At 40.0% G+C, this 132,625-nt stretch overlaps 1 protein-coding gene and 2 pseudogenes across 1 annotated transcript; 1 reads left to right on the top strand and 2 right to left on the bottom strand.

Moving 5' to 3' along the window:
- Positions 1 to 19,925: 19,925 nt before the first annotated feature.
- On the bottom strand, positions 19,926 to 20,532 carry LOC138386245 (josephin-1 pseudogene; annotated as a pseudogene).
- Positions 20,533 to 28,943: 8,411 nt separating this feature from the next.
- TMEM45A (transmembrane protein 45A) lies at positions 28,944 to 113,146 on the bottom strand. Its single transcript, XM_069472542.1, has 6 exons — positions 112,827 to 113,146; positions 59,424 to 59,616; positions 57,961 to 58,167; positions 56,457 to 56,641; positions 39,996 to 40,141; positions 28,944 to 29,458 (listed from the first exon to the last, which is right to left on the bottom strand). Exons 2-6 carry the CDS (start codon positions 59,611 to 59,613, stop codon positions 29,365 to 29,367), a joined length of 822 nt encoding a protein of 273 aa, XP_069328643.1. The 5' UTR covers positions 59,614 to 59,616; positions 112,827 to 113,146; the 3' UTR covers positions 28,944 to 29,364.
- On the top strand, positions 67,650 to 69,298 carry LOC138385710 (Y-box-binding protein 1 pseudogene; annotated as a pseudogene).
- Positions 113,147 to 132,625: the final 19,479 nt, after the last annotated feature.

Genomic DNA, 132,625 nt, shown 5'->3' with positions numbered 1-132,625 from the left:
GCGTGGATGCAAAGAGACAAGTACACTCATACACTGCTGGTGGTACTGTAAACTAGTGCAACCCCTGTGGAAAGCAATGTGGAGATACCTTAAACAGATTCAAGTAGACCTACCATTTGATCCAGCAATCCCATTATTGGGCATCTACCCAGAAGAACAAAAGTCATTCTATAAAAGAGACACCTGCACCCGAATGTTTATAGCAGCACAATTCACAATTGCAAAGATGTGGAAACAACCCAAATGCCCATCAATTCATGAATGGATTAGTAAATTGTGGTATATGTATACCATGGAGTATTACTCAGCTATAAGAAATAACGGTGATACAGAATCCCTTTTGTTCTGGAGAGAGTTGGAACCCATTATATTAAGTGAAGTATACCAAGAATGGAAAAATAAGCACCACATGTACTCACCAGCAAACTGGTTTCCCTGAGTGCACATTTGGGAATAACACCAACTGGGTATCGGACAGAGGTGGGGGCTGGGGGGAAGGGATGGGTGTATACCTACTTGATTAGTGCGATGCTCACTGCCTGGAGAATGGACACGCTTGAAGTTCTGACTGGGGGGGATAGGGTGGGGGGAGGGGATGGGTGCATACCTACATGATGAGTGCGATGTGCACTGTCTAGGGAATGGACACACTTGAAGCTCAGACTCGGGGGGATGGGGAGGCATAGGCAATATATATAACCTGAACTTTTGTACCCCCATAATGAGCTGAAAAAAAAATTTAAAAAAGGGGTGTTTGGAAAAAATACACAGCACATTGTATATCCTTGCCACACATTTGCAAGGAAGGTCCATATCTGCCTGCTGGAATTCTGGCAAAAGTCAAACCCATAGGCCGGGCGCGGTGGCTCACGCCTGTAATCCTAGCACTCTGGGAGGCCGAGGTGGGCGGATCGTTTGAGCTCAGGAGTTCGAGACCAGCCTGAGCAAGAGCGAGACCCCACCTCTACTAAAAATAGAAAGAAATTATATGGACAGCTAAAAATATATATAGAAAAAATTAGCCGGGCATGGTGGTGCATGCCTGTAGTCCCAGCTACTCGGGAGGCTGAGACAGGAGGATCGCTTGAGCTCAGGAGTTTGAGGTTGCTGTGAGCTAGGCTGACGCCACGGCACTCACTCTAGCCTGGGCAACAGAGTGAGACTCTGTCTCAAAAAAAAAAAAAAAAAAAAACCCACATAGGTACTATTTTCACAGAAATTAGCTGTAATGAAAAGAAAAATATATTTTTTCATTTAAATTATACTTTTCTTTTTCAAATTGAAACCAGATAAAAGTCAAAGTTCAGAACCTCTGCAGTGTAACTGGAAGGGTAATAGAAGGCTAATAGAACACACTGGCCTGTGAGGAACTTCAGTACTTTCCTCTCTGCTTAAGTTACTGCCATTAGAATAACTAGTATGTTGGACAACAGATTCCAGTTAAAATGTGCACAATATATATCTTGGTAGAGGTGGAATGTGAGCACTATCACATCAGCAAGGAGAGTGTATCCAGACTAACTGGACTGTTGGGAATTAAAAATATAGAGCCTATGGTGGTATCACGAGAATATGGGTCAAAGCAAAAGGGCCAACGTCATGGGGTGTGTGGGGTGTACTGGCTGGTAGGAGTCTAGGAAATGACAGGAGTGGGCTTCCAAGGCTCTGGATCCTAAGGGGATGGCATGAAGTAGGCAGAGTGTTGTGAAGCCACTTCAGATCAAGAAATGTCCTTCAACTTTGGTTCTGAGACAGCACTGATTGATATCAAATGACTAATTTAGTAACAATTTCTCAAGGAAAAGGAAGAAAAGACAAAAACTTAATATAAGTATATACTTGGATAGGAAAATGCATCTTAATTTCAGAAAATTTAAATAGTGATAGAATAGTGATATTTGAAAGGTAATATGGCATATCACCAATTGAAAGAACCTGAGAGAATATCACCCAGTGCCCTGCATTAGACATTGCAGCCAGAAGGAAACACAACTGTGAGTTTGCAGAGAAACTTGATAGTCAGAAAACAGACAAGGAACACTGATAGGTAAGTAGCCCAAGAAGAAAACTCAGCTTTTACTATTGAACTGATAAACACATCTTGAAGCCATCATTACTATGCCTACTGTTTCTGTAATCATTAACTGAAGCTTCCAGAAGCCTTGCTGCTCTTCTTATTAACACAAGAGTCACCTAAACCTCACACCTGTAACTTACCAATTGTACATCTCCGTCCTTTCCACTCTTCTGTACAGACACATTTGCCATTTTCCAAGGTTCCACCGTTCCTGCAGAACTCTGTAGGGGTGCTTGATGGGGGAGCAAATGTTCCCAAGGAAACAATAAATAACAGAATAGTATGTGAACTGGATGATTAGTTCCTCCTTTCATGCCTGTGGCCCCCTCGGGACACCCTATTCTTTGAGACACAACAATATTGAAATAGGTCCATTAATAGCACTAAAATGGCCTCTAACTGTTCAAGTGAAAGGAAGAGTTGAGTGTCTATCACTTTAAATCGAAGGCTAGAATGAATAAGCTTAGCGAAGAAGGAATGTCAAAAGCCAAGACAGGCCAAAAGCTGGGCCTCTTATACCAAAGTTAGCCAAGTTGTAAATGAAAAGGAAAAGTTACTGAAGGAAATTAAAACTGTTACTCTAGTGAGCACACAAATGACAAGAAAGCAAAACAGCCTTACTGTTGATATGGAGAAAGTTTTACTGGTCTGAATAGAAGATCAAATCAGCTACAATATTCTCTTAAGCCAAAACCTAATTCAGAGCAAGGCACTAACTCTCTTCAATTCCGTAAAGGCTAAGAGAGGTTAGGAAGCTGCAGAAGAAAAATTGGAAGCTAGCAGAGGTTGGTTCCTGGTTATAAAGAAGCTATCTTTATAACACGAAAGTGCAAGATGAAGCAGCAAGTGCTGATGTTGAAGCTACAGCAAGTTATCCAGAAGATCTGGCTAAAAGAATTGCTGAAGGTGTCTATACTAAACAACAGATTTTCAGTGTAGATGAAATAGCCCTCCACTGGAAGAAAATGGCATCTGGAACTTTCATAGCTAGATAGGAGAAGTCAATGCCTGGCTTCAAAGCTTTGAAGGACAGGGTCTCTTGTTAGGAGCTAATGCAGCTGGTGAGTTTAAGTTGAAGTCAATGCTCATTTACTGATCTGAAAATCCTATGGCTCTTAAGAATTAGGTTACATCTGCTCTGTCTGTGCCTTATAAATGGAATAACAAAACCTGGATGACAGCACATCTGTTTACAGTGTGGTTACTGAATAATTTAAGCCCACTGTTGGGACCTACTACTCAGAAAAGAAGATTCCTTTCCAAATATTATTTCTCATTGACAATGCACCTGGTTGCCCAAGACATCTGATGGAGACATACAAGAATCTTAATGTTTTCATGCCTGCTAACACAACATCCATTCTGTACCCCATGGATCAAGGAGTAATTTTGACTTTCAAGTCTTATTATTTAAGGAATACATTTTGGAATCCATAGTTGCCATACAGAGTGATTTCTCTGATGAATCTGGGAAAAGTGAATCAAAAACATTCTGGAATGCATTAATCATTCTAGATGCCATTAAGAATATTCATGATTTATAGAGGAGGTCAAAATATCAACATGAACAGGAGTTTGAAATAAGTTGATTCCAAACCTCATGGATGACTTGGAGGGGTTCTATACTTTAATGAAGGAAGTAACTGCAGATGTGGCAGAAATAGTGAGAGAATTAGAATTAGAGGGAGAGCCTAAAGATGTGACTGAATTGCTATAATCCCTTAGTAAAACTTGAATGAATGAAGAGTTGCTTCTTGTGGATGAGCAAAGAAAGTAGTTGCTTGAGACAGAACTACTCCTAGTGAAGATGCTGTGAACATTATTGAAATGACAACAAAGGCTTAAGAAGATTACATAAACTTAGTTGACAAAGCAGCAGCATGATTTTGTAGGATTGATTCCAATTTTGAAAGAAGATCTACTCTGACTAAAATGCTATCTAGAGCTGGCATGGTGGTGCATGTCTGTAGTCCCAGCTACTTGGGAGGCTGAGGACGGCAGGTTGCTTGAGCTCAGGAGTTCAAAACCAGCCTGAGCAGCATATCAAGACTTTATCTACAGAAAAAAAGATTTTAATTGCTATCAAACAGCATCACATGCCACAGAGAAATCTTTTGTGAAATGAAGAGTCAATCAATGGAGCAAGTTTCATCATTGTCTTATGTTCAGAAATTACCACAGCCACCCCAACCTTCAGAAATCACCATCCTGATCAGGATCAGGACTTGCCCCAATCAACACTGGGGCAAGACCCTCTGCCAGAAAAAAATATTACAAGTTGCTAAAGGTTTAGATGATTATTAGCATTTTTCAGCAATAAAATATTTTTAATTAAGGTATGTACTTTTTTTAGACATAATGCTATCACACAATTAGAAATTAGACTACAGTATTGTGTAAATATAATTTTTCTATGCACTGGGAAACCAAAAAACTTGTGTGACTTACTTAATTGCAATATTTATTTTATTGCTGTGGTCTGGAATTGAACCCCCAATATCTCTGGGGTATGCCCCATAAGATATGATGACAAGCAAAGAAACTAATGGGCTGTTTGGTAAGTTTAAATAGACATAGACTGTTTTGTACGTTTTAAAAGGTTAGCATTGCAGAAGATTTAAAAATAAGATGGTACTAAAATGCTGAAAAACAATAAAAAAAGAAAATAATACTACAGAAGGAAGTAAAGTAGGGGCAGACACCAAATAACATAGTAGAAATAATAAACACAATAAATTTGAGTAGTGTAAACTCATCTGTTTAAAGAAAGATATTGCCATGTTGTATATCTTTGAAGCAAAACAAAATGTAACTCATGATGTTTATAAGAAATATTGAACATTTAATGACACATAAAAGGTGAAAAAAATGATGACAAAGCCAATTCCAGGCAAATACTAACAAAACCAAAAGTAATCTGAGTTAACACTATTAGTGTTAAAAATAGAATTGAGTGCTAAGAGCAAGACGGCAGACCAGAGACACCACCAGCCAGAGCTTCTTTGTAAGAAAAAGTTTTAAATTAAAGTGAAAAAACAGACAGAGAAGCATAGATCAGAAGAGGGTCTTAAGGAAGAGTGCCTGAATCTACAGGAGACTCCACAGGAAGAGGTTGTGGAGGAGATCTGGAAGGAGAAAGGCATCAGTGTGGGATTAAGTCCCGAGAGGCTTGGAGACCAGTGAGACAGGTAGGTGGAACGGTTAAATTTTCCCTCCCTCACATCTTGGACTGCTGGTGGTCTCCCAAGCTGCTGGAGAGACCTTCTGCCAACAACAGCCCAGGGACTACTGCTGCCAGTGAGCATAGAGCTTCTTGCACACAGGGCGCCAGGCTCCTAACCTCCATGGTGTGCCTCCAGCCCCACAGACCCAAGCTGGACGGCAGGCACCATATTGTTTCTCTACCCACTGGGCACCTCTGTCCTCCCCAGGGGGCCTCAACCCCTCAGGATCTGTCTTGTTCATCCTTGCATGGACATTTCCCAAATCCAGCCCAGGCTGCAGGAGCCACAGGGGTCCACTGGGTCCCAAGTGACCTGCATGACTCCAGAGCTGCATCATTCTGGGCAGACTGCCTCCCGAGGAGAAAGTTGGAGATGACCAAAGGGTCACCTTCCTCCATTCAGATTCTTTTTCTCTCCCTCTCCTCCCCCACCTGCAGCTGCCAAGAGACAATTGAGACGCCACACAGAGGCTTCCACAGGGATCAGGGCTCAGACTTTTCCTTTTGGAGTTCTACAGCAGACTGATGTGTGCTTACATTGTGAGCTCCCTGCCTGCTGGCCCTCCCTTGTGCTGCTTGCCTGGCAACTCCAGCAGAGTGGGACACACCCTGAAGCAAAGGGACACTGAACCAGCTTGAGCGCTCTGTGGGCGACTTGGAACCAGGATCCTTCTCCCTAGCATGGTCAGGGATTGATCTTCAGGGCTTGGTGGATGGGCCTGCAGGCCAGATTCCATACACCAGGTCTGTATTGCATCGCCCAGAGGCACAAAGGAGATATTTGTGAATTAGTCTCAAGAGGTGTCAGTGCCTGCAGGGGCAGATCAGGGGAGAGAGTGCAGTGTGGCTCTTAGCTGTGGCATCCTTTTTGGGCACCCCTCCTCCCACAGGAGGTCCATACTCCCAGCTCAGTCCAGGCTCCTGGGCAGGGAACCTCCCAGCCCGCAGCACAATCGGGAGCTCGGCAGGCTTGAGGTCCTCCCTGCAAGCAGAGGCCCAGGAGAAACCGCAGAATAGGGGAGGGTGGAAAGGAGCAAGGCTTGCCCCAGACTGTCAGATTAAGGGTCTTAATTGGCCCAACCACCACACATAGACTTTCTGGTTGAGTGAGGCCACTTCAACCCCTCCATGGGAGTTTTGCCCAGAAACAGAGAACAGATCTTTGGCCCTGCTAAAAGCATTTGTGGATCTTGAGGACAGCTCACCCAACCCAGCCCTGCCCAGGCTCACTCCCCAACCAGCCCCTGCGGAGGTGGAGAATAAGGACACACCTGGAAATTCCAAGGCCCCACCCACCACCTGGGGTACTAGAGTGCTTCTCCGGAGAAACTAGAGCTAGTCACAGACCCAAAAACAACATTGCAGCTTGTTTCTCCTAGCAAGTGCCACCTGCTGACAGGGAGGCCAATTTGCAGCCTTTTTACTGCATCGACTGACTCATCAAACAGGGTGTACTTGATTCTCACCTAGAAACATCACCTACTAGGGCTCAGAGATTAAACTTTTCTTTCTAAATAAAGAAAATACAAAGGTAAGAAGCAACAGCTGCTCCAGATGAGAAGGAATCAGTGAAAGAACTCCAGAAGTATGAAGAGTAAAGCAAAAGGACACCCCCAAAAGGGAAAACCAACTCTCTAGCAATGGATACCAACCAAAATCTGAATACTGAAATGACAGATGAAGAATTTCAAACATGGATTGTAAGGAAGCTCAATGACATGCAAGATAAAATGGAAACCCAACACAAAGAAACCACAAGAATGCAGAAAGTGAAAGAAAAATTCACTAAAGAAATTTAAATATTAAATAAAAATCAACAGACCTTCTAGAAATGAAAAATTCATTCAAGAAATTACAAAACAGAGTGGAAAGCATTAAGAATCAGTTAGATAAAGCAGAAGAAAGAATCTCAGCACTTGAAGAAAACATCTTTCCATTAAACAAGTCAGTCCCAGAGACAGAGCAAAGAAATAAGAAGAATGAGCAAAGCCTACAACAAATATGGTATTATGTGAAGAGGCCTAACATAAGAATCATAGGCATCCCTGAGGGTGAAGAAAATACACAAGGGTTGAATAATTTATTTGAGGGAATACTTGAGGAAAATTTCCCTGGCCTTGCTAGAAATCTAGATATCCAGGTACAAGAAACTCAAGGGACTCCTGGGAGATTCATCCCAAAGAGGCAACCATCACAACACATAGTCATCAGACTGGCCAAAGTAAACAAGAAAGAGACACTTCTATTAGCCATAAGGTGAAAGCAGCCTGTAACTTACAAAGGAAAACCCATCAGACTAACTCCAGACTTCTCAACTGAGACCTCACAAGCCAGAAGGGATTAGAGCCCCATTCTCAGTCTTCTCAAACAGAATAATGCCCAGCCTAGAATTTTATATCCTGCAAAACTAAGTTTCCTATATGAGGGGGAAATAAAGTCTCTCTCAGATAAGCAAACACTGAGGGAATCTGTCAAACAAGATCTGTCCTCCAGAAAGTACTCAGAACTGGGTTATACATGGATCAGCCCAATAGACACTCACCAGTGTAAAATCACCCAAAAGCTAATGATCAAAGGCCATATATCAAATGGCTCAAGAGAGAAAACAAAGCAACAAAGTTCTACTCAACAGGATGAAGAGAAATCCACCCTACTTATCAATTCTTTCAATAACTGTGAATGGCTTGAACTGCCCACTGAAGAGACATAAGCTGGTCAAATGATAAATACACACAATCCAAGTATCTGCTGTCTTCAGGAAACACATCTAACCCACAAGGACTCAACAGACTCAAGGTGAAGGGATGGAAAACAATATTCCATGCAAATGGAAACCAAAAGAAAGATGGTATAGCGGCTATCATATCAGATAACTTAGTCTTCACATTAACAAAAGTAATGAATGACAAAGATGGTCATTAAATAATGGTAAAGGGAAAAATTCAACAAGAAGACATAACAATTCTAAATATTTAAACACCCACCATGGGTGCACTCATATTCATAAAACAACTCTCCTGATCTAAACAAAATAATAAACAGCAGCCATGTAATGGCCAGGGACTTCAACACCCCTTTGACAGAAGAGGCCAGATCCTCCAAACATAACATAAACAAAAGAATAATGGACTGAAACAGAACTCTAGAACAAACGGGCCTGACAGACACTTATAGATCATTATACCCCAAACCCACTGGATATACATTCTTCTCATCAGCTCATGGAACATTTTGTAATATTGACCACATCCTAGGCCACAAAACATGTCTCAAAAAATTTAAAAAACAGAAATTATACCATGCATCTTCTTATACCACAGTGGAATACAATTAGAAATCAACCTCAACAGAAATACTCATCTCCATACAAAGTCATGGAAACTCAACATCCAAAGGACAGAAATATCACAAATCAATAATCTAATGAATTGACTAAAAAACTAGAAAAAGATGAGCAAACCAAGCTCAAACCCAGCTGAAGAAAGAAACAATGAAGATCTTAGCAGAACTAAATGAAATCAATAACAAAAAATTATATGGAGGATTAATATAACAAAAAGTTGGTTCTTTGAAAAGATAAACAAAAGTGACACACCACTTACTAATCAGAGCAGAAAAGAGAAGACTCTAATAATCTCAAACAGGAACGAAAAAGAAGAAATTACAATTGATATCACAGAAATACAAAATACCGTCTATGAATACTACAAAAATCTCTACATACATAAACTTGAAAATGTGGAGAAAATGCACAAATTCTTAGAAAAATACAGCTCCCTAGGCTCCATCAGGGAGAAACAGAATTCCTGAATAGACCAATATCAAGTACCAAAATTAAAGCAGCAAAAAAAAAAAAAACCTTCCTAAAAAGAAAAGTCCTGGACCAGATGGTTTCACACCTGAATTTTACCAGTCCTGAAAAGAAGAACTGTTGCCTGTCCAGCAGAAATTATTCCACAACATCAAAAAGGAAGGAATCCTCCCCAACACATTTTACAAAGTCAACATCACCCTGATACCAAAGCTAGGAAAAGACTCAACAAAAAAAGAAAAATTCAGACCAATATCCCTTATGAATATAGATACAAAAATTCTAAATAAAATTCTAGCAACTCGAATTTAGATGCTTATCAAAAAAATAACCCATCACAACCAAGGGGCTATAACCCAGAGATGCAGGGATGGTTCAACATATGCAAATCTATAAATGTAAATCACCATATAAAAAGAAGTAAAAACAAAGACCTTACAATCCTCTCAATAGATGCAGAAAAAGCATTTGACAAAATTCAGCACCCTCTTATAAGAACACTTAACAAAATAGGCATAGACGGAACTTACCTCAAAATGATACAAGCCATATACAACAAACCCACAACCAACATCATATTAAATGGGGAAAAATTGAAAGCATTCCTGCTCAGAACTGCAACCAGACAAGGTTCCCCCTCTATCACCATTTCTAATCAACAGTGCTGGAAGTCCTAGCCAGAGCATTAGACAAGAGAAAGAAATCAAAGGGACACACATGTGGGCAGAGGAGGTCAAACTATCACTCCTTGCTGATGATATGATCTTATATCTAGAAAAGCCCGAAGATTCTGCCATGAGACTACTGGAATTGATAAACAAATTCAGCAAAGTCTCAGGTTACAAAATCAGTGTACACAAATCTCTAGAATTCCTATACACCAACAACAGTCTAACTGAGAACCAAATCAAAGACTCAATACTTTTTACAATAGCAACAAAGAAATCAAAGTACCTAGGAATATACTTAACCAAGTATGTGAAAGACCTCTACAGGAAAAACTATGAAATATTGAGGAAAGAAATAGCAGAGGATGTAAACAGGTGGAAAACCATATCATGCTCGTGGATTGACAGAATCAACATTGTTAAAATGTCTATACTACCCACAGTGATCTACAGATTCAATGCAATCCCTACTAAAATACCAATATCATTTTTAATAGATCTAGAAAAAATAATTCTATGCTTCGTATGGAATTAGAGAAGATCCCATACAGCTAAAGCAACCTTAAGCAAAAAGAATAAATTGGGAGGCATCAATTTACCAGACTTTAAGCTATACTACAAGGCTATAGTAACCAAAACAGCATGGTACTGGCACAGGAACAGAGACATAGACCAATGGAACAGAACTGAAAACCCAGACATAATACCATCCTCATATAGCCATCTGATATTTGAAAAAGCAGACAGAAACATACACTGGGAAAAAGAATCCCTATTCAATAAATGGTGCTTGGAAAATTGGATAGCCACATGTAGAAGACTGAAATAAGGTATGCACCTCTCACCTCTCACAAAAATCAACTCACGATGGATAACAGACTTAAACCTAACACATGAAATCATAAGAACTCTAGAAGAAAATGTTGTAAAAACTCTTATAGACATCAGCCTATGCAAAGAATTTATGAGGAAGACCCCAAAGGCGATCATGGTAACAACAAAAATAAATAAATGAGACCTGATCAAACTAAAAAGCTTGTGCACAGCCAAGGAATCTAGAGCAAATAGACAACCTACAGAATGGGAGACAATATTCACATGCTACACATCCGTTAAAGGGCTGATAAACAGAATCGATTTAGAACTCAGGAAAATCAACAAGAAAAAAAATCAAACAACCCCATTATAAAGTGGGCAAAGGACATGAACAGGAACTTTTCAAAGAAGGCAGACTAATGGCCAAGAAACATATGAAAAAATGTTCAACATCTCTAATCATCAGGGAAATGCAAATCAAAACCACGATGATATATCCCTTAACTCCAGTGAGAATGGCTTTTATCGGGAGGACATCTACACAGGTGGGCAACTCTGCATGGGAGGTCAGTGCTAGAGTTGAATGAGGAGGGTGTCCACATGGAGTGGCAGCCTGGAGTAGGAAGTCAGAGCCCAAGTGGAGAGAAAAGGGTGTCCACGCATGGGTGGGGAGTGGTGTTGAAGGTCAGAGATGGTAACATACAGGATGATGGATCAAACAGGTGAGCACATAAACATAATCGGAGCCAAGTTTCTCACTCTAGGAGAAAGAAGTTACAAACATGGAAAGGAGAGAACTTGAATTCCATAAGAATTTCAAGACAAGTAATCATAAATAAGGAGAAAGAAAATCTATGTGCTGTTAATTCTGAAGGAAGCAATACCCCCAGGGAAAATGGCTGTCAGACAAATGGGTGAATGAAGTCAGCAACTTTTCATCCAAAAGAGGAAACCTGTTAGGACTACTACAACAAAGACAAGTATTTCAAATGAAGGGATAAGATATTACCTCTTATTTCCAATACTGGAACTAAATAATTCCAGAAAGAAAGCCCATAGTGTTGGATTGGAATTGGAATATCTCACATGAACTTATGATTTTTATATATTAAATATATTTATATCATATATATAATGTGTATATATAATATGTACATAATATAGTTTATATAATGCATACTATATTATATATTTTAATATATATCCAGCATATATTTAAATATAAAAATAAACATAGATGCAAAAGTGTATGCATATAAACACACAAATGTGTATTTGTGCATGTTTATGATATATGACACACATTTACATATATATATTCTCTAACTCTGGCCCATTACCAGGTCTGGATGTAGTGACAGCCCATTAACAATGAGCACACTATACTCTGGTTTCTCTTCAGGTCACATAAATCTTTTGCCTTCAGCAATGAGCACAAATAAATCCCAGACCTTGATTTATAAATACAAATTTCCACTAAAAGGGTACAGATCCTTGAAAAAATGGCTAATTCCAGGACAGCACCAGAGAAAGTCCAGGGTGAGCCAGGAATATCTTGTGCAGAAGGCAAGATATGATGGGTACATATCAAATAGATATAGAATCCAGCTGGAATGGATTCCCTATTACCAGATGAGGAACAATTTGAGCATCAGAATGATGTTTATAAATAAACATTATTATAAATAATAAATAATGTTATAACTAATAACATTAATTTATTAAATAATTAATTTAGTACATAAAATTATAAATAATAATACATATAATAGATTATAATCCATTAAATAAATTAGGAAAGCCACTGAATCTGAAATCCTCGAGGTAGTACCTAGCAATCTGCATTTTAACAAGTCTTCCAGGTGACTTGATGCCCACTGAAGTTTGGTAACCACTAATCTGGGGTAATTCTCCCAAAAGAGGTAAATCAAGTTTATAGTAAAGTAGCAAATGCAAGAGACTAAATGGCATTTTGTTTACTAGGACATTTCTTTGTTAATTTATGGGAAATGTCATGGCTTTAAAGATTGCCAGATTATCACATAAGCCTGCTAAAATTCATTACAGCCTGTATTTCTGTCATCTGTGAAATCATTCTTCTGTGTTTCATTTCATTTTATTTAATTTTGTTTTTGAGACAGGGTGTTGCTCTGTTGCCTGGCTACAGTGTAGTGGTGTCATCATAGCTCATTGCAACCATACACTCCTGGGCTCCAGGGATCCTCCTGCCTCAGCCGCCTAAGCAGCTGGGACCATAGGTGCATGCCACCAGGTCCAGCTAATTTTCCCATTTTTTGTAGAGATAGGGTCTCACTCTTGCTTACTCTGGTCTCAAACTCCTGACCTCAGGCTATCCTTCTGCCTTGGGCTCCCAAAGTGCTAGGATTAGGCATGAGCCACCACACCCCCTATTCATTATCTTTTGGTAGGTTTTTAATGAGCTTATCCCCAGAAGTGTCAAGAAATTCTGAGGTCGGGTGTGGTGGCTCATGCCTGTAATCCTAGACCTCTGAGAGGCCTAAGCGGTGGATCCTTTGTGCTCAGGAGTTTGAGACCAGCCTGAGCAAGAGTGAGACACCATCTCTACTAGAAAATAGAAAGAAATTATATGGACAACTAAAAATATATACAGAAAAAATTAGCCGGGCATGGCGGCGCATGCCTGTAGTCCCAGCTACTCAGGAGGCTGAGGCAGGAGGATCACTTGAGCCCAGGAGTTTGAGGTTGCTGTGAGCTAGGCTGATGCCACGGCACTCTAGCCTGGGCAACAGAGTGAGACTCTGTCTCAAAAAACAAAAAAGAAAAAGAAAGAAAAGAAAAAAGAAAAGAAAAGAAAAGAAAAGAAATCCCCTTTATTTCCTGACCATCTGCACTGTGACCCCAGGGGAGAATTAAGAACATAGAAAACTACTTGCTGTACATCCCACAGCATTAATGAAGAAGCATAATCTCAACTTACCCACTGGTGACACCTGGGAGCTGAGCCTCTGTGTTTCTCCTTTGGGAAACCGTCAGTGGCATTTGCTGCCCCTTCCCTGATGAAGACTCTAAGCTACTGCTAACAGAGAAATCCTTAAATTCACCTGCTTGTACAGCCATACAACCCAGCACATCTGTTTCTACTTGGTAAAGAAGAGCAGCGAGAAAGGGATGAAAAAGGCTTTTCCAGACCAAAAGAACTCACCATGCTTTGTCTCCTCACTTTGTTCAGTAGCCCCTGGTTCTGCAGGTGCCTCCTGCTCTCCCAGAGCCAGGTGTTGCAGATAGGATCTCGAGGGCTGAGTGCTTCATGGAAGGAAAACCAGCATCATTTTAGGGAAAGTAATTTATATGCCACGAGTAAAAGTTGGCTATGAAACTAAAATATGTGTCCATGGAAGACACTGGATTCTGATTCATGTAACCCTGAATCAACCTCTCTGTGCTCCAGAAAATGAAAAAAGGAGCCCTCAAATTGTTTCGTTTTAAATTTCCTTCTGCATTTTTCTCCAGACAACCTCAATCACCTCTCTCTCTTCTGACTTGATTCTTTCATCTTTCTTTTTCCCTGTATTCTCCTCTTTTATTTCTTCCCTTTTACATCCCCAAAGTCTGAGCTGGCTGGCACAGGTGTATAGTCAAGAGTGAAAGAGCAGAGAAATGGTCAGCCATGGTTAGGATGAGGGGCATGGTGTTAAATGGTTTGAGTTCCTTCTTTTCCTTCTAGAAAGCTCAATACAGGTGAAGGTAAACCCAAAATTTATAGTAACTAATCGAGAGTGTCAGCTGAGAAATACTCTCCTGCAAACACTAATCCTAAATTGATCCCAGGCAAGATGAGTTGACGTTTTCAACATCCTGTGTACTTAGCACTATCATTTATACCTTGAAAAAATAATATTCTAAATCCTAAATCTTTCCATTTAGTACAGCATAATTATTTTAATGAAATCCTTGGTGTTATCTATTGCTGCATAACAGGTTACCGCAAAACTTAATGACTTAAAAGACAACCACCACTTATTTGCTCATGACCTTGCAATTTGGATAGGACTCAGCAGAGATCCTTTGCTCCACATGTTTATTAGTTGAATCATCTGGAAGCTCATCCAGGGCTGAAGGATCCAAAATGGCCTTTCTCACATGTCTGGGGTCTTAGCTAGATGATTAGAAAGGCCAAATTGGCTGGACCTGTCTTTACCTCATGGTCTTTTCTTCTCCAAGGCGTCTTCCTCCTTGAAGCCTTCCAAAAAAATGGCTTTGCCAGACTCACATAGGGGCTGGATTCTAGGACAATAGCAGTGGAAAACAAGATTTCTTAAGGTCTAGGACCAGAACTTGTTCAATGTCACTTCTACCACATTCTATGGGTCAAAGAAAGTCACCTGTGTTTATTGCAGCACTATTCACAATAGCCAAGATATGGAATCAACCTAAGTGTCCATCAATGAATGAATGAATAAGGAAATTGTGGTACATATACACAATGGAATACTATTCAACTGTAAAAAATAATGACATCCTGTCATTTGCAGCAACATGGAATGAAGGGGAGGTCATCATATTAAGTGAAATAAGCCAGACACAGAAAGACAAATTTTGCATGTTCCTATTCACACATAGAAACCAGAAAAATTAATCTCATGGAGAGAGAAAATAGAATGGTGGTTACCAGAGGCTGGGAAGGAAAGTGGGAAGGGGAGGAATAAAGAGACTGGTTAATGGGTATAAAAATACAGTTAAAAGGAATAAGATCTAATGTTTGGTGCACAATAGGATGACTATAGTTAACAATAATTTACTGCATATTTCAAAATAACTAGAAGAGTTGTTTTGGAATGTTCTCAACACAAAGAAATGATGAATACTTGAGGTGATTGGGTGTCCCAATTACTCAGATTCAATCATTACACATTGTTTGCCTGTATCAAAATATCACATGTACCCCATAATTATGTGCAAGTGTTATGTATCCATAAAGTTTAAGTTGAAAATTGAAAAAAATTAAAAGTCACAAGGCCAGTCTAGATTCAATGTTGGAGCGGCTACAAAAAGCGTGGCTTCATGGAGGCAGGATTCACTGGGAGTTGTGATGTTTAATTTTAGGTGTCAATTTGGCTTTAGATGTTTGGTCAACATTATTCTAGATGTTTCTGTAAAGGTATTTGTTAGATGAGAATTAATATTTAACATTTAAATCAGTAGACTTTGCGTGAAGCAGACAACCCTCCGTAATGAGGGTTGGCCTCATCCAATCAGTTGAAGACATTAATAGAAAAAACTAACCTTTTCTCAAAGAAGGAGTTCTTCCAAGAGACTACCTTTGAATTTTTTTTAAATACACAGTTTTCCATTTTTAGTATTTGGTTAAACAAAACACATCTCTTGTAAACAAACCCAGCACAAGGCCAACCAAAAAAGGGAATAACACAAGAAAAACAAAAAGCCTAGGGTTGCCCCTTCCTGGGCATCAGGGTCAGGGGTGCTCCCTTCTTAAAGGAACTGGGGCTTTCTGCCCTTGGGCATCAGCACAGGTCCCTGCTCCTAAGCACCAGAATTGGATATGAACAGAGAAACCAGCCCTGACATGTTTAAGTATTTTTGCATATCCGATTGGCTCATGGACTCCAAGTGAATGGGGACTCCTTTTGAAGTGCCATTTGCATAGGCCCAAGCAGATATGTGGAGGGGAGTTTCCTTCCATTTCCAGGAAATGGCTTACTACCAGACAGTGCCAATGCACCCAAGGTCCTGTTGTACCAATCAGCAATGCTAGCTGTACCTTCTGGCTGGTGGTGGTTGGAATGTCACTGTGCAGGAGTAAAGAGCTCCCTCTGGTGCCAGGCAGGTCTGGTGTAGAAAATGGTGCAGAAGAGACTGCAGCCAGTTGCTGAGAGGGAATAATACAGGAGTGGCTTGGTAGCTTCTGTTACTTAGCATTAAAAAATGGCCTTGTTGGACTGAAGATACATGTGCAGAAAAGTGCTGGTGTAACATGCACTCCAGTCACAGTGGGTAGAAAGCCTCAGCTTCACCCCATTGAGCTTGCTCATGATTGGCATGCAAGCCCCAGGCCGACTTTGCTGCTGGAGAGATGTCCGGCCAGTGCAGCAGCTCTCAGACCTGCCAAGACCATTGATCTCTGGGGGCTAATGGGTCATCCCTGCCTGCCCACCTGCCTTGAAGCAGCCACAACCACATTGGTGACACGTGTGTGGTATGATATTTATTTCCCCTCTTTCTCTTCTTTTCCAAAGTTACAGGAGAAAAGTGGTCTACAACTATTTCAAGAGGTAGGGGGTGGGTCAATGCTCAACTGATTTGTAAAGGAAACTACATGAAGATGACAAACTCAGGTCCTATAACAATGCACATGACCACCGAATTGGAGGGCTCTGCTTGTCACTACAGTGACCCGGACTCTGAGACTAGGATGTCTACTGATTCTGGCTGCTCTTAAACTCTAAGAAGCCTATCTTCACAATAATTTCCTTACCCAACTCTGTCCCAAATTAGTGAAGTTTCATATCAAAGGCGGACTTATTTTTTTTTTTATTTTGCCATAGTGGGTCAACTGGGAAAAGTGCTCTTTTGCCTTGACTTTTGCCTTGCCTTTTGCCTCAGAACCTCCCAAATCAATGTAGTGAAATGGTATAGACAAACTGGAGTGAAGAAAGCAAACCCCCAGGCCTGTCCTAGTTTGGCTTTAGCCACATCCTCTTAGGTATCTATCTCACCTCTGTCACACTAGAAGGTTGTGGAATTCAACCACATGGCTTGGAATATGAGAGAATTTTTCATTATAAAACTCCCAGGCTGAATAATCACTCTTTGCTGATGATATGATCCTATGTCTAGAAAACCCCAAAGATTCTGCCATGAGACTACTGGAATTGATAAACAAATTCAGCAAAGTCTCAGGTTCTAAAATCAATGTACACAAATCAGTAGCATCCCTGTGCACCAACAACAGCCTAGCTGAGAACCAAATCAAAGACTTGATACCCTTCGCAATAGCAACAAAGAAAATAAAATACCTAGGAATATATTTAACTAAGGAGGGGAAAGACCTCTACAGGAAAAACTATGAAATACTGAGGAAAGAAATAGCAGAGGATGTAAACAGGTGGAAAACCATATCATGCTCGTGGATTGACAGAATCAACACTGTTTAAATGTCTATACTACCCACAGTGATCTACAGATTCAATGCAATCCCTATTAAAATACCAACATCATTTTTCACATATCTAGAAAAAATAATTCTATGCTTCGTATGGAAACAGAGAAGACCCCATATAGCAAAAGCAATGTTAAACCAAAAGAATAAATTGGGGGGCATCAATTTACCAGACTTCAAGCTACACTACAAGGCTATAGTAACCAAAACAGCATGGTACTGGCACAAGAACAGAGACGTAGACCAATGGAACAGAACTGAGAACTCAGATATAAAACCATCCTCATATAGCCATCTCATCTTTGACAAAGCAGACAAAAACATACACTGGGAAAAACAATCCCTGTTCAATAAAAGGTGCTTGGAAAATTGGATAGCCACATGTAGAAGACTGAAACAGGATCCACACCTCTCACCTGTCACAAAACTCAACTCACAGTGGATAACAGACTTTTAAACCTAAGGCATAAAACTACAAGAATTCTAGAAGAAAGTATTGGAAAAACTCTTATAGATACCAGCTGAGGCAAAGAATTTATGAAGAAGACTCCAAAGGCAATCACAGCAACAACAAAAATAAATAAATGAGACCTGATCAAACTAAAAAGCTTGTGCACAGCCAAGAAAACTAGAGCAAATACACAACCTACAGAATGGGAGAAAATATACACATGCTACACATCTGATAAAGGGCTGATAACTAGTATCTATCTGGAACTCAGGAAAATTGCAAGAAAAAATCAAACAACCCCATTAAAAAGTGGCCAAAGGATATGAACCAGAACTTTTCAAAAGAAGACAGATTAATGGCCAACAAACATATGAAAAAATGTTCAACATCTCTAATCATCAGGGAAATACAAATCAAAACCACAACATCATATCACTTAACTCTAGTGAGAATGGCTTTTACCAGAAAGTCACAAAACAATAAATGTTGGCGTGGATGCAGAGAGCCAGGAACACTCATATATTGCTGGTGGGACTGCAACTAGTACAACCTCTATGGAAAGTAGTATGAAGATACCTCAAAGAGCTAAAAGTAGAACTACTATTTGATCCAGCAATCCCATTATTGGGGCATCTACACAAAGGAAAAAAAAGACATTCTATAAAATAAACATCTGCACTCAAATGTTTATAGCAGCACAATTCACAATTGCAAAAATGTGGAAACAACCCAAGTACCCATCAATACATGGGTGGATTAATAAGATGTGGTATATATATACCATGGAGTTCTATTCAGCCACAAAAAACAATGGTGATCTAGTACCTCTTGTATTATCCTGGATAGAGCTGGAGCCCATTCTGCTATGTGAATTATCACAAGAATGAAAAAACTAAGCACCACATGTACTTACCATCAAATTGGTATTAATTGATTGACACTTATGTGCACATATAGTAGTAACATTCACTGGCTGTCGGGCAGGTGGGAGTGGGGAGGAAGGGACGGGTATATTCACACCTAACATGTGCAGTGCAAACCATCTGGGGGATGGACACACTTGAAGCTCTGACTTGGATGGAGCAAAGGCAATATATGTAACCTAAACATTTGTACCCTTGTAATATGCAGAAATAAAAAATGAAGAAATAAATAAAAATTAAAAAAAAAAAAAAAAACTCCCAGTCTGGCCATACACCACCTTTAAAACTGGAGGTAAGAGGAGATAGCATGTATCACTGCTATGATTTTGGAGATGATTTCCTGTGAGACCCTTATGCTCTGGGTCCTTCAAGCCAGTCACATGGGCTTTGTGTGTATTGTGTCTTCAGATCCCCTGGTGTGACGGGACAGAAAGTGGACGCAGCATCTCCAGGTGAGTCAGGAGCAGCAGTGACATGACACTCCAGCAGAAGCTGTGACAAGTCCTCATAGATAAGGGAAACAAGCTAGGACCTCCGCCCCCAGCTTTCTCCTCTCTCTTAAAACAGGGGTTTGTGATCTTAAGAATGTACAGAGCTCCTACCTTCCTTTCCCAGGAACAAAACACTGAGTGGCTCTTGTAACAGTCCACGCATCTGTCCTATGCACTGTCAAATCTTAAGGGGAAAAACCCAACAGGATGTTTGGGGAATTGGCAAGGGCAGACCTACAGCAGAGGCCACAGCACATCACAGAGGACGAAGGGGCTGAGGCGAGGGCAATGTTGGGCAGAACCATGTTACACATCAGTCCTCCAGCTCTGATGGGCCTCCACTGCTTCTGGTACCACCAACAGGAGGTCACAGTTCTCCCCACGCAAATGATGTTTTAGAAATGTCCTGAGCTCACTCTTGCCTCCAGTCCACTTGGGCATCTTGAGTTTGGAGTCGAGGTTGTAGAAAGCCCCTCCCACCTCTCAGACGCAGATCCAGTGCTGCCTTTTGAGAGGCAACTTCAGCGGACCCCAGCACAGGCTGGAGGGCAGATTCATGATGAAGCTCCTGACGTTAACGAGCGATGACACTGACATCCCTGCGCTTGTCCCACCAACCAGCTTCTGTAGCCTTTGGTTTGAAGTGCTGCTGTAATGGCATTTACCTCGTAGTTTCTATTTCCCAGCATGCTCTTCTTGAGAGGTGTCACCATGGTGTTTGGAGATAACTTCTGGAAAATCTCATGCAGTGTTTCCTGGTAAAGGCATTGCTGTCCTGGAAGACGTTATCGAGGGCATGGCGGGCACAAGGCTCCCTGCGCTGCTTCTCCTGGTAGAGTCGCAGAGGTGCTGCCGGGGGCAGCTCCAATGATTCAGATTTGGCCTTGTCTCCTTTCCATGGCACACAACTCATGTTTTTCGTTTTAGGTTCCAGAGAGGGCTAAAAACACCCCACTCTTCCCTCCTGAGGAAGAATGTAAGCTTCTCAGTCTTTCCAAAATTCCTAAGGTCCACCTTACTCTCTGGTGTCCATAATTTAAGCTTTGTCACTGGGAGAAAATGTTGGAATCAAAAGAGGGAACAACCCACCTCTTCTCTCCTCTCAATAGAAAAATAACTTTTAATTTGGCTTATTTCACCCTAAGTGCAGAGTTTTTTAAAATATCATAAAATGTACGAATTTGTTTCCCTTTTCCCACCCGCCCCTCCCCCCCCCAAAAAAACCCCCACGATTTTCCTGCTGTATTTTCCTCTTTGCAAATGCCAACCAGGCCTCTACACAGGGGGACTGAACGGAATCGGTCACATCGTTCCTTTGTACCTTTTCTTCCATTTCTTTGGAACCACGTTGCCACGGACTCAGGAAACAAGGCCCAGGATGGTAGTGGACACAACGCACAGTCCGAGCAGCTAGCGAAGGCCGGCCAGCGTGGGATCGCGGGCTGTGCGGGGCCGAGGGGGCAGCCCTCCATCCCCTCGGGTGCGGGGGTGGGGAGGGCTCCGCAGGGCTCCAGCCAAATCGGGCACCCTTCCCTGGAAGGTGCGGACTCTGGCCCTCTCTCCACAGCCTGCCGCCAGCCCCCACCTGGAGCTGTGGGCCGCCACCTGGGCCACGCAAGGGCGGTCCGCCCTGCCTTTGAAACTGAACTGGAGCGTCAATTCTGCCCAGCCTGCTGCCCTAACCCTGCGGATTTTGGACTTGCCAGCCCCCACAATCATGTGTGCCAATTCCTTAATATCTCCTCCATATAGATATACTTACATTTATATATAATAAATATATATATTTGTGAGTAGTTATGTATTAATATGTAAATCTGTATATTTCTTATTGGTTCTGTTTCTCTGGAGAACCAATAGAGTGGCCATTTTGCAACAAGTACTGTGCATTTTATAGGGTAGGGAGGCCCATAATCCCCAAAAAGCTTAACAATAGTGTATGATATTTGAGGATACTCGGGGAGTTTGTGGTCTAGTTAGAGAAAGAGGTACATAAAACATTAGAGGATGCCAAAGATAACAATGCAGAAGTCATAGTTGATAAATGATTTACTGTACAAGTGTAAACACTACCTACCAGAGGAATGTTAGAATGATCAAAAGATTAGTGAAAGAAACTTGCAAATCCAGTGGGGCTGTAAAACAGCATAAATGTATAACCAAGGCAGATCGTCAGCAAGTTCCCCAACAAAAATAACACATTTTACAGTTGGTAATAAAACTTGGGAGACATAATATCTTCATCCCTAGCATTTGCCATATTGCTTTCAGCATGTCATTTGCAAGCTCAAATATGTGCCTTATTCTGAAGTCTAAAACATTATGTTTAAAACTAAAGTTAAAGTAATGGGATTGTATTGGTTTGCTAAGGCTGCTATAACAAAGTGCCACAAGCTGAGCAGTTGAAAAACAAGAAATTTATTGTCTCACGGTTCTGGAGGCCAGAAATTCAAGATCAAGGTACTGGCAGAGCCTCCCCATGAAGGTGCTGGGGAAGGCTCTCATGCCTCTCTCCTGGCTTCTGATGGTTTCCTGCCAATCTTTGGTGTTCCTTGACTTGCAAATGCATCCTCCTGATCTCTGCCTTTATGTTGATATGGTGATTTTCCTGTTTATATGTCTGTGTCCAAATTTCCAAGATATGTCATATTAAATTGTGACCTACCCTACTCCAGTATGGCCTCATCTTAACTAATTACATCTGGAACAATCCTATTTCCAAGTAAATTCACATTCATATGAATTTGGTGGGGAGAGGTACACAATTCGACCCATAACAATGGATTACAATAGTAGTACATTAAAAGCTGAGGTATTTGTTAAATAACCCAAACTCTACCTGTAACTATTTTTGTGGTCTCACTTGCTGTTTGCATTAAAGAAAATTCTGTTGGAACATGAACCTGGTCTGTTTGCTTGTGAGTTGCGATTCTACGCTCTGCCACTAGAGAGCAGCATCATTATTATTGTCTTTTCTGCTGGTAAGCCTGTTCTACAATAGCTTCAGTCCTCAGCCCTAATGCAGGCACATCAGAGATGGAATAATTTTAGGAGGGTGGAGGGAAGCGGACAGGTGGAGGGAAGAGGGAGAGGAAGTGGGGAAGGTACCATATTCTGCGAAAACTCATGTGTCTTTGCCATCTCAGTCCCAGCAAGCCATTCCTGTCCTGAATCTCTGATCAGAATCAAATCATCAGAGCGATTTGAACAGGAGCTGGCACCCTTTCCTCTGAATGGGACATGGCAGATGGGGGTGGGAGGTTGGAGATGGATGGTCTTTAGAGTAAGGCGGGTCCATCTAAGAAGGAACTGAGTCATTCGCTATGCAGTAGCATTAAGCTCCGAAGTGGAAAGAGCCCTCATTTCTATGTCTGGAGACTTACATCTCATCATGGGCTCGCCCACTAACTGACTGCATGATCTTCGACAAGTCACTAACTTTCTGGTCTCACTGTCTTCACCTACAGACTTCATGGGACCTATTTTCTCTAAACAATATCTTCCCTAGATTTTCACATTTCTTTCTGCATCCATAGCTCACTATCCAATGCTACAGGTTGAGAAATATTGCTTAGGTGCTACAATACAGACAAAAGATATGTGGTCCTCTTTAGGGATTTGGAATATAGTGAGAAGGAAGACCTTAAGTATAGAGATAATTAGAAGACTGAACAGCATAAGATCCAATGCAACTGTAGCCTCTGTGCTATGGGAATTTATAGACAGAAGAGAGCAGTATGAAACAGTAAGAGGGAAAGGTTTGGAACTTGGTCTTAAGGAATCTTTGGAATTACGCTGACACGTGGAGGGAAGAGTGGTTAATACAACATAGATATGGAAATGAAAACAAAATGTTTTGGAGAACAGAGAACAAGTCAGTCTGATTGGTGGTACAGTGGGTGTATTGAAAGCCCACTATGACAGCAGAACTATGCATTGAATTATATTAAACTGAAGCAACTTGATTTGCTTTGATACTCAAAAAATGTAAGCATTGAGTGTGGCGTTAATCAATTTAGACTTGATCCAGAGGCAAAGGAAACCTTGGTCAGTTTCTAAGCAGATGAGACAGGGTTGTTTCATCCTAAATTGCTAAGCCCCTTGATTACTTGGGTGAGCTTATTCCTGTGTTTTAAAGGCTATATGTATTTGGACTTCAAGCACAAATCAGCAAGTGGGGGGTTATTTGGGCTACACTTCCAGATTTTCACTTAAAATCTTTAATCCTCCCTTCAGGACATTTGAAAACAGGCAGAACAACCCAAAACCATGAGAGGACCCAGAGAAGAGGCACTTTTTCTCCTCCATTTTAACATTTCCTTAATCATAGTCCTTCCTCCCACAACTCATGCATGCACTCAATAAATATATGTGGTCCCTGCTTTAAGGCATTAAAGGTTAAGAAATACTGACACCCTATCTCAGAGCTGGGGGTTGAATTACCTTTAAAAGAGTGTGACCTAGAATTCATTAGGCTACCACATATCTGTAAAAATTAAATAGTCCTATCAGATAGGAAACGTGGAAAAATTACAAGATTACATCAAGTTCACAAGTCTTTACACGTATGAGGAAATCTATTTAAATTTCTTAAGACCTAGCGAGTAAAGAAATCTCATCAAGTGACATGACATCCCGGGTGGGAGTTGCAGATTTTCATGAGTAGGCATAAAAGACAAGTAATTATGACTCAACTCAAGAAGGTGCACTCCCTGTGCATGGACGCCTGGGACCCAACCCGTGTGTAGGGTTTGATATGTAACTATAAATAGGATTCAGGTGTGTCATTAGAGTCACTGTCAAGAATCCTGTCCAATTTGACGTCCCTGGGTTTAATACCTCATCAGCTGACTAGGTATTCACCAACATTGCCTGCCAGAAACAAATCCCTTCCTTTATAACAAGCCTATTTTAACACGAAAAAGTTAAGAATTAAGTACAGAATCATTTAAGAGATTCAAGATCATAATACTAATATTTAGTGTTAGGGAATTGTGCATGTGTAGTATTTTAAGTATTTGTACTTTTCAAAATTATTTTGTCTATTCTTGTAAGCCTAATTTATAAATGTGGAATTGAGTAACAAATCTAGGCTTATGATTTAATTTTATTTTCACTAAGTTTACACATGGTATTGGAATATGTAAGAAAACTTAAGTTGCACCACATTGATAAGTTTAATAAATTAATGTATTTATAAGTTTAATAAATAAGATTTGTAAGAATAACTTAAGAACTTGGGGATTAATTAACTTCAGGTAATTTAAGTACTTATGGAGGATATTAAAAATATTTAACTCATAAATACAATTTAACACATTAACTGCGGTGAGAGTTGCATTTAACTCACTCTAGTTTTAACCCGGGGGCCGCGTGAAGCATATATAAAATCTTACTTGTTGGTGTTCATATTGTTATAATTAATATTGACAATTTAATTAAAAAATGTGGATTAAATGAATAGAAGTCAATAAATTTTGTTTTTCTATTTATGTTTACCTTTAAATTACACTCGAAGTTTTTATTCTATTTTTGTAATAAAACACTCTGGCCCCATAGAAAAGTTTCTGGTTTTTCTGTGTGGTAGCCAATGTGCTAAAATGTTTAAAGGGAAATCTAATTGCGTAAGTTTAAGATTGTGCCCAAACACTAAAGACTCCTTAAAATTGGGTGTTTATATGTATTCTGTAATAACTGGGAATTAATCGATGGGCACACATGGGCACAGAGAGATATGCTCAGTGGAAATCAAGAAGAGGGGGGCGATAGAGGAGAGGGGTAAAAACCTACTTATCAGCTACAATGAACACTATTCAGGTGATGGGCATGCCAAAAACCCTGACTTAATAAGCATTATACAAAAAAACTTTTGGACCCCCTTAATGGTTTGAAATTTTTTAAAAACTTGGGTGCTAAAATTTTCTAGACTTAAAAATAGGATAAAATATTCATAAATTGAACTTAAAAGTATAATAAAGAACTAAGTTCTTAAATTTTTACTGACTTAGTCCAGAAATCCAATCACTTTCTCCACTGCATATCTCTTGAAAGTTTCCCTCCAAGCTTAAAGCAAAACTCCCCCTTCATTGCCATTTATTTAGGGAAACTCTTTTATATTATTTCATGCCTGTCCTCTCTTCTATCAATTTTCTTTCTCTGGCATTCACATGAGACCGAATATAAAATTTCTGGATATATTCTTCATATGTATTAACTTTTTCTTCATACTTATTTAAAAATTTTTTTTGTAGAGATGGGGTCTTGCTATTGCCCGGGCTGGTCCGGAACTCCTGGCCTCAAGCGATCCTCCTGCCTGCGCCTCCCAAAGTGCTAGGATTGCAGGCATGAGCCATTGCACCTGGACTTTCATAAGTTTTACTTATTGTTTCCTGGTGTTTTGGAAGAATTCCCCACTTCTCAGCTTTTATTTTCATTGTTCTCCTAGCACCTAGTGACTCCTATTTATTAATCCAGATCCAAGATATAATCAATACAGTCTCAGTTAATGAGCTCCTATAGTGAAGAAATGATGAGAAAGGGTACCCTAGCCTCCCATTTCAACAATGTGCTGGGAATTTGTGCAATCAGAGATTGCAGTTTCCCAAGCAAAGGAGATTGGAGATTATAGAAATCACTGAGGAGTTGGTATCACAGCAACACCCACGGTTGATATTGCTTAATAATCAGCCCCCACCCCTCATGTTCCTATGTACATGACCACAGAGCCTTTCCATCCACAGGCTTTGTCTGTTTGTAAAATGTCACTCAGTCCTGCCTACACTGACAACTGCACTAGAAATCATGCACTGACATATTTAAAGTGTTTCTCCACTTCGGCTGTGACAAATGAAGCATGGGGTACTCAGAAAGAAAATTTGGCAAAGTTCAAGAATTGAAACCCCATGTTTTTGGAACACTTGAGACAAAATCAAATATAAAGAAAGGAAGCAAACACCCATCCCCCTTCCTTCTTTATTTTTTTTAAATTTTATTTCAGAGCACTATGGGGGTACAAACATTATGGTTTCATAAATTGCTTCAGTACAGTTTGAGTCAAAGTTATAAGTATGCCCACCATCCAGGTAGTGTGCATTGTACCTGTGAGGTGTGAATTTACTCAAGCCCTCCTCCCCTTCCCACCTGCTTAACTTACAATGAGTTTTATTTCGATATGTGCACATAAGTGTTGTTTGATTAGTTCCAATTTAATGGTATGTACACGTGGTGTCTGTTTTTCCATCCTTGTGATACTTCTTTAATAAAAGTTTCTCCTTCAGAGCTAAAGGCTTCAGAAACAAGTAAACACTGTAATTTCAAATGATGAGAGAAAGGGTTAGGCAGTGGAGTTATTCTCCCAAGGTGGTCAGAGAGGCACCTCCAGGAAAGACCCACCCTAGGAAAAGTGGCTCTACCCCACCCCACCGTCCTCTGTTCTTCTTCCCAGCTTTGTTTTTCTTAATATCACCTATTACTGCCTCAAGTTATAGAACTTACCTGTTGACTTTGTTACTGTCTGTTTCTCCAGTGGGAATGTAAGTTTGATGAGGACAAACTTTGGCTTGGGTAACACTGTATTCCCAGTTTCTTACACGCTGCTTGGCACATGGTAACTTCTGAATCAACAGTCATTAAATGAAACATTCCATTGATTCCCACAGATTGATAAGCGTAGCCTGGAACTAGTTTTCCTCATCCCATGTTCTAGACTTGAAAACTTTTCATATTTTTGTTATAAAATATATTTCATGGCTTAAGAAAATTTACTGAGATATAATTCTTTATGAATCAAAACACTTGCAAATTCAACTTATCGCCTTAAGACTTCCCAGCACAATGTAAAGAAACTACAAGACTCCCCCATTTTGGCTCAATCTCACAATTTGCTAATTTTTATGTCATTCCATAAAAATGGTAGTCATCAAACATAAATCCAAAAACATAACCATAAAGTTACAATAATTATTTGTAATGAAATGAGCAAAATTTATTGCTCATTTCAAGAACTAGAGGCAGTTAGCCCCAGACTGTGGACTTAGACCTGAACCAAACGGTCCTCCTCTGAGACCTCACCAGGTTGCATCTCACTTGCAGAAGCAGAGACTAGAAGAGTGGACACTTATTCTCTCTCATAAACAGTGTAGCATATTTGTACTTATCAGTTTTCAGAATTTCAGGCTTAATCTACTTCATGCTAATTATCTGATGCTGCGAGTGCCTGCTCAGGCCTCCATACCAGTAATGCCAGTTTCAAGTAACAGCAGCTGACCACTTGCTCACACCTTTGAAACCCAAACTTGCCGAAGTCATAGAATCTTGCAGGTGTAGAAAAGAGCCCTGAGAAACAGGACACACGTGGGACAGAATGCCATGGTGCCCTGAGGACTGTGGCATGTGGGCTTTTTCATATGCTAGGAATGTTCTAAAGTTAATTGCATTATTCAAGACAAACCTTTAGGCACTCCCATCTGCTCTTTTCATATTTCTGTAACAGGATCAATGTGTCTAGTTCTGGGGCCTGAGGAATTCACTCACCTGACTCTTCGGTGTCACTGTGACATGCATCAGAGTGGGCAGTCTTCTGGACTTGTCAGTGCTTCTGGAATGCCAGGAGCCTCCAGGATGTGGTTGTCCATGTCTGAGCTCTAGCTGCCCATGAGGCTGCCTCCTTTCCTCCATATCTGGGTCATCCCTCAAGGATTCCTGCCGTCCTCCTTCCTTTTCTCTCGCAGCAGAGACTGGCCTTTCTGACTAACATTGTACTACATTAGCTGTCTACATGCTTCCATTTCTAGCCAACAGGGACCCATGATTCATTCAATTCAATTCCTTTACTTTAGAGAGAAGGACATGGCGAATACCAGAGACCTAAGGCTGGTTAATGGTGGAGCCAGAATTAGAAACAAGAGTTTTTAACTCTCCACTACGGACTGCCAAGCCCACGGACTAGGTAAGGGTCCTGAATTCTTACCCAGCTACTCCATAAAAGGATTTTCCTCATTTTACCCCTTGAGCTGTTTTAACAGAGTGGATGGCATGGTGGCCATGTTATGGTGTGTGGTGACTTTTTACTCTTACAGGTAACACTACAACTCTCCTTTCCAGGCCTCAGATGGCTTTGCAACCACATGTCCTGGGGATCATCCTTTTATCTTCTCTGAAAGATCACACACCTTAGGAGGACTCTCCTGGCCTACTTTTCCCAGGGAGCACTCAGGTGCTACAGAGAGAAATGTCTCACAAAAAGGATTTTCTGTGTCCTGCAGCTTCTTCTGCATGACATAAGGGTGGGGTGTAGTTAAATAACAAAAACAAAGATTTGCGGTGTCTGCACCCAGGTGCATGTATTCATTTATTTCTCATTGTAGCAACAAGACAAACAAGTGTAACTCCATGTTCAACAAGTTACAGATGATAGCAAGCCCAGGAACCCCGAGAACATCTATAGGGCAAATAAAACAAATATTTTCTATAGTGTGGGCATCAAACTGTAGATGACCTGGAAAAAGTCACATTAGCCCCTAATACTATGAAGTGCATCATGTGCAAAATGAACTTATTACCCAAAGTATTTTCAGAACTAAAAATAAAACATTTAAATTCAAATACTCAATAAAATTGGAAATACAAACAGTACACTGAGAGTTATCCTTAGCCAGTTCTACAAACAAAAGGTCAAGAAACAAAACCATCAACAACAATTCAAAAAAGAAAAGGTTTATCTAGGAAGACTGGATGTCCGTCCAAATCACATCTCTTCTTCTGATTCTTGTTCTCGTTCAACATTTTTCAGGAGTCCAGCTTCTGAGGGGCAGAGCCTCTTAAGTCTAGATTTAACCAACCTGAGGAAAAAGAAAAGCATCCCTTTAGATGGTGTTTCAAATAGAAACCCAGAGCAATATGCATCTGTAATACAACAAACTCCAGATTACTCAGATTATTTGGGCAAATGAGGGGGGCAACTCTAAAAGGAAAATCACTTGTATTTGGCTTTGGAGCCACCTGAAATTTTTGTAGATGAAAGAAGAGTATAAATAAACAGATACATGGTGGCTTTTGCATACATTGCATGATCGTTTAATTGGGCATCAGAAAATAACTGTAATCATTTCTAAAACAAAATCAAGTCCAGATGAAACCAAGCTCAGTCGATCTTCTCCATCAAAGCCACACCTGGCTGTGTATTGCAAAAAGGTGCCCTTGCCCGTAAAGGAAGTACATGAAGTCCTCTCCTTCCCTAGGGTTGGCAGTCCAAGTCAAGCCCCATGTCAAGTCTGGGCTAAACTTCAGCACCCTACTGGCCTCTTCAGAGGGGGGCTTTTGTACAGAGCCCAGGATGTTCCACTGCATGTGATTGGCCCTGTCCCTAATAAACTAAGAAGTGCAAAGAGCTGACCTCCACCCTTGTGACTGTTTTCACAGCTTCAAAGAATGTGTAGGTTTGGGAAAAGCAGCAATTATAATTTTTGAAATTGGAAGGTGTGATGTTCTTAGTAGCAGACGCTCAGCTGGCGCTCCACTTCTCTGATGTGAGAAAAAGAGTGTGTCATAAGAATTGGGCAAAGATTTTCCTATAAATGAAGACATTATCTTATAAAGACATTATTATTATTAGACATTATTATAAAGACATTATACTGTGATCATGTCAAGAAAACATAGTTAACTTCCAGAAATACATAGGAATCTGCAAAGAAACTTGATAAACCAAATCACCAATATCACATTTCCTTTTATGAAAAGCTTCATCAGCCACCTGCATCTTTACCCTTATTTTCTAACATCCTCCTTCTTCTGATAAAGGACTAGCCTGTCACAATCAATATGTAATGCCTTTACTTGTGCTCTGGATCTCACTAGAATATAAACTTTTTAAGTCTCACTAGAATATAAGCTTTATAAGTTTATATTCTATATAAGCAGGGACCTCATCTTATTAACTGCCCTGACCCCAGCCAGAGTCTGGAACAATGTCTGGAAATAACAGTAGCTCAATACACATTTGATAAATAAATGACCTTTGGAGCAATCTGCCAGCAGTTCACATCACTCACCTATTCACTAATTCCTCAGTCACTTCCAACTCAGCATTAAATCCTCCAGTAAACAACAACAACTGAGCAGTATCAGTAACATCTGTTGACTCAAGAGCCAAGGAAAACTACTGGGAATCATTTGCCTTGATTATCTTAGTTGACTCTTGGTGTTGTTCCCAATGTCCTCAGCCCTGCCAGCCACTGTTCTCGAGAAAGACTAATACTCTTAAGCAAGTTAAAGGCCAGACAGTGTTTGCATCATTTTTTTAAAACCACACATTATTTCTACATTGCACAAGTTTAATACATTCTCAATGAAATGGACTAATTGATTGATCAGTTTCATTCCTCATGACTTCTATGGAAAATAAAACAAAGACATGGCTGCTTACTACAAATTAATTGTTAACATTGACGCTAGTGATGACTCTTGATCCTCATTTCTCCTCTCTGGGTTGTATGTGCTGTTGCTACAAGCCACCAAGCTTGGACATGTTCAGACACCTTAACCAGGCTCTATCTGCCACCTGTAGCTATAGGTATGTACACATGCAGAAGTAGCTGCTGGGGCAGATTGAGTATGGGGTAAAAAAGAGGATGTGCAAATAATTGCCAGTTACTGGAATGGCACAAATCCAGGAAACTAGTGTCAGAGTATGCCTATGCTTTTACTCCCATACGTTCTCTTCAATCTATATGGGAAAATGCATAACTGAGATAATAGGTGTACTTCCATGAAATTATCACATGTCTGAAATTTGGGCACCTCTGTTTTGTTCTTCAAAACGACTCACATGAATCATTGCTTGGAAAACTAACCTGCAGTTGGGTAATATTTCCCTACTCGTAGAAAGAGGTTTTTGAAATAGTTCTGCGCAACAGTGGGGTTTACATGAGAGATATAGTAAAATATACAATAAGATTTCCAAACAGATAGTTCTCACCTATGAGCTATCATAATCAAGGCGGCAGGCATGGAATTGGATGAGGCAATCTTTAAACCATTATTCTGGAAAGCTGGGAAGTACAGCTTCATTTTTCAGAGTTATTAGGTCATTAAATGTGAAATGTCCTATTTCAAATCAAAAGTTTAGTTTATTGTATCTTAAACAAGAATCAGTACAATTTATCAAAGTATGTGCCTAAACTATCAACTCAGTTTTGCCATCTTAATGGTAGCTTGTTTATGCCAGCAGCAAAGAAGCCTGGAAAGCAATTGGTGATGAAATCGCAAAAGGTGTTTTCCAAAGCTTGTTGAAAATTGAATATTTTTCCTTGCAAGAAGTGGGTCAAAGTCTGGAAGAAGTGTTAGTCAGTTGGCACAAGGTCTGGTGAATATGGTAGATGACACAAAGTTTCCAAGTCCAGCCTCTGTAGTTTGAGCATCGTTGTTTTTTTGCAACATGTGGTCTTGCAAGAGGATTAGTCTGTCTCTATTGACCAGTCTCAGCTATTTAATTACAAGCATCTCAGCATTTCATCCAATTGGTTGCAGTAGACACCTGCTGTAATCAACCAACCAGGTTTCATGAAGCTGTGGTGGATAATACGAGCACTGGACCACCAAATAGAAACCATTAGCTATTTTTGATAAAATTTTGGTTTTGGACTGTGTTTTGGCACATCATCTTTATCCAGCCATTGTGCTGAATGCTTACAATTGTCAAAAAGAATCTATTTTTCATCACAGTTGCAATACAGTGTAGAAATGGTTCACCTTTATGTTGTGACAGCAAAGAAAGGCAAGCTTCGAGACGATTTCTCTTCTGGATGCTCATTTAATTCATGTGGTACCCATCTTTCCTTGGCTACCACATGTCCACGCTCCTTTACCTTGCCAATTTGTTTCAAATAGTCCAATATTGTTAGAATAGTAATGTCAAACCTTGCTGCTAATTCACGCATAGGTTGAGATAGAGTCACTCCAACTATAGCTTTCAGCTCATCATTATCCACCTTGGTCTCAGGTCACCCACATGGCTCATTTTGAAACTTAAAATCCCCAGAATGAAACTTCTCAAACCATCAATGTACTGTACATTCATTAGCCACATCCTTCTCAAACACTTCAATGATATTTCAAGCTGTTTGCACTGCATTGGTTCCAGGATGGAACTCATATTCAAAAATAACACAAATTTTTGACTTATCCATGGTTTCATAAAAATCATTCTAAAAAAACGTGAAAGATAATCACAAGCCAAAATATGCGTTTGAAAGTCTGAGGACGTACCTTCACAATAGGGGGGCAAAAAAAACCCAAGAACTGTCAAAGTGAAATGTCAGAGATATAAACTGTCAAACTTTGTACATAAGGAAATCGGACAATTCATACTTAATGAGCTAATACTTAACCCAGTTGTGCTTCCAGGGTGATCTCTGTGCTATGTCCAACAAACTATGATACAATGTTCTGGCAATACATCCCTTGTGAATAATTTGCAAATCATTCTGCAGTGAAATCCTGACCAACACATTCTTGAAGGCTCCTGGATTAGCCTACCATGTGACCTCATCGAAACGCAGTATTGAATCTCCATGATATTTTTAGGCTTTTCCTTAAGTTTATATTAAAATATGTCAGAAAAATTGAACTCTTGGTCTTATCTTTCTACTAGCAATATGAGAGCAAAACGGAAAAGCATATAAAACATGATTTCCAAACAAATGAAGCCTATATTATGTAGGCTACATAGGTCTATTAAAACAGCAAACAAGAGTTTATTTATTGAGAACCTACTATATGTTTGGCAGTGTTCCAAAAGGTGTGGGACATATGAAAAGAGTCTTTTTCTCAAGGAGACACAACCTAGCCACCAGACAAGACTAAGACACATGAGCTAATAGTAAACATCACGAAAGAGATCACAATTGTTAAAATGTATGGTGGAGACTAAGTGCTGTAAAACTCTCGAAGGGAAATGAGCAAGAGCTACAGGAATCACAGAAGGTTTCATAGAAATGTGCATTTAATGTTGATATGTCATGTAGAGGGGACTACATGGTCAAAAATATTAGAATAACACATGGGGGGTAGGGAGGATGAAAAATAAAAATGGAGCTTCCAGTCTCTAGAGAACTATAAGTGGATAAGAGGTTCATTAGGGGTTAGAAGGCTTTTGAAACAGGAAGAGACAGTAGTCTTCTTTGGGCCCTGGAGGGGAGCTGACATGAAGGAGAGCATTTCCTTGAATGCTGGCACTGTTCTCAGAGGCTGCCCAGCCCATAAGGAGATGACGCTGAGATGTCAACCTAGAACAACATGGGAAGAAGCCAAGTTTCACACAATGGAAGAGCCAGGCTTTACAATGAGTTCATGCACATGATTTCAGGGAATGGAATAGGGCTAACAGAAATCTGTCAACGAGAAGGTAGAATTTCCTAGCACCCAAAGCACTTGTACTTCTAGAAGGAAGCAACTACAAATCAAAGTGGGCTTGACACGAAGCCAAACAGAGACAAGAAAGCAGTTTCTTCACTCAGAGCCTTACCACCAGAGTTGCTTTAGCAGGTAAGCACAAACAAGCACAGGCAGGAGGAGTGACCTGGGGCCCATGTCTGGAGAGAAGAGTGAAAAGTTAGTTCCCACAGAGGCTGAGACCCCACTGGGCCTGGAAGCAGCTACTGCATTTTAAGAATCTGAAGAACCTGCTAGGTGGGTAGTGTCCAGTGCAGTATCCACTATTCACATATGGATATTTAAATTAATTAAAATTGAGGAAAATCCGTCAGACTAACTACAGACTTCTCTACTGAGACCTTACAAGCCAGAAGGGACTGGAGCCCCTTTCTCAGTTTTCCCAAACAGAATAAGGCCCAACCTAGAATTTTGTATCCTGCAAAACTAAGTTTCTTACACAAAGGATAAATAAAGACCTTCTCAGGCAAGCAAACACTGAGGGAATTCATCAAGATAAGGCTGCCCTCCAGGAAGTACTCAGAACAGTGTTGCACAAGGAACAGCACAGTAGCCACTCACCAGTGTAAAATCATCGAAAAGGCCAGATACCACAATGGCTCAAGAGAGAAAACAAAGCAACAAAGTTCTACTCGGTAAGATGAGCAGAAATCTGCCCCACTTATCAATTCTTTCAATAAGTGTGAATGGCTTTGATGTGATCTGCCCACTGAAGAGACATAGGCTGGCCAAATCCATAAATATACACAAGCTAGTTACCTGCTGTCTTCAGAAAACACATCTAACCCACAAGGATGCATTCAGACTCAATGTGAAGGGATGGAAAACAATATTCCATGCAAATGGAAAACCAAAGAAAGCTGGTATGGCAGTTCTGATGTCAGATAATTTGGTCTTCAAATCAACAATAGTAATGACAGACAAATATGGTCATTATATAATGGTAAAGGGAAAAAATTCAACAAGAAGATAATAATTTAAGTACTTATGCACCTAACTCAGGTGCACTCAGATTCTTAAAGCAAATCCTACTTGATCTAAACAAAATGATAAACAGCACCACCATAATAGCCAGGGACTTCAACACCCCTCTGGCAGAACAGGATAGATCCTCCAAACATAAAATAAACAAAGGAAAAATGGACTGAAACAGAACTCTAGAAAAACAGGTCTGACAGACATTTACAGAACATTATACCCCAAATGACTAAATATACATTCTTCTCATCAGCTCGTGGGACATTCTCTAAGATTGACCATATCCTAGGCCACAAAACACGTCTCAGTGAAATTTAAAAAAAATAGAAATTATATAATGCATCTTAGATCAGTGCAATCAAATTAGAAATCAACTCCAACAGAAATACTCACTCTACACAAAGTCATGGAAACTAAACAAACTACTGCTGAACAATTACTGGGTCAAGGATGAAATTAAGATGGAAATCAAAAGATTCTTTGAACTAAATGATACAGAAGACACAAGTTATCAAAATCTGTGAGACATAGCTATAGCAGTCATGACAGGAAAATTTATAGGCATAAATGCCTACATGCAAAAGACAGAAAGATCACAATTCAGGAATCTAATGAATTGACTCAAAAAACTGGAAAAGGAAGAGCAAACCAATCCCAAAGAGATAATAAGATAAGATAAGAAATAACCAAGATCAGACCAGAATTAAAGGAAATCTAAACAAAAAACTATACAGAAGACTAATAAAACAAAAAGTTGGTTCTTTGAAAAGATAAACAACATTGACATGCCTTTTACTAGATTAACCAGAAGCAGAAAAGAATGGACTCTAATAAGCTCCATCAGGAATGAAAAAGGGGAAATTATAACTGATACCACTGAAATACGAAAAATCATCTATGAATACCGTAAAAATATCTGCACACATAAACTTGAAAATGTGGAGGAAATAGACAAATTCTTGGAAACACAGCCTCCCTAGGCTCCATCAGGAAGAAATAGAATTCCTGAATAGACCAATATATCAAGTACTGAAATCAAAGCAGCAATAAAAAACCTTACTAAAAAAAAAAACAAAAAACAAGAAGTCCCAGACCAGATGATTTCACACCTGAATTTTACCACACCTACAAAGAAGAACTGGTGCTTATCCTGCAAGAATTATTCCACAACATTGAGAAGGAAAGAATCTTCCCCAACACATTTTACAAAGTCAACATCACCCAAATATCAAAGCGAGGAAAGGACTCAACAAAAAAAGAAAACTACAGACACCAGTATCCCTTATGAATATAGATGCAAAAATTCTCACCAAAATCCTAGCAAACCTAATTCATATGCTTATCAAAAAAATAATTCATCATGACCAAATGGGCTTCATCCCAGAGATGCAAGGATGGTTCAACATATGCAAATCTATAAGTGTAATTTACCACATAAATGGAAGTAAAAGCAAAAACTATATGATCCCCTCAATAAACAAAGAAAAATCATTCAAAAAATCCACACACTTTTATAATAAGAACATTTAACAAAATAGGCATAGAGAGGATTTATCTCTAAATGATAAAAGCCATATACGACAAACCCACATTCATCACCATTCTGAACAGGGAAAAATTGAAAACATTCCCACTAAGAACTGGAACCACAAGGTGTTGCCTTCTATCACCACTTCTATTAAACATAGTGCTAGAAGTCCTAGCCAGAGCAATCAGACAAGAGAAGGAAATCAAGAGCATCCAAATGGGGGCAGAAGAGGTTAAACTATTGCTCCTTGCTGATGATATGATCTTATATCTAGAAAACCCCAAAGAGTCTCCCATGAGACTGCTAGAATTCATAAACAAATTCAGCAAAGTCTTAGGTCACAAATTGAATGTACACAAATCAGTAGCATTCATATTCACCAACGACAGTTAAACTGAGAACCAAATCAAAGACAGAACACCTTTCACAATACCAACAAAGAAAATAAAATACATAGGAATATATTTAACTAAGTAGGTAAAGACATCTACAGAGAGAACTACAAAACATTGAGGAAGGAAATAGCACAGGACATAAACAGATGGAAAACCATACCATGATCCTAAATTGGCAGAATCAACATTGTTAAAATGTCTATATTACCCAAAGTGATCTACAGATTCAATGCAATCCCTATTAAAATACCAACATCATTTTTCACAGATCTAGAAAAAATAATTCTACGATTCATATGGAACCAGAGAAGACCCCATATAGCAAAAGCAATCTTAAGCAAAAAGAACAAATTCAGAGGCATCAATTTACCAGACTTCAAGCTATTCTACAAGGCTAGAGTAACCAAAACAGGATGGTACTGGTGCAAGAACAAAGACATAGATCAATGGAACAGGACAGAGAATCTAGAAATAAAACTATTTTCATATAGCCATCTGATCTTTGACAAAGGAAACAAAACATACACTGGGGAAAAGAATCCGTATTTGATAAATGGTGCTAGGAAAATTGGATACCCACATGTAGAAAACTGAAACAGGATCACACGTCTCACCACTCACAAAAATCAATTCACGATGGATAATAGACTTAAACCTAAGGCATGAAACTATATGAATTCTAGAAGAAAATGTTGAAAAAAACTCTTATAGACATCGGCAGAGGCAAAGAATTTATGAGGGAGACCCCATAGGCAATCATAGCAACAGCAAAAATAAATAAATGAGATCTGATCAAATGAACACATTTCTGCGTAGCCAAGGAAACTATCATCAGAGCAAATAGACAACCTACAGAATGGGAAAATATTTGCATGCTACACATTCGATAAAGGACACATAACTAGAATCTATATAGAGCTCAGGAAAATCAGCAAGAAAAAATTAAACAACCCCATTAAAAAGTAGGCAAAGGACATGAGCAGAAATTTTTCAAAAGAAGATGGACTAAGAATGGCCAACAAACATATTAAAAAATGCTCAACATCTCTAATCATCACAGAAATGTGAATCAAAACCACAATGATATATCACTTAATTCCAGTGAGAATGGCTTTTATCAAAAAGTCCCCAAACAAGAAATGTTGGTGAGAATGCGGAGAAATAGGAAAACTCATACACTGCTGGTGGGATTACAAACTGGTACAAGCTCTAGGAAAGTTATATGGCAATACCTAAAATAGCTACACGTAGAACTACCATTTGATCCAAGAATCCCATTACTGGGCACTACCCAAAGGTAAAAAAGACATTCTATAATAAAGACATCTGCACTTGAAATGTTTATAGGAGCACAATTTGCAATTGCAAAGATGTGGAAACTACCCAAGTGTCCATCAATATATGAGTGGATTAATAAAATGTGGTATACGTATACCATGGACTTTTACTCAGCCACAAAAAACAATGGTGATCTAGTACTTCTTGTGTTATCCTGGATGGAGCTGGAGCCCATTCTACTAAGTCACAAGAATGGAAAAACAAGCACCACATGTACTCACCATCAAATTGGTATTAATTGATTGACACTTATGTGCACATATAGTAGTAATATTCATCGGGTGTCGGGCAGGTGGGATGGAGAGGAAGGGATGGGTATATTCACACCTAATGGGTGTGGTGTGCACTGTCTGGGCGATAGGCACGCTTGTAGCTCTGACTCAGGTGGGGCAAAGGCAATATATGTAACCTAAATGTTTGTACTCCTGTAATATTCTGAAATTTTTTTTAAAAACCAAGAACATAAAAAAAATTAAAAATTAATTAATTAAAATTATTGTAGCACTAGCCATATTTTCATTGTCCCCTGCCTGGTGGCTACCATAATGAACACTGAGGATAGAGAACACTGCAGGCATAGAACATTTTAATCAGCGCCGAAGTCTGAGGGATTAGTCGCTAAAGCCTTTCAGCCTTGTAAGTGGGATCAGCCAAGCCCATTGTGGTTTGGCATTAACCTCCTTAGAGAGCAACTGTGACCACCCCTTACTATTCCTGCTCATTCTTCAAAATGCAGCTTCATTCTCAGTTGTGGGAATGCCTTCCCTGAGCTTCAATAGTGGTTTATTCTTCTATTATTTCCATTTATTTCACTATATTTTGATTGCCTATCTCTATAATTTAGTCCTAATTACAGGACTAAAAATTCCTCATGGGTAGGGTCTATACTTCATTCATTTTTTGATACTGCAAAGGAGGATGAGGAAGAGAAGAATAAGAACAAGAACAAGAGCAACAAAAACAACAAGAAGACAATAACATTTATTGAGCTCCCATTATGTCCTAAGCAGTTTAAATACATGATCTCCTTTACATACTATTATTACCTCCATTAGTCAAAAACAAAACTGAGATTTAACATGGTTAAGTAACTAACCCAAAGTCATACAGATGCTAGACAGAGGAGCTAAGAATATGTGTTCTTATCAATCTATTATATTGCTCTTCACCCTCTCATGAAACATTATATTATGGTCCTTGCAAAAAATGTATTATTCAACTGAATCTCATTTTTAGACATATTACAGTAAATGTCAAGTTAATCAGGCACTTGAATTTAATGAGACACACACAAGTTGGTCAAAACTGACTCCAAGCTTAAGAACTGCTATAATTGAAGTATGCACACCTGGGTAACTGGAGGCTTCACTGCAGGTGGTGGGTGGAGAGACCATTCAGAAGAGCAAGTAGCACATACAAAGACAGCCAGGCATAGAACACTGCATTGACGGCTAATGCAGGGGTCAGAGGCACAGCATAGATACTGTTGAGCTATTCCAATATTAAACCAGCATTTATTCTTTTTACTGTGAATTTTTGTTTACAGATAATTTTCTGCTATGTTACCCTATCTGGTGGGATGTTAAGGAATGAAATCCCCTTTTGAATTTTAAATTCAACCTTATTGAGTCTTGATGATCATATACCAAGGAACAGAACTTCCATGAACAGAAGTAACCAACTTACCTGGTGACAAAAGCACAATTCACTCCAATGATGATAAAGCTTAATGCATAATGCCAGCAAAAGCATATGGTGAGAAACATAATGTTGTCATGATCCATCAGATTCCATGCAGGAGCCCCACTTGGGGGATACAGGACAAAACCAATCTGTAATTTAAAACAAAAAACACATATTAAAATAACCAATCACATTCCCAAAAATGGTACCTTTCAAAATGCTTCGTTCTAAGCTAAAAATTTTTAATAACTAAGATAAATCCCATTATCCAAAATGTAACATGAAACATCAGATTTTGCTGCTTGTTTTAGAAATAAGAACAGTAACAACTAGGTCATATTTTAAAAAACTTAAGGGACATTTAACAATCAATTTGCAAAATATGAACTGTGACCATCTGTGAGAATGGATGGACTTTCAGAGAATGTCCTAGGTGTCTACCTGTGCAGTTTAAATTCTTATTTCAAATTTAGAGTACAAAAAGATTTTAAAATAAATAAATGCCCACATAAACATTATGTTCAATACTGAAAGCTTTCCTCCTAAGGAAGAAGACACGGATGTCTGCTTTCACCACTTCTATTCAACATTATACTGGAAATATTAGCTATAGCAATTAAGCTAGAAAAATAAATAAAAGGCAACCATACTGAAAAGAAAGAAGTAAGACTACCTATATTCACAGATGACCTGACATTATATGTAGAATTTCCTAAAGAATCCACCAAAAATACTGTTACAGCTAATAAATGAGTTCAGCAAAGTTGAAGGACACAAAATTAACACACAAATATCAGTTGTATTTCTAAAAGCAAGCAATTAACAACCCCCTAAAATTAAGAAAACAACTCAACTTACAATAGCATTGATAAGAATAAAATCTTAGGAATAAATTTAATCAAGAAGATTCAAGACTTTGATACCAAAATCTGCACATTATTGTTGAAAGACATTGAAGAAAACCTCAAAAAACAGAAAGCTATCTCATTTTCATAGACTGGAAGGCTTAACATTGTGGCAATACCACCCGAAGCAATCTACAAATTCAATGCAATTCCTATCAAAACCCCAATGACCTTTTTTGCAGAAATGAAAAAAGCTGATTATAAAATTCACATGGAATTGCAAGGGATACAGAATGACCAAAATAAACTTGAAAAAGAAAAACAAAGTTAGAGGACTCAGACCTCCTCATTGCAATACTTACTACAAAACTATAGTAATCAAATAAGTGTAATATTGGCATAATGACAAACATATAGATCAATGAAATAAAACTGAGAGTCCAAAAATAAACCCATATATCTATGGTCAACTGGTTTTTTGACAAGGATGCCAAAGCTATTCAACAGGAATAAGAGTAGTCTCTCCAACAAATGGTGCTGGCAGTTTCTTAGACATGTGTTTACTGACTACTGACTGTGTCTTTGGTCATCCTGTTAAAATAAATGGAAAAATAAAGCATGACAAAAAATTGTTTTTAAAAAACACAAATGGTGCTGGGATAACTGGATATTCACATGTGAAAAAATGAATTTAGACCCCTGCCTCATGTTCTATATAAAACTAACTCAAAATGGATCAAAGAACTAATATGAAAGCTAAAATCATAAAACTCCTAGAAGAAAACATAGGGAGAAAGCTTCATGACCTGGGATTTGGTGATGGTTTCTTAGCTATGACAGCAAAAGCACAATCAACCAAAGAAAAAATAGATAAATTGGACTTCATCAAAATTAAAACCTTTGGTGTTTCAAAGTACAATATCAAGAAAATAATAAGACAAGTTGTAGCAAGTGAGAAAAATATTTGCAAATCATATATCTCATAAGGGATTAAAACTAGAATATTTATAAACAATTCCTAAAACTCAACAAAAAATTTTTTTAAATGGGAAAAGGACTTCAAAAAGTATGCAAATGGTCAATAAGCACATGAAAAGATGATCAACATCATTACCCATTAGGGAAATGCAAATCAAAACCACAATGAGATATCACCTAACCCCAGTGAGATTGACCCTTATCACAAAGTCCTAAAGCAACAAATGCTGGCAAGGATGTGGAGAGATAGGAATACTCTTACACTACTGGTGGGACTGCAAATTAGTGCAACCTCTGTGGAGAAGAATTTGGAGATACCTCAAAGAGCTAAAAATAGAAATACCATTCGATCCAGCAATAGCACTATTAGGCATCTACCCAAAGGAACAAAAGTCATTCTATAATAAAGACATCTGCACTCGAATGTTTATGGCAGCACAAGTCACTATTGCAAGGTTGTGGAAACAACCCAAGTGCCCATCAATCCATGAGTGGATTAATAAAATATGGTATATATATACAATCGAATACTAGTCAATTATAAAAAACAATGGTGATCTAGCACCTCCTGTATTTTCCTGGTTGGAGCTTTAGCCCATTCTCCAAAGTGAGGTGTCACAAGAATGGAAGAATAGTTACCAATGTACTCGCCATCAAATTGGCACTAACTTATCAACACTAAGGTGCTCACACAGTAGTAATATTCTTTGGAGGTTGGGGGTTGGGAGTAGGTAAACTCACAACTAAGGGACCTGGTGAGCATTGTAGGGGGAAAAGCGCATTCATCAAATCATGATTTTTGTGTGGAAAAGTTATAACATGTAACCAAAATGTTTGTACCCCCATAATATCCCAAAATAAAAAAAAAACACAATGATACTACTTTGCATCCACTAGTATAGCAATAATAATAACAAAAAATAGCAAATATTGGCAAGGATATGGAGAAATTGAAATCCTTATACATTGCTGATGGTGTAAAATGGTGCAGCCACTGTGGAAAACAATTTGGCGATTCCTAAGAAAGTTAAATATAGAATTATCATATGACCTACCAATTCCACTCCTAGATATACACCCAAAAGAAGTGAAAATAGGCATTCAAACAAAAACTGGTACAAAAATTGTTTATAGCAGCACTATTCTTAACAACCAAAAGATGAAAACAACCCAAATATCCATCCGCAGATGACAGATCAGCAAAGTGTGGCATATCTATACAATGGAATATTATTCAATCATGAAAAGGAATGAAGCCCCAACCATGAAAAGGAAGGAAGTCCCAACCATGAAAAGGAATGTACAAAACTTGAAAATACACTAAGTGAAGGAAGCCAGACACAAAAGTTCACATATGGTATGACTCTGTTTACATAAAATATGCAGAATAAATAAATATTCAGAGACAGGAAACAGATTAGTGGTTGCCAGGGGCTGGGAAGAGAGATGAAAGGGGAGTGACTGCTTAATGAGTCCAAGGTTTCCCTTTGTGGGTGATGAAAGTATTCTGGAACTAGATAGAGGTGTTGGGTGCACAACATTGTGAATATACTAAATACCACTAAATTGTACACTTTAAAATGGTTAATTTTACATTATGTAAATGCTACCCCAATAAAAAATAATTAAATTATATATAGATAGATAAATGTATTTATTTCAGGTCTCTAGAACTAAATGAGATTTAAAACCAAGATTTTATTATGGATAATTGTACCAATGTCTGCCATATATTGATTGACTATGGCAGTTACAGTGCTTAGAAGTTTCCTAACAAAGGCCCGTCAGGGATGTATTGTTACCCTCATTATAATGTATTACTATCCTCATTATCCAGATAAGAAAACTGAGTACTTTAGTGACTTGTCCATGATCACACATCTAATGAATGAAATCTTACAGGAAATAAAGCACTTAATCTACAGTATTGAATGAAACATTAATTCCTTTTCTGTTTTGAAATTTCAAATCTGAAAAAATCAATCAGGGAAAACTAAGTAAGATTTGTGCCTTAATTATGTGTTCCCATGTCTGGATTCCCTTTAGTTGGAAAGAGAATTACCATTTGTACCATCTGACAGATGTACCACCATGTGCCAGGCACTTTATCCTCACTCGTGCACATAGACTTCACAATAATCCTTAGTCCTCAGAGCAACCTCAAGAAGAAGACATCATTATCCCTTATTACAGAGGGGAAGACTGGAACTCACAGACATCAGTAACTTCCCCAATATCACAAAATGTCAGGATGAATAAAGTCAGATTCTAAACCAGGAGTGACTGGCTCCAAAAACTTTTTGTTCTTTCTTCTACAGTCTGTTTCACCATACAGCCTTTCCATATGGGGCACTATGAAGACAGTGTCCTGGATAACAAGGTCGGTTTGAGTCATCTCAGCAGCTCTGATGTGGTTTGAACAATCTGTTACTGAGATAGAAGTTGTTCCCATGAAGACTGGGTACTATGCTACCCTTGAAACACACATTACAGACTGGCAGCCCCTGAGCCACCTCTAATTCACAGACATATCTTGTCTGGCCCGCACATTTTTAAGAATAACTTAAATTAGTTGCGAACACTTAAAAAATTAAGGAACGTCCCACAAAAGTTTTCATTCTCGACTTTTTTGTCAAAATAGAACTATCTGGCAAGAGTAGGCCTGTTTTCCCAGGTGGCAGACATGAGTGGAAGCACGCACTCTACGTTGATTCTCCATTCACGTTACCTTCCTGATCAAGTGGAGCAATGTAGACCAAGGCTTTCTACTTTTGTGCTGGCCCTGTGCATTTTATTCGTCAACCAATGCCAGAATCATAATATTCCCTAAAATATCATGTTAGTTGAACTAATACAGTACTTTATAATAAATTCTTCCTGCCCTTCTCTATATCCCAAAAGACAGAATGTATTTGTCGTCTATTTTAGAGTTAGGAAAATTAAATAATGCATGGCCCTGTCCCTCCATCCCCAAACACTTGCAAAGATGTTTGCATAACTGCTGCTGTGCCTCACCCACCAAGGGCTGGGGCCTCTGCCTTAGAACAGGGCTACATTCTAAAGGGATGAGGTGTCAACACCTGTGGCAGAAGGCACATCTGTCATTAAGTGAAAGAGTCTGCTCGGAAACTGCAGGTAGAGAATGCCACCCAGCTGGTTTGCCTGCTGCTTTGGATATGCAAGTGTTTTTGCAATATGCCTTTGCATACAGCTAGGAAAGCTCACTGTGGGGGCAACTGGTCAGAGCCCAGGTCCCTGAAGCCTCTGGAAGGCAGTAAAAATTTCTAGGTCCTCTGCACTCACTGTTTGGAATGACAAGAAGGAAACTCGAGTCATATAGTCAACTCCCAGTTGAAGGGCCTAACTGTTTCAGCTGGGGTGTCAGGACCACCAGAATGTTCTTCTCATGCCCTCCTCTCACAGCAAATTCATGGAAGTTGACACAGAAATTCTGTGTCAAGAAAGGGCCCCACGGAGCTGCGCTAAGGCGTAAAAACAAAAACATTTAACGGCCGCTCCGGACCCAGCCGAGCGGAAGTGAAGGGGCAGAGCTGTGCTAAGGCGTAAAACAAACAAACAAACAAAAAAACATTGAGTCGCTGAATTATATACTTCAGATTTGTGTATCTTTCTGCCTTGCGGTGTGGTGAGGTGCTATGTAGTTTGTTTTTGTTCATTTTTGTTGGCGTTTTTGGTGTTTTTGGTTTGGCTTTTTGCGTTTCTTTTCTTTTTTTTTCTTTTTTTTTTCTTTCTTTTTCTTTTTTTTTTCTTTTCTCTTTCGTTTTCTCCTCTTTCTTTTCTTTCTTTCCTTTTTTCTTTTTTTTTCTTTTTTTTTTTTTCTCTTTCTCCTCTCTTTTCGTCTTCTAACTGGGGACCCATGGTGAGCTTCGGAACGGGCCAGGTCCCTGGCTTTAGTACATACCAGATCCTGAGCAGTCACCCCCAGGGCCAGCGATCTGCGGGCACGCAATCGCCATTCTAGGGCCCACAGCCAAGTCACTGCGGAGCAATAGGGTACCAAGAGGCTCCCTGGACGGCCCTCTCCCCTGGTCCACGGACCTTATATAGGGTCCCTGCCCAAGTGTAAACACTGAATACTTCTCCAGAAGCGAGAGTGTGGAACCTGATCCCTGGGGACATTGGGCCAAGACAGACTTTTGCCCGTGGGAGCTACAGCAACTGGGGCGCTGAGCAACCGAGGACACTGTCCTCTCCCCATAGCTAGTATCTTGCCTGCAGATAGAGACAGAAACCTCCCCTATAGAGGAAGAACCAAAGGGAAACAAACAAACAAACAAACAAAGAGAATTTCGGTCTACTATTAGTGTGGACCCTGCCTGCCTTCTGAAAGACCACAACACAGTGTCCTAACTCGCCAAAGCGGTCTTGGATCACTCCAATCCTCTAGGATTGGACCCATCGGAAGCAGTCCCCCAACGGAAACAGAAAAATCTCTAAACAATACACAACAGTCTCCCCCTCTTGCCAAAAGAAGCAACATACCTAGACTGTTTCACAGCCTAAGAATAGAGCACAAAGAGTCCTGTTAACCAGACTAATCTATAAGTAAAGATCCAACGATAAATCTAGATGGGAAGGGCCCAGCGAAAAAACATGGAGAGCACAAGGAATCAAATGGAAAGCTCATCCCCAAAGAGAAATACCAGCTCCCAACCATTTGACACAAACCAGACTCAAAACACCAACATGTCACAGGAAGAATTCCAATTATGGATTATAAACAAGCTGAATAATATACAAGAATCAATGGATAAACAACACAAGGAAAACACAAAAAAAAATGCAGGATTTGGAGGAAAAATTCACTAAAGAAATGGAAATATGGAAGAAAAACCAAACTGAACTCCTAGAAGTGAAGAATTCACTCAGAGAGCTACAAAACACTGTGGAAAGTCTCAAGAGCAGGGTAGATCAAACAGAGGAAAGAATCTCAGAAATTGAAGATAACTCCTTCCAACTAAATAAGTCAGTCACAGAGATAGATCGAAAAAGTAAGAGAAATGATCTGAGTCTTCAAGAAATGTGGGATTATGTGAAGAAACCTAACTTGAGAGTTATTGGCATTCCTGAGGGTGAAGAAGATAATAAGCAAGGGTTGGACAAGCTATTTGAAGACATAATCGAGGAAAATTTTCCAGGCCTTGCCAATACTCTAGACATACAGATCCAAGAAGCTCAAAGGACCCCTGGGAGATTCATAGCAAATAGGAAAACACCACGCCACGTAGTCATCAGGCTGACCAAAATATCCACTAAAGAGTCACTTCTCCGAGCTGTAAGGAGAAAGAAACAAGTAACTTACAAAGGAAAACCCATCAGAATTACGCCAGATTTCTCAGCTGAAACCTTACAAGCAAGAAGAGGTTGGGGCCCCATTTTCACGCTTCTGAAACAGAATAATGCCCAGCCTAGAATCTTGTACCCAGCTAAGCTAAGTTTTCTATACGAAGGAGAAATCAAGACATTCTCAGATAAACAAAGGTTGAGGGAATTCACAAAGACCAGCCCTCCAAGAAGTACTCAAAAGAGAATTACACACGGATCAGCACAAGAAAGATCCATGAATGTAAAACTACTCAAGAGCTAAAGATCAAATTCCAGATACCACAATGGCCCAGGACAGAAAACATCACAATGAAGATCTACCCAACAAGCTGAACAAAAAACTGTCTCACTTATCAGTTTTCTCAATAAATGTGAATGGCTTGAACTCCCCGCTCAAGAGACACAGACTGGCCCAATGGATAAAAAAACACAATCCAAGTATCTGCTGTCTTCAAGAAACTCACCTAACCTGCAAAGATGCATTTAGACTGAAAATAAAAGGATGGAAATCGATATTTCAAGCAAATGGTAACCAAAAGAAAGCTGGTGTGGCAATCTTAATTTCCAATAACTTAGCTTTCAAACCAACAAAAATAATAAAAGACAAAGATGGCTACTACATACTGATTAAAGGCACAATTCATCAAGAAGCCATGACTATACTCAATATATATGCACCCAACCTAGGTGCACCTAGATTCATAAAGCAAACCCTACTAGATCTCAACCAAATGATAGATAACAATACTGTAGTAGCTGGAGACTTTAACACGCCACTGACAGTACAGGACAGATCCTCTAAACAGAAAATAAACAAAGACATAATGGACCTAAATAGAATGCTAGAACAAATGGGCATGGCTGACATCTATAGGACATTCTACCCAAAGTCCACAGAATATACATTCTTCTCATCAGCTCACGGGACATTCTCTAAGATTGACCATGTCCTAGGACATAAATCATGTCTTAAAAAATTCAAAAAAAATAGAAATTATACCATGCATCTTCTCAGATCACAGCGGAATAAAAGTAACAATGATCACAAACAGAAACCCTCACTCTTACTCAAAGTCATGGAAGCTAAATAACCTTCTCCTGAATAATTATTCTATCAAAGAAGAAATCAAGATGGAAATCAAAAATTTCTTTGAATTAAATGACAATGGAGATACAACTTATCAAAATCTATGGGATGCAGCTAAAGCAGTCCTGAGAGGAAAATTCATATCCATAAATGCCTAGATCCAAAAGACAGAAAACATGCAAATAGACAACCTAACGAATAGACTCAAAGAGCTGGAGAAAGAAGAACAGAACGATCCCAAACCCAGCAGAAGGCGAGAAATTACTAAGATCAAATCAGAACTAAATGAAAAGGACAACAAAGAAACTATAAGGGAAATTAATAAAACAAAAAGTTGGTTCTTTGAAAAGATAAACAAAATAGACACACCCCTGGCTAGACTAACCAAGAGCACAAAACTAAAATCTCTAATAACTTCCATTAGGAACACGAAAGGAGAAATCACAACCGATGCTACAGAGATACAAGATATCATCTATGAATTCTACAAAAATCTTTATGCACACAAACTGGAGAACGTGGAGGAAATGGACAAATTTTTAGAAACACATAGTCTTCCCAGGCTCAACCAGGAAGAAATAGAGTACCTGAACAGACCAATATCAAGAACTGAAATCGAAACAGCAATAAAAAACCTTCCCAAAAAGAAAAGCCCTGGTCCAGATGGGTTCACACCTGAATTTTACCATACATACAAAGAAGAACTGGTGCCCATCCTACATACACTATTCTCCAATATTGAGAAGGATGGAATTCTCCCCAACACGTTCTACCAAGCCAATATAACATTGATACCAAAACCTGGAAAGGACGCAACAAAAATAGAGAACTACAGACCAATTTCCCTCATGAATATAGATGCAAAAATTTTCAATAAAATACTAGCAAATCGAATCCAAGTACTTATCAAAAAAGTAATCCACCACGACCAAGTGGGCTTCATCCCCGAGATGCAGGGGTGGTTCAACATACGTAAATCTATAAATGTAATTCACCACATAAATAGAAGCAAAAACAAAAACCATATGATACTCTCATTAGATGCAGAAAAAGCATTTGACAAAATTCAACACCCTTTTATGATAAAAACGCTTAACAAAATAGGCATTGATGGAACCTACCTAAAATTGATACAAGCCATATATGACAAACCCACAGCCAACATCATAGTGAATGGGGAAAAACTGAAAGCACTCCCACTTAGAACTGGAACCAGACAGGGCTGCCCATTGTCTCCATTACTTTTCAACATAGTATTGGAAGTCCTTGCGAGAGCTATCAGGCAAGAGAGCAGAATCAAGGGAGTCCAAATAGAGAAGGAAGAGATCAAACTCTCACTTTTTGCTGATGATATGATGTTATATCTGGAAAACCCCCAGGATTCAACCATGAGACTCCTGGAATTGATTAACGAATACAGCAAAGTCTCAGGCTACAAAATTAATATACACAAATCAGAGGCATTTATATATGCCAATAACAGTCAATCGGAAAACCAAATTAAAGACTCAATACCCTTCAAAATAGCAACAAAGAAAATAAAATATCTAGGTATATATCTAACTAAAGAGGTAAAGGACCTCTATAAGGAAAACTATGAAACACTGAGAAAAGAAATAGCAGAACTTGCAAATAGATGGAAAAATATACCATGCTCGTGGATCGGAAGAATCAACATTGTTAAAATGTCTATACTACCCAAAGTGATCTACAGATTCAATGCAATCCCTATTAAATTACCAACATCATTCTTTACAGACATAGAGAAAATAATTATACACTTTGTATGGAATCAAAGAAGACCCCGTATAGCAAAAGCAATTTTAAGCAACAAAAACAAAATGGGAGGTATTAATTTGCCAGACCTCAAACAATACTACAAGGCCGTGGTTCTTAAAACAGCCTGGTATTGGCACAAGTGCAGGGACACAGACCAGTGGAACACAACAGAAAATCCAAATATAGAACCATCCTCATATAGGCACCTAATTTTTGACAAAGCGGGAAAGAATATACTCTGCGGACAAGAATACCTATTCAATAAATGGTGCTGGGAGAATTGATTAGCCACTTGTAGAAGACTGAAACAGGACCCACAGCTTTTACCTCTCACCAAAATCAAATCACGGTGGATAACAGACTTAAACCTTAGGCGTGATACAATCAGAATTCTAGAAGAAAATGTAGGAAAGACTCTTACAGACATTGGCCTAGGCAAAGAATTTATGAAGAAGACCCCCAAGGCAATCACAGCAGCAACAAAAATAAATGAATGGGACATGATTAAATTAAAAAGCTTCTGCACAGCCAAAGAAACAGTCAAGAGAATAAACAGACCACCTACAGAATGGGAAAAAATTTTTGCATACTACACATCAGATAAAGGACTGATAACAAGAATCTATTTAGAACTCAGGAAAATCAGCAAGAAAAAATCAAGCAACCCTATCAAAAAGTGGGCAAAGGACATGAATAGAAATTTTTCAAAAGAAGATATAAAAATGGCTAACAAACATATGAAAAAGTGTTCAACATCTCTAATCATCAGGGAAATGCAAATCAAAACCACAATGAGATATCACTTAACCCCAGTGAGAATGGCCTTTATCAAAAAAACCCAAAACAACACATGTTGGCGTGGGTGTGGAGAGACAGGAACACTAATACACTGCTGGTGGGACTGCAAACTAGTGCAACCCCTGTGGAAAGCATTATGGAGGTATCTTAAACAGATTCAAGTAGACCTGCCATTTGACCCAGCAATCCCATTACTGGGCATATACCCAAAGGAAAAAAGGTCATTCTTTAACAAAGACACATGTACCCGAATGTTTATAGCAGCACAATTCACAATAGCAAAGATGTGGAAACAACCCAAATGCCCATCAATACATGATTGGATTAGTAAGCTGTGGTATATGTATACCATGGAATATTACTCAGCTATAAGGAATGATGAAGATACGACATCTCTATGGTTCTCCTGGAGAGAGTTGGAACCCATTATATTAAGTGAAGTATCCCAAGAATGGAAAAACAAGCATCACATGTACTCACCAGAAAATTGGTTTCCCTGAACATCACCTAAATACAAATCTGGGAACGACACCAATTGGACATCAGACTGAGGTGGGGGGTGGGGGAGGGGATGGGGGTATGCCTACACAATGAGTGCATTGTGCACCATTTGGGGAGTGGTAACACTTGAAGGTGCTGACTCGGGAAAGGGGGGGGGGGGAAATATGAAACTGTTGTTTTTAACTTGCATTGTTCACTTAATAATTTATCATGAATATTTCCCATATTATTTCATATCATTGTACAAGAAATAATAAAAAAAAAAAAGAAAGGGCCCCAGCCACCGCTGCTTGGAACGTGATGTGCTCCAGCTGCCAGAGGTAGGGGTTAGCAGTTGTAGGGGGGGTAAACTGGGTCCTCCCACATGTTGCAGTCCTAACTTTCAGTACCTCTAAATGGACCTTATTGGAAATAGGATCAAGTGAAGGTGAGGTCCTACTGGGTTAGAGCTGGCTTTAAATCCAGTGAGTAGTGTCCTTACAGGAAGGACATGTGAAGACAAAGGAGCACAAAGACACACAGGGAGAACATCACGTGACAGCAGAGGCTGAGACTGCCCTTAGCTGCCACAGCAGGAATGCCCAGGATTGCCGGCAACCATGTAGGATAGGAGAGCAGCGTGGGACAGATTCTCCCTCTGGACCCCTGAGAAGAAGTCAACACTGTCAACACCTTGATTTTGGATTTTTGTCCTTCAGGAGAGTAAAAGAATAAATTTCTGTTGTTTAAGTCATCCAATTTGTTATTACAGCCCAAGAAACTAATATAACGGTCAAGATCAAAATTAGCAAAAGAATATCACTCACCCTAAACCTCAAGCCTGGACACATCCCACAGGGGTGGGGAACCTTCAGCCTTCTGATATCAAGATTGTTCTTTTTTAAGCACCAGAGAGGCAAGAAAAGTTCATCTTTCTCTGCTGCATCCCTTTCATTGAAAGGATTTGTTGTGTAAAATTTGGATTCAGTCAAAAGGCCTTACTTAAGGACCTAGAAGGCCACATGTGACCTTAAGGCCACAGGTTCCCCACCCATCTTTCAAATCCCAACTTGACTTCACCTTTTCCTAGAAGATTTCCTTGCCCTCTTTCTCTGGATTTACCAGCCAGCTCCTCAGGGCAGCATGTGCTTTCAAATTATAATGTCTAATTCTCCCAATAATCCCATGTGATATTATTTCTGTTTTATAGTTAGCCTAACAGCACAGAATATTTTGTCTACCGTGATGCATGTGACTAATATGGTAAAACTAGCATTCAGATCCAGTTCGGCCTGACCTGTATGCTGAGGGACTTGTCATTAAATGCCATATTCACAATGGTTTTTTGGAGCTTCCAAAATAAAATCTCTTTCACATCGCCTCCATTGGTCATCATCAATTATCTCAGTCAAACTTTGCACTGTTTTACATCAGGAGACAAAGACTTTGAGTACCTCTTGCTGCCAATCTCATTGGGAACTTCAGTGCCTGATATTGAAAGCTAAAGATTTGACTGAAGTCTCCCTGAAGCCTCTGAACAGTGTTAGCTGGTGTGACTACACTGCAAGCCACAGAAACATTCCATAGGCATTTTAGGCTAAAAGCAAATAAATTAGGAAAACTGAAACCCCAAACTTAGGGCCAGAAACTGCCACGACTCATTAAATCCTCCTTTAAATACAAAGACCAGCCACTGCTGGTCCTAATTTGCTTCCTATCATCAAAAGACCTGCAAATGAAATTATTTTCTTGCTAATACCTTGTATGCCACTCCTGAACATCTGTTTTGGACTAGTTTCAGCTTCATTAGCATCACATTTCAAATGTAAATAATTATCTTCTCTAATGGGCAACCAGCCCGGCATCCATTTCCTATAATTTAGAATCTGAATTTCCTATTGTTTTATATCTGGATCACCCAATCATTTATTTCAACACCATAAGCCTAAGCAGGTGTTTGATCTATCATTTCAGATCTCAGACCACTACTACCTAATAGGGACTTTTTGTCATTTTAGGATGAACTTTTGTCCTTCTTAAAGGCAAGACAAGGCTGAGTTTTAGTGTGGGCTCAGAATCTGGCAGTCCTGGGAGGAGTGCCTGGGAGGATTCAGGGAGCTGGGAGATGCCGTGGAAGCAACTTGCTAAGTAACGAGAAACAAGACGTCAGGAGCATCTTCCTCATCCTGGGACTACCCCTGTGCCTGGGCTCTAACAGTGATGGGAGGGAGCTTAGCAAGGAAGGGCAAAGAGAGCTTTTGCAATACTTTCCCACACAGTCACAAGGAAAACATGATTCATGGAATAAAGGGACATGAAGGATTTTTGCTTCTTTTTTAAATTGCATGATGTGGCTAGGTTATTGAGAAAACATTTTTGACTGTAATGTGGATCAGGAAATAAACTATTTTTTTTTTTTTTACTATTTTTTTTTAAATTTCAGAATACTACTGGGGTACAAATGTTTAGGTTGCATATGTTGCCTTTGCAACCACCCAAGTCAGAGCTATTGATACAAGTGCACCATCCCCCAGACAGTGCACTCCGCACCCATTAGGTGTGAATGTACCCATCCCCTCCCACCCCCTCCCACCTGCCCAACACCTGATAAATGTTACTTCCATATGTGCACATAAAAGTGTTGATCATTTAGTAGCAATTTGATGGTGAGTACATGTGGTGCTTGTTTTTCCATTCTTGTGATACTTCACTTAGTAGAATGGGCTCCAGCTCCATCAAAGATAATACAAGAGGTGCTAGATCACCATTGTTTTTTGTGGCTGAGTAGAACTCCATGGTATACATACACCACATTTTATTAATCCACTCATGTATTGATGGGCACTTGGGTTGTCTCCACATCTTTGCAATTGAAACTATTTTTTAATAGGTTGGGAGGGAAATTCCCCCTCTGTTTGCATATTAACCAATCATTTATATACCACTTATTAAAAAGTGGCTAATCTCAGCATTTGCTTCATTCAGTTCACATCTCCATACATATGGTTCCAAAAGTCTAGGTGGTTGCTTTCTCCATTTGTCTATACATAGTTTTTGGACTAGTATTAACCATATATGGAGAAGTAGTAAGAGAAAAAATATGGTGAAAAACAAATCATGATGTAATTTTGTTAGCTTAAGACAGTTTGGGCCATAAGCATTCATATACCACACACATCAACAAAACATGGAAGCATAATAGATTCACCTAAGTTCTAGACATTTTCGTTTCAGAGGAATGCAAGAGTGAGAGAGTTACTATGGCTAAACCTTCATTTCCTGCCAGTGTGTATGTTTGCATTGGTATGAAATGTTCATTTTAATTTAAGGCTGCAGACATTGTGTAGCCTGGTCACCAGGTAAAAAAGGAAGCTAGTCTAGACATACCGGTAGATGAAAAAAATTTTAAATAATCACAGATTTTTGCCCAAAGATTTTAACCTCTTCCTTAGAAAAACATTTGGGGAAATACGAAAACACTATTTCAAAAAGGGCAACATTAAGACAACCTATCCCCAGTAAGATATAGCCCACAGCTTCCTCCTTCAAATCCTAAATGTTAACTAATCATTAATTATTGACTGAATGCTAATAACTTTCATTAATTCTGCTCTTATCTTTATAATTCCTTTCGCCAATTCTCGTTGGGTTTCCCCTCTTGTTGTTACTGTCCAACTTTCTTTATCTGAATATTTAGCTCTTTAACAAATGTGATTTAGTAAATATATGTAAAATCCAACAAAGAAAGGATATACTTTCTTTCCAAATCCATGAAACATTTACAATCACTGACATTGGGCTATGTCCAGGGAAGTTTCAATACATTTTAAAGAGAACACATTCTGTGACCATAAAGCAATTAAATTAGTTATAAATAACAATACAAGGAATATTTTTGGAAACTGAAAAGTGTACTCCTAAATAACTCATAAATTAAAGAGAAAAGCACAAGGAAATGGCAACATTCAAAACTGCTCAACAGTGAAAATTACTATTTATTAAATCTTATGGGAGGCAGCTATATTAGTGTGTAGAGATATGTATTTATTTACATATATTTATTTTAAAACAAGAGAGATTGAAAATAAATGAGATCAGCATCCAACTCAAAAAACTAGAAAAAGAGAGGCAGATTATAATTTGCTTATAATGAAGCAAAAACTGAAAATAAGGAGAAATTGACAAATTCATAACTATAATATAAAACTTTAAAAGAATTCTATTAGAAAGTGAGAGATCAATCAGATGAAAACCAATTAGGAATATAGAGTATATTTTTTAACACACACACACACACATACACACTTAAAGACTATCATTCATCAGACCATCCATATCAAATGTTCTCATTCAGACATTACCCAGCATCATGGTTTACAAACAGAAACTCTGGTCCTTATGTCCAGTGGCACTAGACATAAAGGACTATGACATCCTTTATGCCATGATACTGCTGCAATATTAAGAGAGTATTTTATGGGAAATTGGGATAGTCTCCATGACCACAACTAAATAAAGGACAAGTAACTTGCTTTGTGAGTTCTGAAAAGGTTATTACACTTTTTAACAATCTTCCCCCACCAACATCACCAGGGACTTCCTATCAGTATGAAAAGCAGTACTCAAATGCTTTATTCTACATAGATTCACATTAACCAACATAATATATCAGATTCCTTAGAGAGTTAGTCTGAATTCCTAAGTCAGCCTCTACTTCTGTTACATCTCCCTTACATATGAATGTAAAAGTTCAGTACAATGGCCGACATATACTTGTTTCTCAATAAATAATAATTTCCTGTCTTCTCCGCCTTCCGTGTATTTCTCTAACTTATCACCCATTAGTCTGTAAGCTGCGTTAGCAACAGGAACTGCTTCTAACTAAAAGCATCAGCTCAGAGTTCCTACGTGATGGCTATTCAGGTGTGAGATGAAGATGTGCACATTCCACTTCCTTCCCAGCTGCTCCGACAATGCTCCGACCAGGGCCACCAGGCTACTCTACGAAACATCACCTCTCAGAGGCCCACGTTCTCATGACAGGCAGCACGTAGGAGGGAAGTCTCTGGTGTCCAGAGCAAAATACCCCATCAAATAAAGAGCAATTACAGGCAGAGACACGAGACACATTTACTGAAAGATCCAACTCACCTGCCAGAACCAGCTCCCCTGAAGCAGGATGAGGCTTGAACGCAGAAGTTCCAGAAGTACATTGTCCCGTAAGAGGAACTCCATGAAGGTGACCAGCCCTGCCAAAAAGACGACCAAAACCAGCAGCTGGTGCACAAAGATGTCCAGCATTTCCCGGCCATGAGTGTGGTTGTAGAAGATAAAAGCTGATAGAGGGGGAAAAAACAGTTTGTCTTTTTCAATGAAACGAAGGCCCCCACTGTTTCTCTGTCTCCCTCTCTCTTCCCACAGAACTGTACACACACAAAGCACAGGTGTCGCTGATTCCCACAGAACTGCAACTCTGCAGCGTTGCTGAAGTCACCACTGCCTCTTTGGATGGAATTGTTGAAATATAACCCTTCTTTTCTCTTCCCCAACCTTTATTCTCTCCTCTAACACATCTTGACATTTTCAACTAACTCTATTGCAAAGCATCTTCTATGCAAGATGAGGAATAATAAGCACAAAGAAGCAGGGGAGCAAGAATTAAGATGATACACAGATGGATAAGCTAAAGCCTCACCTTAAGGAATTCAGTCCACTCATAAATCATAAGGGTGGACTTTGACAGTATGCCAAGACATTCTGAGCAACTCCCAAGAAGTAGAAACTAACTACATTTTTTCCTTCCATAGACGGATTCCACCTTCATCTTAATCCTTTTCATTTGTGTAAAGAAAAAAGGATGTTCATTTAAAATATAGCAACACCCTGAGATAACAAGAATCAGGCTATTAGTTGTTGGCACCCATCTTTTATCTAGCCCTTGTTCCCAAAGAGGAATGGGCAACAGTTCTTAATTTCCAGATGCCAGAAGGAACGTGAGTCGGGAATGACTCCCTTCTGATTAATTTGGACCTTTGTTAGTTTCATGATCAATCTATTTCTTATGCATATAATAAATGAAAACAAATCATTAAACATTTATTTTCTTTCACGTCCCCTACAGTAACTGGGAGACCAACTGAACTAAAAGTATTTTTTTGATTAACCTCTCAAAATTAGGACCTTATATTTTTATGTGGCTGAATTTTTTGAACCCTACTTATTACATACTGACAGGGTTTTGCTATATCAATATGAAAAGGGCCAGTTAGTAGATGGTGGAAACTGTTCTGTTGTGAGTGGTTGCCTCATTTCAGGATATTCATGCTTCATTAACTGAGCTCAGTTTTCATTTGTTGAAAGTAGAAAGAATGATAATCTTCAGGACAACATAGACATAAGTAACCATCGAACATGGGTCTGTAATACAAATGTGAAGTGTGAATAAAGCACTTTGAATGAGTGTGCTTGCTCAATTCTACTAAATGAGTCAGTAAGCAGGGAATATCTTTGTCATCCTACCTAGGACACCCATTATGGCCCAGGAACATGGAGCTATCAATCAAGACTGCACTAAGACAACAAAGGTATGTTATAAACACCTACACAAATGCCCACTAATAAAGAAAGGTACAGGAAAATACTCATTCATACTTACCCTCCACAAATAAGGCATTTGAAAACATTAACTTGGGTAAGGAGGAGGGAAGTGAACTGATGGTGAAACATAAGATGTCTGCCACGCCAAGCAGCCCAAAGAAGAAATACATAGTGGAATGATGCCAGCTCATCAGTTCGTTCCACTGGCCCTCCTTATATAAGGTCAGGTGGGGCCCTCCAGGAATAAACTGCTCCCCAGCCATGCCTGTAGAAGAACATGTCACAGTATTAGCAACCCTTTCCATAACTTTACCTAGAATGCAAGAAGATGCAGGAAGATCAGCTCATTGCTCATTTCAATCTACTGTCGTCTTGGGACATCAATTCCTCTATCTAGGCTGTTCCCCAACAGCTGAGCACTGGTGCTCTAGGGTTGTTTTAGAGGTTTAGATGGTAGTTCAAATAACAGTTTTAGTCAAAGGTAACCAATTGAGTCAAACAGCTCTTTCAGATCTTCAATACTGATGATCTTAGTTCCACTAAGTTCCACTGACTAGTCCATCCTAATGACTAAGATAAATCCTGAATAATTTGGGGGTATGGATTTGCGAGATTAGTCCCATGGAGGCTGCTAACTTCCTTCTTAGATACCATTACGCATGTCTGGGTAGCTGCCATGAAGTAGGGGGTTGCGCTTGGTCCCAGACAAAAACGCTAAAGAGTTCAGCTTTTCCTCAGTTAAGAATAACTGAGAAAACCCAGACAGATAAACACATGATCTAGTCAGTTATGCAAACAGTTAAACTTTCTTAGTGATGCTGCCTTCTTTGTTACTCTACAGAATTTGGCAAGGAAATTTCTCTCTTTGGAAACACTACTCTGTAATTTGATGATCATAGCAAAGACATATTGCCATGAATAAAGCATAAAGAAATCCAGTGGGAAAATGGGAAGTTTTACCTTTTATAAAGGAGAGGCTGCAGTGGAACTCTTAAAAAACACAGCACATTTTCATAGAATCTTCATAGTCAGTGGAAAGGCATTAGTAAGTCATGTGGCCTAACCTCTTTCTCCAATTTAGGAACCAAGGAAGGATGAATACAGGAGTCAAGATCTTCTATAGCCTATCAGCAATGATTTCTTATTGAAGCTTTTCCATAATCACTTCATTATTTTGCTGTTGTTTGCAAAATGGTTTTTTATTTTGAATGGGGTTGTTGGTTCAGGGATCAGAACAATAGATATAAAATGATTTCAGAAGCTCCAACTAATTCTATAAAGGAAATTGACCTTAACTGCATAGGCAAGTTAAATACTATGACTAGTTCATAAATAGGCCTTTGTATAAACATGAATATCACCTTCCTAACAAATTATTAATACATCAAAGAGAAATTACAATTAGAATGTGTTAAGAGATTTCTTTTTATTAAAAAATCCATTTTAGCAATTTCTTGACTTTATATTGGATCTTTTCTTTATATGTGAAAATACCCAAAAGGAGAAAAATGGTCCACTCACCAGTTAAAGCCATGCCAACCAATACAGATCCTTCCAAAATTTCTAGTCGACGGAATAATGCTTTGGAACCAAGGTAGCAGGTCCGCTTTTGGTTTTTGCAGACATATTTCAGAATACTCTTTATACTCCACCAAAGACCCATAACAAAAAAGAAGGTTCCAGGGAGGGCATGACCTTTGAAACTCCCCATGATCTAGAAAAATAAGAACATACAGAAGATAAAAACATTTTATTTCTGGAACCTGAACAAAACATCACTTGTCCCCATAAAGTACACTATCTTCCAATGATTATGAATATATCACTAATTCAGAGGACCCTATATTACTGCAAACTGTAGTAGATTCCACCACCATATCAAAAATACCAATAAAAAGAAAATAAAAATTCACATTTGATAAACACTTAACCATGCTCTAGTCACTATGTGAAGTGTTTTACATATGATCTCCACCCCAATTTTTGCAACATACCCATGAATGAGGGATTATTATGCCATTTTCTATAGGCATACAGCTTTAAAAAAGTTAAATGCTTACCCAAATCTCACAACAATTAAGCAAAATTCTGTTGTTTTTAACACAGAGATCAAAAGGATTTCTTTAAATGACAGTATGAACTTCACCATACAGTTGCCCTTCAAGTATATTAAAAGGAAAGTAATAAGAAAGTATTACCTTTATGTTTAAAACTTGAAATGATGTGAAATGGCCTACAAAATTTTTAAAGTAGATAATTTCAAAGTATCAAGCATCAAGTGCATGGAGGCGCCCATTAGTGTTCATCCAGTATCTGTGAGCTGCTCCCGACTTTTCCCAGCCTCTCCTCCGGTTGGATTGGAACCATGTTTTAATTCTGGCTAATGGACTGTGAGCAGAATTAGCATGTGTCACTTCCAGGCTAGGTCAGTTAAGAGTCTACATGACTCCTTTATCTCTCTCTGCCCCTGCCTGGGCAACTGTGGCATGGCATACCTATAACACAGAGGATGACCAACCAGCTTCCTTCCCATTTTGCAAGAAAGAACATTTATTGCGCTACCCCATTGAAACTTTGTGGTTTCTTGAGAACACAGCTTAGCCCCAGGCAGCCAGATACCAAGCCAAATCAAACTGCAAATTTTGTCTACACTATTGCTATATGGTGGAGTCACCTCTGGCTTATAAACAGAAATACTCTCCATTTTTGGTCAGTACTATAAAAAAATTAGTCTTGAATTACATGAATTTTTAATTATGTGAGCAGCCTGTTGTTCAAATGTTTTGTACCATCAACAGAATAATGAAGAGAGAATCCAGATCATCCTCGTGGATCTGACACCAGGCCAGATCTAACAAAACTCATAAGAGGGGATTTCAGAATTGCCCCTGGCCCAGCAGACGTCTTTATATCTGTGGGTGAATATGGGGCCTCTCAGTTCAGGACAGACCCCTTTGGATTACTTCCCTACCCCTCTGACACAAACTGTGAAGCTTAGGGGGAAACGGTGAAGCTGACCCAAACATTAAGTCTCCTAAATCTCCACTCAAGGCCCCAGACAGACATTTCAGGACAAGCTTGAATCATCCAAATTGTCCAAGAGATTCAGACTCAATATATCACATAGCGCTAAGCTCAGGTTCTTGTCCTAACTGACTTTAGTGTTGTAGTTTCAGGCATGTCCCCTAAGCTCTCTAACCTTAGTTCTTAATTAATAAAAGGAGGAGTTGGGCCTAGATGGCACCTGGAGCTCCTTCCTTCTCTGACAGCCTCTGATTTATTATTCTAACCACCACCTGAGCAGTGTTATTGAGTTCTCTTGTTTGTTTTGGTTTAGGCAACCATTTAGGATTGCAAGACACTTCTACATGGGATTAAAAGACACATCGAAACTGTAAAATTTTTTAACTTTCATGGAAAATAATTTTAACGATTTAAAGAGTCTTAAATATTTTCTATTTCTTAGTACAGGAAGCCCACTTGCAGGATTTATCCTGAAGACACAACTGGAAATACAGGTATTAGGGGAATGATTAAATAAATTATGCAACCCCTATATATAAGATTTCCAAATAACTTAAATGATGGGGGATATATTTAGTGACAAAAATTAGGGTAACAGAATGAGAGGAAGTGTCTTTATCATTATCATTTATCATTTATATGACTCTAGGAAAGTTATTTAACCTCTCAGTGCCACAGTTTCTCTTCTGTAAAATGGGACAAATAACAGTCCCTACCCTAACAAAATTATTAATAAAATTGTTACTCTAAAGCAAATATTAATAATTCACAGTGCTATTAAATAAGCTAATGCCATCTTCAACCCACCTCAAACTACCAGAGTAAAATAAGTAAAACCAAATGAACAATCCTACTTGGATACTAACTACAGAAAAGCCAGACACTTCTATACAATTATTGGGCAATCATTCCTGTACTGCCTATAACATTTCTCTTGCTGTTGTCTGGAGGGTTAATGGGATCTTCTGTCGTTATCAATAGCTCGACTGCAATTAGACAATAAACTTGAAATGAGGAGCCATAAAATCTATTCTTCTTTCTATTCCCTATTGGGCCTGGGTAGTGCCTTATATACCATGAGGTTCTAAATTGACAAGAGTAACTAAGCGTTTCTTATAATACAAGACCGTATATTTACAAAACATCTCTACTCTGATGTCTCAAAGGCCATTCATACTCGACATGTCCCCAAATCAAATTCATCATCTTATCTACCCACCCACTGTTAGAAAATAAATTTTCCCAGTTACCTATTTTGGTTGACAACACTGCCATTCACCAATTGCACAACCTTAAAATATGAAAATCATCCTAGAGTTTGACTACTTCCCTAACAACTAGTTGGTTATTAAGACATATCATGTCTGCTGCCTAACATCAACCCTGCCGACACCCTTCTCCCCTAGGAGAAGGGGCTGATCTCCCCAGCCCCTTCAATTTCACCTGCTTGGGAGGGCCCTGTTACGCCTTCTCAAGGCATTCAGTCCTCACTTTGGTGAATTCTTCTTATTTTTAGTTATTGAGGTCTGTCCTCCTCGTTAACCTCTATGACCATTAGTGTGTTGTGAGAGCCTTTGTAGCAAGCAATTAGGGCCTCGCAGAAGTTAGGGGCCTGGGCCATTTCCATTTTTTTTCCAAAGATCCTGGTATATTTAAAAAAAAGGGAGAAAATGCCAAAATAGAGTATGCAAAAATTGTATTTGCTTTTAAATGTTTAGAATTACCTAATAAATACTTTTACTATACATGCCAACATATTGCCTATGTTGTAGACAACATGAAATTTTAAAATCTGGGCCCTCCCTGAATGTTCAGGTCTGGGCCAAATAGTCCTTCTGCCCCACCCCCACGACCAGCAAAGAGGCTCCTGCTGCCCCAAAAGCTGAAAGGATCAGTATCTCTCTGCACTGGGATGTAATAAGGCGGCAACGGGGAGTAGCTGAAGAAGGATATCAGTTGATCAGAGTGGGGGAAGAAATGAGTCCTTCCTCCTTCAGTTATTGAACATCTGTGTCTTCAACCTTTAATCAGAAACAATCTGATGGTTCCAATCTTTCTGTGCTTAAAGATCCAAACAACACAAAATCAAAGCAGGCTTGCTATATTTGTCTGTGCAAGGGAGCAAACAGACCCAGTTATCCCTGGTAATGAAAATGGCAGTCATTTTACCTCACTTTCATTGTGAGAGGAAAAAAAACTGCCCACCTCCTCAAACATCACTTCACTCTTGTCTCCTAGAGCCATTACCCATACATCTACCTTCATTTCCCTGCTTTACTATTGCCTGCTGGGGCAGCTCACTGCTTGGAAAAGACAAGGACAGTAGCATGGAGTTTGATTAGAGCTAAACCCAAAGAGCAGACACATTCTCCTCTGAAAGAGAACACAGGGCTTTTCTCACCCACAAAGTAGAATGTACTTGTGGGCAGTCCATGGAAACCCCAAGGAAAGCCCGGGTCATGAAACAAGAAGGCCCTTCCTGAGCACCCTCCCTGCCTGATGCATCACTGAAACCTCCTGGGGAAAGTGGCTCATCCAGACCTAACATGATTGACTACAAGATTGAATCACTGGCTTCCAGATGTGGTTCATCCTAAAAATTCTTACTCCGACCCCATCCAAAGAAGCCCTTCACTCATAATGACATCACACATTATCCTCTGGAGTGAAGACAAGAAAAACATACACTCATTTACCACCCAAAAGGGAAATATTTTAAAACTCTAGGAATTAGAGATAATATTGGGCAAAGCCCAAGATCTAACACAGGTGCTAGGTATCAATTCCCAGGCGTTACAGCCATGCAAACTAGAGATCAGGTCTATACACAGAAAGTGGAGAGAATTCAAAGCACCCCAGATAGAGAGATTCAACAATTTTCTTGGTGGAATCTCAACCAAATCCCTAACTTCAGTATAAAATTAACACCACTATTATAAAAAAAAAAAAATCTAAGCTAAAATTTCATCTAGAGCCACCACCAAAATAAAGTAGTCCTAAGTCTTAATTAGTGACTCATATTTTAAGACATGTGTGCAAATTCTAATACACTAACCAAATTTGAAATATTTCTTGAGCTTCACTTTACAATTTGCCTTAGCACTCAAAGCAAAGCTACGCATGCATATATATGTAGCTTTCACATTTCTTGGTCCCCATCATTCCGTACCAGCACTTTCTCTCCCCAAATTCAACTATTTTGAATGGGTTTTCTTAGTTAAATTATCCTTACCTTCACACTTCCCTCAATGTGAAGTCCAATGCAATTGTCTTCTCTCAAAAATTTATAATGTTCCAGATTCCAGAGGGAAAAGCAGATGCTGAATAGCCCTAGATCTAAAACTTCCTACTCTTCCTCCTTCCAGACTAAACCACTGAGTTCATCTTTCCAGCATAAGCAGATAAACTTTCAGACTATATCACAATGCATTTAACTCGAGAGCATATACCCTTTTAACTTTTAACCTCCTGCCTCCCTATCGAAACATTGTGTCACAGAGTAGTTCCAAGTAAGACTCACCTTGTCATCCCACCTACCAGGCAACCAGCCTCAGTCATGTGCCACCTGCTTTGAGACCCAAAGCCAGAGAAGCACATTACCTCTTCTGTCCATCAGGACAGAAGATGAAGGGAATGATTACAGCAGCCCTAACATAATAGATCATGGTCTCTAAGTCTTAGGAAGATAAGCCATTTTCTAACATGCTGTGTCTCGAGCAAGAGATTGCTAAAGGTGCCAGGGTTGAAGGCATGGCCAAAGCCAAAGTCATAGGAATAAGAAAAGATGGTGAAAAACCACTGCTGTAGGTCTGCAATGCAGTGCCAAGAATCTGGAAGGCCAGCCTCCTCTATGCATTGCGTGCGTTGCGCAGCAGCCCTCGGGTGCCTGAGGCACCCATTGCAGAATAAATACAGCCCTTGCTTACAACAGAAAGCTTAAAATTGATTGAAGAAACCCAAAAAATGGAAATCTATAGTAGGTCCCTAACTAACAAACTAGTTACAATTCTATGAGATTTGTTAAGATGACTGGCATGCCTAAGAATGGGAGGGGGCTCCATCTGAGAAGGGTGCATGGTGGAGGGGTCATTCTAAAGCAGTGTAGCGGAGGAGGGCCCACTGTGACCAGGGGAAGTGGGAAGGAAGCATCTCAACAGTGGAGAGTGGCTTAAGTGGAAGCAAGAAAGCAGAAATGAGAGCTTTGGTCTGCCAGAGGGTTTCTCGTTCACTCCCAGCCTGGCCACCCCAGCCCCCCAACAATAAGAGGATGAGTGTTCCTTCTTTCTGTAGACAATACATCCAAGATGCAAGAATCCTATCTGAATGGGTATGTAGAGACAAGTAGAGTGGTACAAGGACCCTGAGATTCAAATACGATTTCCCTATCTCCAGACCCCAGAGGCCATTTGTCCTCTTGTCAATGTAATAATCCTTGACGTGATCACTTATACTGGACCCACTATGTGGGCAGAGAGGGATAGATTAGCAACTGCTGCTGCCAAGGCCAGCATGACCATCTGGCTCTGTCAGAAGAAAAGAACCACTCTAGAGTGCTGTGACTCTACATATTAATGTTTTATTTTATCTTCTTTTGATCTAGTCCACACCTCTGCCTCTTGTTCCCACCACCAACCCCTCTCAATCTTTAAATAGCTAAAACCATCCATGGCACATAGGGTATTCTTAACCCAACATCTAAAATTACAAACACAACTCTAAACTTGAAAATATAAGACAGGATGAGGCAATCCAAAGACTTATATCTTTAAAAATAAAACTGACAAAAAGAACAAAAGTTGTGTTGCATCACCTGCCTGTAAGGAGCTTTTCAAAGTAAGTAGAAGTCTCAACTGTTTCTGTTAGTAGTGATCCTGACGTGGGAAGGAAGGCATTCATTGACTACTTACTGTGTGCTAATAACTTTTCAGACATCTGTTTATTTTGTCATTGAGACAACTCAAGAAAGTAAAGCTGACCCTTGAACAATATGGGTTCAAACTGCATGGGTTCACTTATACACAAACTTTCTTCCACCTCTGCCACCCCTGAGACAGCAAGACCAACCACTTCTCTCCCTCCTCCTCCTCAGCCTGCTCAACATGATGATTTTCTTAGTAACATTTTCTTTTCTGTAGCTTACTTTATTGTAAGAATACAGTATATAACATACAAAATATATGTTAATCAACTGTTTATGTTACAGGTAAGCCTTCCAGTCAACATAAGGATACTAGTAGTTCAGTTTGGGAGAAGTCAAAAGTTATTGGATTTTCAACTGCATGACAGGGTCAGCATCCCAACTCCCCCATTTTCAAGAGTCAGCTGTATTACTGTCTCCACCATAACTATGAGGAAACTGAGGCTCCAAGAGATTTAATGACCTACTCTAAGTCCGAGTTAATAAAGACCAGATCCAGGATTCCAGACTCCAAATCCCACACTGTTCCCCTAGATAAGCACAAAGACTAGAAAAGGTTTCCCAATGGCCCTATTGAACAGTGTCAGTCAAGTATCTTCGAGTAGGTTAAACACCATAGGGAAAAGGCATCTCTTTCTACCATTGAGCTGTCAGCACATATGTAAAATAGGTGAAGTTTTGCACATCACCAAGACTATTTATTAATATAATGCAGTCAAAGTTGTAGTACACATGGCTGCCAACAACAAGGAAGGCTGGGCTGAGTAGCTACAATGACTTCATTTGCTGCAGATTGACAAACGTCTAGATGTTAGTGATGAGCATTAGACTGAATATGAGTGACCTGGTAGAAACTTAAAGATGTCATTCCATACAGAGCTTTTAAAGGATGGGGGGGGGGGAAGTCATTCCATAGCTCCAAGCTTCATGCTGTTTCACAATCCAAGTCAATGAACAATGACTGAGTACCATAGTGACCAAATACATGGGTGTTCTATTGCTACTGTAACAAATTACTGCAAAGTGAGTACATTAAAACAACACAAATTTATTCTCTTGCAGTTCTGTAGGTTCTCCAATTGTAAGGACCCATGTGATTAGATGGGGCCTGCCCAGATATTCCAGGATAATCTCTTTATCTGGAGGCTGTTGATTTAATCACATCTGCAAAGGCCCTTTTACCTTGTAAGCTAATATATTCACAAGGGCTTACAGTCTGACAGGACAAGGAAGACAGACACAGTAGTGACTGTGATCCCAAAAAGATGAGTTAAGGTTCACAGTAAAGGAATAAAATGCTACAAGTGCACTGAGCCTCTTCATTTAATTCAAGAGAGGGATAGGGGTATACGCTAGGATCCTGGAAGATTTTAAAGACCATTTGAGCTGGACTTTGACAAATGAGTAGGATTTTGAAAAGTGAAGCTAAAAGGGAGAACAAATTAACAATCCATGGAAAAAACGATAGTGTTACTACAATTGAGTTTCTATGCATGAATAAAAATTAAATGAGATTCCCTATTCAAAAATAAATTCCAGGTGGATTAAAGATCCAATTGTGAAAATCCAATTTTAAAACATTTTAGAAGAAAATATTTGAAAATGTCCTTATGACCTTGAGATAAGAAAGAAATATTTAAACAAGATACAAAATGCAAAATAATGAAGACTGAGAAATTTGACCACATCAAAACTTAAAACTTATATATACAGATGGCAAATAATCATGTGAAAAGATGCTTAATATCATTAGTCATTTAGGAACTAGTAAGTAAAATAATAAATACCAATACATACTCACTAGAATGGCTAAATTTAAAAGGCTGACAATACCAAGTATTGGTAAGGATGTGGACCAACTAGAACTCTTAGATGCTGCATGTGGTACAAAATGGTACAGCCCCGTTGTAAAGCAACTTGACACTTTTCATACATTAAACATACACTCACCATTCGACCTAGTAACTTCACTCCTAAGAGAGATGAAAATTATGTCCAAACAAAGATTTGTACATGGATACTCATAGTAGCTTTTATTCATAATAACCAAAACCTGGAAGTAACCCAAACACCCATCAACTGGTGAATGAATGAACAAACTGTGTGATACATCTCTGCAATAAAAAGGAACAAACTACCGATACATGCAAAAATCTGGAAGAATCTCAAAGGCATTCTGCTAAGTGAAACAAACCAGACACAAAAGAGTACATATCGCATAGTTCCATGTATATTAAATCCTCGAAAAGACAAAACTGTAGTAACAGAAAGTAGATCAGTGGTTGCCTGAGGGTAAAGGGAAGCGATTGACTGCAAAGGTTATTAGGTGATGGGAATACTCTATATATTGATTGTGACAAAAATTACACATCAAATTAGACAGTTAAAAGGGGTAAGTTTTATTGCACGTAAATTACACTTCAATAAACCTGATCTAAAAAGAAGGGAACAGAGTTAAGCGGACCCCAGAGAGCCCTGTGCAGCCCCACCGCCGCCGCCGCCGGCCTAGTTACCATCACACATGGGGAGAAGCCGCAGCTGCTGCGGCGGGCCCCGGTCACCACCGCAGCCGCGAGCAGCGGCCCCCGGTCGCCACCACCGCAGCCGCGAGCAGCGGCCCCGGTCGCCACCACCGCAGCCGCGAGTAGCGAGGCCGAGACCCAGCAGCTGCCTGCAAGCCCTGCACCACCAGCAGCGGTGCAGGGAGCGGCGGCGCCTGCCGGCGGGGACAAGAAGGTCATCGCAACGAAGGTTTGGGGGACAGTAAAATGGTTCAATGTAAGAAACGGATATGGTTTCATCAACAGGAATGACACCAAAGAAGATGTATCTGTACACCAGACTGCCATAAAGAAGAACAGCCCCAGGAAGCACCTTCGCAGTGTAGGAGATGGAGAAGCTGTGGAGTTTGATGTTGCTGAAGGAGAAAAGGGAGCGGAGGCAGCAAATGTTAGGGCCCTGGTGGAATTCCAGTTCAAGGCTGTAAATACGCAGCAGACCGTAACCATTATAGACGCTCTCCACGTGGCAGGAGTCCTCCACGCCATTACCGGCAGCGTTACCAGAATAGTGAGAGTGGGGGGGCAGAATGAGGGACCCGAGAGCGCTCCTGCAGGCCAGGCCCAGCCACGCTGGCCCCACGCAGGCGAAGGCTCCCACCTTACTACATGCGGAGACCCTGTGGGCGGCGACCGCAGTAGCCAACCCTCCTGTGCAGGGAGAAGTGATGGAGGGGGCTGACAACCAGGGTGCAGGAGAACAAGGTAGACCACCAGTAAGACAGAATATGTATCGGGGTTATAGACCTCGATTCCGCAGGGGCCCTCCTCGCCAAAGACAGCCTAGAGAGGACGGCAATGAAGAGGATAAAGAGAATCAAGGAGATGAGACCCAAGGTCAGCAGCCGCCTCAAGGTCGGTACCGCCGCAACTTCAATGACCTACGCAGACGCTGAAGCAATGGGAATTCTCAGCGATGGAAAGCACCAAAAGTGGGTAAGGAGAGGGATCAGGGCAACTTGCCCAGCTGGAGCCGGCTAACAGCTGGGAAAAGCTCCTGGATGCTGCGAAATAGTAAAAGAGGAGCCACCAGGACTGCACTTTCCAAGAGGAGCTTTTACAATCTTGGCAATAAGAGAACCCCTGCCCCACACAGGTCTCAGACTTACACAGGGAGATGCTTGGAGATTATACAGAGACATTGTTCCCTAAAGGGAAGTCACGAGGAATTCCACAGGCATCTGAGCCTGGAGCAGCTTGAGCCAGGTGCCGTTCTGAGAGCTAGACACCAGGGAACCAGGGACATGCCTGTAGCCACTGCAAGGCTCTGAGGAGGGATAGAGGAGCCCAGGTGCTCCCACACACCCCTGGGAAGGTCTCCACTGCCCCACTGTGGGCTGCAGTCAAGACTGAGACACGAGTGGGCAGCATTCTCCACAGTTTCTCACCCATTCTGCCTGTCTGGGTGGGGCCTCAGCCGTTCTGGTTGCAGGTCCAAGGTGCCATTTTGTGAGTTTGACACTGGACAGTGCCCTGCCCTCAGGCTGCGTTTGGGCTTGACACAGCTGCAGCCCCGGCCTGCTTGGGGAGAGTCAGGGAGACGAACCTTTTCAGCACACATCTTGCTGTTGTCTGCCCAGCCTCGAGCAGACAACATAGTTTCCTGTCCAAACAGCCTGCCTGAGAAGGGACCCACCCTCTCTGGCCACAGGGTGCCATTTCAGGAGTTTGAAGCCAGACAGCAACCTGCCCTTGACTTAAATTCAGGCTGACATAGCCCTGCCCAGCTGAGAAGGGACAAGGGAGGCCAAGCTCTCCTACCCATACCTAGGACAATTCCCACCATCCTGCTACAGCTGCAATAAGATCAAGACACAAGTGGATAGTATCCTCCCAGCATCTCGCCCACACTGTTTACCTGGAAGAGGCCTTACCCTCTCTGGTCACAGACCTAAGGAGCCAGTTTGGGAGTTTAAAGCTGGGCAACACCTCACCCTCAGGCTGAGTTCAGGCTGATGCAATGCAGCCTTTCCCAGCTGAAAGGGGAGGAACAGGGGAGGAACAGGGGAGCCCAAGCTCTCCTACGTATTTCTAGGACAATTGCCATCACCCTGCTACAAACTGCAGTGATGCAAGCAGATGGCACTCCGTGCGTACTGTTTGCCTGGAGGAGGCTCCACTCTCTCCAGTCACAGGCCTAAGGTGCCATTTTGGGAGCTTAAAGCTGGGCAGCCCAGGAAGGGACCTGGGGACAGGGACCTCCCCATCTCAAACCACCCAGTGCTGCAGACGTAGCCATCTCTACTACCAAGCTACAAGGTACTGGCACCAGTATGCTGCAGGATGGCCAAATCTAGGTTTGCATGGGGGTACACTTCCACTAGTACTATGATCACTGTGCCCTGACTCTAACACAACACCTGTCACACCCAGGATTCCACGGAGCTTGAGGTGCACTCGCTTCCCTCTGAAAAGCCACAGCAATCACTTTGGTGTTCCCCAAGGACTAAAGCTACCAGCTCCCCTGGGGGAGGTCAGGGCTAGCAGTCCTCTCTCCAAGCTGCCTGTCTCTTCTGGAAGGAGCCTACCCGCCCTGGAGGCAAGTCCCTGCCACAACCACACCTCCCTTGCAGGAGCATTTCAGCTACAGCCCACAGCTAGTCTGGTAGCTTTGCACACAGTGGATTGAGCTGCCCCCACCACCTCTGCTGCAGCTGGGTCAGGGTGAGTGCTGGGAATCTGGACACTTTTCTGCCTCTGAAGGATAGAGACCACTATCATGGCTGACAGAGGGAGATGTGAACAGCACGTGCACCATAGCTGCCTGCGTTTACTAATCTCATCAAGAGGGGGCCCTCCTGTTGTAGGCTCACAGTGTATACACCCTTCTCCTGCCTAAGCATTCTTTCAGAGCAGAAAGTCACCCCACCCATCACTACCACAGCCAGCCGCTGATCTCAGGGAAGCCTGAGGGCAAGTTTTCCAGCTTGGTCTCCATCTGGTCCCCTCCAGGACACAAGGCAATCCAGGGTCCTGGGATCTGGGGATTACCTAACACAGTCCATCAATGCTGGCACCTGAATGAATACCCCTTCTCAGGGGTCTGAGGTCCAAATGACTGAAATCACCAGCAACACCACAGTGGGCACCTACCTACACAAGCTGAAAGGCAGTGTACCTATCCATCCCTCTCTACACCTGAGCAGCAGAGTTCCCAGCAGAGAACAGGTGAACCACAACGCTATCTGTTTTGAGCTGAGGGAAGAGGTTTCAGATGATAAGGAATCAGCATAAGATCTCTAGCAATATGAAAAAATCAGGCTCTCTCAACACCCCCAAAGGATCACACTAACTCTCTAGCTATAGATTTCAATGAAAAGGAAATTTTGAAATGTCAGATATGGAATTCAAAATATGTATCACAAGTAAGCTCAATGGGATTGAAGTTGAATTAAAATATGGATCACAAGTAAGTCAATGGGATCAAACTTGGTTGAAAACCAAGACAAACAAAAAAAAATTCAGAATATGAATGAAAAATTCACTAAAAAGATAGATAATTAAAAATATTAAGAATCAAATCAAGAACTCAATCCTATCTATAATAGCTGCAAAAAAAAAGAAATATTTTTATACTTAACTAAGGAGGTAAAAGATCTCTAACAATGGAACTAGAAAATACTGATTAAAGAAATTGTAGATTCTTGCCTCATAGATGTTTTGCAGGGACTGTCCCTTGGGCTAATTAGTTTTAGCCACAGGTGTCTGTCAGGTGGGCACTCTTTGATCAGCTCTCATCCTGTGGCTCCATGCAAGCTTGCTTTGTCTTACAAAGCAGGCAAAAGCCACAGGTTTGAAACTGCAGCGTCAGCTTGCAGAGCAGCTGCCACTGACCTTTGAGATGCCCTCCTGAGGCGAGGAAGCTTTTGATATGCGAACTAACACATTCACATATCCCTTCAGGGCAAAGCTCTTGCAAAACTCCTGAAATCATTTCTGTCTCTATATAGCAATATCTCTATGGAGCAATATTTCTATGGGGCAACATCTATATATCAATATTAATCTATGGAGCAACATATCTATGGGGCAAAAGTAGATGACAGAAATAAATGGAAAAGCATTCCGTGCTCATGGATAGGAAGAATCAATATTGTTAAAATGTCCATACTGTACAAAGTAACCTACAGATTCAATGCAATTCCTATCAAAATAGCAATGTCATTTTTCACAGATTTAGAAAAAACAACCCTAAAATTCATATGGAACCAAAAAAGAGCATGAATAGGCAAAGCAATACTGAGCAAAAAGAACAAATCTAGAGGCGTCAGATTACGTGACTTCAAATTATACTACAAGGTTACAGTAACTAAAACAACACAGTACTGGTGTAAAAGTAGACACACAGACCAATGGAATAGAGATAAAGCCAAATACCTAAACCGACAAAAGTATACACCAGGGAAAGTACACCCTATTCAGTAAATGGTGCTGAGAGAATAGCATAGCCTCATGCAGAAAAATGAAACTGGATCCCTATCTCTCACTATATACTAAAATTAAGTCAAGATGGATTAAAGACTTCAATGTAAGACCTGAAACTATAAAAATATTAGAAGATATTTAGGAAACACTATCCTAGGCATTGGCCTAGCTAAAGAATTTATGACTAATACCATGAAAGCAAGTACAACAAAAACAAAAATAAATAAATGGGGCTTAATTACAAAAAGCTTCTGCACAGCAAAAGAAATACTCAACAGGGTAAACAGATAACCTACAGATTGGTAGGAAATATTCACAAGCTATACATCTGACAAAGGCCTAATATCCAGAATCTATAAGGAACTTAAACAAATCAGCAAGATAAAAATAAATAACCCCATTAAACAGTGGGAAAAGAAATGAATAGACATTTTTCAAAAGAAGAGAAACAAATGGCCAAGAAACATGAAAAAATGCTGAACCTCACTAATCATTAGGGGAATGCAAATTAAAACCACCATGAGAAACCACCTTACCCCTGTCAGAATGGCCATTATATAAAAGTCAAAAAACAATAGATGCTGGCCTGGATGCTGTGAAAAGTGAACACTAATACACTGTTGGTGGGAATGTAAATTAGTACAACCTCTACGGAAAACAGTATGTAGATTTCTCAAAGAACTAAAAATAGATCTACTATTCGATTGAGCAAGCCCACTATTAGAAATCTACCCAAAGGAAAAGAAGTCATTTTATAAAAAGGACACTTGCACCCATTTGTTTATCGTAGCAGAATTCACAATTGCAAAGATATGGAACCAGCATAAGTGCCCACCCACTGAGGAGTGGATAAAGGCAATGTGATATATATATATATATATATATACACCATGGACCACTACCAAGCCATCAAAAAGAATGAAATAATGTCTTTTGCAGCAAGGTGGATAGAATTGGAGGCCACTATTCTAAGTGAAGTATCCCAGGCACAAAAAACAAAATACCACATGTTCTCACTTAGAAGTGGGAGCTAAACAATGGGTATGCATGGTCATACAGAGTGATTTAGTGGACACTGGAGACTCAGAGGTTAGGAGGGGGGTGCAGGATGAAAAATTACCTATTGGGTAGAATGTACACTATTCAGGTGACAGGTATATTAAATGCATAGATTTCTCCCCTATGCAATTCAGCCATGTAGCAAAAAACCACTTGTACTCCCTAAATCTATTTAAATAAAAAGAAAAAGAAAAAAAATTGCTCCCCCTATTAATAGGGAGAGTATAATACAAAATTGAACACAAGGCAAAACCCTATGAAAAGATGCTGAATTCACTAGAAATCAAAGAAAACTAAATTAAAAACAGGTAATTGTCATTTTCCTCTTGGAAGCGCAGGAGACAGAAGAGCGTAGCGCCGTCCAGTTCTCAAGCCTGGCTGCACATCAGAATCCCTCCAAGACCCCATAACAACTACCAGTGTCTGGGCCTGACCCCTCCAGATCCTGCTGCAATTAGTATGCGTGGGCCGGGCATCATTTTTAGATTCCTCCCAGGGGATTGTTAAGAGCCCAGATTCTAGAATCAGACAACTCAAATACAAAGACCATTATGAGTTTCACCTGGGGCATTTTATTTCACTTTGCCTCAGTTTCTTCTAAAAATGGGAAAGATGACATTATTAATAATAAAACTACCTTATAGAGGTAAAGAAAGCAGACATAACATAAGTAAAGTTCTTGCCACATAGTAGGCATTGCCTAATGTCACAGATTGTCTTTACTTCAAATGCCACAAAGGTCCCCAGAGAGGTGTCTTATTCTTCCCCAGGCGGGACCCAAAGGAGTCCTGTGTCCAGGGCGTGAAGGGAGAGAGTGGAGCTGCGCTGAGCTTCGCCTCCCCGCCCCGCCCTGCTGTGACGGGCCCGGAGGTGCTCACTGCAACATGCCCAGAGAAGGGTAGCAATCGGGTCAGAGTCGCACGTCTCCTCGTGCTGGAGTGTACAGAACAGAGCAGGGTGTGAGAGGAAATGATCAGAAAGGCTGGAGCTGGGGGTGGAAAAGGTGTGGTGTGCCATGCGGACGTGAGGAATGCTAAGAGCCATCTGGTAGTGATCAAGCCTTTGCTGTCTCTAGACCAGCCATTCTCAGCCCGGCTGCCTATGTGAAACATCTGGGGAAGCATGAAATACAACCGTGCTGTCTGCTCCCCAGACCTGTCAAATCGGGATCTCTGGGTGTGAGGCCTGGGAATATTTCTGTGTCTCTGGTAAGCCCTCCAGGTGATTCTAGTCAACTGGAACTGAGAGCTCTGGGCCCCGTCTCGCAGCTGGTGTCTGAGCGTGGCTGGCCTTGCCAACTGCACCACTAAGAGAAGGGAGGGAGGGGAGACAGGGCCCATAATGACCTGGTTCCTAGTATGTGCCAAGACATTTTACATGCACCAATTAATTTCATCCTCATAATTATTATCCCCATTTCAAATGCAATAATAAAGAGCTGCATTTCACAGGGATTATGAGACTCACGATAGTGTTGTGACCGAACAAAAATTCAACCCTAACTCTACATCCAAAAGGGACAAAGGAAGAAAAATGACATTTATTGAGTACCCAGTTCTCTAAGAGCTGTCTAGAATGCTCTCAATTCCATGAGGAGTGTTTTTCTCCCCATTTTACATTGAAAGGATCCAGAGACTTAGAAAGGTTAAAAACCTTGCCCAGGTCAAATAGCTTATAATCGGCAAAGCTGGGTCCAAACTCAGGCCTGTCCGTCTCCAAAGCCCTGTCTTCTTTCTTGTCATTTCCACCCTTATCCATGCCCCAAAAACTAACAGTAAGAACCCTAACAAGAACAATGAACAATTACCAAATGCGGACTCTGTATCAAACACTGTACTGAGAGCTTTCTATGCATTATCCAAGGAAAAATCAAGAGAAAGGATTGTGGCATAAAGACGAAACAGTGAGTTGTTTAGACACAGGTCACTCAGCATACAGTGTCCGGGTCAGCAGCGTCACCTGTAAGGGTTAGATCTCAGAATCTGTATTTTAAAAGATCCCCAGGTAACTCCTAAGCACCCTAAAGTTGGAGAAGCCTGCTGCCGATGATGTTTGGTTTGCTTTTAATCTTTCCAAAGAGTTGTTTTGGTAATGTGTAGGGATGGCCTAAGAGTCTCCACTCACCAGACCTTACAAGGCACCAGTAAAAGATACAGAAGGAGGCAACTGCCTCTGTTCTGTCGTTTGAGATGATGTCAGGGAGGGGAGGAGGCCCCCAAATACCCTTTCATGAATACTCTTTTTCTCTGAGTGTTCCACGGTGTTGGTCTCTAGGCACAAATTTTAGACTCTAAATAAGCTGAGTGGGTCACTCCTTAATAAGACAAATTATGCTGAATGTGAGACCAGCTAATAGCCCTATGAAAACAAGCATGAGATAAGCAATATTTCCCAAATTCGAGCAACATGCAGAACTTTTAAAGAGGAAAAAAGAATTCATTCAGAACAAGTATGTTGACTTAAATTGCTTCTGTTGTAAACTTTCTTAAACAGTAAAAATATTTATTTAGACAACTATAAAAATGAAACAAATTTACAAATTTATTATAAGCAAAACTATAAACCAACACAAATCAAATAAACTAATGCAAATCAAATATAATATTAACAGAAGATGATTTTTGCTAAAATAAATTGCCTTTCACAGCATGACTATGGCACTGATGGCTACAGTGTATTTTCTGTTTGTCCAAAATATGTATATTGTTGTGTGACTCAAATTGATTAAATTCTCTGTTCAAACTAAAATCCACTGAAAGGTCGTTTGGCATAGTAAGACTATCTTCTTTATTTATTAACCCTTGATAATTATTAATAAAGCAATGCTACTGGCCACCATCATGTTCCTAAATACAGATGCAAACTCCAGCCCTGAGATCATTGATTGAACCTTGATATAAGATGCTCATCTAGATGATCCAGACATGCTTATAATATTTCTCAATCATTGTTGAGGTAAATTCAGAATTAGACTATTAGAAAGCTTACAGACCTCTCTCTCTTTCTTTCACATACACACAGACACACACACACACACACACACACACACACAAACAACCATGTCAGCAGACTCCCAGGAGTTTATCGACCCCATTGGGAAAAACTAGGATAATGAACTAGGAAGAACTGTACCCAAATGATTGACAGGGGGAAATTCCTCTTTATAGATATATTCCAACTAATAAATGCAAGAAGAAATGACAGAATTTAGAATTTTACAAAATGAATTAATTAAGTCAGGCAATGTTAATCAAGGACTGCTAACATCCCAAAGAGAGACAACCCACCAAGATATGCCCAAAGTATTCTTGCAGAAAAAAAACTGAACCTGGATGTGATCTAATCTATCTATGTAATTACCAATTTACGGTAAATGCAGGTGAACATGTTAAATGACATCATGGGGATGCAATCAGTAAAATTCATATGATGCAAAGTTCTAAAGGACAAAATAGTTTCTGCAACAGACAAATTGCGAGAAAAACAAAAAGGAGATAAAGAAAGAACCCATGGATCCCAAAAGACTTCAGAGTGATATCTATAATTGCAATGTATGGGCTTTATCTGGATCCTAATTCAAACAAAAATAATTCAGGATTTTTAAAATTTCATTAAGGTGATGGTAATATTGTGCTTCAGTTTTTAAAAATAATTTCTGCTTTGTAGAGATACATACTAAAATATTAGGGATCAACTAATGTGATGACTTTGATTAGCTTCAAAATTATGATCATTTATTTTATGTGTCAACTTGGCTAAATCATGACCCAGTTTTTTCTCAAAGACCAGACTAGATATTACCATGAAGGTATTTTTTAGATGTGATTCACATTTAAATCAGTAGATTTTGAGTGAGGCAGACCACCCTCCATTCTAGGGGATGGAGGTGGGAGGAGCAAGAATCACTGAATCAGTTGAAGGCCGTGAGAGAAAAGACTGAGGTCTCCTCAAGGAGGAAAGAATCCTCCCTCTACTCTGCCTGCCCACCTGAGACTGCAACTCCTCCTCCCTGGGTCAACATGCTGGCCTGCAGATTGCAGACTTGCCGCCCCCAGTATTGCATGAGCTAATTCCTTATCTCTCTCTCTATACACACACACAAACACATATGCACAATCATTTGTGTGTGAGAGAGAAAAAGAAAATGACACTGAGACAGGCATCTAAACTCCAGTCTCCTTTAAAATTCAAGTTCAGATAAGAAAAGGTGGAAAGTTTTGTAGCCCACCATGCTCCATGGAAAATGCTCTGACTCCTGTGCAGGAAAATGAGGGGTCTAAGTGAATTACAGTCTCCTTCCCTCCTGCCTCTCCCCTGTTCCATGATTTGACCCTTCAAGTCATTACTTCAGCCAGTGAAATCCACCCTTTTGATTCTGCCGCCACTTCACGGAAGGTCAGGTATACAAGTTCATGACAAAACCTCAAGGTAAATGAGAATGAACAAAGGGAATAAATGAGTAACTACCTCTGGGCTGCCACTGCCCAAGTTGAGTTGCACACCCATGAAAAAGAGCAAGACTCTTGGAGAAAACCAAACACCCAGCCTTACAGCCTTAAACAGAGATCTGAAAGGTTCCAAGAAAAACATGTCAGTAATCTGTGTAAACAGCTGGGTAGAACTGTCACCTATGTTTTCAGTTCCTATCCTTTAGCACTAGGCACCAGCATGGACATCTAAAGGTACAGTGTGCACAGTTAGGCAATAACAACAAAAGTTCAGAACACTCAGTGGAACTTAAATTTCACATAAGCAACTAGTAAATTTTTAGCATCAATATGTTCCACATATTGCACAGGTTGTTTATTTGAGATTTAAATTTCACTAAGCATTCTGTATTTTATCTGGCAATCTGTGAAGGGATTTCCATGAGATAATGAACACTGCAACAGCTCAGGGTGGAGATTTCTCAAGCAGTTCCCAGTGTCTCTAACTCAGTGTCATGAGTTGACTTGGTTGTGACTTCTGAATATTTTCAAATCTCTATTTGAACATCCTCTGCTTTTCTGAATTATACCCAGGCTATTTTTTAACCAAAAGTGTTCCTATGCCTTATTTATACAATTAAAAATTTGGTCTAAAATGCTGGTGGTTCCATCAGCTGAGCTGAGGATTTCTGGGCAAGGTTCGATTGCAAGAGGCCACATGAGTCGATATGGGTATATCTTTTTTCTCAGTCAACAAATACTAAAAGTACAGCCACAATCAAATTGCAGGATGAGATGGACAGGGATCCTAGAAATCTTCTGATACTAAATATGAGTGTACTTCTTATTTGATAAGCTTAGAACCATTGCTCAAGGACGATTTCCAATGCTTCTTCCAACTCCATCATAATTCCCAGCATTCTGACACTACACCAGAGCTACTGAATCATTAGTTCTTTTTTTATTTATTTCAAAGTATTAAGAGGGTACAAATGTTTTGGTTATATGGATCTCTTTTGTAATGCTTGAGTCATGGCTGTAAGTGTGCTCATCACCTAAATAGTGTTCGTTTACCCATTAAGTAGGTTTTTGCCCCTCCCCTCTCCCACCTCCCCCTGCTTGATTTCCACTAAGTTTTACATTCTTCTGTGCACATGTGTGCTCATTGGTTACTTTCAGTTTAATAGCGATTACATGTGGTGTTTGTTTTCCCATTCTTGTGATACTTCACTTAGAATAATGGTCTCCAGCTCCATCCAAATTGTTGCAAAAGGCATTAATTCATCCTTTATTATGGATGAGTAGTACTCTATGGTATACATATACCACATTTTGTTAATCCACTCATGACTTGATGCGCACTTGGGTTGATTCCACATCTTTGCAATTGTGAATTGTGCTGCAATAAACATTTAAGCGCAGGTATCCTTTTGATAAAATGACTTATTTTCTTTTGGGTAGATATCCAGTAGCGGGAATGCTGGATCTAATGGTATGTCTACTTTTAGATCTTCGAGGAATCTCCATACTGTTTTCCATATAGGTTGTACTAATTTGCAGTCCTACTGACAATGTACAAGTGTTCCTTTCTCTCTGCATCCATACCACTATCTATTGTTTTTGGACTTGTTAAAAGCAATTCTAATAGGGGTAAGCTGATACCTCATTGTGGTTTTAATGTGCATTTCCCTCATGATTAGGGATGTTGAGCATTTTTTCATATGTTTATTGGCCATTTGTCTATCTTCTTTTGAAATCTACTGGTCATGTTTTTGCCCACTTTTTAATAGGGTTGTTTGTTTTTTTCTTGCTGATTTGTTTGTGTGCTTTGTAGATTCTGGATATTACAACCCTTTATCGGATATATAGCTTGTGAATATTTGTGAATATTTGTTGTTGCTTTGATTGCCATTGGGGTCATAGTCATAAATTCTAGGCGTAGGCCAATATTTAGAAGAGCTTTTTACTGGTTATGAGCAAATGTAATAAGAGACCAAAGTCTTGGGGCCCAGAGTAAGAAGGACTGTCATAAGGGTGGTCAAAAGTGATGGCACTATATTAACATTGTTGTTCCTTTCAACAGATTTTTAAAATATAGATTGAGGACCTAGTATACAAGATACCTTCTGAATTCCTGTTTGTGTTTTGTTTCTTTTCCTATCATCAAATACTACAGTAATTTATAGACATTTCTGTCTCCCTAAAGGAGTTGTCAAAACATTACTTTTTTATTGACATTCATTTACCCACACTTTATAAATGCCTCTTGTGCACTAACTCAGAACCAAGTATTATATTCCTGTCTTGTGAACTAACTGCTGTTGTCCGCAGAGATAAATGGAAGGAATGATGCCCTCTTGCTCTTGATTCCTCATGTAGATGGTGCCCCAAAAAACATATATATCATGGCTTTAAATTATATTTATGTATTTTAAATACCTATTTTAAAATACTTACATAAATAGATGATGTAAGATTTATATGTCTTGGTTTTAAGAAAATGTAGAAAATTATTATGGCCACATTAACTCACTTTCTGCCTGTGACTGCAAATATAAAAGTTAACCTTGGACAAAAGCCTTGCTTCCACTTAATGCTTCTCAGTTTGAAAAAGACCTTGCTTAATTACTTAGGGGACTCTGAAACACAGTCTGTTCTTTGTAGCTTAATTTTTTGGAGTTGTGACTAGTCTGTTGCAATCCAAAACTAATGGACTTCTTATTTTTGAAAAACAAAATAAATATCTAGAATTTCTGGCACATGGTTTCTTTATTTTTTTCCATTGAAAATAACAGAGTTCTTTATGGCTAACTTGCCTGAAGTCTACCAGCAGAACTGTCTAAAAGACTGCTCCCTATGAGAAGAGCTCCTTATTCTAACAATGGGCCTTATACCAAATCTTAGCAAAAAACTGAGGAAAAACTGGCTAATAATAGCACCTTAAATCTGTGTGAGACTTTTAACACTTGAAGTCCATGACCTGTTTAGCCTTATGAGGTGTGATTAGGAAGGAACATGGGAAGAGAAGCTAAGGCATGACTAGACCCCCAGTCTGCTGTATCCCTGGCTTCAAGACTTTTTCACTGTTTCTCACAGATAGAAGTAAAGCAAAAAACACATTTAATTAAGAGTGGTAAAAGCAAGTGATAAACCAGCAATAATATGACTTTTGAGTGGGAAGCAGGGAGCTAACTAGGGACTGCCATGCAGGAAAAATAACAGACTCCACATGGGTCCACAGAGGCTTTTCAACTAACTCTTTTGGATCTCCTTTGGACCCTCCAAGGGCCCTCAGCATCCTACACTGGATGGTCTCTTGAGGTCCCATCCAGCTCTGTGACACCACCATTCAGTGCCCCTGTCCAGTGTTTCCAGCCAGCACCACCACTACACAAATGTCAGACTACAGCCCGTTACCAGATATAAGGAAGTTGTTAATCGATGCTAGGAATGCAAAAAGAAAGCAGGGCCAGAGGTCCCTGGAGGCAACTCTGTTAATCAATACACTAGGGCTTACCATCATTTGAACAATGGCCATGGATTAAGGACTTCGTGGCCCTTTGCATGAGTCCCTAGTACACAGCACTTATGATTTATGGCCTAGGCACTTATTAAATGCTTTATATAGAGTGTCTTATCTTATCCACCCTACCCCAAGGGATACAAATTATGATTAGCATCCTGGTATTAAATAATTAGGAAACTAAGTTTAGAAAAGATAAATAACTTATGGAATAGGTTCCCACAGCTAGTTTAATGGCAGAGCTTGGATTCAAGCTGCCAGAATGACTCCAGAATTTTAGCTCCTGCTAATGTGCTCTCACCCTTCCCTGGGAAACAGTGCCCCTCAGCATTTGAAGGACAATAGAACTCGAGCAAGCCTGGCCCACAGGACGATGCAGGAAAGGAGTAGAAATACGGGAAGATGGCTGGAGATGAGGCTTTAGAGGGTCCTCAGGCTCAGCAAAAGAGGTTGGCTGTAGGCCATGCTCCTTTGCAAACTGCCTCATTACCTGTAAAAGGAAAAGGTGAGGGGGAAAAGTAAGAGAGGCACAGCAGCTCCCAGCAAACTGCTCCTCTGCAAGGAGCAGGGTGCTAATAAAAGCTTTGAGGTAAGTAAGTTACCATGGGCTAAATGGTATTTCAGAAAGATCAATTTGGCAGCCATGCACAGAATATATGAAAGGGAGAAAGAGGCTAGGGGCAAGGAAACTAGTTGGGAGGCTATTGCAGACACTCGTTTCTGAGATGATGAGTGTGAGGCAGAGCAGGGTGGTGGGAACAGGGAATAAAGGGACAAGTGTGAGTGTTACTCACTACTCACCATGAAAGAACAACAGATCGGCCCTGGGGACCTGCATGGTCAAGGCTGTGGTCAATGATGGTTCTAAGACAAGAAGAAGAAAGGAGAAAGGCACTTCTGGATCCAGCACTTGTCACATCCCTGCACCTTCAGGTCTTGCTTGTCTTTCCTGTCCCCGTACACGACAACCTCCAAGAAGTTGGGGACCCTTCTTGGGTGTGTCATACCCACGGTTTTCACCAGTTTTCCAAAGCATGGAACTTGTGTTTGGAAGACTCAATAAATATTCACCAGCAATTGGGGCGGGGCGGACCATCGCCTGCGGGAACTGCAGCAGCTGGGGCACTGGGCGAACGAGGGCGCCGCTCCCCTCCCCCTATCCACTGTCTTTCTCGCAGAGAGAGACAGAAACTACCTCGGGAGAGGAAGAGGAGCAGCCCCCCCAGCGGAGGTAGCAAAATCCTGAACAACACGTGAAGGGCTCCCTCTAGCGACAGAGGAGGCAGCTTACCTGGCGCTCACGGCATGCCCCTATCCAGACTAAAGCTGAAAGAAGGAATCTTAAGGATTCATCCAGATGGGAAGGGCTCAGTGAAAGAACTCCGGAAGTATAAAGAATCAAGATGAAACCTCGCCCTCAAAGAGGATTACTAGTTTGCCACCAATTAACACAAACCAGATTCCAAATAGCAACATGTCACAGGAAGAATTTCAAACATGGATCATAAACACGCTGAACATTATGTAAGAAAAAATGGATAATCAACATAAAGAAACCACAAAATAGATCCAGGACTTGGTAGAAAAATTCACCAACGAAATCGAAATACTGAAGAAAAATCAAACTGAACTCCTGGAAATGAAGAATTTATTCAAGGAGCTACAAAACACAGTGGAAAGTCTCAAGAGCAGGGTAGATCAAACAGAAGAAAGAATCTCAGAGATCGAAGATAACACTTTCCAATTAAATAAGACAGTCACAGAGTTAGAGCAAAGAAACATGAGAAAAAACCAGAGTCTACAAGAAATGTGGGATTATGTGAAGAAGCCTAATGTGAGAGTTATCGGCATTCCTGAGGGTGAAGAAGACAATAAGCAAGGGTTGAATAAACTATTTGAAGATATAATTGAGGAAAACTTCCCAGGCCTAGCCAAATCTCTAGATATACAGGTTCAAGAAGCTCAAAGAACCCCTGGGAGATTCATACCAAATAGGAAGACACCACGTCATGTAGTCATCAGACTGACCAAAATATCCACTAAAGAGGCCCTCCTTCGAGCTGTAAGGAGAAAGAAACAAGTAACATACAAAGGAAAGTCCATCCGAATCACGCCAGATTTCTCAACTGAAACCTTACAAGCAAGAAGAGATCAGGGCCCCATTCTCACTCTTCTGAAACAGAATAATGCCCAGCCTAGAATCCTGTACCCAGCTAAGCTCAGTTTATATATGAAGGTGAAATTAAGACATTCTCAGATAAACAAAAACTCAGGGAATTCACCAAGACAAGACCAGCTCTCCAAGAAGTACTCAAAACAGAGTAACACATGGTCCAGCACAAGAAGGACCCTCTAATGTAACACTAATCAAGAGATAAATATAAAAACCCAGTTATCATAATGGCTCAAGAGAGAAAACAGATCAATAAAATTCAACCCAACTTGAGGAAAAGCAATCTGTCTCACTTATCAGTTCTCTCATTAAATGTGAATGGATTGAATTCCCCACTCAAGAGACATAGATTGGCCCAATGGATAAAAAAATATAAGCCAAGTATCTGCTGTCTCCAGGAAACTCATCTAACCTGCAAGGATGCATTTAGACTGAAAATAAAAGGGTGGAAATCAATATTCCAAGCAAATGGAACCCAAAAGAAAGCTGGCGTGGTGGTTCTAATCTCCGATAACGTAGTTTTTAAATCAACAAAAGTAAAGAAAGACAAAGATGGTTACTATATACTGGTGAAGGGTACAATTCAAAAAGAAGACATAACTATAATTAATATATATGCACCCAACCTAGGTGCACCCAGATTCATAAAGCAAACCCTACTTGATCTGAACCAAATGATAGATAACAACATTTTAGTAGCCGGAGATTTTAACACGCCGCTGACAGTTCAGGACAGATCATCCAAACAAAAAATAAACAAAGAAATAGTGGACTTAAATACAACGCTCGATCAAATGGGCCTGACTGACATCTACAGGACATTCTACCCAAAAATCACTGAATATACTTTCTTCTCATCAGCTCATGGGACATTCTCCAAGATTGACCATATCTTAGGACATAAAGCATGTCTTAAAAAATTTAAAAATATAGAAATTATACCATGCATCTTCTCAGATCACAGTGGAATAAAAGTAACAATGAACCCTAACAGAAATCCTCACTTCGGCCGGGCGCGGTGGCTCACGCCTGTAATCCTAGCACTCTGGGAGGCTGAGGTGGGAGGATCGTTTGAGCTCAGGAGTTCGAGACCAGCCTGAGCAAGAGCGAGACCCCATCTCTACTAAAAATAGAAAGAAATTATATGGACAGCTAAAAATATATATAGAAAAAATTAGCCGGGCATGGTGGTGCATGCCTGTAGTCCCAGCTACTCGGGAGGCTGAGACAGGAGGATCGCTTAAGCCCAGGAGTTTGAGGTTGCTGTGAGCTAGGCTGACGCCACGGCACTCACTCTAGCCTGGGCAACAGAGTGAGACTCTGTCTCAAAAAAAAAAAAAAAAAAAAAAGAAATCCTCACTTCTACTCAAAGTCATGGAAGCTAAATAACCTTCTCCTGAACAATCATTTTATAAATGAAGAAATCAAGTTGGAAATCAAAAGATTCTTTGAATTAAACGACAAAGGAGATACAACGTATCAAAATCTGTGGGACACAGCTAAAGCAGTCCTGAGAGGAAAATTTATTTCCATAAATGCCTATACCAAAAAGACAGAAAACTTACAAAGAGACAATCTAATGAATAGACTCAAAGAGCTGGAGAAGGAAGAACAGACCGATCCCAAACCCAGAAGAAGAAGAGAAATTATTAAAATTAAATCAGAACTAAATGAAAAGGACAACAATCAAACCATAAGGGAGATTAATAAAACCAAAAGTTGGTTCTTTGAAAAAATAAACAAAATTGACACACCTCTGGCTAGACTAACCAAGAGCAGAAAAGAAAAATCTCTTATAACCTCCATCAGGAACACGAAAGGAGTAATCACAACTGATGCCACTGAGATACATGATACCATATATGAATTCTACAAAAATCTTTATGCACATAAATTAGAAAACCTGGAAGAAATGGACAAATTCTTAGAAACACACAGCCTTCCCAGGCTCAACGAGGAAGAAAGAGAATTCCTAAATAGACCGATATCTAGATCTGAAATCGAAACAGCAATAAAAAACCTTCCCAAAAAGCAAAGCCCTGGACCAGATGGGTTCACACCTGAATTCTACCATACCTACAAAGAAGAACTGGTGCCCATCCTACATAAACTATTCTCCAATATAGAGAAGGATGGGATTCTCCCCAACACTTTTTACCAAGCCAACATAATCCTGATACCAAAACCAGGAAAGGATGCAACTAAAACAGAGAACTATAGACCAATTTCTCTTATGAATATAGATGCAAAAATTCTCAATAAAATTCTAGCAAATCGAATCCAAGTGCTTATCAAAAAAATAATCCATCACGACCAAGTGGGCTTCATCCCAGAGATGCAGGGATGGTTTAACATACGCAAATCTATAAATGTAATTCATCACATAAATAGAAGCAAAAATAAAGATCATATGATCCTCTCAATAGATGCAGAAAAAGCATTCGACAAAATTCAACACCCTTTTATGATAAGAACACTTAACAAAATAGGCATAGACGGGGCCTATCTAAAAATGATACAAGCCATATATGACAAACCCACAGCCAACATCATACTGAATGGGGAAAAACTGAAAGCATTGCCACTTTGAACTGGAACCAGACAAGGCTGCCCACTGTCCCCATTACTTTTCAACATAGTACTGGAAGTCCTTGCAAGAGCTATCAGGCAAGAGAGCAGATTCAAGGGAGTCCAAATAGGGACAGAAGAGATCAAACTCTCACTCTTTGCTGATGATATGATGTTATATCTAGAAAACCCCCAGGTTTCAACCAAGAGACTCCTGGAATTGATCAATGAATTCAGCAAAGTCTCAGGATACAAAATCAATACACACAAATCGGAGGCATCATATACACTAATAACAGTCAAACGGAGAACCAAATTAAGGACTCAATACCCTTCAAAATAGCAACAAAGAAAATAAAATACCTAGGAATATATTTAACTAAGGAGGTAAAGGACCTCTATAGGGAGAACTATGAAACTCTGAGGAAGGAAATCGCAGAACATGTAAATAGGTGGAAAACCATACCATGCTCATGGATCGGTAGAATCAACATTGTTAAAATGTCTATACTGCCCAAAGTTATCTACAGATTCAATGCAATCCGTATTAAATTACCAACATCTTTTTTCACAGACATAGAAAAAATAATTTTACGCTTTGTATGGAACCAGAGAAGACCCCATTTAGCAAAAGCAATCTTAAACAACAAAAACAAAATGGGAGGTATTAATTTGCCAGACTTCAAACTTTACTATAAGGCTGTGGTTCTTAAAACAGCCTGGTACTGGCACAAGTGCAGGGACACAGACCAGTGGAACAGAACAGAAAATCCAAATATAAAACCATCCTCATATAGCCATCTAATCTTTGACAAAGCAGACAAAAACATACTCTGGGGAAGATTCCTTATTTAATAAATGGTGCTGGGAAAACTGGATATCCACATGTAGAAGACTAAAACAGGACACACAGCTCTCACCCCTCACAAAAATCAAATCATGGTGGTTAACAGACTTAAACCTTAGGTCAGAAACTATTAGAATTCTAGAAGAAAACGTAGGAAAGACTCTTACAGACATTGGCCTAGGCAAAGAATTTATGAAGAAGACCCCTAAGGCAATCACAGCAACAACAAAAATAAATAAATGGGACCTGATCAAATTAAAAAGCTTCTGCACAGCCAAAGAAACAGTCACGAGAGTAAACAGACAACCTACAGAATGGGAAAAAATTTTCGCATACTACACGTCAGATAAAGGACTGATAACAAGAATCTATTTTTTTTATCATTAATAATTTAATTTTAGAATCTATTTAGAACTCAGGAAAATCAGTAAGAAAAAATCGAACAACCCTATCAAAAAGTGGGCAAAGGACATGAATAGAAATTTTTCAAAAGAAGATATAAAAATGGCTAACAAACATATGAAAAAGTGTTCAACATCTCTAATCATCAGGGAAATGCAAATCAAAACCACAATGAGATATCACTTAACTCCAGTGAGAATGGCCTTTATCAAAAAGTCCCAAAACTATACATGTTGGCGTGGGTGTGGAGAGATAGGTACACTCATACACTGCTGGTGGGACTGTAAACTAGTGCAACCCCTGTGGAAAGCAATGTGGAGATACCTTAAACAGATTCAAGTAGACCTACCATTCGATCCAGCAATCCCATTACTGGGCATCTACCCAGAAGAACAAAAGTCATTCTATAAAAAAGACACCTGCACCTGAATGTTTATAGCAGCACAATTCACAATCGCAAAGATGTGGAAACAACCCAAATGCCCATTGATTCATGAATGGATTAGCAAAATGTGGTATATGTATACCATAGAATATTACTCAGCTATTAGAAATAATGGCGATATGGCATCTCTTTGGTTCTCCTGGAGAGAGCTGGAACCCATTCTATTAAGTGAAGTATCCCAAGACTGGAAAAACAAGCACCACATGTACTCACCAGCAAACTGGTTTCCCTGAGTGCACATTTGGGATTAACACCAATTGGGTATCGGACAGAGGTCGGGGCTGGGTGGAAGGGATGGGTGTATACCTACTTGATGAGTGCGATGCGCACTGCCTGGGGAATGGACACGATTGAAGTTCTGACTGGGGGGGATGGGGTGGGGGGAGGGGAGGAGTGCACACCTACATGATGAGAGTGATGTGCACTGTCTAGGGAATGGACACAACTAAAGCTCAGACTCGGGGGGATGGGGAGGCATGGGCAATGTATATAGCCTGATCTTTTGTACCCCCTTAATGAGCTGAAAAACAAACAAACAAACAAAAAAATATTCACCAGCAGGCTGTTTCCTTTGCCTAGAATGCTATGTTCCCACCTTTGGCTGGAAAATTGTGTAGGAAGAGCCTCCCTCAGGGATCAGCACAAATGCCCCTTCTTTGGAGAGGCCTTTCTTGGCCAGTTGATCTAATTAGGCCGTCCTATTGTCCTCTGCATAGCAACTTGTCTTCACAATATGTATTATACTGTGTAATTTTATATTTGTTGTTTTTAAATTTCCTTTGTTGTTGCTGTTTTTCTATCTTCCCCCACTTCCACAAAGTGCTGCCTAACAAAAATAGAAGGCAAACCATCTATTTAATCTTAAATGTTCAGTAGTCACAGTTTTGAAAGTTAAGAAGAAAAAAATGAAATTAAGCTTAATAATATGTTTTTTAACCAAATATACCCAAAATATTATTTAAACATGGGCTCAATGGCAAAAAATTATTAATGAAATAATTTGGGTTCTCCGTCTTTTTTTATCATGTGGTTCTGAATCAACATTTCCAAACTTCTATGGAAAATAAGAACACAGACTAGGAATTTCAAAGCAAGACTTCATCATTTACAAGACATTGCAGGAAAGGAGGGGAGCTCACCAGTCAGCAACTGAAGACCACCTCAGAAACCCATCAAAGACTGCCTCTCTATAAGAAAATCCTTCACAGACTCAAAGAGCCTCTAATTTCCTACTTCATGCCCTGGAAATAATGGTGTGGGAAAAAGGCAGAGTGTTAACTACCCTAACTTCTGTGTGTATTTTACACTCATAACACAACTCAGAACTAGCCACATTTCAAGTGTTCAATGGCCACAAGTGGTTGGTGGCTACCATATTGGACAAAGTAGATCTTTCAGGATACCTGATATATATCACTTACCTAATAAAAAGATGATGAAAGAAAAAGGAATGGGGGAAGGGATGAAAGAAGGAAAAGGGAAAGAGAAAAAAGACAGATGGAGAGGAAAGACTAATATCTGCTGAGTACTTACTATGTTAGACTCTTCAATCTATCAATATATTATGTAATTTAATTCTCATATCCACCCAGGGGAGGAGAGTATTATTAGAACCACCTTTATAAATGAGGACACTGGTTTGAAGATGTCATGTCAGTTGCCCAAGATCACGCTGTCTTCCAAATGCAAAACATAGGATTCAAAATGCGATCTCCTCCACCATCCTCCTGCACTCACAGAAGGCATACATAACAAGCTTAGTCAAGCCAGACTGCCATTGAGATTTTGCTCACCTCCAGGTAAAACTTTCCAGGGCTCCTATAATATATTGTTTTAAATACCACAGACACTCTCCTTGCAAAAGTATACTCTGACCATTATAGGCTACTGTGAGAGTCTCCTCTCCTCCGGTGATCCTTGTCTCATCTGCTTCTGCTGCCCAATAGGGCTCTGCTATGACCAAACTAAATGGAAGCAGTTGAAGTTCCCCTAACATGCCAAGCTCTCTAACATGACTCCCTAACTCTGTACAGTTTTCCTATTGCCTGGAACACTTCTCTCCTTCATTCAATTAATGCACATCACAGATAACTCAGTTTAAAAAAAAAAAAAAGAATCGTTATTATACTGGCCAAAATAAACACAAAAGAGGCCCCCCCATGAGCCATAAGGCAAAAGCTGCAGGTAACCTACAAAGGAAAACTCATCAGACTAACTGCAGACTTCTCAACTGAGATCTTGCAAGCCAGAAGGCACTGGGGCCCCATTCTCAGTCTTTTGAAACAGAATAATACCCAGCCTAGAATTTTGTATCCTGAAAAACTAAGTTTCTTCTATCAAGGAGAAATAAAGATCTTCTCAGAGAAGCAAACACTGAGAGAATTCCTCAAGACAAACCCTGCCTTCTAGGAAGTACTCAGAACAGCATTACACACACATAAGCACAATAGACACTCACCAGTGTAAAGTCATCCAAAAGCTAAAGGTCAAAGGCCAAATACCACAATAGCTCAAGAGAGAAAACAAGGCAACAAACTTCAGCCCCACAAGATGAACAGAAATCCACCCCATTTATCAATTCCTTAAATAAATATGAATGGCTTGAACTGCCAACTGAAGAGACATAAGCTGGCTGAATGCATAAATATACACAAGCCAAGTATCTGCTATCTTTAAGAAACACACCAAACCCACAAGGATTCATTCAGACTCAAGATGTAGGAATGGAGGATAATTTTCCACACAAATGGAAACCAAAAGAGAACTGGTGTAGCAGTTCTCATTTGAGATAACAGACTTCAAATAAACAAAAGTAATAAAAGACAAAGATGGTCATTATATATTGGTAAAGGGAACAATTCAACAAAAAGACATAACAATTCTAAATATTTATGCACCTAACTCAGGTGTGCCCAGATTCGTAAAGTCTACTTGATCTAAACAAAATAATAAACAGCACCACTGTAATAGCCAGAAATTTCAACTCCTCTCTGACAGAACAGAACAGATCCTTCAATCAGAAAATAAACAAAGAATGGACATAAACAGAGCTCTAGAACAAGTGGGCCTGACTGACATTTATAAACATTATGCCCAAAAACCATTGAATATATGTTTTCTTCATCAGCTCACGGGACAGTCTCTAAGATTGAACATACCAAAGGCCACAAAACATATCTCAAAAAATTTAAAAAAATAGAAATTATACCACGCATCTTCTCAGACCACAGTGTAATAAAATTAGAAATCAACTCCAACAGAAACACTCATCTCTACACAAAGCCATGGATACTACACAAGGTACTGCTGAACGATTATTGGGTCAAGGAGAAAATTAAGATGGAAATCAAAAGTTTTTTTGAGCTAAATGATAAAGAGGACACAAGTTATCAGAATCTGTGAGACACAGCTAAAGCAGTCCTGAGAGGAAAATATAGCCATAAAAGCCTACATCCAGATAGAGACATCACAAATCAACAATCTAATGAATTGTCTCAAATAACTGGAAAAAGATGAGCAAATCAAGTCCAAACTCAGCAGAAGAAAAGAAATAACCAAGATCAGAACAGAACTAAATGAAATCAATAACAAAAAAAAAAACTATACAAAGAGACAAAAATGGCAGAGTAAAGGTAACTCCCTGGATTCCTGCTCCCAGAGAAAGCGGCGTAGATCTCGGTCTGCTACACATGAGTGGATCACTCCCCCACAAGAACAGGGAAGTGAATCAGCAGAGAATCAGCATGGGACACACAAAACAGGAAAAAAAAAAAAAAAGGTGAACAGGAGGTAGGATTCCGAAATCTGGAGAGTGCGAGACAAACAACAGAGAATAGAGTGTGGGACGCTTGCACCCGCCTGGCCAGCAAGTGAAATGGGATCAGACCCACAGGAGAACGTCTTGCTTAGCCACTGACCTCCACACCCATGCAGACAGGGCCCTGTCTGAAGTCGGTGCAAAATTACAGCAGGAGATGTGGGGCTCTGTGGAGAGGAGACAATAGTGGGAAGCATCTTGAACTCCCTCAAGCTCTGTGCCAAGACTGCACTGGGCGGGGGAGGGACTGGTCTGAGCCACTGCTGGAGGGAGTTAGGAGACAGGTAACTTGCCTCTGGCACTCAGCAGGTCCATATCAACAGACATGAACACTAAGTAGGGGACTCTAACCTGGAAACCACTGAGGGTAAATAGGCCCGCTCAGGGTGAGTCAGAAAGATCAAGAGCTCCTGTGGGACAGGCGTGAGATTGTGCGAGGGCGACATAAAAGAGACAACAGGGCATCCTGATGACTCAGCTCCCCGATCCAGCGCCTGCCAACTCCTGAGCAGTCACCCCCAGTGCTAGCGCTCTGCGGGCAGGCAGTCGCCAATTTTGGGGGTCCACAACCCAGCCACTGCGGAGTGATACAGTGTTGGGCAGCTCCCTTCCCCCAGCCCGGGAACTCTCATGACAAGCTCTGCCCTTACATAACCTATGGTCAACTAGCCAGGCCCTGTTTTGATGGATGAATTCTGAATACTTCCCTAGTAATGGGAGGCTAACTCCTGCGGGACTTACAGGCGCTGTGGCGCTGGGCGGTGTGGGCGCCACCTCCTTCCCCTAGCCAACATATTTTGTGCTGAAAGTGGTAGGCTCCACCCCTGGAGGTAGGGTGAGATAAGAAAAGCCACTTTCCCTCGCAACTAGTGTGAATCCCCAGGGCCTTGGCATAGATCAATAGTTGACAGCCCAGTGACTTTGCTTGTCAGTCTGATTTAGGTCACCCAGTAGGATCATAACTCTGTGGCTGGATTTCTGCCTCTGGTCAGCTGCCAACAGTGGGGTCTGTGGTCAGGGAACAAAAATCCTGGCAAGAGGCCAAAACAGGCTCCCCAAGTAACCCCTCCCATCAGGAGCAGCCTCCCAACTGTAGTAGAAGAACCCTGAACAACATATTAGTGGCTCCCCCTAGTGGCAGATCAAGTAACCATAGAAGTGCACATATGCTGGTAGGCAGCAGCTGTGATCTGCCTTGCTCCTACGGCATCTACTGGAACAGAGCCTACACAGGGCTTGTTACTTTCCAAACGAAAACTGAAAGGTAGGAAGCAACGCTGGTCCAGATGGGAAGGACTCAGCAAAAGAACTCTAGAAGTATGAAGAATCAAGCAGAAAGCACACCCTCAAAGATGAACACCAGCTCTCTAGCAATGGATATTAACCAAATTCAGAACACTAAAATGACAGAAGAAGAATTTAAAACATGGATTATAAAAAAACTCAATATATGCAAGGAAAAATGGATAAGCAACACAAAGAAACCACAAAAAAAATCCAGGACTTGGAAAAAAATTCACTAAAGAAATTGAAATATTAAAGGAAAATCAAACCAAACTCCTAGAAATGAAGAATTTATTCAGGGAACTACAAAACACAGTGGAAAGCCTCAAGAACAGGGTAGATCAAACAGAAGAAAGAATCTCAGGGATTGAAGATAACACCTTCCAATTAAATAAGTCAGTCACAGAGATAGAGCAGAGAAATAAGAGAAAAGAGCAAAGCCTACAAGAAATGTGGGATTATGTGAAGAAGTCTAACGTGAGAGTTATGGGCATCCCTGAGGGTGAAGAAGAAAATACGCAAGGGTTGGATAAGCTATTTGAAGATACAATAGAGGAAAATTTCCCAGGCCTCGATAAAAATCTAGATATCCAGGTACAAGAAGCTCAAAGGACCTCTGGGAGATTCATTGCAAACAGGAAGACACCATGACATGCAGTCATCAGACTGAGCAAAATATCCATTAAAGAGGCCCTTCTATGAGCTGTAAGGCAAAAGAAACAAGTAACATACAAGCCCATCTGAATAACGCCAGACTTCTCAACTGAAACTTTACAAGCAAGAAGAGACTGAGGCCCCATTCTCACTCTTCTGAAACAAAATAATGCCCAGCCTAGAATCTTGTACCCTACAAAATAAGGTTTGTATACAAAGGAGAAAAAAAGACATTCTCAGATAAGCAAAGACTGAGGGAATTCACCAAGACAAGACCAGCCCTCCAAGAAGTACTCAAAACAGAGTTACACACGGATCAGCACAATAAACACTCACGAATGTAAAACCACTCAAAAGCAAAAGATCAAAGGCCAGATATCACAATGGCTCAAGAGAGAAAACAAAGCAACAAAGTTCAAGCCAACAGGATGAACAGAAATTTGTCCCACCTATCAGTTCTTTCAATAAATGAGAATGGCTTGAACTCCCCACTCAAGAGACATAGCCTGGCCCAATGGATAAAAAAATACAATGCAAGTATCTTCTATCTTCTGTCTTCAGGAAACACATCTAACCTGCAAGGATGCATTTAGACTCAAGGTAAAGGGGTGGAAAACAACATTTCAAGCAAACAGAAGCCAACAGAAGGCTGGCATGGCATTTTTTATTTCAGATAACTTAGTCTTTAAATCAGCAAAAGTAATGAAAGACAAAGATGGTCACTATATAATGGTAAAGGGTAAAGTTTAACAGGAAGACATAACAATTCTAAATATGTATGCACCCAACTTAGGTGCACCCAGATTCATAAAGCAAACCCTACTTGAGCTAAACAAATAGATAAACAGCAACAACATAATAGTTGGAAACTTCAACACCCCACTGACAGCACACGATAGAGCCTTCAAACAGAAAATTAACAAAGAAATAATGGACTTAAACAGAACTCTAGAACAAATGGGCCTGACATTTACAGGCCATTCTACCCAAAAACCACTGAATATACGTTCTTATCAGCTCATGGGACATTCTCTAAGACTGACCATATCCTAGGACACAAAGCATGTCTCAAAAAATTAAAAAAAATAGAAATTATACCATGTATCTTCTCAGATCACAGTGGAATAAAAGTAGAAATCAACCCTAACAGAAACTCTCATTTCTACAAAAAAGTTGTGGAAACTAAACAACCTTCTACTGAATGATTACTTCATAAATGAGGAAATCACAAGATGGAAATCAAAAGATTCCTTGAACTAAATGACAAAGGAGATACAAGTTATCCAAATCTGTGGGACACAGCTAAAGCAGTCCTGACAGGAAAGTTTATTTCCATAAATGCCTATATCCAAAAGACAGAAAGATCACAAATAGACAACCTAATGAATTGACTCAGAGAGCTGGAAAAAGAAGAACAGACCAACCCCAAACCCAGCAGGGAAAGTGAAATTAATAAGATCAGAACTAAATGAAATGGAGAACAAGGAATCTATACAGAAGATTAATAAAATAAAAAGTTGGTTCTTTGAAAAAATAAACAAAATTGACACACCTTTGGCTAGACTAATGAAAAGCAGAACAGAAATAATTCTAATAATCTCCATCAGGAACGAAAAAGGAGAAATTACAACTGATGCCATGGAGATACAAAATATCATCTACAAATACTACAAAACCCTTTATGCACACTAACTGGAAAATGTGGAGGAAATGGACAAATTTTTAGAAACACACAGTCTCCCTAGGCTCAACCAGGAAGAAAGAGAATTCCTGAACAGACCAATATCAAGTACTGAAATTGAAACAGCAATGAAAAACCTTCCTAAAAACAAAAGTCCCAGACCAGATGGTTTCACACCTGAATTTTACCACACCTACAAAGAAGAACTGGTGCCTGTCCTGCAGAAATTGTTCCACAACATCAAGATGGATGGAATCCTCCCCAACACATTTTATGAAGCCAACATAACCCTGATACCAAAAGCAGGAAAGGATGCAACAAAAAAAGAAAACTACAGACCAATATCCCTTATGAATATAAATGCAAAAATTCTAAACAAACTCCTAGCAAACTGAATCCAGGTGCTTATCAAGAAAATAATCCATTACAACCAAGTGGGCTTCATCTCAGAGATGCAAGGATGGTTCAACATACGCAAATCTATAAATGTAATTCACTACATAAATAGAAGCAAAAACAATTGATCCTCTCAATAGACGCAGAAAAAGCATTTGACAAAATTCAACACCCTTTTATAAGAACACTTAACAAAATAGGCATGGATGGGGCATACCTAAAAATGATACAAGCTATGTATGACAAACCCACACCCAACATTATACTGAATGGGGAAAAATTGAAAGCATTCTCAGTTAGAAGTGGAACCAGACAAGGTTGCCCACTATCTCCACTTCTATTTAACATAGCGCTGGAAGTCCTTGCTAGAGCAATTAGACAAGAGAGCTGAATTAAGGGCATCCAAATGGGACCAGAAGAGACCAAACTCTCACTCTTTGCTGATAATATGATATTATATCTAGAAAATCCCAAGGATTCAACCAAGAGACTCCTGGAATGGATAAATGAATTCAGTAAAGTCTCAGGATACAAAATCAATACACACAAATCAGAGGCATTCATATATGCCAATAACAGTCAAACTGAGAACCAAATCAAAGACTCAATATCCTTCGCAATAGCAACAAAGAAAATAAAGTACCTAGGAATATATTTAACTAAGGAGGTAAAAGACCTCTACAGGGGGAACTATGAAACACAGAGGAAGGAAATAGCAGAGGACATAAACCGGTGGAAAACTATACCATCCTCGTGCGTCAGCAGAATCAACATGATCTCTATGTGCACTGAAGATAAATTACTCTAAATGATATGGGGAAGATAAATTTTAGGGACATATAAATAAATGGAGGGAGATGAATTAAAAGGCAATATTGTAAAATAAAGGCAAAGCATGCTTGAAATAAAGGATTTTTCCAGAAATATTTTGGATATAAAATACCAGTGCCCAGTATACAATGAATTTTTATGCCACAAATAAATGTATAAATTGGGATTTTATAATTTAAATTTTTCAATTTTCATTTACAATATAGTAAATATGTATGGACACAGAACACTTAAAAAAAAGGTCTTTAAATCTCCAATCATTTTTACTTATATTTGTTTATTTTTATTAGTTAAATGCAGTAAATTCATTTGATGGAATAGTATAAAGAACAGGCAGAGGTCCCTGTGGGCTGTGCAGGGCAGGGCTAGAAATGTTATGCAAAAAAGCTCTGGAGGTAGAAGCCCAATGTGTAAGGCCACACAGCTAATAGAGCAGAAGGTATCACTCTCCCGAACCCAGTAGGGGCAGCAAAGTGGGAGCCCACCAATATATCCTTCATCTGGCATCTACTAGCATATTAACACAGTCCTAAAGGAAAACCCTAAGGTCGTATTCTGTGCCTCTCAAAATTTACTGTTTTCACGAGCCAAAAATGCTGAGGCCTCAGTGAATAAACATGAGGGAGGACAAGGGGGCAACAGGCACTGCTGGTTGGTGGTAACAAGAAGACACTGTCTGCCACTTGTGTTCAGAACACTTCAGGGGAGCTCATTCTCAATGAGACTTTCTCTCATCACCTATTAAAACTGCCTCAATACCCCACCCCCTTTTCCTGCTTCATTTTTCCCTATATCTTCTTTTAATATACTACATACTTTACTGACTTATTTTGTTTATTGCACTTCCTCCTTTCACTAGAATGAAAGCTCCATAAATGCAGGAATTTTTTTTTCTATTTTTCTTCACTGCTTACGCCCTAGCTCTTAGAACTGTACGTTGTATATAGTGAGTGGTTTAGTATCTAAGTGATGGATGAATAAGTGGATGGATGGATGGATGGATGAACAGATGGATGGATGGATGGATGGAAAGAATGAATAGAAAGAGTCAATGGCAGGCCTCATGCTTTAGTTTCCATATTTCTGAAGTTCCCAGAGGGGGAAAATGCTACAGAAATCAAGTAAAGCTTTTAGGACACATACCTTCAACATCTACTCTGCCTATCCAACCACAATGCTAGATTCTAACACAAAATGAAATGAAATTTCCACAGAATCATTAGAATTAGGCTAGGCTTGGCTTTGCCTCAATCAGCTACAACCCACAATAAGTTACTTGCACAATGTCACAAATACACAATAGAGTCAGGATTTAAATTAGGTCTGTATGAACCAAAAGTTCTTGTAATGTTGTTCCACATTATCATATCAAAGGTTACTTCAGAAATGGGTAAACTACTCTTTGGCTGTTTCAGTCCAATTCTTCCTTCTGAGTCATTCATCGTCCTTGGTCTCAGTAGATCAAGCACCTTAGAATTGTGGCAGAAAGGATAAGAAAGAAGCAGCCAAAATTGGGTCTTTGTTTCTTAGGTAATGCTGAAAAAATTCTGGATTAAAAAAACCAGTAGGCTGAAACTTGACACCTTACAGTCAGTTTTACACACACACACACACACACACCCCTATGCATGTCAAAATCAACTAGTAAGAAAACACAGTATGAAACTTACCACACTTTTACTTTTGCCCAAGTCCCCCAAGGATCATGAGTACTGAAAAGCTAACAATCCTAGCAGACGCTGCTTAACGCTAGAGGAAGACAAGTATATTTCGCTAGTATCAACCTTGCAACAGCTCCAAAGAAATCTCTTTTCTTCCTCCCACTCACATGCTTCCCCCGGGCGTTGTACTCACTGTCAGTGGCCTCCACCTCCACCCAGCTTACAGAAACCTGGCCCTTAGTACCCTGCAATTAATGACACCAGACAAGCAAGTGTCTTGTCTCTCCTTCCATGCCTCAGAGGCTTCCTGTCACTGTCCTGCTGAATTCCAGTGGTGTCTCTTGGATACTCTATTCAGGTTGTGATTATCTACTCACCGCTGTTTTGGTCCTTCTCTGCAGAGGAGGTGAGTGCTGGGCACCTCTAGTCAACCATCTCGAAGCCCCCTCCGATGCTCTCTCAATGCCTCCTGTATATCTCTCTCCCATTGGAAAACACAAAGAGGAACAGAACCTTCTAACCCATGCTAATTTGAAGGAAACTAAAGTGATAAACTTACTCCATCTACTATCTAGTGTTGTTGTTTTGATTATTAATATTGTAAGTGAATTGTTCTGGCCATGAAGACCACCTTGGTGACCACAAGAATGCTGACTAACATCCATCCTATATCCCTGCATCCCTGTATCCCAGTTGTAGTTACTCAGTCCACAATACAGTCACCAGTGGGAATGGAAGTAAAGTGTTCCAAGACCACTGATCCAAAACCTTGTTTCTAGGTGAAAAAGTGATTTGGAGATTCCCCTCCTTTAAAAGGCAAACTGACTTCCAATTTTCCCAAAGACTGACCCATCAGTCCCCATCCCATATCCCAAAGAAGTAAAATTTCTGTCAAATAATGGCAGTGATGTCATTGACATCTTTAAGTAGGAGCTTTCCTACAAGTTAATCTGGGCTACAATATTTCAAGAAACTGATTGTTTTCCAGAAGCCAAGAGATTTATAAGTTGTATGAAGAAAAGCCACATTTCTGGTCCGGCAGAGTGGGGAAGGAATTCCAAGGTGTTAAGAAGAAAACGTGTCAGTTCTGGCAGCCAAGTGTCTAACTATTAATAGAAACGCCCAGAAGACGGCGTGTCAGGTTGGATTTGGGTGGTGGGGGTGGGGCAGGATCAGAGAAACAGCCCTGGCAACCAAATGTAAAACTGTTCAAATCTCAGAGAGAGAATACACAGCCCAGATTCAAAGTGTGGAGGAGCTCAGTTATGGACCTCCAGAGCAGTAAGCCCAAGCGTGATTCTGGCATACCCCCCTCTGACCGGGCCTCCAACTTCTGGTATGGACAAGCCCTGACTCTTCAGCCTTAACTACAGCACTGACAGGACTTGTTCACTTCACTCCCTTACATTCTTGTTGGGTTTCGAAGGCTTCTGGTTCTGGGCCTTGGCTTAGCCAGCCCCCTTAGACCGGTCAGAGATCTCGGCCTGCCTGGTTTGGCCCTTACTACTCTCTAATGCCTTTGAATCTGAGTCATCCATTGGCCTCAGAAAATTAGTCCCACCTTACCCGCCCACCCCCATTACCCCCTACTCCTAGCTCTAATCCCTTAGGAGACACAATGTACTTGGCCAATATCTTAGCTGAATTCACCTTGCCACAACCCAGTGGGGAGGTTGGGGGTATCAAACACAGGAAAAATATTTTTAAAAACAATAACAGACATCAAAGAGGAGCTGCTGTCTCAGAAGCCAAGATAAATATCAACACAGACCATGGTTTGGCAGTTTCTGGCTTGTTATGTATAAAATGTTACCCTGAAGGCCTTGGCATAAAAATGTCCTCCAGGACAGCCAGGGAGAGTGTATTTCCATCTTAAACAGAACCGATTTACTATTTTGAGTGCCAGAGACCTTCTTGGGCACTGGTTATTTTTTATTCCTGTAAATATTTCTCAGCTCTGTTCTGGGATGAGGTTAAGTGACCTAGATGCAGTTTAACACTTTCGGGAATTGCTTTTTTATGATTTGTTAGGCACATTTGGAGCAGTGCCCAGTCTAGGGCTAATTATTCGCTACTACTGAGGCAAGACCTTCCTGACTGTTCTACGCAATTCCCTGTGAATTGTGGGTTTTGCAGTCTTGCTGGAAGGAACAGGCAATATTCTCAGCCCTCTGTGATCACTGGGCTCTGTTCTCTACTCCCCACAAGCCCAGCCCCCGTCTCCAGTAGTTTCCTCACACACACATGCTGATCAATAGGAGGCTGAACCCTCAAGGGGCCCACTGCAGCTAACTAGGGTCCTCTTTCTCTGGGCAACTTTCTCATTTCTGGTACTCTGTACTATGAAATCTAACCACCTGGGATTCCTCCAGGCTCTTCACACCATCTCCTCAACTCAGGGAATCCAAATTCCACCCGAGTTCCCCTCCCGGCGTCTCAGCCTGGAAACTCTCTCCAGGCAGGAAGCTGCAGCATCTCCTTTTCTCTAAGAAATTAGAGACACTGATGGCCAGTGTTTCAAAAACCATTGTCTCATATATTTTATCTGATCTTTTTGGTGGCTTCAGGCAAAAGGATAAATCTGGCCTTGTGAAATCCTCAGTTTACTTTGTACCCAATATCAATATTACACAGAAAAGATGCCACTTTAAACCGACGTTGTTCAAAGTAAGGTCCTTGAACCACTCACCTTGGAATTACCTAGGATGCTTGACAAAAATGCATGTTACTACATCACATTCCCATATCTATCTTTTTTTTTTAAGAGGCAGGGTTTTGTCTTGCTCTGTCACCCAACCTGGAGTACAGTAGCTTGATCATAACTCACTGCAGCCTTGAAGTCCTGGGCAATCCTCCTGCCTCAGCTTCCCTAGTAGCTGGGACTAGGGACACACACCACCACACTTGGCTAATTTTTTTATTTTTTGTACAGACTAGGTCTTGCCATGTTGCCCAGGCTGGTCTTAAACTCCTTGCCTCAAGTGATCATCCCACCTTAGCCTCCCAAATTGCTGGGATTACAGGTGTAAGCCACAATACCTGGCCCCCAGATCTATTAAATATAAATTTCTTGTTATTTACTGCTGCCATTGCCATGACAATTAACAAAAGACAATAAAATCCTCTTCAGAAAGTCCAAAAATCATTGAAATAGGCAATAGATTAAAAAGTCAAGGAGGGGGGTAAGTTAAGGACAAGGAGAGTACAGAGGTCAGCTTCCTAGAAACCACGGCTCTCCATGGCTGAATGAAGGATATTGATATAGCTACTTCCTTCTCATTCACGGCCTCAGCAGTGCGCGGGGATGAGAGCGAGAGAATCCCCACTGCCTCCGTACAAGAGGCTCTCTGGGCAGCAGTCACCAAAGGCCAAAGCCAAACCAGCCAGGAAATTGTTTTGGCAGGATGTATGTTTCCCCCTCAGTTCATTAAATAATTAACACAGCAATGGTAGCCACGCTCCATACCAACAAATCCTCAGCGATGGTGACAACACGCTGCCAACCTTTAATCCCCCAATCTCAGGAGCATTTGGAATCACCCCTCAACCATCTAGGCTCACAGCAGACACATTTTCTGGGGAAGGAAGCAAACAGCCTAAAAAGGAGGTATGAGACGGGGGCAGAATACAGGCACCTTCGGGCTGAGCTCGTCAGGGGGGCAACAGGCTTCACCGCACAAGCAGAGTTGCCCACGGAGCTCTTGCGGGACTTGGTTTTGGTCATCTTGCTCATTCTAGCACTAGTGGAAAGGCTCTCGCTGCGAGAGAGAAAGTGATGAAGGCACTTATCCATGCTCGATCTAGTAGATGAAGGGATAAAACTAGGCATATCTCACATCCCAAATCGTCACGTGATTTCATTGCTGATTGCGTTTCATTTCCACCGAGGGAAGCCGCGAGCAAGGGAGGAGACGGAAGTGGGTGGATGTAGGCAGGGCCAGATGACCTAGGGTCTTTTGGGCTGTTAGCAAATATCCGGATTTTATTTTAAATGCGATGGGAAGCCATTGGAGGGTTTAAGCAGGGAAGTCATGTGACTTTTATTTGTATTTTTCAAAAATTGTTCAGGCTGCCTTGTGGTGCATGATTTATCAGGGGAAAGAGCGAAAGGAGGTCCTGGGGCAGCACCCCCTAAACCATGATCTGTGGACCAATGTCCCTCTGCAATTTGTTATCATCTGCAAGGACAGAAATGGAGAGGGAAAGCTTGGAAGCTTTTACACATTTTCAAGTAATTTAACATCATGGCAACATCCAAGCAGGATTTTTATTTTTATTTTTTTGCAAAAATATAAGGCTGCAATGGACTGGGGAAAAAAATCCTGGTCCTTTACTACAGATAACTCTAGACACCATTGCAGTAATTCAGGCAAGGGGTGATGGATGCTTGAATGAGGTGGATCAGGCACAGACAAGACGTAGTGTTTCACTCCCGCAGGATCACAAAGCACAGTAAGAGAAGCTGTAAGGTCAGAATAAGGAGGCTGGAGCACCCAGTGACACCCCTGCCTCTGCTGACCTGCACTGCATCTGCGTACGCACCAACTCTCTGTAAAGTGGCAGCCAGCAACACTTGTTTCATTCCTGAGGAGAACGCTACAGATGGCATAAATGTTAAGAGTTCAGACGCTGCTGTAAAGCTACCCGGTGTATAAATCCCGATTTCAGCACTGTGTGACCCTGGATGAGGTACTTAACCTCTCTGGGCCTCAGTTACCTCATCAATAAAATGGAAATAATAATAGCCACTACCCAATAAGTTGTCCATGAGGGTAAAATGAGAAGAACTCTGAGAAGAGGCTGACACCTGATAAATAGTCACTCAGCCATTAGCTGTTCATGCATCTTTCTGTGAAGAAAAAGCTTCATGGCATGATTGTGGTCACATAATCTCTAACCTCTGCGAGGTACATTACATTTGACAAAGCCCCATCACAGACATTACTTCATTAATTCTCCTGCAGTGATACTTACAAGTAGGAATGGAAAGGTCCGATTTTCTTGATGAGGAAAATGAAGCTTAATGTCCATAGAGAGGCTCCCAAACCTGCCCCAGGTGGATGAGGTATTGATTCATTTGTCTGCTCCCCCACTGGAAACAACCAGCCCAAGAAGGCATACGAGCAGTAAGGAGAAAACAAGGTCACCCTGCTCTTCAGCAGTGCATCTGTATGCCCGGAATGCACACAAACTGAGGCCAGCACAGAAGGAGGAAGAGCAACACCAGGGATGGAGAAGCTGGGGGCCAGTTCTCCTTAGTCCATACTTAAAAGGATGCCTAGGACCAGGTGCAGCAGCTCACTCCTATAATCCCAGCACTTTGGGAGGATCTCTCAAGGCCAGGAGTTTGAGACTAGCCTGGGCAACAGAGTGAGACCCCCTCTCTATAAAAAAAATAGAAAAATTAGCTGGGCATAGTGGCATGTGCCTGTAGTCCCAGCTACTAGGGAGGCTGAGGTAGGAGGATCTCTTAAGCCCAGGAGTTTTAGGTTACAGCGAGCTATGATCATGCCACTATACTTCAGCCTGGGCAACAAAGTGAGACCTTGTCTCAAAAAAAAAAAAAAAAAAAAAAAACCCAAAGGTAAGATGCCTGGAAGGACTCTGACCCAATTTCCCCCCATTCTCCCTCAACACAGCTTTTCTTTCTCCCTCTTCACTCTGTCTTCCTCTGGCCTTTATCCCCAAAGTTCAGCTATGATATGATTTTGGTATGAACATTTTATATAATTTTTTTCTTCCTCACTAACATTTTTAATATTATTAAATTTTATTATTTATTAAATATAAGGATTCCCAAAGCTGTCCTAAAGGTACTCCTTACCACCAGACATGTCTCTATTTTTTTTTTATTCTGCCTTTAACAGTTTGCCATACTCATTAATCTGAATGAAACCTGGTTTGTAGGGAGAGAGGAAGAAAGAATTAAATAATTGGAGAAAAAAATCCCTGAACTGAACAAATATTTGGGTCTTCAAGCTGAAAGGTCATATCAAGAGAACAGATGTTTAAAAAACCAAACAAAAGATACATATCTAGACATATCAAAGTGAAAAATGAAACTTAATTCTTTTTTTAGTGAGAACAGTAATTTAAAATGTAGGTTTATTTGGATATGAGAGATGTCTTCTGAATTTAATCAGAGTAGGTAATAATCCCAATATTTGATATTTCAATCTATTGCTTTAACTTTCGAGGAATCTTTTAGGAACTATTAAATAATACATCTCGTTTTAAAGAAAAATATATGTGAAGGTCAAAAATTCCTTACATTTCACTTTGGTTTTTTTTTTCTTCTATTAAATTTAAGATAAATTAAATGTAATGCTTTTTACTGAAAATGTAATTGGTGGTAGACTCTGGGCCAGAGACAGACACTGTCTCCATACACAAGGAACCAGGTCTATTTGACAACCCTAGTTGTTGACTCAAGTCAGAAAATGGATGAATTATATTTTCAGGTTATTAAGAGGGAATTCAGATGCACCCTAAACACCTAAGTTACTGCCAGAAAATAACTACAGAACTGAGGGAACTTTGGCTCTGAAAAAGGTGAAGTTAATGGGAGTTCTGCATAACTTGATAAGAAAGGGTCCACCTTTTAGCTTAGTTAGAGAAATAAGTTTTCATGGGAATGAGACAGCAGGATAAAAAGGTAACCTCTATAAACATCCCAGGAAGGAGTTACCATCCAATTTATTTGCTTTTTAATTAGGACCTTAGGTAGAGCTTTCGTCCAACTAAGACTGCCTGAGGCTAGTTCTAAGCGTTGGGAAGGAAGGGCACCAGCCTATCTGAGGATTCTGACCTTTGGCTGGGAAACTCCTCCCACTGGACCAGTGGTTCTCAAACCAGGCCAACCACCAGATGCCCTGGGCTCACTCCACACCCTCTCAAAGAGAATCTCGGGGACAGGACAAGCATGGGCATTTGTCCACAAATTATTCCACTGCATAGAGGTGAAGTACCATGGGATGAAACTATGGAATTCTAAAGGACAGTGTGCTATCTTTTGGAGGCATGAGGGATGTTTAATGAAAAGTCAACTAAAATTAGAGAAAATTTCACACTCCTTACTTGCTAGACAAGGAACACAATCTACCTTTCTAAACATAAATTTCCTTGAGCATACCATATTACTTTTATGAAAACCAATTTTTTCATCTACTGAAAAGAATTCAATAAAATAAGGTATATTTGTTTTAAAACCTATAGAATTTCAGGCACCACAGAGAAAAATGCAGGCCTACCCCCCCCCCTCCTTGCCATGGAGGGTGCCACCTGGTTCTTGCTGGTCACTTTTTTTTTTCCTATTTTTCTTGAGGGAGAAATAAACTAAGCCACAGAGGAGAGCACCCCTTGCTCAGGACAGCAAGGAAGAAAGAGGCATTTGCCTCTGAACCTTTTCTACATCAGCATTGCTGAGGGCACCAGAGGGGCACAGCTGGTCAGAAGTGGTGGTGGGGTAAGGGGGAAAGGACTCACTGTCTTCCAAGGTTTCACTGAGACAGCTGAATGTCAGAGTCCTTGGAGGGAGCTTTGAAAGTCAGAGGAGACTGGAAACAGTCAGTCAGATGCTCACAGAAAAGCCAACAGTCCAGAGAGAGGGAACAATGCAAACACACCTTTTCAACAGGCTTTGCGTGGTCCGCTGTTACTCTATGTGACTTGGACTTCTCTAGAAAAAGAACATTCTTTCATTTGAGTGCCACTGTCTGTCCTCCATGACAAAATATGCCCACTTAAATTGTATGTCACAACTGACAGGTTGAGATATGTATATTATATATTGTTGAGATTTTTTTAAAAAGCAAAGGCAGAACAATGTATATAATAGGGTCCCATTTATATTTTTAAATTATATTTATATTTTATATTTATATTTATAATTAAATCTGTATTTGTGAATGGACTCTTGGAGAAGATCTGGAAGGATCCAGAATATAATATACTATTTACAAAGGTAACCTTCCAAGGAGAACAGTAGAATGGGAAGAAAAGCAAGTGAATAAAGGGGAAACCATTACTTTTGACTCTGTTTCAATTTTTTCAACATTTTTTTTATTCTAAATATCCCCAAAACATAAAGATGCTTTCAAAAAAAAAAAAAAAAGATAGTTATTAGCAGCCAATGCCTTTCGCCACAGGAAATATTAAAAGCTATAAAGAACAGAAATTTTGAGTATTCTGTGGGAAAAAAATCAATATTTTAGATACAATTAGGAAAATTTCAGGGCTGAGTAAATTCACATCTAATAGGCACAATGCACACAGTCTGGGTGATAGACACACTTAGAACTTTGACTCATTGACTCAAAGTGTACAAAAGCAATCCATGTGATAGAAATTTATGCCCCCATAATATTCTGAAATAAAAAAAAGAAAAATGTCAAGAATTAATCAACATTTTTATACCATGGCTATATCTATGCCAGTGGTGTCCATATAAAGATGAACATTATAAGGGTAGATAAAAATTACTAATCAATTGTTTAAATATCCATATGCAAAAGAATAGAGTTGGATTCTTGCCTTATGCCATTTACAAAAGTTAACTCAAAATAAATCAAAGACAAATGAGCTAAAACTATAAAATTTTCAGCAGAAAACATATGAGAAAAGCTTTAGAACATTGGATTAGACACCAAAAGTATGAGCAACAAAAGAAAAGTAAATAAGTTAGCCTACAACAAAATTTAAAACTTTTATGCATCAAAAGACACTACAAACAAGGTGAAAAAGTAACCCCAAAAATGGAAGAAAATATTTGCAAATCATATACCTTAATAAGGAGTTAATACCCAGAATATTTGAGGAACTCCTACAATACAACAACAACAAAAAAAAATCTAATTTTAAAATGGGCAAAAGATTTACAAATAGTCAATAAGCACATGAAATGATGCTCAACATCACCAATCATTAGGGAAACACAAATTAAAGCCATAATAACATACCACTTCACACCCATTAGGATGTCTATCATTAAAAATTAAAAACAAAAAGTAGAAAATTACAAGTGTTGGTGAGGATGTGAAAAAATTGGGACCTTTGTGAATTGCTGGTGGGAATGTACAATAAAACATTGTAGCTGCTGTGGAAAACAGTAGAGCAGTTCCTCAAAAAATTACCATATAATCCAGCAATTCCACTTCTGGGTATATACTCAAAAGAATTGAAAGCATGGACTTGAACAGATATTTGTACACCAGTATTCATAGCAGCATTACTCACAATAGCTAAAAGATGTTGTATTTGTCAGTAGCCACAGTTCCCCAGAGAAACAGGACCAATAGGATATGCATATATAGAGAGAGAGATTAAATCTACAGGGTAGGTTGGCAGGCTGGAGGCCCACGGAAGACTTGATGTTGTAGTCTCAAGTCCAAAGGCAGTGTGGAAGCAGAATTCTCTCTTCTTCAGTGGAAGTAAGTTGGTCTTTTCTTATTGAGGCCTTCAACCAAATGGAGGTTGGCCCACCCACATTATGAAAGGCATATCAAAGTCTACTGATTTAAATGTTAACCTCACATAAAAAGTACTTCCACAGAAACATGTAGAATAATGTTTAGCCAAATATCTGGGTACTATGTGTGGCCTAGCCAAATTGACACATAAAATTAGCCATCACAGATGAAAACAACTTAAATCATTCTAACAACAAATGAATGGATAAACCAAAGGTAGTACATACATGCAATGGATTATTATTCAGCCTTAAAAAGGAAGGAAATTCTGACACATGCTACAACATGGATGAACCTTGAATATATTTTGCTAAATGAAATAAGCCCAAACATAAAAGAACAAATACATAATTCCACTTACGTGAGGTATTAGAATAGTCAAATTTATAAAGACAGAAAGTAGACTGATGGTTGCCAGAGGCAGAGCGGGTAGCATATGGAGAGTTATTGTTTAATGGGTAAGGAGTTTCAGCTTGGGAAGATGAAAAGGTTCTGGGGACGGATGGTGGTGATATTTGCACAACAATGTAAATGTACTTAATGCCATTGAACATATACTTAAAAATTGTTAAAATGGTAAATTTTATATCTATTTTACCACAATAACAAAATGAACAGGCTTTACTAAGAGCCAAACAATATGCTAAATGCTTTACATGGATTTTCTTGTGTAATGTCTATTAGTGTCCCCATTTTATAGCCAATAAAATCTCCTAGAAAGAGTAACTTGCTCAAAGTCACACTAGTAAGAGTCAGATCTGGGATTCAGACTCTCATGGTCTGACTCCAAAGCCTGTGTGCTTAGTCACTAGGCTACATTGAAAAGAGTGACTACATTAAGGTAATGAAATAAAGAGCAAATTAAAATATTTTTCAAATAATACATTTTTTTTTTGATTCAGGATCTATTGTCCAGGCTAGAATGCAGTGGTGTCATCATAGCTCACTGTAGCCTCAAACTCCTGGGCTCAAGCGATCCTCCTGCCTCAGCCTCCCAAGTAGGTGGAACTACAGGTGTGCATCACCACACCTGGCTAATTTTTTTTTTTTTTTGTAGAGACAGGGTCTAGGGCTATGTTGCTCAGGCTGGTTTCCAACTCCTGGTCTCAAGTGATCCTCCTTCTTTAGCCTCCCAAAGTATTAGTATTACAGGCATGAGCCACTGTGCCCAGACTCAATATTTTAAAGTTGATTCAATACTTAAAAAATTTAAGGAATGGATTTCCAAAAAAATGTCAAATCTAGACTGGGTGTAATTATTAACTGTACACTTAAAATAGCCCTACATCAACCTTCACCGTGAAAAGTCCTTATCCCCAAACCACAGCATCTCCAGAAATAAGATGAGAAACCAGAACGCCCAAGAAGCAGGAGTAGATTGTTTATACCTGGCATCTGCCCCCTTTTTCCACAAGTCTTGGGACATTTCATAGTTTTTCTATTTTTAAAAAATAAAAATACTGTGGTCACAAGTTCCTTTTTCCAAGAGACAGTCATCAACTGACAATTATTGAGTGTCTACTAGAAGACCAGGTGGGTTTTGTTCAAACAAATGGAAAACACAGAGTGCTTGCCTGCAATGAGATCCATAAAATAAGTAAATGGCTCCTATGTCCACATGGACTACACCCCATAGACAAGATTTATGTTGATGTTCTGGGCCAGGCACAGTGGCTCAGGCCTGTAATCCTAGCAGCCTGGGAGGCCGAGGTGGCAGGATTGCTTGAGGTCAGGTATTCAAGAACAGCCTGAGCAAGAGCAAGACCCGTCTCTGTTAAAAATAGAAAAAATTAGCCAGGCATGGTAGCAGGCACCTGTAGTCCCAGCTACTCAGGAGGCTGAGGCAGGAGAATCGCTTGAACCCAGGAGTTTGAGGTTGCTGTGAGCTAGGCTGACTACCACCACCACAAACAAGAAGAGCAGTCTTAGGTTTATTACCCCTAAAGAGGTGGTTAAGGCTGGTGGTTAAGGGTTGGGCTCTGGAATTAAACTGTCTAGGTCTGCACCTGCCATTTGTTCACTATGGAATCTTGCGCAAGTTTTGTAACCTGCCTGTGCCTCTGTCTCCTCAAATATTAATATAAAAACAGGACACAAATAGGTACCAACTCTCACATGGTTGCTGAGGATGGCATGCACTAAAACATGTAAAGCACTCAGAATAATGTCTGCCTTATATTACGTGTTCAGAAAACATTAGTAAGAGATGTAGGAAACAGCCATCTGTGAGTAACAGATTGTTCCAGGGATGAGGGGAGAAAATGAATGATCATCTAAGGGAAAAAGGACCTTAGAGATCATTTCACAGATGATGGCACGGAGGGCCATTTGGGCTTAATGTCTTGCCTGAGGTCACACAGGTGGTCAACAGCAGTGTCGGAGCATAGCTCCCTGCCACAGAATAATACCCTCAAGAAAGAGAAAGCAAGAGAACTCCAAACTGACCCTCCACTTAGGTGCATATTACCAGTCTTAACTACTTCAACAATTGTAAATTATAAAGTTATATGTATTAAAATTGGAATAGCTGATTCTATCAGCAGGATGAGAAAGAGCTACTCTGCACCCAGTGTGTGGGGTAGGGTTTGGGGGTAACAGTCATATCCGTGTCAAAGACTTTAGGGCGTGGCCTGTTAACCAAAAGACGTCTGGGTAACACCCCAGAGCACCAGACCACTTAAGCAGAGGTCCAAGACAACCACCAGAGAACTGAGTCCAAAACACAGGGCCCAGACACTGCCCAGCCCTGTCTGCCAAGCAGTGGAGCAGATGGGAAGGGTATGCTAGGCAAGAGGGGAGACTGGACTCCAGAGATGGATCATTCCAGAAACACCTCTACTGTGTAACTGCTGCCAGTTCAGCTCGCCGTCCCCCCACGGGATCCACTTCCCAAGCCTCTCCTTCCCCATCAGGTGACTCATGCAATCCCCTCCTACTTCTCCACCCTTCCAACCTTTCCTCCCACTAACTCCCCACAGATTATCCCAATGTCCCAGAGTCCCCAGGATAGTGCCACACTTTCCAGCCACAGTGCCTTTGCCTCTGCTTCCCCTTCTTCCTAAAATGCTGCTGCTGTTCTACAATCCCATCTTTCCCTCCCATCCCCAAACCAAAACTGTTTGGTAAAATCCTTTCACAGAAATGTTAACCCTTCCGTGAAGCCAAGCTCTAATCAGATGGTCTTTTTCCAACCCCTGCACTCCAAGAACCTTCTAGATCTTTCTAAGACATTTGATCGATTCTACCACACTCCCCATTCAAGACTCTCTTCCTTTATATCCTCACACAGCACCTGGCTAGCAAGCGGTCAGCACTCAGTAAATACCGGTTGCTAAAACAGAGGCCAGAATGGAAGCTGGGGAAGCGGAGGTTCTGCAGGGCAAGCTAGGAAGGAGGGCAATGAAGAGTACAATACCAAAGACTTGTTGTGTGCCAAAACTATTCTAAGTGTTTCACATATGTTAACTCACTTAGTCCTCAAGACAGCCCTACAGTAGGTTCTATTATTATTAGCACATTACATAGGAGGAGACTGAGTTACAGAGGAGGAAACTCTCCACGTTACAGAGAAGGAAACTGAGGCACAGATGGGCTGAGGAACTTGCCCAAGGTCACACCGTGGGGTTGTGAACTGAGCCATCCAGCTGGCTCTTTATATTGCTACTCTGCAACACCGTTCCTTCTAACCCTGCATCCCTGAAAACCACTTCAGCTATTCCACCCACTTGTGTGCATGACTTCTCTGAATCAAAAACACACTCTGCAACTTAAAATTATCGCACCCAATTCCCACCTCTGCTTTCTGAACCAGAAATTAGAGAAGAATTCTGGCCAGATTTCCCATGACAGTAAATAACATATGATGAAAGTCTCAAATCCAAAACATTGCTTAAATAGAGGGAATTATAGGTGTTCCAGATGAAATGGGCCTCTGGGCCACTCACTTGGCTCAGTATTTTTCATCATTCTATTTCTAAATCATGAAATATACACCAGAACTATCTGCAAGCATGTACATATAACAATCACTCAATATTATTTTGATAGAATTACGGATTTAGGGAGGAGAGACAGGAGGGTGTAAAAAAAAGAATTATGGATTTAATATACAATTGTAAGGTTATAGATACACAGTGTTGTCTGTCATATGTTTAATGTGGGTTTTTTTTAACAATCATAAAGGAATTTGGGTCTCCCACTATGGATAAGGGAATATAGAAAAGACATATATTTGGATTACAACTACATCCAAGTTTAAGTGAAAATTCCAGCAATTACCTGCATCATTCAGGTTTTAAATACTTCATATTAAACATACTAGTAACAGAGGCAAAAGTTGTGTCAATTCTGAATAAGCCAGATAATTTCCTCAGTCTTCCATCAAAATAGTCAGGGAATGGGGGATGGGTAAAGATTTTGGCTTTACAAATGTACACAGTGTTTTCAAAAAAAGAAAATAGAAAAATAAATTTATCGGTAAAGTCAACTTCGGAGTTAGGGGAGGCTTACAACAGGATACCAAGTAAATTTCTGTTCCCAGAAAATTTTAAAATAGCATGCCAAAAAAAATTTTTAATAGCAAACCAAAAAATTAAATGAAATTAAGATGTCAGCAAAGAACAAGAGAAGGAAGCCGAAGGTCCAGTTTGTGGCAGCAAGTGACATTTTTCTCCCCTTGATGAAAAGAAGGCTGATGAGAACAGCAAAAAGACACAGGATAGAGATCACAGCAAGAGAGATATCCAGCACGTATCCAAAACTTACCCAACTTGATCTGTTTACTCAACACTTTATTTTCCCCACTTTGCCAGTTTAAAATCAAACAGCGGCTGGGCTTTTGTTGTTGCTCTTTCTGTTCTTGTGATCCCAGAGCCCCATGAAAATTAAACTGTGTGTTGGATGGGATCTGGCCCCGTCTCTCATTAGAGGGGAAAAAAAGTTTTAAACTTGGGTCCCTGGTTGCTTCTTTGGGAAAGTGAATAAATAAATGGCTAGCAGGAGAGGACGTGGAGGACGTGCCCAGCGGACGTCGGGCCCGCGAAGGGGCCGCACAGTTTCTTAGCACAGCTGTCCAGATGTGCTTCATCTGGTTCCCCCCGCCAGGCACGAGCCTTGCCTGCCGCGGCTGGCAGAAGCCACAGCTCATTGGTGGCCGCGGCTTCTCGCTTGCCACCGATTGGCCAGGCGGCCCGCCACTCCTGCGGACTTCGAGCCCGCCCCCACCCGCCGGGCCAGCTCGCTGCACCCTCGAAAGGAACATGGAAGTGCGGCGCCGTCGCTGATGTGGCAGTCGGCGGCGGCGGCGGCGGGCCCGGGAGGGGACGGGGCCGAGAGGAGGGTTGCTGGACACCCAGGTCTTGCCCCTGCCCAGGCCCCTATGATTTCCCTCCGTTTAGGCAGTTTAGGCTGGTTCGTTTTAATAGGATCATTCCTATCCGTTTGGGGGCTGAAATTAAGGCGCGCCCGGCGTTCGCTTAAGCCCCCTGCATTTCCGAGTGGAAGAGGCTGGGGCTCTGGACTGCCCACGCCCCCAGAGGGCGTTCAGGCCACGCCCTGGAGCTGCTCTCTCCCCACTTTCTCCTGGGAGTAAATATTATAATAAGGTTCAAGTGCTTGCTCCTTGGGGACAGTATGCTTTTGTTGGAGGGAAAACTTTAATGAACCCTTATAATGAACCCTTCATTGACGTCCTTATTAGCCAAAAATGTGGTTTCTGCGAAGAAGCCCAGGAGTGGGTACAGGAATGGTTTGGCAGATTTAGTTGGTTTGCATTTTTTGTTGAGTGATGGTGGTTATAGGAAAATAAATATTGCTTTGTTCTGTGAGAATTGAGAAAGGGCTATACTAAACAATGCTTTGATCCTAGAAAAAATGGTTGAAGGGTAAGTGGTTGGCTGATTAATTGGTTGGAGGGGGAGGAGGGAAGAAGAGATCTGCAAATCAATTGGCATTGTAAGTTGTGCATGTTTTAAGAAACATGACCTCACTGAAATTTATTAAAGTGGCAAGAACCACACTCACTGGGTTACACACCATGGAAGGTGCCAGGCCCTGTACTAAACAGCTTTTACCTACACTATCATATTTAATTCTGACAACCATTTTATAAAGTACATGTTATAATTATCTCCATTTTCAGATGAGGATATCAAGACCCAGAGCCTATCCCAGCATGCCACAGATGTCTCCAAACATATGTGCGTAGTACTCCATCATGGGCACATAAACTCACCTGCCATTTGCCACCACTGTGAGGGTCAGAATTTACTGTGAGTGCCTTTACCTTCTGATGTCCAAAGCTTTCACTACAAAGATGATGTTTGTTGGTGCATTCATTATGTATTGCTTTGCAACAGATTGCCACAAACTTAGTGACTGAATCAACACACATAATATTATCGCACAGTTTCTGAAGGTCAGAAGTCCAGGTATGGCTTAACTGGATCCTCTGCTCAGGGTCTCACAAGGTATCACCCAGGCTGTGTTCTCATCTGCAATCTCTACTGGAGAAGAATCTGCATCCACACTTTCTCAGGTCATTGGCAGAATTCATTTCTTTGCAGCTATAGGACTGGGCCCTCAGTTTCTTTCTAAAAGTCAGCTAGAGGCTGCCCTTAGCTCCTAGACTAGAGTCTGCTCTCACACTCCCAGTGGCCACCCACAGTTCCTAAAAGCCAGGAGGTGGAGATCACAGGGAGCCATATTAGAGTCTCTCTGCCACATTTGAGTATTCAGACAACTCAGTTTCCATGGACTTAACTGCAATGTTCTCCTAACTCCACGAGCCCCTGGAAAAATTCAGGGGCCTGTTCAATAAGTAAAGTAGGACTACATGAATGGAATCACAAAACTCTGATCCCTCTCGTAGTCAAGGTAACCCAAAAAGGAGCATCCTTTGAATGTGGCTCTTGAAAAGTAATCTGTATTAATGTGTTCAGTTTTCTGATTGATTTGTAATATCACAGTGGTGCACTTTTAATCACAGAAGCTATTCAACAGTGGGCTGATAGTCAAGATATTGAGCAACCTTACACACACATTACTATCAACAGGCATCTGGTATTATTGACTATTGGAAAATCTACCAAAAAAAGAGATTCCTTCTGCTTGCAGGAAGATGGAGTAGACAAAAGTTTTCCATTTCTCCTGCTAGGCACAACTAAAAATCCTGGACTTTACATATTAACTAACACAAAAAGACTCTGAAAAGTTGAGAGAAGAAAGCAGACCAGCAAGAAATCTAGGAACTCAAGGAATAACATGATGCTGAGTTCCCTAGGTTTTCTTTGTTTTATTGTCTCAGTCTCGGAGCTAAAGAAGCCAATAACCAAAAAATGCTAATAGGCACAGACAAAAAAAAAAAAAAAAAAAGGAAGTCTCAACACAGCCTCCTCTTTCAAGGATAAAGAAAAAGGGCAGCCTAGAAAGATTAAAAAAAAAATTCTAGACAGTAATGGCTCTACTCCATCCGAACTGGCCCCACTCACACTCACACTTACACCAAAAAAGAGAGAACCCTAGACTTCCACAATTTCCAGGCTATAACAAGGTGAAGATGCAAAAATCCTTAACAAAGTATTAGCAAACAGAATTCAGCAATGTATAAGAATAATTACATACCATGACCAAGTGGGTTTTTTTCCCAGGGATTCAAGGCTTGTTCAATATTCAAAAATCAATCAGTGTAATCCATGATAAAAACACTCTAATGAAGAAAAACACATCAACATCTCAACTGATGTAGAACAAACACTTGACAAAATTTAGTGCCATAAAAATGCTGATAAAAATAGGAATATAGGGGAATTTCCACACTTTGATAAAGAACACCTACAAAAAACCTACATCTAACATTATGTTTCATGTGAAAGACTGGATGTTTTCCATACGTACTTTGTGAAATGACAAAATTATACAAATGGAGAACAGATTAGTGGTTGCCAAGGGTTAAGGAGAAGATGGGGTGGAAGGAGAGTGGATGTAGCTATAAAACGGCAACTTGAGGAATCCTTGTGGCAATGAAAATGTTTTGTAGCTTGACTGTATCTGTGGAATACTGTTGGGTTATTGTACTATAATTCAGCAGAATATTACCATTGAGGGAAACTGGGTAATGAGTGCACAGGATTTCTCTGTATTATTTCTTATAACTGCATTCACGTCTATAATTAAAGAATAAAAAGTTTAATTTAAAAAAATTTCTGACCCTATCTCCCTCACCTCCTTTGGGTCCACACAATTTAGTGAGGTAGTTTGGTCACTAAATGTAGCTCTCCCCAGAAAGGGATCATTTCTTCTCAGCCACTTCTTGGGTATGTTCTGGATGAAAGGGGTGGAGGATTATACCAAAGTTTTTTGAAAATTTGGGACTCTGCCCTGACCATTCTTGTGCATGATGTTTCATTCTTTCTCTTAATGACACAATATTAGGCCAGCGATGTTGGTACACTCTCCAGGTGGCAGCCTGACCACCTGCAATCTCTTGTTGGATTGACATGGTCCTAGATCATAAGGGTAATGAACGCTTAAGCATTGAGTACCCTACTCACTGAGTCCTCCCACAGTACCGGCTCAAGGAAGGGGACATAAGGGAACTCTGTAAACTTTATTAAAATGTGCTGTCCCTCTGGCATTTGGCCCTCTGGACAAAAGGGCTTGGTGAGAATAGGGGATGATTGGAAGAAAGGTGAGGTTGTAGCTATTAAAATGGACACGCTGATTCTGTAGAAGTAAAAGGAAAGCAAAAACACTGGCAACTGAGGAGGGAACACCTTAGACCCTGGGATATGTGGAGGAGAGAGGGACATTAATGATCCTTTGACTTTCAGAACTGCCCTTGGAACCTGTCTGCCCAAGGAAAACATCTTGATGCCGCTCTCCCAAACTGTTACAAGCACCTTAAATTTAGCTAACTGTAGTTCTGCCATCCCCTGTCAGATAGCTCTATCCACAGTTTGGTAGCCATTCTCCTTAACCTTACCAGGAGTCTGTTGGAAACATCAAAGGACAGCCCCAGCTCTGATGCTTCCCACACAAAATACCTGTTGACACCTGTGAATGTCTTTCTCACTCCCACTCTCAGTCACCTCGTGGGGTGAACAAATGCCACTCAGCTAGTGGCATGGACAAACAGGAGAGATTGGACTGGCTACCTTCAGACAGTATTTCCAAAAACAAGGACTAACTTGAATTATTCTAACTTTAACTGGGAACCCTCAGACTTACCAACCAGCCAAGAGTCCACATTGGAAGTACTGTCATTTGTATCCCTTCCCCACCCTCCACTGATATACGTTCCACTAAGAGCCGCCCCCAACAATTGTCAATGACCCTGGTCTCGGAGAACCATGTGCATCCCCAAGATTGTACTTCTTGAGTGGAAACCAGGCATTAACTTGCCACCGTCCCCCAAAACACAGTGAGTTACATCTTAGGAGTGGTCATAAGAGACTGGCTAGTGTTTGAATAAACACTACTAGTGGATCTTGTAACTCTCAGACAACTGAGGAGATCTCTTTAAAAAATGAGACTACCTTTGGTTACTTGGAGAAGCCTCCCAGAGGGTAGCTTATTACTTATGTTCGTCAATCTGGCAGTTTTTCCTACAATGAGAGTCATCTAATTAGAAAAGATGGTGCAAGATCTATACCTTACTTTAAATGATGTCGTCAATGGCACTACTTTGGTCCTCAAAGGTGTTCCGTCTCAACTCACTAGCCAGGGTTGTTATAGATAATAGACTTTCTCCTTACAGACCAAAGCAGAGTCTGTACAACCACTAATACACCCTGCTAAATCTAGGTTATTGCCTTGGGCCAAGTGGAAATGTCAACACAGAAACCTAAGGTGAAAGCCACTTGCTTTCAAAGGTAGATTCTGATGGCTTATGACATTTGTTCAGCTGGTTTAATCCAGGAACCTGGGCAGGGAGGAAAAGGGGTTTGAAGTCAATATCACAGGACTCCCATTATTTGGAGTCCTGTTGATGGTAGCCTTAATTAAATGCTGTGTGATACAAATTAAAGAGATTTGATCCCGGCCCCTGTCAGTCTGATTAATCAGATTGACTGATGGAGTGGCATACTCTTGGGAAAATTTGCCCCCAGTGAAGGTGGTGTAGAAACAAGGAGTGAATATTGTTAGGAGACAATTCTCCACTGATGTCTCAGGTTTCTGCACATCTTATCAACAGAGGCACTGATAGACTTTGTTTCAGACTATCATCTCAAGAATGTAGACCAAACAGTTTTGGAAAATAAAGATAATGTCTCCTTCCAGAGGATGAGGCATTTTTAATAAAAAAGATAATGTCTCCTTCCAGGGCAGAGGTTAGAAAGGTTTGCTTGTAATCATCATAAAATATTGGAGTTTTCTAAGCTCGGGAACCCACTACATGTTCAGGCATCAACTAGCCCTTATCATGGCATCCTGTAGGATTCGGAGTTCTGGAAACCAGTTCAAATGCTGATGATACTCTGGCTACGACTATGACTATGAAAAATAAACCATCCTTTGTCTCTGACTCAAGTGTCTCATGACCTTTGTCATCATCTATGACACTGTGGCCGACTAACATTTTAGCTTATGTGTAGGGTAAAATCTCAGAACCTTTACAGTTCTTGACTGAACACCATGGTCTATTAGCCATCAGCACGGATCCCTGCCAGTCCAGAAACTATGGCTGCTACTCTGACCCTGTTTCTCATTACAATAATTAAGTTCACCTTGTCCCCACCTGCACTCTCCTATTCTGAAATCTCATCATTGCTTTTAGGAAGCCCAGTACTATGGCAGTATCTCCTACCATCAACACTAGCCTACAACAGATGGTCACCAATGTTCAAAACACCAAGTACCCTACCCCTTACTAGTGAGTTCTTTATTACTGTGATGAATGGAGTGTCCTCTGGATCCTCTTGGACAACATGACCAAGGGATAACTTCTCTAGTCTCATATAATAAATCCACTCTAACATTAACACCTTCCTGAGTCCTCTCATCCCTCCCTCAATACTCTGCGCCAAGGCAGTTCTGGCATTTTCACCTCTTTTATTATAAATCCTGATCATGCCCAAGCTTCAAGAAGTCATTCCAGCAGGCTACTAATACAGACTCCAAGTGTTCTTTCCATGTTGTTAAATTCTGAGTCACAGGAGAGTGCTACTATGTTCATAAACTCCTCCCTATCTGGGGTATTTGACCCCATGTACTCCAATATTCACATATGTTCTCCTGGTTCCTGCTGATTCATATTAGCTGGGTCCTGCAATTCTTTTAGAAAGCAAGATATTTCATCTTGATGAAGGAACTATATTTCTCCTCTTAAGCTATAGGTTTAGAGGCAGTGAGGTATACCATGAGCTAATCTCGAGAAGGGTAAACATTGCCCTATGAAGCAGCCACCTTGGGAGTCTTTCATGGTTACCAAGCAAAGTAAGACTCTCCTCCAGAAAAGGAGAGGCAACTGCTTCTGCCAACCTTGTGGGTTTAGGGAAATCTGGGAGCTCAAGATTCTCTGGTACATCCACCCAAATATCTCCATTCCAGATGTGAGTCCCACTTCTTAGAGCTCTAACTTTAGCAGAGAATATAAATCAAGGCTACTTTATTCAGTCGCCTTTACAGCTCTGCTGTTTTCAATTAAATCTCAGGCTTGATGTTTGTCACCATCTGCTGATCCCTAAAAGGAATCAGAATCTCCTTAAACACTGCCATTGAGGACTTCTGGTTTTCATAGCCTGGACTGAGTTTATAGATGGCTGAACTGAACCTATCATTCTCTTCTTCAAGGCTTTCAAGGCAGTTAACAAAAGCCCATTGTCTTAGTCTGTTTTCTGCTGCTGTAACAGAATACCAAAGAATGAGTAATTTATAAAGAATGGAAATTGATTTGGCTCACAGTTCTAGAGGCTGGGAAATCCAAGAGTATGGTGTCCACATCTGGCGAGGATCATCCCATTGTGGAAGGTAAAAGGCAGAAGCAAGTTCTCAAGACAGGGAGTCAAGATTGGGGCCAAACTTAATCCTTTATCAAGAGCCCACTGCCAGGATAACCAACCCACCTCTGCAATAAAGGCATCAATCTGTTTATGAGGTCAAAGCCCTTATGACCTAATCACTTCTTAAAGGCCCCACCTCTTAATGCTGTTACAATGGCAGTTAGCTTTGGGGGATATATTCAAACCACAGCATTCTGCCTCTAGCCCTCAAAATTCCTGTTCTCACAATTCAAAATACATTCATTTCACCCCAATAGTTCTTAAAATCTTAACTCATCCCAGCATCAGTTCAAAAGTCCAAAGTCCAGAGTCTCATCTACATCAGATACGTAATGGGTAGGACTCAACGTACAATTTATCTTGAGGCAAATTCCTTTAGCTGTTAGCCTATGAAATTAAAACAAGTTATTTACTTCCAAAATACAATGGTGGGTCAGGTATTAGACATTCCCATTCCAAAAGGCAGAAATAGGCAAGAAGAAAGGGGTAACTGGCCCCACATATGTCCAAAACCCAACAGGGGAAACAACATTAACTATTAAAGCTGAAGAATGATCTCCTTTGACTCCATATCCCACAACCTGGGCACACTAGAGAAGTTGAGCCCCCAAAACCTCCCACCCCTATGGCTTTGTTGGGCTCAGCCCATGCTTTGGCTCTCTCAGGTTGGAGTTGCATGCTGCTGGCCCTACAGTTCTGGGGTCTCAGGGCTTGCCCCACTCCCATGGCCTAATGGGGACTCTCCATGGCACCTCTGACCCCACATTTCCAATTCAGCATTGCCCTAATAGGGGGTCTCTGTAGTGGTTCTATTCCCTTGGCTATCCAGGACATTTACTGAAATCTAGGTGGAGGATGCCATGTCTCCATTGACTATTGCATTCTTCATGCCTGCAGAGTTATGATTACACCACATGGACACCACCAAGGGTCACCATTTGTACCTTCAGAAGCAGTGGGTCTATCAGCATCTGAGCCTGCTTGAGCCATGGCTAAGGTGGCTAAGGGGCACTTTACTAGAATTTAGGAAGCAGAGTCCTGAGGAAGCTCTGGACAATGAGCTTGTGGAAGGTGCTTCCAGCCCATCTCCCAAAACTGTTCTGCTCTCCTAGACCTCTGGCTTGTCATGCGAGAGGCAGCCTAAAAAGTCTCTTAAATACCTTCAGGGTCTTTTTCTCATTGTCCTGATGAATAGTACTTGACTTCTTTCTATCCATATTAATTTCTTTAACAAATGGACACTTGACCACACCCTTAGTATTCTCTCCTGAACATGCTTTTTCACTCTTTACATGACCAGGCTTTAAATTTTCCAAATTTTCTGGCTCTGCTCTCCCTTTAATGATAAATTACATCTTTAAGTTATATTATTCCTCTCACATCTCCCTGTATACAGTTATAATTAACCATACAATAGCCTGATATTTCTTCCACCAGATATTCTAGTTCATCCCTCTTAAGTTCTGTATTCCACAATGTCTTAGGACACAGATACAATTCTTCCAAGTTCTTTGCAATTGTGTAATGAGGGTGACCCTTACTCCAATTTTCAATACCTTATTTCTCATTTCCAGCTGAGACCTCATCAGAATGGACTTTACTATCCTTATTTCTACAAACTTAAGTAATCTCTAATAAGATTCAGACTTTCTCTACAGCTCTTCTCTTCTTCTGATCCCTTGCCAGAATTTTCCATAATGAAATTTCCATAATTTCCATAATGAAATTCATGAAAATCTAGGTTTTTTTCTTGCCTGTTCCTCCAAATTCTTCTAGTCTCTACCCATTACCCAGTTCCAAAGCCACTTCTACATTTTCAGGTATTTTGTTATAGTATTATTAATAACCCCACTTGTCAGTATCAATTTTCTGTCTTAGGTCATTTTCTGCTGCTGTAACAAAATACCTGGGACTGGGTAATTTATGAAGAACAGAGGTTTAGTTGGCTCATGATTCTGGAGGCTGGGAAATCCAAGTGCATGGCATCAGGACCTGGCAAGGGTTACCCCATGATGGAAGGTGAAAGGCAGAACCAAATGCACAAGAGTCAAGATGGGAGCCGAATTTATCGTTTTGTTAAGAGCCTACTTTCACAACAACTAATCCATTCCTGCAATAATGGCATTAATCCATTTGTGAGGGCAGAGCCTTTATGACCTACACATCTCTTAAGGCCCCAACCTCTTAATACTGTTACAATGGCAATTAAGTTTCCAACACATCAACTTTGGGGGACATATTCAAACCGTAGCACTCATCAATTCTGCAATTATTATAATTTACTCCCCTAGTACTGTTCAAGTGCTGACCCAGTTGCACAATCCAGTGCTTTCTCTTCCACTTATACCTCATCCTAATCTATGGAAGGTGAGAGTCTGAGCAATTGGGATGCTAAACCAGGCAAGGGATTATCCTCATCCCTTTTCCATAGCAATGGGGTCTTTGTGGTCATCTGAACAGTAAGTGATCTAATTCCAGAGGCCCATCCTGATTATCAGCTTTCCAGTAATATATCTTAGTTTGGGTTCCCCAACCCCTGCCCAAAGAAAAAACAAAGTCTTGTGTACAAACTTGGATGCAAATTGTTCACCTATAAGGTGATCTCAGAAAGCAGCAATGAAAGAGCAGGGGAAGCAATACAAGGAAGGAGCAAAAGCCAATAATCATGAAGTATGTTACCAAGGTCACTACTGTGAGCAATAGGGACTTGCACAGGGACCACTTGAGAAAGCCACCAATAATTGTCCTCCTGAAGAATGCAAGGCTGGAGCATTTATTCACTAGCTCCCCTCCTCCACTGCTTGAGGGTTGCCCCTGAGGGCATTAATTTCCCTGCCTTTGGGACTGCATTTGCTCCTTTTTGGCATCAGAGAAGTCCCTGGGGCCAAAAGTGAAAAATATACATCCAGTGCTTGAGGTGAGATGCTGTTCACTTGAGGTAAACCTGTGCTCATAAGGATCTGTCTACTGGAGTTGCAGCAGAAATCTGAAGTGGGATAAGAAGTGACACAATGCACCAGAGGTGTCAGCTGGAACTACCAAGCTAATCAAAGAGGGAAATGGAATAGGAGAAAATACTAAATTCAGAATAAGTCAATAAAGGAGAGAAAGGGGAACAGAATAGGCAAAGCAAATAGAAAGCACATAGTAATATGGTAAATTTAAGCAGCAATGTATCAGTAATTACACTAAATGTCAATAAACCAAACACTTCAAAAATGACAGATTATCAGAGTAGACAAAACACATACATCCACACAAATGCATATGCAACTATATGCTATTTACAAAAAAAGCACCTAAAATATAAGGAAAAGGAAAGATTGTGTGTAAAAGAATAAAAAAATAAATATAAATCATATGAACACTAAAGAAAGCTAACATAGTTAATACTAAACAAAATAGACTTAAATTTCAAAAATATTAGTAGAAATAGGATATTTCATAGTGATAACAAGTTCAATGCACCAGGAAGATATAACAATTCTAACTAATATACACCTAATAACAGAGCCTCAAACTACACAAATCAAAAATTGGCAGAAATACAAGGATAGATAGACAGACAAATCTACAATCATAGTGACACATTTTAATAACCTCTCTCAGTTGCAGATAAAATAAATAGGCAAAACAAAATTGTAAAAGTGTAGAAAATGTAAATGTGCAATTAACAAGTGACCCAATAGGCATTATAGAACATATAGAACATGGGACTATACCAAACAAGTGGAAAATACATTTTTTTCAAATATACATGAAGCATTTTCAAAAGTTGACCAAATGCTAGGCCATGAAATAAGTTTCAACAAATTACAAAGTATTTGAAATTATACAGAATATGTTTTCTGACCACAATGGAATAAATCCAGAAATAAATAACTAAAACTAAAAAGAATATCTACAGATGTTCTGTTTCCATTGATAATTCAGTGTGTATTTCCTAAAAACAAATACAGTCTTTTGCATAGTCGCAATAAAGCCATCAAGATCAGAAAATTAACATGACAATATTACCATATAATCCAAATATGCCATTCAAATTTCACTGACTGTTCCAATAATAAATTTTACAGGTCAGGATCCAATACAAGATTATGTGTGCATTTGTCATGTTTCTTTACTCTTCTTCAATCTGAAACAGTTCTTCAGACTTTCCTTGTCTTCCATGACCTAGATTTTTTTTGAAGAGTCCAGGCCAGTCACTTTGTAGAACATCCCTCAGCTGGGGTTTGCCTGATATTTCCTTGTGCCTTGTGTGTTTGGACAGCAATACTACAGAAGTGATGCTGTGCTCTTCTCAGGGCATCAAATCAGGAGGCATACGACGTTGATTTGTCCCATTACTGTTGATGCTAATTTTTATTCCTTAGTAAGATGATGTCTGGCAGGTTTTCTACTGTAAAGTTAATTATAAATGTTTCATACTTCTTACTTAAGTAATTAATAAGTATTTTGTGGGAAAATACTTTGAAACTATGTCTACTTTTTTTAATTGGCATTCTACTACAAGATAATCTTTTCTTCCTCCCTCTTAATTTATTTGTTATCTGTATGGATTCCTGGATTCCTATTTAATAATAAGTAACATTTTAAAATTATTTATTTTGATTCTCAAATTGTCCCAAACTTGGCAAATAGGAGTCCCTTCAACTGGACTCATGTGTCCTTTTGACATGTATCCATCATTCTTTGGGCATCTTCCTCACTTTCTGTTACAAGAAGATGTTCCAGGCTAAATGATACTTTTCCTGCCTTATCCCTGGAGTCAGACATTCCTCCAAGTATCCCTGGTTCCTTTTAGTAGAAAATGGTATTTAGAAATCAAGATGTAGAAGCTAGGTGTGTTCATTGTTATTGAGATGCCATGGCTTCTAGGCCCTCTTAGTAGACACAGTGTATATAATATTTAATCAATGTTAATTTCCTGATCTTGATTGTTATACTATGGTTATGTAGGAAAAGTGTTATATTTTTTAGGAAATGCACACTCAGGTATCAAGGTGTGGTAGGGCATTATGTCTGCAACTTACTCTCAAATAGCTCAAAAACATAGCAATATGCAAATTATGTAGAGATTATATATAAAAAGAAACTTTTATATATGTATACACATATATGCATTTGTTATATCTATTTGCATCTATTTAAATTTTTCAAAATCAAAGGGTGTATTCAACATCCTTTCTCTCTCACACATACACACACACGTTTTCCATATATATAACTGCTTTTCCTGACAGTGAGAAACCTGGCTCTCTTTAACCTCAACATAATTTACTTACTGACTCAATCCCCCTGAATGTTACCATTCTTTCAGTTGCACTCAGTTGGATCCTTAGCCTTAAGACATGCAGACCAGTACACACACACACACACACACACCCCTACACACACCCATGCACGCATGCAAAACAACTACAACTGGTCTAACCTTCAGCCCTGAGGAAAGGAGGAAGAAGGGAAGAGGAGGAAAAGGAAAAGGAAGAGAAAAGGAGAAACGCAAAGAGAGGAGGAGAAATGTTATCTAATGAATATTTGACTGAATTATTACACATTATGAAAGGAGGGAAGGAAGGAAGGAAGGAAGGGAAGGAGGAAGATTGGAGATATGATAGATTACCATATAATTTCTTAAGGGATTTATGACCGCTTCCAAAAATAAATATGAAAAAGATACCTAGAAAAGAAAGACTGGAAAAATATTTCCAAAATATTGACCACACTTGTGTCTGGGTAGTTGGATTTTGGTTGGTTTTTGCCTGCTTTTTGTTTGTCTTCCCAGATTTTCAATAATCAACATGTTCTATATTCTACTTTTTGGAGGGAAATGATGTTTCAAAATAAAATAATGGAATATATCAATGGAACAGAATAGAAAGTACAGAAATAAATTCACATGTATATATGCTCAATAGATCTTCAACAAAAGTGCAAAGAACATTCAATGGAGAAAGGATAGAGTATTGAACAAATTGTTGGAACAATTGAATATCCATGTGCCAAAAAAAAAAAAAAAAACTTTTTTAACTGCACTTTTATCCATGCTTTCAAACACATACAAAAAATTAACTCAAAATTGATCATAGATCTAAATGTAAAACCTAAAACTACAAAACTTCTGGAATACAAGGAAAAAATCTTTTGTAACCTTGAGTTAGGTAAAGATTTCTTAAATACTCCAAAATAACAATCTATAAATTTAAAAAATTAATAAGTTGATGTTATGGTTTAAATGTCACCTCTAAAACTCATGTTGAAACTTAATCCCTAATGTGGCAGCATTGAGAGGTGACTGGATTATGAGGGCTCTGCCCTCGCAAATGGATAAATACATTCATGCATTAATGGTTTATCATGGGAGGGAAACTGGTGGCTTTATAAGAAGAGAAAGACCTGAGCTAACACACTAGCACACTCAATCCCCTCACCATGTGATACCCTGTACCAACTCAGTATTCTGCAGAGAGTCCCCACCAGCAAGAAATCCTCACCAGAGCAGACTTTTGACCTTAGACTTCTCAGTTTCCACAACTGTAAGAAATAAATTTCTTTTCTTTATCAATTACCCAGTTTCAGGTATTCTGTTATAAGTAACAGAAAACAGACTAAGACAGTTGGACTTCACCAAAATTAAGAACTGCTCTTCAAAAGCACCATTAAAAGAATGAAGGCTAGATGCAGTGGCTCATGCCTGCAATCCCAGTACTTTGGGAGGCTGAGGCAGGAGGATCACTTGAGGCCAGGAATTTGAGACCAGCCTGGGCAACATAGCGAGACCCCATTTCTTAAAAAAAAAAATTGTTTAAAAATTAGCCAGGTGTGGTGACATGTGCCTATAGTCCTAGCTACTCAGGAATCTGAGGTGAGAGGATCCTGGGACTTGGAGGCTGTAGCAGTGAACTCTGATCATGTCACTACACTCTACTGTGGGAAAGAGCAAGACTCTGTCTCAAAAAAAAAAAAATGAATGAAAATACAGGACATATACTGGGATAAAATATTTGCACATCACATATCTGAGAAGGACTTGTTTTTGGAACATATAACTGATATATTGATGTATATGTACATTTATGTATACACACACATATATGTTAGAACTCTTAAAAATCAATAATAATTTTTTAAAAAACAAACTATTAAATACCTAGCTTTTTTAATAGATAAAATATTTGAACAGAGAATTCATGAACAAAGATGTACTGATAGCAAATAAGCACCAGAAAAGATGTCAGATATAATTAGTCATTTGAGAAATAGGGAATTAAAATCAGGGACCACTACATACCTAAGTAGAATGGCTAAAATTTAAAAGTCTGGCCATACCAAGTGTTGGTGAGGATGTAGAACAACTAGGATTCTCATATACTACTGGTGGGAATGTAAAATAGTACAACCATTTTGGAAAACAGTTTGAAAGTTTCTTAGAAAGTTAAACATAAAACATACACTTACCCTATGACCTAGACTTTCTATTCCAAAAAAAAAAGCTTAAGTCCACATAAAGACTGGTACACAGATGTATATAGCAACTTTATTTGTAACAGCCGAAACCTGAAAACAGCCCAAGCTGTCATTAACAGGTGAACAGATAAACAGACTGTGGTACAAGCATGCAGTGGAATATTCCTCAGCAATAATCAACTTGGATGAATATCAAAGTAACTGGGCAAAGTAAAAGAAGTCAGACCAAAACCAAATACATTCTGTATGTCCCATTTATTTACATTTCTAGAAAATACAAATTAATCTACAGTGACAGAGAGCAGGTCAGTGGTTGTCTAGAGCAGGGTGGGAGGGAGGAGAAAAAGGGAGGGTTTGCAAAGGGGCACTAGCATATACATATGTCAAAATTTACCAAGTTGGTACAGTTTATGTATATTTAAACACAATTAAAAAAGAAAATTATTTTATTGCACACTTTAAATATGTACAGTTTCTTTTATGCCAATTGTACCTTAATAAAGCCATTTTAAAAGTGTCTCTAAATAAAATAATATTGTAAAAACCATCATTACACAAAAATCTTTGATCTCACAACTATTATTTCTTAAGGATGAATTCCTATAAAGAAATTTATTGGGTCAAATAATAACGATTTTTTTTTTTTTTTGAGACAGAGTCTCACTCTGTTGCCCAGGCTAGAGTGCCGTGGCATCAGCCTAGCTCACAGCAACCTCAAATTCCTGGGCTCAAGCAATTCTTCTGCCTCAGCCTCCCGAGTAGCCGGGACTACAAGCATGTGCCACCATGCCCGGCTAATTTTTTTCTACATATATTTTTAGCTGTCCAGATCATTTCTTTCTATTTTTAGTAGAGACGGGGGTCTCGCTCTTGCTCAGGCTGGTCTCGAACTCCTGACCTTGAGCAATCCTCCCGCCTCGGCCTCCCAGAGTGCTAGGATTACAAGTGTGAGCCACTGTGCCCGGCCAGTAACAATATTTTTAATGCTCTTGAAACACAAATTACTTTCAAGAAAGGTTGAACAAATTTGTTCTTTTAATATCTCATCTCACTCTCCCAAGCTCTGAGAATTAATTTTTTAAAACATTTGCCAATTTGATCATTTAAAAAATCTCATTTTTATTTACATTTTTATTACTATGGATACGTATTTTAAAGAGAATATTGACAAGCTAGAGATTCAAAGGAAGCTATTTAGGGCAATGAAGCTTGTGGAATTCAGGTTTTGTGAAGAATGATGGACGGCACAGGATGTTCACCTGAGGAGACCCCGAGGACCAGAGAGGCAGAGATGGGCATGAAAGCTCTCTTCTAGGAACTGTAGACATCACTCAGGAGAGGAATTAGACCTTTGCTTCGTGGTATCAGACGGAAATAAACAGATCAAGTTCTATGTGGATGGAACTTTTCTAAGAGGCGATTTCAGCTCAGGATGAGAAAGGAAGGAAGGCGTGGGGGGAGTGGGCAAGATAGCAACAACGTCAATACAGTGAAATAAATATTATTAACTACTATACAGTGAAGACTAGACTGTCTTCCTACCCCTTAAAGTAATCAAGAAAAATCTGGAACATACCTGACAGATGTATTGCAGGGGAAATTCCTGCCCCAAGTACTAGTTTGGACTAGACAGTCTTGAATCAAATGATCTTTGAAAATCCTCTGATCTGTTTCTCTCATTCCCTCTCCTTCATATATTTTTCTTCTATTTGCTCTTGTACTTCTCTGGGAGTTGTAACTCTTCATCATCTCACTATATCTGCAAATCAAAGGGTGAGAAATACAGCCACTTGTTTATAAGAACATAGTAAGTAGAGTTTAAACACACATGGTGACAGAAGTATTTCAGATATGACAGGAGAGATTCCTGGCAGAGTACTTGGTTGGCTCCTTAAGCATGTTAAAATGGTTCATGATCAGTACAACAATGTTATTACCCCCTTAATGAATGGCTAGCCAGCACCTGTCCCAACTGGAGAGCCTAAATAAAGAGCCACAACTGTCATTATGAAGATTTCATTTGCTTGCACTTGTTCCTCCACCAAAATACTCAAAGGCAATTTACACAATAGCAATGAAAGCATGTGCTATGAAGAAAGATACTGTAAACACTACACAGAACCGTGAGAAGGGAGGAGACCTGGAAGAAAGAAGAGTTTGAAACAATGTCTTCTTCACTAAGGTTTGAAAACCAGCTACTTGGGGTGTTTGATACCATGCTAAAAGGTTTTTATTTAATTATATAAACAATGAGGAGCCCACCAAAGTCTTCAAGCTAGCTGGCAATGCAATGTATTTTTTTTTTGTAATGGATTATCTCTGAGGAAGGGATGTGTAGGGTGAAATGGAGTAGAAAAAGCTAAAGATGGGAAGACAAACTAAAAGGCTGTTGAAATAGTTGAGACAAGAGATAATATTATCTCATCTGGTGGCTGTGACAATTTCCAAAGTACTTTGAAGCTGCAAGCTTAAATCATTTCACAGTTGTTAGTGTAGGCCCCTAATCTTCCCTTAAAACCTTTCCCTCCCACATCATCCTGGCCCACATTTTTCTCATTTAAGGTTAAATTGCATTTACCAGAACTTCTCTTGGGAGGTAAAATATAGGGATTTGAAAGAAATGCTTTAATAAGCCACTGGATATTGAGAGTAAGATCCCAAAAGTGTAACAATAGGAAGTCACCAAATTCCTTCTCTTCACTCATTCATTCTATAACTAAAGATTCACTGACTGCTGGGTGCCAGACATTGGGGGTACAAACATGGATAGGAAATACAAAGTTCCTAATCTACATCCCTAATTTACATTAAAGTAAATTGGAACAGCCATTATGGAAAACAGTATGGAAGTTCCTCAAAACATTAAAAATAAAACTGTCATATGATCTAGCAATCCCACTGCTGTATATTTATCTGAAGGAAATGAAATCAGAATATCAAAGAGATATCTACATCCCCATGTTTATTGCATCACTAGTCACAATAGCCAAGATATGGAATTAGCCTAAATTGATTCATCAACAGATAAATGGCCAAAGAAGATGTGATACATATACACAATGGAATACTAAAAAGGTGGGAAATCCTGTCATTTATGACAACATGGATAAACCTGGAGGACATTGTGTTAAGTGCAATAAACCAAGCACAGAAAGAGAAGCACCACGTGATCTCACTTATATCTGGACCATAAAAAAATTGACCTCATAGAAGCAGAGAGTAAATGGTGGTTACCAGGGGCTTAGGGAAGAGGGGAGGTGCAGGGTTGAGGGCTTGGGGAGATACTGGTCCAAGGATACAAAATTTCAGTTAGATAGGAGGAATAAGTTCAAGAGATCTATTGTATAGTGACTATAGTTATTATAATAACAATGTATTGTATTCTTGAAAATTGCTAAGAGATTTTAAGGGTTTTAAGTATAGTTTGCTTAAGGGGAGGTGATTTAAACTCTCTTTTCTGTCTCCTCCATAAATTCTTCAGTAAGAGCTCATTGTTCACTAGTGTTTTGATGCATAAGTGAAATAGAAGACATGTAGAATTCTACAGCTAGGTTAGCACTGAGGAAATCAAGACACTGTACATAGAGACGTAGCTACATACAGTCCTGTTGGCAGAGGATGTGGTGACATCTGACCTTGTGGTGTTATGTCCGTGACAGTGGTGATCTTCCATTTGGCCCTGATGTACTGCTATGTAGCAGAAACCTTCTTCTCCCTCCGATTTTCCCTTTACTATCATTCGATTTAATATCATTCATTGAAATTCATCTATTTAAGAGATCTTGAGTTTTGTCCCTTAATGGAAAAAAAACAAAACAAAACATTTTATCAAATTTCCCTTGCTCTCTTTCTTTTGCTTTCCTTCCTCCCTACTTTTATGTGTCAGTATAAATCTCCCTTCATAGAAAATAGTCTTTCTGACTTCCATACCAAAACTCCTAATTTTTTAAAAATAAATTGTATTGTGTATATTTAAGGTATACAACATGATAGTAAAACAGTTACTACGTGAAACAAATTAACATATCCATCATCTCACATAGTTATCCAGTTTATTTTTGTTTTGTTTTTGTGGCAAAAGCAATTAAAGTCTACTCATTCAGCAGGAATCCCAACTACAGTACAATTTGATGACCTATAGTCCTCAGGTTGTACGTTAGGTCTCTGGACTTGTTCATGCTACACATCTGCTGCTTTGAATTCTCTGATCTACGTGTCCCTATTTCCTACCCCGACCTGCACTCCTGGTAACCACTGTTTTATTCTCAATCTTTGTATACAGTATCTGACCTTTTTGTTTTGTTTTGAGTTTCCACATTTAAGTGAGATCATGCAATATTTTTCTTTCTGTGTCTGGCTCACTTTGCTTAGTATAATGTCCTTCAGGTTCATCCATATTATGGCAGATGGCAAGATTTCCTTCTTTTTTTAAGGCTAAATAGTATTCCTGTGTACGTGTGTGTGTGTGTGTGTGTGTAGTTGTTTTCATATCTTGGCTATTGTGAATCATGCTGCAATGAACATAGGCGTGCAGATATCTTTACAAGGGGTGATTTCATTTTCTTTGGGTAGACACCCAGGAGAGGGATTGCTGGATCATACGGTATAATAGTTCCATTTTAAATTTCTTTAGGAACCTCCATACTGTTTTCCACAATGGTTGCACCAATCTATTAATACATTCGCACCAACAATGTATAGGGTTCCGTTTCCTTCATACCCTCCCCAACGTTTGTTATCTTTTGACTTTTTGATAATAGCCATCCTAATGGGTGTGAGGTTATATCTCGTAGTGATTTTGCTTTGCATTTCCCTGATGATTAATGGTGTTGAGCACCTTTTCATATACCTGTTGGTCATTTTTATGTCTTTTTTGGCGAAATATCTATTCTTTGCTTATTCTTTTAATTGGGTTATTTGTTTTTCTACTGTTGAGTTGTATGACTTCCTTATAAATTTTGAGTATTAACCCCTTTCTTTAAGTTTTAACCCACACACATTTATTAGCTCATAATTTCTGTGGGTCAGGAATCCTGGCTTGCCTTAGCTGGGTCTGCTGCTTCAATGTCTCTTACAAGGCTACAATCAAATTGTCAG

The sequence above is a fragment of the Eulemur rufifrons genome, chromosome 7, assembly GCF_041146395.1.
Source record: "Eulemur rufifrons isolate Redbay chromosome 7, OSU_ERuf_1, whole genome shotgun sequence".
In the NCBI taxonomy this organism is placed as follows: Eukaryota; Metazoa; Chordata; class Mammalia; order Primates; family Lemuridae; genus Eulemur; species Eulemur rufifrons.
The sequence above is the reverse complement of the archived record's forward strand: the minus strand, read 5'-3'. Positions and strand labels throughout refer to the sequence as shown.

Excerpts from the sequence above, each read along its gene's own strand:
- TMEM45A (XM_069472542.1), bottom strand. The coding sequence starts at position 59,613 with ATGGGGAGTTTCAAAGGTCATGCCCTCCCTGGAACCTTCTTTTTTGTT. Across the intron at positions 58,168-59,423 it reads GGTTGGCATGGCTTTAACTG|GCATGGCTGGGGAGCAGTTT; the intron begins GTGAGTGGACCA and ends GTTCTTCTACAG. Across the intron at positions 40,142-56,456 it reads AGGGGAGCTGGTTCTGGCAG|ATTGGTTTTGTCCTGTATCC; the intron begins GTGAGTTGGATC and ends TTTAAATTACAG.